This window comes from Thunnus thynnus, chromosome 12 (genome assembly GCF_963924715.1).
Source record: "Thunnus thynnus chromosome 12, fThuThy2.1, whole genome shotgun sequence".
In the NCBI taxonomy this organism is placed as follows: Eukaryota; Metazoa; Chordata; class Actinopteri; order Scombriformes; family Scombridae; genus Thunnus; species Thunnus thynnus.
Window position 1 is genome coordinate 2,311,299 of NC_089528.1, and position 144,179 is coordinate 2,455,477.

A 144,179-nucleotide genomic window follows, 5' to 3' on the forward strand; every position below is an offset into this window, starting at 1 on the left:
CAATTTTCCTGACCACCAGCAACATATATGCAGCCAGGCGCAACATAGAGCAGAGACTGAATATACTATTAGTGGGAGGAATACAGAATCAGCAAGTAGAGTCGGACTGAGCTTCAGTAATGACCAATCTCATGAGCTCCTCTCATCCCCTTAAAACACAACAACAGGTGCTCTATACAACTCTGTAGTTCTACTCCTCCTCTGCATATTTGAAAGTCCCCATTTATTCTTTTAAGTATATACAGTATCCTTAAATAAACAAATATAAAATTGGGTTTGGAAATTTGTTAGTTAGTTTTTGAGAAGCGCACAAGTTCCGTCTCTGTTTCATCAAAATATTTAAATGATGATGATGATCCAAGCTGTGTCAGTTGTACACAAAGTGAACAGGATTTTGTTCAAACCTTTTTTTTAAACATTCTGATGAGCATTTGTTATTTGTTCACAGCATATAGAATGTTGATGTATACCCACAGTACTCTGTTTAGGAAGGAATGTGCATGGCACAGGACCTCCGGTTGTGTATTTTACCCACTGATTATATGGATACATGTCGATGCGCAGAACTGACTACTGCAAATATTTTGAGACTTGACTGCAAGCTGCAGAACTGAAAACTCACTGTAATGATCCTCATGACATGAAAGAAAAAAATAATTTGATTTTCTAAACTCAGTTTGAACTTTTATTTAATAAAAAAGTCCAGGCAGATTTGATAGAGCTCAGGGCACATCCTGAGGACAACTGTGTTACTTCAAATTATTTTATTGTTAAACTTGGAATCTGTGAGTAACAGCTTACCAGTGAGATGTTTAGAAAATACAGAACATTATTACTGTAGATCCTGACTGATTCTATTGCTGTGTAGGTAGATTTAATTAATTAATCAAGTTTCCCCTGCTGTACCATTTGTGCGTAAAATGGTGCACAGCCCCTCTCTCAAATCAGAGACTGTAGATGAAACACATGTATCATCCCTGCTTCTGTGTGATGACTACAACTTTTAACGTGGAAAAGATCCAACATTTTACAAGTTGTAAGTTGTGTACAAACTCACTCATCCAGCATATTTCCGAACTTCGGATCATCAGATCATGTGGATGATATTATTGGTAATAATCTTCCTTAAAAATTGTGTTTTGATTCCCATTTCAGTCTGCACTAGATGAAAAAAACGTGCAGCAAACGTATGAGCAAAGGTATGAGGATTAGTGTTAGGGTTAGGGTTAATGGGTTAGGGTTTAGGGGTTAGGGGTTAGGGTTAGGGATCATCTGAGCTTACAAAGAAACAACTACTAGCTCAGTATTCCAACATCTGCTATCACAACTAGAGATTGATGAGGTACAACAAACATGCTACGGGAAGGGGGAGCTAGGACGACAGGTCAGAGGGGAGATATCATCATCATACTCCCCACACTCCATGCACTCCATGAACGCCTGGCAGCACAAATGAACCAGCTGCTGATAGATGGGATGCACCCAGAGTGGTTAACCCAAGGGTGGACAGTCCTGATCATGAAGGACCCCCAGAAGGGCACAATACCATCCAACTACCATCCAATAACCTGCCTCTGTACAACATGGAAGCTCCTGTCAGGCATCATAGCGGCTAGGATGAATAGGCTTATGGCCCAATATATGAGCAGGGCCCAGAAAGGAATTGGTAGTAATACCAGGGGTGCTAAGCACCAGCTACTGGTCGATAGAGCAGTCACACAAGACTGCAAGACCAGGCAGACCAACCTGTGCACCGCCTGGATTGACTACAAGAAGGCCTGTGACTCAATGCCACACACATGGATACTGGAATGCTTGGAAATGTACAACAATAGGACACTGAGAGCCTTCATCAAGAACTCAATGGGGCTGTGGAAAACGACTCTGGAGGCCGACTCAAAGCCAATTGCACAAGTTACCATCAAGTGCGGCATATACCAAGGTGATGCACTATCCCCACTGCTGTTCTGCATAGGTCTGAACCCCATCAGCCAGATCATCTCAAAGAGTGGCTACGGGTACCAGCTCTGAAGTGGAACAACCATCAGTCACCTCCTCTACATGGATGACATCAAGCTGTATGCCAGGAATGAGCGAGACATCGACTCACTGATCCACCTCACCAGGATCTACAGCAACAACATCGGAATGTCATTCGGACTAGATAAGTGTGGTCGGATGGTATCGAAGAGAGGGAAGGTGATCAGGACCGAGGGGGTTGAGCTACCAGAAGGCAGCATTGCAGATGTCCAGGACAGCTACAAATACCTTGGGATCCTGCAGGCAAATGGGAACCTTGAGGAGGCTGCAAGGAAGTCAGCCATAGCCAAATACCTACACAGACTAAAGCAGGTCCTGAAAAGTCGGCTGAATGGGAAGAACAAGATACGGGCCATCAACACGTACGCCTTGCCAGTCATCAGATACCCTGCTGGTATAATAAGATGGCCAAAGGAGGAGATAGAGGCCACTGATATCAAGACAAAGAAGCTCCTCACAATGCATGGAGGGTTTCATCCCAAGTCAAGCACCCTGAGACTGTACACTAAGCGGAACGAGGGAGGCCGAGGGCTGGTGAGCGTCAGAGCCACTGTCCAGGAAGAAACAACCAACATCCAGGAATACATCAGGAAGATGAACTGCTAAGTGAATACCTCAGGCAGCAGAAACTCGATGACACAGAGGAAGAGGAGGAACCATCATGGAGGGACAAGCCCCTACTCGGCATGTACCACCGACAGATAGAAGAAGTGGCTGATATCAAGAAATCCTACCAGTGGCTGGTAAAGGCTGGACTGAAGGACAGCACAGAAGCACTAATCATGGCAGCACAAGAACAGGCACTCAGTACAAGATCAATAGAGACGGGGATCTACCACACGAGACAGGACCCCAGGTGCAGGCTGTGCAAAGATGAAGGCAGGAACAGTGTACATGGAACGCCATAACCAAGTGGCTGGCATAGTGTACAGGAACATCTGCACTGAGTATGGGTTGGAGGTCCCAAGGTCACAATGGAAGACACCTCCTAAGGTGGTTGAGAATGACCAAGCCAAGATCCTGTGGGACTTCCAGATCCAGACTGACAAGCTGGTGATGGCAAACCAACCGGACATTGTGTTGATCGACAAACAACAGAACGAAAAATACCAAGGGCTGAAAGAGGAGCTAGAAAGGATGTGGGGAGTAAAGGCAACAGTGGTGCCAGTGGGAGAGTGGCTCCAGCAGATTCCGGGTACAACATCTGAGGTCTCTGTCCAGAAGAGCGCAGTCCTAGGAACAGCTAAGATACTGCACAGAACCCTCAAACTCCCAGGCCTCTGGTAGAGGACCCGAGCTCGAGGAAGACACACCACAACCCCCCATGGGAGGGGGGTGAGAGGGAGATTTTTTATAAATAAATATATATATATATATATATATATATATACTTTGTTTTCTTCATGATCTAAATTACAAATTTAAATAATTAAATTTACAGAAGAACAAGTTGCAACATAACATAAATTTTATACAAAATTACCCCCAAAAAACAGATTCAATCCATACTGACATACTAAATTAAAAAATAAAAATGAAATATAAATACCATGTAACAATGTGTAATGCGTAATACAGGACAAAAAACATTAGAAGTTAACATGATGGTCCTAATGTTAAACTTAAAGGCTGATTTTATTATAATCAGTGCTGCTGGTCAAATGTATTCAGTAGTCGCTTAAAAGCTTCACTTGTGTACCATATAAATAATGTGTTCTCTTCCTGATTTTGGAAGGAAGTAAATTGAGTTTTCAACTTACCTTATGATGTGGACAGCAAGTTATCAATAACACCAGACAGGTTCAAACAGTGTGCCATAGGAAACAATACTCAACAGAACAAATGTAAAATTTATTTTAAAATGTTTTTTGTTTTTTTGTAATGGTACATGTTACATACTAAAACAATCATGTGACAGAAGACCTGAAAAGATTATTGGACTGCAATAACAGTACAGTAATCATTGAATTATAAAGCTGGGTGATTTATCCTCCTCATCTCCTACAGTGTGGATGTACATTCTAAACAGTGGAAATGTAATTTTAAGCACCTTTCATTCATTTTAGCACCTTTCATCCAGTTACATTGCTTTTTATTGCAGCTTTTTATCTACATTATACTTATTGGTGTACTTTGACTATACATTGTGTACTCAGTCAGCAATTGCATCTATTAATCTCTCATCAAATTTTAATGTATATTTCATATGCGTGCTTCTTCTTGCTTCTTTCTCCCTTTCAAACTGTTACAGTAACAAGAACTAGTGAGTGATGTTTATACCAGGAAACTGACACTACAAACTTAGTATATCTAGTGGTAAGTAAAAATATCAAATAATGGTTACATATATATATATATATATATATATATATATATATATATATATATATATATATATATATATATATATATATACACACACACACACACACACACACACACACACACACATACATATATATATATATATATATATATATATATATATATATATACATATACACATACATACATATAGACGGATGTCAAAAGGAAAGGAAAAACATAAAGTGACTTAGTAAGGCCACCACGTGCCGTCAGAAATATTATATTTTAGAAATATTTAATTATTTATTGCATATACATTACTTTTATTTTTTCTGTATATTTTTACTTTTTTATTTACTTATTTTTATATAATGTCATTGATTTATTTGTATCCCTTATTTTTTCCTTATTCTGTTCCCTATTGCTTTTGCTATTCCTTGAAGGGCAAAGCTGTCAGCCTGGACAGGAAGGTCCGCCCAAAGCCAATTGATTGACTTTTGGTGGTTTAAATTTTCAGATTGATGCAGTGATGTAGAAGTGTACTCCAGGTTGCATCAATACACTGTGAAATCACTCCTGTGCGAGTGGTTACATGTGCAACAGAGCAAACCTCTAATCACACTCAACAGTGAGGCTGGCTGTGGTCAGAGGTAAAACAGACTTGAATCTCTGACAGTACAGTTAAACATTGCTTGTCATCTTGTACTCAACAGCTTTTTAGCACAACTAAGTGTACAAGTCCAAACATAAAGAATAACAAAAACACACTGGGCTGTGACTGCAACTCTCAAAATATATTTCACTACATTCTTATTTTCATTCTAAATGTTGTGAATTCATGAATTACATTTTCTAAAGCAGTCACCTGACCTTTTCCTGTAAGAAATGATCAGTTCTATGTTTTGTAATCCAGTTACAGGCAGTGTAATTCATTATTTTCCAATCAGAACTGTAATTTTTCTCACTCATTACTTGAACCAGTACATGTAGTTGGACTGGACAGCTGGAAAGCACATGTTGTTGCGGCAGGTGCCTCCATAGCTGGACGGACAGGCTGAACAAGGAATGCCAACTCTGTACGGAGCCTCTCCTATCCAGTTGCCCCTGAAGAGAAGATGAAACAACAGTATCAGCAAAATGGATTTATTTTCTCTTAAATTATGAAAGATTAAAGTATGACAGGCTTTCCATATAAATTTACACAGATAGGCACTGCCTGCTCTTGTTAGAAAAATTCATTGAATGGGTGCCCAGTTCTCCTTTACACATCTATACCGCTGACCAACAGAGAGCTGAAGTCATTCCACTCCAGATGTCCAGAGGAAGAAAAACCTCATTAGAAATCAGCATTGACATTTGTAACTCTGCTAATAAGTAAAAGAATACAGCCTTGGAACAGAACCTTTCTCAACAGTATGCCATGTGGTTTATGTCATATGAATGGGAGTTTTCTGAAAAAGTGATCTAATATCATTTTATTCAATAATCATGTTTCTTAGTGGTCTTTAATGAACATCGCTTTCCAAAAGTCCCACATGTCTTTAGGCTAAACGGCACAGTTTGAGAGGAGACGAGTCCAGGAGTGAGAGGTGGCTTCAAGTTAAGACATGTCTGTAATAACAGCAGGATCTGTCCTGCTGTTATTACAGACATGTAAAAAAAGATTATTTTACTACACTACTAGGAATAATCAGGCCATACTTAAACTCAAAAAGAAAAAGGAAATTGAAAAAGTAAATTTAAAAAGTAAAATGATAATTTGAAAATGTAAAGTGAATGAAAAAAGTGAAACTTAAAATGCAAAAGGTTAAATGGAAATGCTCAAACTGAAAGCTTAAATTATTAAAATGAGATTGAAAATGGAGATGCACAAAAAAAAGGCAAACATCAAATATAAAACTCAAAATGCGAAATGGAAACACTTAAATGGAAATACTTAAATTAAAAACTTAAATGCACAATATGTAATTTCTGCCACTAGGGGTCTCTCAATCAAAACAATAACAATGTTGTGATGTTGTGAAGTCGCGTGGGATAATGGGAGTTATTGTCTTCATTGTTAAAAAACCAGCTTCTTCAGGTTAGGATTACTCCAGTGTTCAGTGTTGAGGATGTTTTTACCAGGAGCCGAATTATCCACATAGAAATATCCTTACACATAGAATGTGTAGTAAAGATGATGTCAGTGTCACTGCAGACACAAATTACACCTCAATGGAGATTGACGTCATAGCGTACTCCAGGTTTGGCAGCTGCGGTTATCTTTTCATTGTATTATTAGTTGTACTGTGTAATGATAATAAGTTGAATCTGAATTAATGAAAATCTGACCACCACAGGTAGAAACACCATCTCTGCATCTCCTGATGAGGAGCAGACAAGTCTTTGTCATAGTCATGTGTTTTCTCTGCATGAACCTCACAGAAATACATGCCAGTGGTAAACTCATACTTGGGAGAGTAGTTGCAGACGAGGAAGGTGGCTTCTCTCCACAGAACTCCCCACACAAACATGTTGTAGCAGGTCTGCACTGCACAGCCCACTCTGTTAGTGGACGCCCACACCATCTGTAAAAAAGGAACAGACAAAAAAGGTTCTGTCTGGTACAAGCATTAACAGATGTCTCAAAAATATCTACTGATTAATATTCAATCAGACAACAAAAAGTGGTTGTCTATGACGCTGTTTTCCAAGAGAACACAGAGAGAAGATTTAGACAAAAAACAATTCTTTAGTGTAAGGCATGTTCCCTTTTAGAGATAATGTACAGTAAACATGTGAAGCATAAGCATAAGATCATGTTCATCCATCAGTGTTACCTAAGCAGGAACATTTTCTTTGGCAAGTAAATTTTAGCAGTTGATGAGTATGTGTACCATGCAACAGGAACAATATAGTAAACATGTTTATCACCTGCATTAAACCAAATTCACTGTGGCTGCTACATCATATCATTCAGCTCTTAAAACAAGCGTACATATGAAGAGTCAAAGAGGTTTTCCTCGCCGTAATCATTCCTCCTGTTCATACTGGCTATTAAAAGACCCCTTCAAATGTGCTCAATGTAAGTGATGGAGGCCTAAATCCACAGTGTGTCCACACAGTCATTTTCTGCCATAATGTCTTTAAAAATGTATCTGAAACTTATATCAGGCTTTAGCAGACTGAATTAGTCATATCAGTGGATAAAGAGGGACTTTGGCACTAAAAGGTCTGTAACATTGAAAGATATCTTCTTGATTTGAATCATTTGGACGGTGAAGCTTCAGATAAACTTTTTAATACATTTGGCAAAGAAGGACTGTGGATTTTGTCCCCCATCACTTACATTATCAGTGCATTATAAAGGGATCTTCTAATGGTCAGTATGAACAGGAGGAATGATTATGGCAAGAAAAAAAATATTTCAATGTGTATTTGAGAACCTGACTATTGTTTTAAGACAGACTTGAAACATTGTGAACTTGTCCTTTAAAACTGATCCACTTACAAATAAAAGACTTTCTGTAGCTACATCACAGTAAGTGAGTTGCAGTTTGCAGAAATAATATGGAGGAAAAATGTTAACACATGTTAATTATGTATTACGCTGGATTCACTAACTTCATGTAATTTGCAACTGTCAGTTTTGCGCTGAAAATTATCCGCTTCTAAAGATCAGGTGTGCTCTGGCGTGGTGGTGAAAAGAAACATTCATTAAATATAAGAGTATATGTAACTAAAACCCAATTATTAGAAACAAAAATGAGGAAATTAAGCTTTTATTAATGAATACAATATCTGATTACTGTAACGCCAACGAATAGTGGGCATGGAGATTTGGTTTGTGCTCATCAAACTTGAATTTGGACATCAGTGAACTGTGAAATGACATTGTCTTTTCTTTCATGAAGACATTAAGTGTGTGTTTGTGTTCTTCATTAACATCCATATCAATACCATGGTGGAGTTGAATCAGGGACAAAGTCTATATTTTGTAATCAAGATCACATTATCATTTCTCAGAACCACGTGCAATGCAGGAGATGGTTGCATAATGAGCTGTTTTCTTGGTAAATTAGGCAGTGACATTTAAAAAACATGTTGATATTATTTTCGCTGCAAAGAAGGATGATTAAATATGATTTTAGTTGGACTTTGAATACCAACCTTTTCTGGTTAATGTATTCCTTGATTTCCCTGGTTATGTACAGTTTATTGTCAGGATATATTACCATTTCTTTGTGAAGGCTGACATTAATCACACAAATATTAATATAGTCCATAATAGTGACATCTGACTTGTGGAAAACACCCCAGTCTGTAGCCAGATTGTGTCCTTTAATTGTCTCTATGCTATCATGAGTCATGTCTTCACAGTCCTGGTTTGTGGTTTACTGCTGGGAATAAGGTGGACTGTGTTATGGTCAGAACTAATCAGAATCAGAATCATCTTTATTGGCCAAGTATATTTCTACATACAAGGAATTTGACTCCGGTTTAGTGGCTCTCATGTGTATGTACAACACAACAATCTTAAGAAAGATACTATAGGGAATAGGTTATGTCCAGTGTGCGAGGGGTCTGCAGTGATTGTCCCTGCCCATTTCCTGAATAAGGAGGTGTACAGGTCCTGGATGGTGGGCAGGTCAGCACCGATCAGTCCAGACCTGACTGTCTGTTGTAGCCTGTTCCTGTCCTGTTTGGTGGCTGATCCAAATCAGACAATGATGGATGTGCAGTGAACACTCAATGACCACGGTGTAAAACTGGAACAGCAGCTCCTGAGGCAGGTTGTATTTCCTGAGCTGGCGCAGGAAGTACATCCTCTGCTGGGCCTTTTTGATGACCGTGTTGATATTGGACTCCCACTTCAGGTCCTGGGAGATTGTAGATCCCAAAAACCTGAAGGATTCCACAGCTGACACAGTGCTGCTGAGTATGGTGAGGAGGGGCAGTGATGGGGGCTTCTCTTGAAGTCCACTGCTTCTCCACAGTTTTGAGCGTGTTCAGCTCCAGACTAATTGTTGTGTCATCTGCAAATTTCAGGAGTTGAACAGACGGATCTCCTGATGTGCAGTCCTTGGTGTAGATGAAGAAGAGCAGCAGGGCGAGCACACATCCCTGAGGGGCGCCAGCGCTTACTGTCCCCCAGCCTCACCTGCTGCTTCCTGTCTGTCAAGAAGTTTGTGATCCACTGACTGAGGTGCAGCCAGGCACAGTGAGCTGGGTGAGTCCAATTAATAATAATAATAATAATAATAATAATAATAATAATAATAATAATAATAATAATAATAAGTCCCTGCAAACTTCAGGGGGGCCATGCCGTCTGGGCCTGGTGCCATCCTGATCTGACACACATCCTCTTCACAGACCGTTAGTGCTGGTGGGAGGTTAGAGGGGAGGAGGGAGGTGATAGCAGGGGGTGAAGTTGTTTGTTTTACCTGCAGTAAAACACATTCAGGTCTTAGGCCAGGTGACGGTTGTCCCAACCTGTTCTCATTCCCAGGTCATCATATGCCGATGCTTTGTCCTGCCCCTTGGCGTCTGATACCGATGCACAAGGTGCTCCTTTACCCTACTATGCACTGGGCTTTCAATTAACTCCGATATAAACCCATCCACAGCAATATCAGACGCCCAGAGCAAATGCTCCTGCCGTCCATTCACTCAAACATTAGCCCTCCTGCGGCACTTTGAGCATCAGTCCGGTGGGTGGACCGGAGGACCCGCTGCCCTGAAGTATTTTCCTCACTGTCAATTCCCATGTTAAGGTTTTCTTTTAATCATATCCTCAACATTTCTTAACACAAATACACAAAAATCGCCTTGATAACTCAACAATACAATACGTAAATGTTATGGCCATCAGTTTTTAATTTTTCTCCTTCAGTTCTGAGAAATAAAGTTATTTTTGTCAGTTTTGGATAGCGGAAGGCTACATTAACCATGATCCTTAGCCATCGTTGCTATGGAAACAAAGACAGCTTGTTACCTGTTATAAAACTGTAATTAATGAATTTATTACACACTGATTAAGATTTTGTGTGTGTTCATGGAGCCAACCCAACCATATAAAAATATAAAAATATCAAATATAAATATAAGTAAAAAGGATAAAAACAATAAATAGGAATGGAAAAGGAAGTCACATTGTGCGTGCATCGTGTGTGCAAGGGTCTTAGGTGTCTCTGGATGTGAGACTGAGCATAGGTCCTTGTATGTGTTCAGAGTTGTGACTTTAAAGTGGCAGTGCAGTCAGTTAACAGTTTTGTGTAAGACATTAGCATTAGCAGCAATGCAGATGTGCAAACATAGTGCAGTGCAGGTAAGGTAGCAGCCTTATAGTCAAAACTCTGTGGTGTTTTGGCAGTTTGGTTCAGGAGATTTATTGCTCTGGGGTAGAAACTGTTCCTTAATCTGGCAATGCGGGCAATGATGCACCTATAGTGCCATCTGGAGGGCAGGAGAGTGAAGAGGTGATGGCAGAGGAGTATCAGGTCATTGCAGATGGTGGTGGCTCTATGGAGAAAGTGGGAGCTGTAGATAGCTTCAGGAGGTGACAGCTGGGCTCCGATGACTCTCTGGGAGCTACAAAAAACAGCAAGGTGATGTGCAAACAAAACAAACAAACGTGCACAAAATATAAGCAGCTTCAGGCCTTACTGTAAACATAGCCCTCCTTTAAAGTCCAGTCAATGAGGCTAAATGACTGATAGGCTTGTATCCTATAAGTCAAGTATGAGAGGTAGATTCTTCTGTACAGAAATGAGCATCTTCTTGTCTATGACATGGCAGAGAGCGCTGAACAGCCGTTCACTATCACTTGTGCTGGGCGCACTGAGGTACTTGCATGCTACAGGGGCAAGAGCGGGGAAACGGGCCTGGTTGAATTTCCAGTACTCCAAAGGGCTGGCATTCCGGGGAATGGTTGCTTTGCTCAGGTATGCGAGTACCTAAAAAGTAACAAAAATAGTATCCTATTAATTTTTCTTCTAAGCATTGATAGTGCAGCAGACAGCTCCGTTTTCTCTTTCTGTCTGGGCTATGAATCTTTTTATTATTATTATCAAGTGGGTTTTATTTTCCATCTTATCATTAATGTTTTTAACATGTTTTTACATCTCATTTCATTTTTTTTATTGTAAAACACTTTGAGCTACATTTCTTGTATGAAAGGTGCTATACAAATAAAGTTTACTATTATTATTATTACCTGTGATGCTGTCTCGCTTGTGGATGTCTGTTCCAAGATGACATTTTCCTCGATAATTTCTTTGTACATCTCCAGCAGTGTTCCGGTTCAGGTCTTCTTGTGTGGGGGGTATCTCTGTGCTGACCATCACCGCAAACTGTTTCATTCACGATTCTCAGTCGCAGTAACTCAGTAGCTCCCTCCTCTTTATCCAAGTCAAAATACTGATCTTTATACTACCTACTTTATATCAAACATGCTTGCAATGGAATAAAGAGCTTCGCTCAGCACACCATTAAGCGATCACAGACAGCTTCCAATAAGGTACTTTTGGCAGTTTTCATACCGCAGTCACTTGAACTGAACTGATTTCTCCAGTCAGCTGCTCAAAGGGGGCAAGTAGGGTGAGCATATTTTCAAGAATTCTCCAATTATTTGTCGTCAATGTCACTGGGAGGTCAAAATCAGCAGCATATGCACCTAAAGCCCTCTTCTGTTCCACCAGGACCTGCACCATATGAAAAGTTGAATCCTGTAGTAGCCTTTTAATGGGCATCCCAAGCTCATTCTGTACGTCTTCAAGTTGACGGCATGGAAGTTGTGAATGCTTAAAATGTCCGACTACTCTCTTCTCCATGGCTACAGCATCTGCAATGCTGCGCTGAGCCAGGACACCTTCGTTCACAGCTCATCCTCTTGGATTTAATAAAGTTTGAGATCAAATAGGCCAAAAAGTAGAGCGGAATCTGTCTGTGTTGTCTAAGTTGGCAATCAACTTTTTAAGTAACATCCACATACTGGACAACTGATACACAGATAAGAGTCTGATAGATTATAAAAAAGTAGTTAAAAGCTAAAAACAGCCAAATAAGTGGTGGCAATCAAGCAGCATTAAACACAGCCTGCACAGAGATTATGTCCAAGTTGGGAGAAGATGAACCAGACAGTGGTCAGAGAGTTCCAGAGCTGCACGGGGAACAGAGCAATTTGCATCCCCTACGGTGTAGCAGTGGTCCAGTGTGTTTTGTCCCTGATGGGACACTTATGCCAGGCACTTTATGAAGGAAGGAGTAAGTCTCTTGGAGCTCTTTAGAAAAAACCTACTCTCTCTTTGGCATGACAGCTGACCATTAGCATACTGATAGATTCTGTCAAGAAGAGCTGCAAGCATAATAGGCTAGCAACAGCTTTGACGACGACACATTGATTGATTGACAGACATACAGACAGTGTTGAATTCAGACACGTGGTGCATTGTTTATGTTTTTAAATTGGGTTAGGGTTTGGAGTAGAGGAGGTTGTCACCAAACTCTCAAGGCACAGTAATTTAACCTCAGGGGTACAATGTGTCTCCCTTACCAAGTGCTATCAGCAACATGTTTTGCTGATGAAAATACAGATGCCCCTGATTTTCCCATATGTCTCAGTCCAATTAGAGAGGAGGAAGGAGAACCAGCTCACACAAAGTATCGAGGATATCCAGATGGAGCCATGTCTTTATAAAAACCACTGCACATGACATGTACTTAAACACAGCTCTGCTGCTAATAGATGGAGCTTGTTGGGGGCAAACACACAGGAATTACTGCCTGCAAAGACAACTTCTGGAGAATTAAAATCCCCTATTCCCTTACTCTTTCTTCAATGTGCATTCAGCTATTCTGAATTTGATTATTTTATATGAAAAGTGTAGAGATTTGTTTCTGACACCCCCCTGAAAATCCAGCAGGAACTGGATAAAACTGCAAGATGTAATGTTCTGTGGGTATTAGTCGAGCTAGTTGACAGCGACATGAAAATAAAAACGTCAAGTTATGACATACATGTGAGGTATGAGCACTGAAACCTGTCTGTCCTCAGACACATGCTCGCTGTCCAGAGACCAGAGATGATGACTTCCCTACCTGTGTGTAGTGTGTACACATGGGCCCATAGCAGAGCAGGGGGCAGCTGGGGTTGCAGAGGTGAGGGTAAGGGAACACATAGTCATTGACCTCATCATACCAAGGCTTGACCAGCTGCAGGATGGACTGATAGCTGTGGTAGAGAACATACACAGGTTTGTCAGAGGCATGCCTTTGCCCATTTCATTCTAATGTTCAGGTTTCACACAAATATGAGTGACTTAACACCAGGTTCAGGTGTGTGTTGCACCTACCCTCCTGTCCTGACAGACAGGTTCTGTCCATAGAACTGCAGTAGGTAAGCTGGTCCATGTTCCCACAGACAGGTGGCAGCCCAGGCTTCTGCTGTCCTGGCCAAATCATTGTCCCACACCTGTTGTATGGAGAGTTTTTCCAGTTGAAAGAGATAGTCACACACGGACCACAGATTGTCATTCAGCTATGCAGAAGTTTTCTCTCAATCTCAGTTGATTAACATATGAGAAAATCCAACTGCATTTGCACCATCACCACACCACACGTCACACTTTGGAAATGTGCAAAGTTATTCCACTTCATAAAGGAGGAAATCCACCAGATCTTAATAAATATAGACTGATTTCTATTATTTGCACTACAGCTACAATATTTGAGAAGTGAAATTTTAATCAATTGGCAGCAATTTTAAATGGAATGAAGCCCACTGATGGCAGACAATCCAAAACAGTAGTCGAACGCGCCAAGTTACCCACAACACAATGCTCTTCCATAGCCTTCCGCTATCAAAAACTGACAAAAAAACGTTATATTTCAGAATTAAAGGAGAAATTATTAAAACTGATGGCCTTAACATTAACCTTGTATTGCTGAGTTATCACGGACACAATCGTGATTTTCTGTTGAGAGATGTTAAGGATATCACTAAAAGAAAACTTGAGCACAGTACCTTTATGCTTTTCCTTATTTTCAGTCATATATATATATATAATATTACAGTGTCAGATTTTTATATTAAACGTGGCCAAAGTGTCAAATAAGGAGGTAAATGCATGTAGAAGTAATCCCTGTGAGCAAAAAGCCCTGGCTTCAGACTGCTCTTAATGCTAAGTTTCAAACAGTTTTTTCTACTTTCAGATTTCTTTATATGGATATCTGCTTTCGGCTTCTGGAAAGCTGGCCATTCAGAGAGTGGGTTCATTGGGAGGGGTACCTTAAAGAGACAGGAGTTAAGACTGCCTTTTAGAGACAGAGGCTCAACTGAGGGGCTGCATAAAGGGCCAGTATAAAATAAATAAGGAGTTTTTTGAATTGTGAACCATGCAGAGCTACTGTAGTAGATTTCCAGAATAAAAACATAGAGCTGGAAATGAGCATAATAGGTTCCCTTTAATGCCCAAACTATCTTAAAATAATGCAAAAAAAACAAAATAAAACATAGGCATCTCACAATTGTAGACCCATTGTTGTGAAACTAATACATTTTGTGCTGTGGACCAACATAGCTATTACACATTTTGATGTGAGACTGGGTTGACTACTGCCCTTGTAAAATTTACTAATGATGTATTATTATCCCCTGACAAAGGTCAATTTATATGTGCAATATTTATTGATTTAACCAAGGCTTTCGATTTGGTTGACAATTATCTTTTTCTTGATGAACTATTGGTAGTTCTCAACAGACATAATTTTGGTTTTATTCTTTCCTTAATAACCATTGTCAGTTTGTTTCTTTTCATCATAATCAATCGGATTATTTAATTGTTGAAAAGGGTGTACACAAGGATCTATTTTAGGCCCTTTACTTTTCTCTATTTTTATTAATGACCTTCCAAAAATTTGTACTGATTGTTTTGTTCACTTATATGCAGATGATACGGTTATATACATATCTAACTAAAATTCAAAGCTCTCAGAATTTTCTTTTGTTCAAAAATTGTCTTTAATTAACAATCTCATATTAAACAAACAGAAGTCTTGTAGCATGTTGTTTGGTACTAGTTTTAATCTTAAGCATTCATCTGCTGAGTTGGCTATTAATTTTACTGATGGGTCTCCACTTGTTAAAGTTGATATATTTATACACTTCACTGTGCAAAAAGGACCAGAATCCAGGAATATTACAATTGGATATCTCCGAGATCCTCTGGAGAATACGGACCATTTCTGATGTATATTCTAGAGTTTTGTTGATATGCACCATATCTGGTCAAATATGGACTCAATATACATTGTGAGGACATATATTGTACAAGGATACCAGATACATCTTATTTTTGTCATGTATGTGTTCCAAATATGACCTTATGTGATGTCTGGAAATATCAGAGCTCAATATTTTTCTAGAATACAGACTGTATCTATAGCATATCTAAATTTGTCATTGCACAAACAAATTCAGTCTATCTTCAGTTCATATATGACTGAAAGTCATATCTTTACTGTGGATTCTCTAGAGAATACAGACCATTTCCAATGCATATTCAGAGTTTTGTTGGCACGTACCATATCTGGTCAAATATGGATGAAAGATACATCTTCAGGACATATCTTGGATACAATTTAGATCACACTTAGCAAAGACCGCAAGAATGCAGATATATCATTTTCTCAATTCTCTGTAAAATTTTGAGCATATGTGATGTTAATAGATATGCATAATATTCCAGCAAGTATCAAGTTAGTATTTGGCACAAAGATGTATACCATATTCATTGAAGACTTTGCATGTCATATACAAGGTCTGAATATGACATTATCTAGTATATAGGGATATATTACTCCCTATTTTGAGTCGAATACAGGCACTATCAGATGCATATCATGACCTTTTGTTGTATAAAATATAAATTTATGACAGATTTTGCCATTGGTCTTGCTTTGGGTAAGATATTTAACTGATATTGATAGAGTACTGTATAAGCAGGAAAAGTAGTGTTAGAATCTGTTGATTTCTGTAATGGACATTTTCTTGAATGATTCTCCAATGTAACAATAACTAACTGCTGCATTGGCTAATGGAAGCAGTGATCTACTTCTCCATAAAAGAAGTAAAACATAACCGCTAAATCTGAAAAAATTTGGACTATCGCTTTAATGCATACAGTTATAGAGATTTGAAGATGAAATTTGGAAACTACATTAAATGGATATAAGAGATCCCTCCTCTTCTGCCCCCCACCACCACTTACACACACTGCCCTTTCTCCTCTTGCCTGCCCTGCAGGTGTCGCTGTTGAAGCATTTTGATAAGAATTTAAATTATGGATTTTTTTCCAAAGACGACAGAAACATTATTTTATAAATGATACTGAGATTTGGTAATGGTTTATTTCAACCTCTGCCTCTATGGACCAGCCTCCTCTGGTCTGGATATGAACATATTCACTATGTTATATAGATATAGATATTCGGGCTAATTATTCTAGAATACTGGCAGTATCCATATTTTTCTCTATGCGAATAAATATGATATTGCTCTAAGTCCAGATATGACCTCCAGTCATATACGAGACCAGATATGACTGAAAGGTCATATCTGGATTTGGATCACAACCATGTTAGAACATAATAGGGCTAGAATTTGGGTTTAACTACAATGAATTTAACTACATTTTCCTGATTCTTTAGAGAATAGTGATAACTTTGCAGTACATTTGGAGTTATGTTGATATGAAGTGTATATGATCAAATATTTACTCATTATATGTCTTTTGGACATATTTAATGTTTGGATATGACTTATCTTATATATGTGATAGGTCAGGATAGAAAAGGACCAGAATCCAGAAATACTAGGATTGGATAACTCTGAGGTTCTCTGGAGAATACAGACCAACCAGAGTTTTGTTGGCATATACCATACCTTAGTCAAATTCAGGACATCTTGAATATGACATAGATTACACTTGGTGAAGACCCAGAGATGCATGTTCTTAATTATCTCTAGAATCCTGTAATATTTTGAGAATGAGGAATTGAGGATATATCATATTCGATATGATAACTTCTATCTACAATATTGACAGTATATACAGCATATCTGGAGTTCAGTCTTCATACAAATATCATTGAGGGTCATATCTTGATTGAGAGTCATATCTAGGTTTAGCCATATACGGTTTGGACATCACATACAGTTTGTGTACAATCTGTGTACAAAAGAAAGCTTTTTGGTACAATTAGCATGGATTGACACCAAATGCGTACCTCTGTCAACAAAGTTTACACAGTGAAAATGTCAATAAAAGGCAACAGTAACAAATTTGTAAGACATCCAATTTTTTTTTTCTCTTCCTCTGTCAGACCAGGAACTGGCAAACTCGAGCTAGTGCAGTTCATCTGGTTAAGTAGAGGGGCTCCCATGGGAAGAGACTAAGTGCGGTAGAGTGGGAGGGATGTTTTGCCTCTTTTTGGCAGCAAGTGCAGCCTCTGGAAGAAGATGGTGCCACAGGGGGAGCTACTGATGAAAATGTCCAGCCCATAGTGGATTCACGCCCATCTACAGAGGAGAGTCTCTCCAGTCTAGCCCAAATGTTTGAAACATTTATGAAGTTGCAGATGGAGAGAGACAAGAGACAAGAGAAGGAGTCAGCCAAACAGGAGCAGAAACTAAGTGTCCTTAACCACCAGGTCACCTAACTTCAGCTGGACCTAGAGGCAAACAGGTCTGCGTCAAGAGGCATGGGGTGCCGGTGGGAGAACCCAAGTTGGTCAGATTGGAAGAGTCTGATGACATTGAATATTTCTTGACCACTTTTGAAAGACTGGCAGTGGTGTACAAATGGCCCTAACAAGACTGGGCTGTTTGTCTTGTTCCCCTCCTGACTGGCAAAGCCAGGAGTGCTTTTGTAGCCATGGACCCGGCATACACCACAGACTATGATCAGCTGAAAGTTGCCATTTTAAAGAAATATGAGATTGGCAGAGATACTTACCGACAGCGATTCCGGGCCCTCCTCACACCATCTGATGAGACTCCCCAAGAACTATAAACCCGTCTTGAAGACCTGTTCTGTAAGTGGGTAGGTTTCACCAGAGCCACCAAGGAGCAGCTCATGGAGAAGACTGTTCTAGAACAGTACTTGAGGGCACTGTATCCAGAGGTGAAGACCTGGGTGAAAGAGCGGGATCCAGAGGCAGCAGAGCTGGTGGAGGCCTATGTCACGTCACACGGGGCCAGGAACCTACCACTACGCTGGACAATTGTGCCAAGCCAGAGGTTGGTCTGAGGGTGTGCAAAAAGGGGGTGGTTTAGCCAGTAACTATACCAGTCAGCCTAGACCTAGTAAACCAGGGGGGCAGGAATATACCAGGAGTAAGTCACAGCCAGCAGATAAGCCAGTTATTGTATGTTACAACTGTGGTGAAACAGGCCATACTTATTCGGGGTGCCCGGTTAAAAAGCATAAGGCTCCAGTTTGTGTTATGTACCCAGACCTGAGTTCTCTGTTTCCCCTAGGACACAGTCAGATGCACCAGTTATTTCTGTGCAGCTTAACGGCAAGGTGTGTTTAGCCTTACTTGACAAAGGTGCCTCCCTGTCTCTTATTCAGGCCCACATGGTTTCAAGGAAGCTGTGGAATAAGGAGAACACTGTCCCTGTCATCTGTGTCCATGGGCATGAAGAACAGGCCCCCACCGCTGAAGTATTCATTGACGTGAAGAAGCAGGTCTATTTGATGAAGGTTGGTGTAGCCCCTGAGTTGCCCTATCCTGCCTTACTACGGACCTGCCTACTCTGTATGACCTCATTCAAGACAGTAGGCAGAAGTTTTGTGGGGTAATTACACGCTCCAGTGCAAGGGTACACACAGTCACAACAGTCCCTGACACACTACCACCTGTTGAGACAGAAACACCTGACATTTCAGCACCCACTACAGTTGAGACAGCCTCTGAATTGCTACTTACAATCCTACCAGACAGCAAGTGGGGGAATATATGTTGCAGTCAGTAGAGGAGCCAGAGCAGGAACCTGAAGCTCCAGAGTTAGATGTAGATGTTTTCCCTAGTGACCTTGCCAGGCAGCAGTGTGACAATCCCACTCTTTCAGACTGTTTCCAAAAGGCACAGAAAAGCTCCACTGTTAGCCCCCTAAATGCATTTTTTTTGATTGACAATTACCTCCTTTACAGACAGAGTGACTGCGGCACGCAGCTAGTCCTCCCCAAGACATGCAGAGAGGAAGTGCTGAGAGTAGGCCACACAGTCACCTAGGCTTTATGAAAACCTTTATGAGGATTTCAAAGAGGTTCTTCTGGCCAGGCATGTATAGTCAGGTGAAGGAATATTGTAAAACTTGTCCAGAATGTCAGCTCACAGCAGGCAGATCTACAGTTCCAGTGCCCCTCATACCACTCCCAGTCATTAGCACCCCTTTTGAGTGGATTGGTGTGGATATAATCGGCCAAGTTGAGAGAAGCCAGACAGGAAATAAGTTTATTCTTGCAGTGCAAGTGTGGTGCATAGGAAATTGCCCACTTATTTAAATGTGTTATTTTTATATGTATAAACTTTGTTTTGAACATTAATAGAACCCCCCATTCAATTTCACATATTTGTTTTTGGGCTGTAAAAGGCACGAGATCACCTGGGGGTATATAAGGCATGAGCCTGCGCTGCATTCTTCAGTTGGCAGTTAATGTACAAACAGTAAAGCCACGGAAGATAAGCCGACTCACACTGTGTTTTAATTTGTTCTTTCTTGTGAGTAAATGTCATGTAAGCATGTATACAGTTTTTTGGTTTTTCTATTTAACGCCCTGTTATGTATTGTAGCGTGTAGTTTGTAGGTTATCAGTGGTATTTGCGCTAGCTTGGTGGGACAAGTTGGCACCAGCTTGCTGGTTACGATGATGGTTATCCTCTAATTACACCCATCAAAACGCCAAAGGGAGTCAGATGTAAGGTTTGCCTGACTCCACTGATATGTATGTGTAAGATTTAATGTTAGTGTTTTGTAGTTTATATTTTCTTTGTTTTACTAATTTTCTTCTAACAGTTAATAACATTTATTTTCAGTTCCAGTTTATTTTCAGTTTGTTTATAATGGTTATAGAATGTAGACAGTTCACAGACAATGTAGACAATGTAGCCAGAGCCTGAACAGCTGATTAGCAGCACTGTTGTTTACCGTTGCCAAGGCAACCAGGCAGCTCAGCTAAGTGTTGTTTGACTGAAGTTATGAGGGAATGAGATAATTGTTTTATACTGGAAATGATAAGAATTGTACATAATTGTATATAACAGACTGATATAGCTGCTAGCTGTAGACTTCAGCTAATGCAGCTGTAGAGTTGTCAAATATGAAAGAAGAGGTTTTTGGATGACACCCTCTCCAAGCTTCAAGAAAAGATTTAAATGTGCTCAAATATCCTCCAACAGGCAATGGACCAAAATATCCTCATAAAGTTTGAGGGTTGAGAAAGTTTTTTGGAGAGAGAATTCACTGGTGTTGACAGAAAGCTTGGACAGTGAGGGAAATCAGTGCAGCTCCTCCAGCAGCAGTCTACTCATACTGATGAGAATACTTCCAGTTAGTTGAAAATCATTATTTGGATTTTTTTGTTTGTTTGTTTGTTTTGTTTGTTTTTCTTTGTTTTTTTTTTTTATGACAGTCAGAGTCTGTTCTTTAAATCAGCACCACAGACAGCGACAACCAGCTAACTGACAGCTCACAGGCTGCAACACAGTGCAGACCTTCCAAACACAACAATGGAGTGAACCTACAGAGACCAATGTTGCCAACTTAGCGACTTTCTAGCTAGATTTGGTGACTTTTAAGACCCCTTTAGTGACTATTTTTCAAAAAAGCGACTATTGACATATCTAGCAACTTTTTGGACAGACCTTAACTCCTCTCCTTGAAGGGAGTTGCCAGTATTTCTCTGTGAATGAGAGCTAATGTGGCTCTCTGGATTGACTGTTCAGTGGGTGGGACAGAGCAGCAGCACATTTTGGTGGACCAATCATAAGCCAGACAGAGTCATGAATGAGCTGTTAATGTGTGTACCTAATGACCAATCACTGATCCTCATTGTTTTTATTCTAAATGATTTCACTTTACTAAGTTTGATTTTGTTTTATCAAAACAGACAGAGTTTACAATGGTGAATTTATTCCAGTGCATGTTTTTTTAATATTAAAGGTAGATTTAGAAGCACATTGAGGAGCTGCTTGAAAAAATAGCTAATGACATAGCTAGTTAGTTTATTTTAACTTAATATTCTTTAGATCTTTTAAAAATCTTGTATGTATGTGTATGTAACTCCGTCATGACATCATAGATATGCAAATTAGTACATGACGTCATCTAGCAACATCTAGTGACTTTTCCTGCAGGCTTTAGCTACTTCCCACTGAAAATTGTTGGCAACACTGACAGAGACTAGCATTATTGCTAATATGTCTTTCCAGAGGCCAAACAAAAGCATCAGTCAATTCATATCATGTACATGTTGTTTGTTAGTGACTTCCAGACAGTGGTAAGTGTGTAAGTGTCCCAAGGTGAGTAGCTTCAGTGAGTTTATGGATAACATTAAAGCTGGTCAAACAGAATGTTTTATGCTAAATACAAGCTTTACTATCAATCATTTATAAAGCTCTAAATGGTCTTAGTCCTACCTATTTATCAGATTTGCTTTTATCCTATGTACCCTCTAGAACCCTCAGGTCCTCTGATAGTAGCCTTTTAATTATTGCTAAAGTCAGAGCAAAAACCCAAGGTGAGACAGCCTTCCTGAAGACCTGAGGGCAGCAGAGAATTTTGATATTTTTCAAAGCAAACTTAAGACCTATCTTTTTAGCCTGGCTTTTAATTAAACTTAATTTATTTTAATTATTTAACTGTCTTTTATTTAGATGTTTGAGCCTGTTTAACTACTTGGTATAGCCTTTTTATTTTTTTTAATGTTTTTACTACCCCTGGTGTTCCCTCATTGCAAGTTCATGAGAGTTATGACAGCGTTTCCTCAGTTCCTGTTTTCATTAAGTTCTTTATTTATAACATAGTCATTTATTGTTTGTTCATGGGGGGAGCATTGTTTTTATTATGTAAAGCACTTTGTGTTGCATTTTGTATTTGTATGAAAAGTGCTATACAAATAAAATCTGATTGATAGATGATTGATGATTGATTGAATTAGAACTCCTCCTTTAACCATCTTAGCCTGGTCATTGAGCCTCCATCTTGAAGCCACATACAACGCTTGTTGATTGCTGCTTACTATTACTTATTAATGTTGTTGCACGTCAGAAACGACACTAGCTAGAGTCTATTTGGTAGGTGTTGAAGCATAGTCTGAGAAATACTGAGGGTTTGTTGCAAATAAAAGCATAATAGGGCAAAAAGTGTTTTACAGGAATAACGTCATAACATTTCTACCGTACATTCACTTTTATGATGCAAACTGAAAGCAAAATTTGACATGATTATAATTGCTGTGAGTAAATGTAGCCTAATATTGTGGGGAAAGCCTGAATCTTTTTCATTATTTTAGCTATAAAGCAAAAATATTTTTTTATGCATTAATTTTTGTTACACATTTTCTGTCTCATATCTGCCAATATTTCATTAATATTTAAAGTCATTAACCCTCATTGAACCCGATTTTTGTCAACTTTATCACAACTGTTCTTGATTAGGCTATATAAAATAAAAATCTTGATCACTACCCTTCACGTGGGAATATCATTTTGTCCTTGCAAGGTTTTTTTTTTTGTTGTTGTTGTTTTTTTTTTTTGTTTTGTCTTTTTTCCTGAGACATGCTGGCATGCCAAATATTGATGGGATATGTGATTTCTCACCATATACTCCATGTTTGCAGCAGGTGGGAAGACGTTGGCTCTGACTTGGTTATGATAATCCAGGATGGCCACCATGTCGCTCTGACTGATGAACCGTTTCCTCCGCGCTCTGTGGACACCGGGCGACGAGCTGGTTTCAAGTTCAGGAGTTACAGTGGAGTCAGATAGTTGTAGCTGTCGTGGAGACTCCGTGGAGTTTATTACCCGTCCGTTAACTCCACACAGCAGGACTGCGCAGGACAGAAAATAAATGTCTCTCATTTTTACACCTTTGAAATATCCGTCAAACATACAGAAGAATGTTTTTTGTTTGTTTGTTTTTTTGGTCTTGCTGTCAGCGTCCTGTTTGTCTCCTGCTTGCTCCAGCAGCTGCAGTGAGGCTGTTCAGATGCTCTTCATCTTCATCCAACAGCTCTCATCCTGGTGAGCAGTCCTGAGGTGACTGAGTTCAGCCTGCCCCCGCTGTCTTTCAAAATAAAATAAGCTCCACTGAACATGTATTTCAGGAAGTCTGTTGTAGAAAAACTAATTCCCTTCAGTTCATAAACACTTCCTCAACATGGAAGTGTCATAACTACAATGAACTACAAAAACGAAGAATACACTTTTTATATGATAGAAAAATACAATAACACTGAACACATAATAAAATATAAAGTAATGAAATATAGTAATATTTAAATACTATATAAAAATAGAAATTTGAGGTCATCTTCATGGTCCTTTGCCATTAACAGAACTGTATTTCTTTATCATAAAGGTAAAGGGAGAGTTAAGAGGAGGACTATAGATTCCTGTGGAAGACAGGTTATAGATGTCTTCAAAAATCTTGTTTTTTTTTCAGTTGATAAATATGTAACCATTGTTATAATTATGTATAGTGGCAACAGAAAAGCATTTATATCAATAGATAACATGAGCAAACATTGGTTAAAAGCAAGATTTTTGTCAAAGCAACTTTTACCCAACTTTTCCACCGATCAAACTATGTTACTAACTTGTCTGACTTATAGGAGGTTACCCATTTACAATAGCATTAATTAACTCTTTACAGCTTCTTCCTGCAATTCACAGGTTTGGGACACAATCAAACAACACACAATGAGGGGTTACAACCAGAATGATAGCTCAATTTTCCCCTTAAAGGGAACATATCATGCACATTTAATAGGATTTCACCAGTTTTTCGTATTCTATACTCGAAATGTCAACTTCTCAAATACATCTGTAAATGTTTAAGTCAGAATCCGATCCAAAATATGAGAGTGGACAACACAAACAACACATTGAAAAACCTTAGCAACAACCTTAGCAACCAAGGCTGCAGAACGGACTGCCATTTATGGGTATGAATGATGAGCTGATGACAGCTTGTCAGCAAAGTAGAAAAAAAATGTCGCAAACAAAGCGTTCAGAGCAGGTTGAAGCCCTGACTTTTGACTTGTAGGGAGCATTTCTACATACATTAACCTTAAGTTTTGGAACTGTGACCATATTTATCATCTGACATCATAACAAGATATAAATAACAGAAAATCACAAAAAGCATAATATGTCCCCTTTAATAACAAAAGTTGTGCATTATGGGATTGTTGGCAGAAAGTGGTTATGCCATGGACAATATTTGGACAGTCTTTTTTGTTCCACTGTGGGAATTTTTGGGGGCACTATATAGAATTTAAAATTTATGCTAAGTAGCTTCTCATATAAAACAGCAGACAGTAAATATAGTGCACTACAGTAAATATGATTGATATGAGTGACTTCAGACAACAAGTTAAATTAATGATACATTAATGTTTCATGCATAGTCCTCACTGAAACAATGTGTGGAACACTGGTGTTGAGGAGGCAGTGACGTAATCCAGGTAGACCTTAGTGCCCTGTATATGCAGAGGATTAAACAATCTGCTGTTCTTATGTCATTGTTTCAAAAAGTACAAATATTCTGATCAAAATTAAACTTCTTCACCTTTGGAGGTACAGGGTGTCAAATATAATGAAGTTGTTTAACATATTAACTGTTGATTCAAGACATCCGTTTTCATATCAATAGCACAGCTGTAAAGTAAAACACTGATATGGTCCTTTAAATCCCTTTTGCCCTTTTTTAGTTTGGAGCAAGATACCAAAGGCCTTAAACATGATGTAGTGTGTATATTTATAAATTTAAAAAAGCACTCTACAGCCAAACCTTGAGTAGAGAGCAGGGAGGATCCAGAGCTGCTCCAACTCTGCAACCCTCCCAAACATTTTCACAGTGTCAACTCCCCCCTGAGTCACACTCTTTTGATAGTAAGCAACACTCCAATTCTCATCCTTACTGACCCATACATTTTCATAATGTGTAAATTACTAAGCATCAGGCTAGAGCAATCCACTATATGATGCTTCCTTCTACCCTGTCACAATCAGGCAAATATAGAGGCTTAAATATATGACATCTTAATGTTTGTAGACTCACTCCTAAACCACATGAAATTAAGCTGCTTCTGAGAGACTCAAAAGCACATATATTGGCTATTTCTGAATCATAGTTAACCTCCAGTATCCCAGATAGTTTTCTTTATATTGAGAATTATCACCTCTATCATAAATATTGCACAGATAAGCCTGGCGGTAGAGTTGCCATATATGTGTCCCAAAGTCTGTCCCAGACTTTGTGAAACTGAAACCTTGTCTGAGTCCCTATTACTAGTTGTAAACTTTACAAATCAACATGCAATCACAGTTATTGTCACTTACAAACCTCCACATGTGAATTCAGTGCTACTGTATATTTCTCACAGCTTAGTCATGTTAGTAAATCTGTACAAACTAAGGAATTTATTACACTGGGTGACTTGAATTGTGACCGGAACAAGTCCTTCAGACCTTTAAAAGTCTGTGCCACAAAACTGGGTATTTATCAATTAATGACAGACCCAACTAGAAAAATAAATACAAGATGCTCAGTTTTGGGTCTTATATTCACAAATCAATCTACAAAATACGGATTGTGTGGTGTCATCCATACAGCATTATCTGACCATTCTCTTGCATTTGCTATCAGGAAAATAATAAAGACCCCTAAAAGATACAACTTACAAGAAACTCGAAAAATTCAGAAATCTAAATTGCATGAATTTCATACGGTGAATTGACTTGAGTCATGAATTATCACTAGATAACCCAGAGCAGATACTGGGTAATGTCAATCATAAAATTGAGTCAATATACAACAGCTATATTAAGGAGCACAGATTTCAATCTCGCCAGACTATGCTGCCACTGATAAACACTGAGAATAAAATTGCTAAAACTGAAATCACTCTCATTTAAAAAATATCAGTCCTTAAGATCCACAATAATAGAGAAAACTTCAAGTGTTACACTAAATGTGTGGCAACTCTGCGAAAGGCGAAAGGCATTATTGTAACCAAATACTTCAATCTACTTCAAATTTTGGCAAGTTTATGGTAAGTGTTAAGAACTATTACTGGGGGAAAAACAGATGAGAGAAACTCTGACATCCAAATTTCTCACTATAATGTTTTTGTTAGTGAAGTTGAGAAAATAGCATTTATTTTTAATGATTATTTTATTTCTTCAGTTAAAGATTTGGCTAATGCCTTTCATACTAGTATAATTTCTCCTGTTCCCATATCCTACTTCATCTGTTCGCTTTCACTGAGCTTATGCAAAATGAGGTAATAACAATTTTGAATTCACGTAATAATTCTCATTCTACAGATATTTATGGACTTAATATGCAGTTTATCAAGACAAATGCAGATAGTTTCCTCTTTTTCTTCATTTTATCAATCTCTGGATTAGGTTATCAGCTTTTCCATTTTATTGGAAATTTTCTCGAACTGTTCCAGTTTTCAAATCTGATGATCAAACCATAGTTTCAAATTACAGACCAATCTCCATTTTACCAGTTATGTCAAGATATTCAAAAAAGCCCTCACAAATCAAGTGACAGAATATCTTCAAACAAATAATTTCTCAGTGAGTTCCAGTGTGGTTTCCATTCTAACCAATCAACCACATCAGCTTTATTATTTTTTACTGAGCAGATCCGCACTTCCCTTAACCAGGGTGATGTCACTGGAGCAATATTTATTGACCTGCACAAAGCATTCAACACTGTAAACCATCAAATTTACTCAGTAAATTAAACTTTTTTAAATTTTTCTCCTTTTGTTTTGAAAATTTTCTCTTCCTATTTATCAGACAGAGCTCAGGTAGTTGAAATTGGCCAAGTAATTTCTTCCCCTCTATCTGTGATATTGGGGTACCTCAGGGTAGTATTCTTGATCCATTACTCTTGGTCCTGTACATTAATGACTTGTCTACTGTCTGTGAATGACCCAAACACTGATATAATAAACACTAAACTCTCTTCTGATTTTAATTCCTTGTAATTCCTTGTAACTGGTTTCAGAAACAACACTTGATTATTAATGTAAAAAAAAAAACAACTGAAAGTATGTATTTCCATTCCCCGAGGAAACCTTTGTCTCATCCAAGCGGCAACCTCCAGGGCTAACAAATGAAGCCGGTGCTGAAGTGCCAAAAACTGCAGTTCCTCCAATGGCTACTTGAGGCCATTGGAGACAACCAGACTTCATTCGGCCACCTCAGCTCCACCTCTTTGCCCTTTTTGGATTAGTGGGAGTTAGGCAGCTGGGAGTTAGGCAGAGTCAAGTCAAGATGGCGACAGCCAGAGCCACCCACTTTGAGCTTCAAAATCACTCTTCAGAAACCAATGGGTGACGTCACAGTAGCTACGTCCATATTTTCTTTTTACAGTTTATGGTCTCATCTCATAGCTCTGGCCAACCAGCGAATTATTACAGTGCAGAATTTTAAATACCATAGTGTTTATCTTGACACCCACCTCACATTTGAATAGCATATCCAGAGACTCTTCAATAGAGTTTATAAAATTTATCTTAAATTTTCTCCTTTGGACACATCAATGTGAAGTATTTTTGCAATCTAAATTGTTAATTTTTTATAATTGTACAGTACTTAGTGGTATTACTTTGTAATATCAACTATACTATCACCTCCTCCCTTCTTTACTTTGTTCTATTTTGCCAAGACACCATAAGACTTGGAAGAATAACTAGAGCTATTACAAATGAACTGAACCCTATACCCATTTTTACTAACAATTATGGTTTAAGATATTTTTTCTGTACATACATCTGAAATTATAGATCCTTTTTACAATTTAAACATTTACACAAATATTTCCTTCTTCTGAATCAAAATTGTAAACACTAACATCTCAATAGTTGACCTTATTGTTCTCTCTGAATTCTATCAACTTGTTTATATACATGTCAAATTTGTTTACACTTGTTGTTCTGCATTTAATGTTGTATTCTTTTATTGAGAATCCGTTCTTAAAAATAAGTATGTTTTAGCCAATATATGAAGAATATTCTTTGTCTAACTTGTTCACTTTTATTATCTGCTTGTACTGTTTAATATTTTTATTGTAATTGTCCTCACTGTGGCACAGCAGGAAAGCTGCTGGAAAACGATTTCTAAACTGAGTCAGGCCCACAGCTGGTAAAGTTTTACATTGCTCTGCTGTTTTTTCCTGCTAAAAGAAAAGAAAAAAAAAAGAAAAGAGATTGCACCTGTTTATGGTGTGGCCTCATCCAGTCAGGTTTCCCCTTCAGGCTTGTGTTTCTGCCAAGAGGGAAAAAAACTAAGTAAAGAGGTTTTTTTTGGCAAGTTAGAGCAGAAATTAAAAGCTGAGGACCATTTGTTAGCCCTTGTTGAGCTAGCAGTGTATGTCCTGTCCTTGATGTGTGATCAAATTTTCCACCGAGTTTTGAATGAGATATAAGGTGTGCAATGTATTCTGGCAGAGGGTTGGGATCTGTAGTCTTTCTCCTGTGACATGAACACATCTGTGGAGGCAGGGGTGAGATGATTGTGTTGCATGTGGTTGACTCTGTATGCTGTTGTGTTGTGGTTGTTCCTGGATGACGCTCAGGAACATGTAGCAGGTCCCACAGCTGTGTAGCTGGAGAGAGTTGGAGTCTCATGGAGCCACAACAACACAATATTATTTACTACAGATAAAAGCAGTCATTTGATTGTTTCATGATTTTGGTTTAACACTGTATACAAATCACTGCACCTGAAGGAATCACTGTACATGAATACCAAAATCCATTTGTATCTTAATTTATATAAGACACAGAAAATGTACTGATTTTCATAAAAATACATGGGCCACATTGTAATAACTCCATAGTGACAGGCAGGTGGAGGTATGTCATGCTCAGGTGAAGCAGCAACCAAATGTTAACCAGGCGTAATGATGTCTTATTTGGGTAAAATCCCCCAGCTGTTTTTTTCAATGTGAACCATTAACAAGAGTTCAGTGTCAATGATGAGCCTGCAGAGAGGAGTTCCCAGCTAGTGTGAAGATAAGGTGAAACACACAGTATCTGGCCTAAATGTGTTCTGCCATGACATATCTTACAGTTTTGAATGATTGTGTGCTGTGTGTGCTGTGTGTTTTGGGAGGTTTTTCACAAATGTCATTTTTGAAAACATAATGTTTTATAAATATATATATGTATATGTATATGTATGTATATATATATATATATATATATATATATATATATATATATATATATATAATATAAATCTTAAAAGAGTACTCCACTGATGTAACATTGTGGGACTCATGACGGACATTGACTTTATGATTCCACAAATTCTTACTTGTCAAAACCTGCGGCCTACATTACCCTCAATGCAAATAACCCAATTCACTAAACTGTACAGATTGGAGTGTGTTATGCTAGGAGCAGCCCATGAAGCTTGGCACTGCTAGCCTCCAGCCTCCAGTGGTCCATATAAACATTTGGTGCTCATTCTGCATACAAATGCTGAGCTCTGCATCCGTGCTGCTATACCACTGCCTGCTCTCCACCTCTCCAACCTCCTCAGGTGTTTGCATTTAGTTATATACAAGTTTTGAATGTTTCTTTTAATATTTGTTCATGTTCATCATATGTTGTCTATCTCAAGCTCTGATTAGCAAATGTTAGCATATATACCTAGGACGAAAGTGGGAGAACCACAAAACGGAACCAGCTGAAGTCGTCATATCAAGCCTCCAGCAGAATAATTGTACAATCAGTGACATTTTCAACAATGAATACAGTAAGGAACTCACTAATGAACACTTACAACAGTATCTCCACCTGGGCATCACAATCAAAAAACTCTGGACAGAAAACCAATGCATTTCCACATTCACTGTAGGTACTGGAGAAATACAACTTACTGAGCTTTGAGAATTTTAGATTATTCTCAAATTTGTGCCCAGTTTATAAAATTTAAAATGGTTTGGCCTCTCCTCCACTATGTGACTTTGTGTATACTCGCTCAGAAAGTTCTATTAGATCCTCCAGAATATCCTCTATACAAGATTGTACCGTACCATTTTATCACACTGCATTGGGGCAGTCAGCTTTCTCTGTGAAAGCCACAACTCAGTGGAATGTCCTACCTGATGATATGAAGAGCTGCAGTTCCATCAGTATGTTCAAAACCAAATCAAAAAATCTGCTAAAAACTATTCAGCTCTGTAACCACTGAATCTAAATTTCATCTCATGGTCTTCTCATGGACGCAAATAATCTTGCTTTTAATTTGAAAAGCTTACATTAGTCATTTCTAGTTGACATTGTGAGTGTATATGATATGCTATTATGTGTAGCTTTGTATTTTGTATTACATATCTTGTGTGTTTTTTGCTTTGCACTGTTTGTTATTGTGCTGTTATATGTTTTAATTGTGACCTGCTTAGGGGACTGCAGGTGAAAATTAGCTATGAGCTAACTCTGGTGAAGTACATCAAATGGTAACATTTATGTTTAACATGGTCCCAATGAATCAATACAACAAGGTTGCCCAGGTTTAAGGTCTAGGTTACACAGTGAAGGAGTCACTTCACCCATTAATACAGACATGTCGTCCATGTACAGAGTCCTGGAGTTTTTGGAACTTAAATATCATCATGTAACGCATCCTTACTGGATATGTGGTGTGTTGGAAATTTGTTTGTGTACCCTTATTGTAGACTCCTGTAGATCATGTTTCTCAATATCAACAATCTCATGTGCAAACCAACAATGAATTGATCTACATTGTGTTTGTATCCAAACCCCGATATATCTTATTCCTCTGTGTTTTTTTCAAGATTTACATCTTCAGTTGGAACCACTGGGTTTGGGACTTAAAGCCACAGACAGAGTAGGGAAGTAAGAAAGTATTGAGAAACAGACTAACACATTATTGGCTTTGGTCTTTCGTGAGATTCACTTACTTTAAGAAAAAAATAGAACAAGAGGTAAACTTTCTGACCCCATAACATTTTCCAAAAGTTGGATTTGTTTTTTTGGAAATAAGTAGCTCTGTGTGACAACAATCATAGATCTGTTATAGTAAAATGACATAAACTGGAAGAAGAAGATGAAATAATGAATAAATTACAAATCTTGATGCCAAACTAGTCAAAACTGGAAAAGAAACCACATGCTTAATCATCACTCCACCCTTTGTTGTACTTCCAGAGTCTGACACCATTTTCTGTATCAACATTGAACACAGAGACAGTAGGCTATAAAAATACATGAGAAACTGACTCAACTTAGTGAAAAAGATTTTTCTTTTTAAATATTTAAAAATATTTAAAAGATTTTAAGTTGTAGTGACCATGCACTAACTGCAGGTGTTTCCCATCACAATGTGCACACATGGATACCATGGAAATATCATTTAGCCTTGCAAAATCTTGTTCATCAATCAAACAATGCAACGTTTTGCAGCCCTGACAATGATCTAAGTTCAGTAATTCTGCCCCACAGTATAATTTAACAGAAATGTGGACTTGAGTCGAGTGGTGATTTCACACTCTTTCTTGAACCCAGAATGCTGCACACAACTACACTTCGCTGTCACACCGTTCAGATCAATCAATCAATCATAACACGAAGCACGCACACTAAACGTAAACACAGAACTACCAATCAGTTTTGTTGATCAACAAATCCAATCAAATTTTAGGTTTCATTGGAAGTTTTATTGGAATTGTTTGATAGTTTTAATGTTGACACGATAGAGAAAGGCAGTGTTACCCTGTGCTATTCAACTCAAATGAAAAGCAGTCAGAAAAACAAAACAATATGGAGCCACCGATCACTTTTATTTCTGAGCACTGAGACTGTGGTTTGATAGAAATAGACTACAGCCATCCATGACATGTAAAATAATAGCCCTCCATAGCTTTAGCATTGCTTTCCATCATTGGATTCATGATGGACATTTTTACACAAAAAAATGAATTAAATTGATGCTGCAGAACCTGAGAAATTGTCCATTTTCCATGCTTCCTTGTCAAACCTGGCGCCTACGTTACCTACAACTCAACCTCTTACAGTTTAGTCGGAGATGTGTGTATTATGCTAGTAGCAGCTAATGCAGCCTGGAGATGCTGCCTCCAGCAGAGATGAGGAGTTACAGTCTGATAAACTCACTGCTTTCTAACTCCACACCCCCAGATTTTTTTATTTTTCAGACTTGTACTCTTCAGTCCCAACCCATGCTGATTCAAGTGACATCACTTAAGACAATTTATCACAATTCACATGGCTCCTCTGGAGACACAAAAGGCTTTATACTACTTTTTACACAAATAACACCTGGAAACACACGCTGATGTTGAAAATCAATGGAATTCTCCTCCCACAGGTGGGCCTCAGAGCGTCATTTTGTGGGCCACGGAGGCAGTGGTACTACCAAATGGTTAAAATTATTTTTTTCTAATAATTTACAAAGTTTACAAAGCTAGTCATTTTTATATCTAAATAAATAAAAACATCAAATTAAAATGCATAATTCAAACAACCAGTTACATTTTAATATCACAATGCCAATCACGACACATCATTAGGTAGAGGCAAACTTGTTTTGCCACTGTTAGCCAGCTAGCTTTCTCTGTGGATTCTGCTTCAGAAGACATGGCTGTATCCACTGTGTTGGAAAATGAACCGATAGAACTATCAGCAAACAGCAGCCTGACCTTACTTCATTCTTGATACTGGCTGCCAATTGTGACACAAAGTGTCACAATGGAAAATCAAAGGCAAGGAACAAACTGAAAGCAACTTGGATGCTACTCTGCATGTCAGCTTCTCACCCATCCCACCATGACTTGATCTAATTTTTCCCAGAAGCAAGCCCAGGTGTCTCACAGAGGACCAAAAAGAGGGACTTCTGCGGTGGAGGGAAGTTTCTCCAGGAGTTGCTGCCACAGAGAACCAAAAAGAGGCCCTTCTGGAGGAGAGGGAGGCCTTTCCTCTGTGGCAGCAACTGGAGAAACCTCCCTCCCCCCAGAAGTCCCTCTTTTTGGTCCTCTGTGGCAGAAGCCTCCCTCTCCTCCAGAAGTTCCTTTTTTTTGGTCGTCTGTGGCAGAAACCTCCGAAGAAGCCTCCCTCTCCTCCAGAGGTGCCTCTTTTTGGTCCTCTGTAGCAGAAACCTTTGAAGAAGCCTCCCTCCCCACCAGAGGGACTTCTGGGGTGGAGGAAAGTTTCTGCAGGAGTTGCTGCCAGAGAACCAAAAAGAGGCCCTTCTGGAGGAGATGGAGGCTTCTGCCACAGAAGACCAAAAAAAGGTACTTCTGGGGGGGAGGGAGGCTTCTTCAAAGGTTTCTGCTACAGAAGACTAAAAAAATGGACTTCTAGGGGGGAGGGAAGTTTCTCCAGGAGTTGCTGCCACAGAGGACCAAAAAGAGGCCCTTCTAAGAGAGGGAGGCTTCTGCCACAAAAGACCAAAAAGAGGGACCTTTGGGGGTGGAGGGAAGTTTCTGCAGGAGTTGCTGCCACAGAGAACCAAAAAGAGGCCCTTCTGGAAAAGAGGGAGGCCTCTGCCACAGAGAACCAAAAAGAGGCCCTTCTGGAGAAGAGGGAGGCCTCTGCCACAGAAGACCAAAAAGAGGTACTTCTAAAGGGGAAGGGAGGCTTCTTCAAAGGTTTCTGCTACAGAAGACAAAAAAAGGGACTTCTGGGGTGGAGGGAAGTTTCTGCAGGAGTTGCTGCCACAGAGAACCAAAAAGAGGCCCTTCTGGAGAAGAGGGAGGCCTCTGCCACAGAAGACCAAAAAGAGGTACTTCTAAAGGGGAAGGGAGGCTTCTTCAAAGGTTTCTGCTACAGAAGACTAAAAAAAGGGACTTCTGGGGGGGAGGGAGGCTTCTTCTGAGGTTTCTGCCACAGACAACCAAAAAGGGGGACTTCTGGTGGGGAGGCAGGCTTTTTCAATGATTTCTGCTACAGAAGACCAAAAAAAGGGACTTCTGGGGGGAGGGAGGTTTCTCCAGGACTTGCTGCCACAGAGGACCAAAGGCACTTCTGGAGGAGAGGGAGGCATCTGCCACAGAGGTTCTCTGTGGCAGCGAATGGAGAAACCTCCCTCCCCCCAGAAGTCCCTCTTTTTGGTCCTCTGTGGCAGAAGCCTCCCTCTCCTCCAGAAGTGCCTTTTTTTGGTCTTCTGTAGCAGAAACCTTTGAAGAAGCCTCCCTCCCCACCAGAAGTCCCTCTTTGTGGTCGTCTGTGGCAGAAACCTCCGAGGAAGCCTCCCTCTCCTCCAGAGGGACTTCTGGGGTGGAGGGAAGTTTCTGCAGGAGTTGCTGCCAGAGAACCAAAAAGAGGCCCTTCTGGAGGAGAGGGAGGCCTCTGCCACAGAAGACCAAAAAGAGGTACTTCTCGGGGGGAGGGAGGCTTCTTCAAAGGCTTCTGCTGCAGACTAAAAAAAGGGGACTTCTAGGGGGGAGGGAAGTTTCTCCAGGAGTTGCTGCCACAGAGGACCAAAAAGAGGCCCTTCTGGAGGAGAGGGAGGCCTCTGCCACAGAAGACCAAAAAGAGGTACTTCTGGAGGGAGGGAGGTTTCTTCAAAGGTTTCTGCTACAGAAGACCAAAATAAGGGACTTCTGGGGGGAGGGAGGTTTCTGCAGGAGTTGCTGCCACAGAGGACCAAAAACAGGCACTTCTGGAGGAGAGGGAGGCTTCTGCCACAGAGGACCAAAAAGAGGGACTTCTGGGGTGGAGGGAAGTTTCTCCAGGATTTGCTGCCACAGAGAACCAAAAAGAGGCCCTTCTGGAGGAGAGGAAGGCCTCTCCTGTGGCAGCAACTGGAGAAACCTCCTTCCCCCCAGAAGTCCCTCTTTTTGGTTGTCTGGCAGAAACCTCCGAAGACGCCTCCCTCTCCTCCAGAGGTGCCTCTTTTTGGTCCTCTGTGGCAGCAACTCCTGGAGAACCTTCCCTCCCCCCCAGAAGTCCCTTTTTTTAGTCTTCTGTAGCAGAAACCTTTGAGAAGCCTCCCTCCCCCCCCAGAAGTACCTTTTTTTGGTCTTCTGTAGCAGAAACCTTTGAAGAAGCCTCCCTCCCCTCCAGAAGTCCCTTTTTTTGGTCTTCTGTAGCAGAAACCTTTGAAGAAGCCTCCCTCCCCACCAGAAGTCCCTCTTTTTGGTTGTCTGGCAGAAACCTCTGAAGACGCCTCCCTCTCCTCCAGAAGTCCCTCTTTTTGGTCCTCTGTGGCAGCAACTCCTGGAGAACCTTCCCTCCCCCCCAGAAGTCCCTTTTTTTAGTCTTCTGTAGCAGAAACCTTTGAGAAGCCTCCCTCCCCCCCAGAAGTACCTTTTTTTGGTCTTCTGTAGCAGAAACCTTTGAAGAAGCCTCCCTCCCCACCAGAAGTCCCTTTTTTTGGTTGTCTGTGGTAGAAACCTCCGAAGAAGCCTCCCTCCCCCCCAGAAGTCCCTCTTTTTGGTCCTCTGTGGCAGCATCTCCTGGAGAAACCTCCCTCCCACCCCAGAAGTCCCTTTTTTTGGTCTTCCGTGGCAGAAATCTACGAAAAAGCCTCCCTCTCCTCCAGAAGTGCCTCTTTTTGGTCCTCTGTGGCAGCAACTCCTGGAGAAGCCTCTCTCCCCCCCAGAAGTCCTGCTTTTTGGTCTGCCGTGGCACAGAGACATTGCTATTATTTACTCTTCAGAGGGACAATGGAAGCAGCATGACATTGTCCTCCAAATGCCATGGAAGAAGGCACACACTTTCTTCTTCTTCTTCATCTTTCTCTGAACTCCGAAGTCCTCCAACTCCTCCTGCAGGACTTCTAGCTTTGGCTCCATGTATACAATCACGTTGGTCTCCAGTCTTCAGGATGAGGATGTCCTCACAGTGGCTGTCACTTCGTCTGGAGATGTCTGGAGAAGCCTCCCTCTCCTCCAGAAATCCCACTTTTTGGTCCAGCTCTGGCTCCATGTGAACGATCATGTTGGCCTCCAATCTTAACATGGATGTCCTCACAGTGGTTGTCTCATCCAGTGAGACCTCTGGAGAATCTTCCTTCTCCTCCAGAAGTCCCTCTTGTGACCCTTCCGACGTGCTGAGCTGAGGCTGAGGTCTGCATGCGGCAGTCTGCACTCTATTGTCCATATCCTGGATTGCAAAGATGACATTCTCTCTTGCAGAGAACAAGCTGTCATCATAGTCCATTATGAGAAAGGTCTTGGAGTGATGGTCAAAATCCTTTAAGATGGATTTGACCATGAATCTTGGTGCTAAAGTGCAGACCCTGAGTAAAGGAGCTGCAGAGAGAGGTCCGTACTGAGGCAGAAAGGGAGCTGCTGAGTCACTCAGCAGTCTCCCAACCTCAATGATGGCTGCTTCAATTTGGTCTGCAGACTCTGGTTCCTCCAGAAGGAACTTCAGAGTGGTGTTTATCACCTCCTGGATGACTGCTCTGAGAGAGTTCTCCTGGCTTCGCATCCCCTGAAGACACGGGAGGAATGTGAGATCCACCAAAATATTTCAGCAGCTTGCTGAACAGTGATGGTGGATATGTTCACACAGCCTCCTCTGCTTTTGGTCGGAAGACTGTAACAAACATCTGAAGGCCCTCCAGTGTGACCTTCCTGTTCAGCAGCTGTGAAAGCTGCCTCTCCTCGTCCAGCTCTTCTTGGACCTCCTGCTTCATTTGACTGAGACAGAATCTCCTTGCTGTTGTCCAGGCCTGTCAACAACATTCAGTTAGTTTCAACAATAAGATAATAAAGGTTTATAGTAGACTTGTGTTACACACAGGTTTACATATCAAACTACAGTCTGAAGATTCACTATATTTACTCACCAGTTCAGCCATGAGATGTTTTGTCTCGAGTCTGCCATCATCATTCATCATCATCATTTCCTGAAACCTGTAAAAATAAAAAAATATTGTTATTTTCTACAACTGTTACATGTTCGTAAAAAAGGCTGTAATATAACATGTCAGTTTTCTATCAGTATATGATGCAAATAAACAGTCAGTTTGACTTCATCACAAGTCATCATCTGTCTGACAGTTAAATGATCGGGGACTTGATCCTGCTGCTTCAGGAGCACAAACTGCCTGAGCATCATCTTCTGCAAGACAGATTCAGCAAACAATTAGCTCACAGCAACACCATATTATACTCAAATGTAACATTAAATTGAACAGTGTACCTTTACATTTGACAGTGACTTACTTCTGCTTGGTAGCAGCATTGCTCTTCTTCAGAGAAAGAGGATGGTCTCATTTGTTGGACTTGTTTAAAGACAGTGTTGGCGTCCATTTTGAGAGATGTCAGTCTTCAACAGAGAGAAAAAAACAATCAATCAGTAAAGTAAACAATCAGTAAACAGGTTTGTCGAACACAATGAACAAATATGTCGGTTCAGAGGGTTTGGACAGCTGAGCAATCAGATACCAAATGATTGAGAATGTGCAAGAGTTCTTCAAGTTAAGAACATTCAGAATGTAGATGTGTGTGATGTCATCAACATTCTTGACACATTAAAGGATGGAACTGCTGATATGCAAATGAGGGAACCGAACCCAGGTCTGAGCTTAACTCCGCCCACTGCATAATTTTGAAAAATGCTAAAAAGTGGTCAAGAAGCAACATGCCAAATCAAAATGAATGCTATGTTTTTCTACATTTTCTTTACCTCAATATGCAAATAATGAGTTCAAAACGTATATTGTAGCACCATGCCCTTCACCACAAGATACTATATTCACCAGCATTCACATACCACAGTATTAAGTAATAATTTTAGACTTTTTAGTGTCTGTTAAAAAACACTTTTCACAAAAATATAAAGACTTATGAGTTTATTTCTGGGTATCGCTTACTGTTTGTAATTGGTTGATAAACTTTTGAAGGTGTGGATGATGCCCTTAACCAGCCAGAACCCTTCAATGCTAAATTGGATTGCAACCAAATTTGGGAATGTTGTACATAAAGCTACACTGCACCAGTGTGTAACATTTGATTTAATTCTACCCACAGTAATTATAACATGTTATTTCTTCAATTCTGTTGTCTTTAATAAAATGATACTTGGTACAAAAGTTCTCCATGAGAATCTGCACAACATATTGAATCATGGCACCAATAGCCCCACCCTGTGGTCATGAGTAAAACACCAACATATTACTTATTCACTGCCATATCTCTTAAATGTAATATTCCATGGTAACCAAATTCTGCAAAGTTCTACAGATGGGGATGCTGAACAAGTGCATTGTATTTGCAGCAATATTTTGCAAGTTATTTCAGCTCTTCCCAGATTAAAAATGATTTACAGAATTTAAAAAAATCAGAAAACCATGTAAGCCACCCTCTGTGTGACATAGAATAAATAGGAACATTAGAGCACGTATATTATTGATTTGATTTATTGACTGGGACAGTGTGCAGTTTTAAACATTGAAGATGCACTACACTGGAGTTTGCTTGAAGGTAATTTGCATCCATAGTCCCCCACAATCAAAACATACAACAGCACAACAACAAACAGTACAAACAGTGCAAAAAAAACAAAAAAACAAACAAAAAAACCCAAAACAAAACAAACACACAGAACACACCATACAAAACACAAAAAACAAAGCTACACACAACAGCACATCACATACACCCACAATGTCAATTAGAAATAATAATGTGGTGATGTTAGTCCCCATAGGATCCATTTCATTGTAGTAAGACCATTTTTTTAAACTTGACCTCACTGTATAAAACAACCTATTGTGACCTCTAGGATAATCACAGCCTCATGAAACTTTACAAAAGCAAACTAGAGACTGAGGGCATTCAGAGGATGTATGGCTTTCCTAGGTTGACAATAAGGGGGTTTCTGAGCAATTTCCAGAACAGTGCTCACCATCCAATTGCTGAAAAATGCAATTCTTACAGAAATGTCCAAATGTCAAAAGTTTTTGATACCAAATCACAGCATGAATTTTTCTGTGGTGTTCCTCAAGGTCTTGGTGTTTTAATGTGGTATTTTGGAGGGATTTTGACCACTTCTGTCAATTCTCGAGTGTTCAAAAATGGTTACATTTTGCACCAAATCTGTGTAACAAATAGTATCAACCCAAAAATTGCTGCAACAACTTATGAGACATAATTAAGCATCGGAATGGCCATCATATACTTCCATCATAATGTTCTAAACCCTTATACACTCTAAACTTTCAAAATTTGAATAGGCACCTAACCAAAACACAATGTTCATTACAAATTTATTACTAGGAAAACTTGACACACAGTGCTGAACTGCATCTCAAATTTTAAAATTCTATGTGGTATATACTGTTGATCAGCTGTCTCCCCATAAACATCCCCTGTTCCCCCCAAAAATGGGTCTATGGTAGGGGAACAGGAGTGGAAGAGGTTAAAATGGCCACCCCTCTGGAGTTGAAATGGACAGAGAAGATTTGATTAAATTGTGGTGTTCTTAATTTATTTCTTAATTTATGATCAGTCAGATTCAGATGTATGAGTTTCTTGTAAAAGGCATATATCTCCTTGTAATTTGTTTATGTGGTTGAGTACCTTAAGGCTTTTTTGCCTGTATTTTTATGTGTAGATGGGTAAGCAAGTGTTCTTCCATAAGTGAAGAACATGTAGAGCATTTTCATAAATCATACAAGTCAGCATCATCATCAGGGTGAGGGGGCAGCTAGAAAAGCCAGGGGGTTATTTTATTGTCACGGAAGAGTTTGTCATCAATGTATAACTTATCGACTGAAATAACTGCTTTTTTCCTTCTTGCATGTTCTGTTTTCTGATTGGGAGTAGTATTTTGTCTGTCCAGGATTTCTTGGGGGAACTGGTCCTTAAGTCCATAGTCTGTGCCTTTCAGTTGTCTGCTGTGACATTGTACCTGTTGTTTTGTTTGAAATGTTCAAATTTTGCCACTGTTTGCAGGGTTTTTCGCTCTTATGTGTTGTACTCGATGTAATGTAATGTCATTTACTGTGTTTGTTGAGATTTGTTTGCTTGTCATGTGTTCGCTCTGGGATGCTTGAAAAAACAAAGTTGTCTCCCATGCTGCGTGATTATAGATCGAGTATGGTTTCTTTCATGTCTTTGCTTTAGCCATGGAGGCAAGCTGAGTTGTGAGGGTGGTAACGGACTGTTGGAGGGATTTGTTTTCTTTAGCTAGTGTGGTCAGTTGTTCCTAAGTGAATTCCAGGCTTTTACGTAGCTGCTGGAATGTGTGTGTTTTTCCTGCTGTGAGCAAACTTTTGTTGACAGACAGATAGAAACTTTGATGGCATAAACTAAGTTCATATGCAAAAGATTATTCTTGATTCTTAAGTCAAGTACTCTGAGAAAATGGTTCTGGGCACTGCACCCCCACACGTTTCCACTTAATCTGGTTGATTGCATCAGGGAACACTTGTCATTATATAAGATTTGTTCTTTGGTATTATTTATACCCATCTGCTGCTACCTGCTCATTTACACTATTGTATGTTGTGCATGTTGCATGTTTTTTAATGGTGTGTTGTGCTATGTGTAGTGTACTTTTACTGTACTTTGGGAGGAGCTAAAGACAAATTTCCACTGAGGTGGAAAATATGGTCAATTTAATCAAATCTAATCTAATATAATCTAATCTAATTAGACCAAATTAGGTTGACTTTGGGTGGAGCTAAACTGGGAATAGAACTTTCCTACAGCAGACAGTTTGACTATTGTCACTCACCATCAGTATTTCAAAACCCCCTTCACCCAGTGGTGTATCCTTACATGTCAAAATGTAAGGATACCACTGTCCTATTTCAAAGCGCCCCATAGAACTAGTTCCACTCCTGTCTGGATGGCATGTTTGGTCTGAATTATGGGTTTTACATGATGCAATACACCACAACACAGCTGCTGTGTGCTGCATTTCAAACTCTTGTTCTGGGATATCAGTAGTACAGACAGTGTGCTGGGTGGTGTGTTTGCAAAAGGAGGGAAATCCAGCAGAGGCTGTGTCCTAATTCATGGGCTGCATCATTCGAAGGACATGGTCTACAAAGGCGTGGTCTTCGTAGACTGCGGAAGCTGAACCAAGCATTGTTAAATGAGACAGTCTGGTCTACAGAGGATTTCCAGCTGTGTCACTAGCTGTTCCCACCCTTACCCTTGTGTCACGAAGCAGCGCTCCTGTCACCTAGCAACCTTGTCAACTGCAGTTGACACAGATAGTAGAAACTGAGTCAAGAATTTTAATTTTATTATTTTGGCAGCCCAACAGCCAGGTCCAACAGCACCAACAGGGACTCCCTGCTCAGCTGAACCAAAATATACGTAAACACATTTTCTAATATTTATAAAATTTATTATAACCCTGTTATTTGACTCCTTATGTACTTTATTTTGCTGTGGTTAAGACCACTGCAAATGAAATAAACAATGTATTAATAAACAATTACTTGATTTACATTCATTCAATATTTTTTATTTTTCAACTAATCTCTCAAGTAGAGAGAACCATTCTCTCTCTGCTCTCCTCTCCTCTGCCTCTCTCTCTCTCTTGCTGACAGCAGCAGCTCAGCTTCAACACAACTACCTGACTAAATACTCTCAACTCAAAGCTCCACTAACACTTTTTTTCTCACAAAAAAATGACCTCATTGACAGAAGGATACTGTAATGTAGCTATAATAAAAATCCAAACTCTTATGTAGCTTAATAAAATAAAACTAAATTTAACATAGAATGATCTTTTCTTTTAATACCTTTATATTTATTGAAATGTAGTGATACCTGTACATATAGAGCCCCAGAGGCAGCGCTGTTGTTCTGTCCAGTAAAAACATGAAGCTTCACATGTCCGAAAACGTCTAAGCAGATTTATAGGTCATAGTTGGATAAACTGACCCCATATTGGGAATCTAAAAACTTAATAAAGTGATATATTGACAGTCCTACAGCGAAAATTACAACAGTTTAGCCTTGCTCAAAATCTCTGCCATTGCTGCTGCCAGTTGGTGTAGACTGCATTCTGGGATAGATTCAATCCTGAAGGATCAATTCGTTGGATCCTCCAAATTTCGGCAAAGAAGGCTGCATTTCTCAGCCACATTTGAAGGAGCCTTTGAAATGGAACAGCCTTGGTCACACCACTGTGGTGCATGCAGTCCTCAAACACAGCCTTCAAAGGATGCAGCCTCTGAACCTAACATCTAGTTAGGTTTTACAGGTAATGAGAAGCATCATTTATGTAATTAGATCCACCTCTGCTTCTCCTGCAGGGACATGTCAAAACATCAGCTGTGAAAAAGGCCTTGGGTTAAGGCTGAAACATGCTTTTCTGGGTTGTGTCAGAGTGGATTAAGTACAATCTTGAGATACTTGGGATGCGATCTGATACCCATACTACCATACTATTTAGCATGCCAGGAAAAGATTAAGTTCAATTCAATTCAATTTATTTATATAGTGCCAAATCACAGCAAAAGTCATCTCAGGGCACTTAGTTTGTCCCAATACATAGTATGTCCAATGCAGTATGCCAAAAGTACCAGGACGTCCTATTACATCCAGTCGCATTTTGCATTATGCAAGCCAGCATGCTTTTCTGAATATTTCCACAATCCTCTGGACAGCAGAAGATACATCACATCGACTGAGCCACTGAGAGAGCACAAACCAATGGCAGAGCATTGACAGTGCAATGACGGAATCTGGAATAACAGATGAAGTAGTATGTCCCAATTGTATGCATACTGCATGCATACTGCATGCAACAGTACGTACTTTGTAAGGGCAGCTGTAGTATGAACTAAAAGTAAAAAGTAGATGTATGTGATTCGGAATGCAGCATTACTTGAGTATTTCCATTTTATGCTATTTTATACTTCCACTCCACTACATGTCAGTGGGAAATATTGTACTTTCTACTCCATTACATTTATTTGACAGCTTTAGTTACTTTTCAGATAAAAATTTGACACAATGGACAACATAACAAGCTTTTAAAATACAACACTTTGTTAAAGATGAAACTAATGGTTTCCAAACTTTTTGGCTTTTGACATCTTACAAAAAGAAATGTGTAGTCAGGGTCACATTTCAGATGTCTGAGTTGTCAACAGCTCCACCAAATAGTGATTTTTCTATCTAAACTTCTCACATGTTTTTTTTTTTTTCAATAAATGTTCAAATAATCCAATATTTCACAAAAAATCAAAGATCAGAGAAAAAGTCAAAAAACTGAATACAGATTTGTGTATCTGAACTTTGTTTTTTCTTCTTTCTTCTCCCGTTAATCATCTCACAACCCCTCAGAATTATCTGATGACCCTTTGGAGGGGCCCGACCCCTTGGTTGGGAACCACTGGACTAAACTAGCTAAATGTGTAGTTCAGTGTAGTACACTTACAGTGATCATGTCTGTCTGGGTCAAATTGATCACTATAAGAGGATGATTATTATAACTGAAATTTTTTTCTTTTTCTTTATTTCTCATGCAGATTACCATCTAATTGACATTTGTATATTTATTACACAATGTAAAGTAATGAAACGGGTCAGCTTCGCTATTACCTGAATTTTACTGACTGTTTCAAAATACAGTACAGCTGTTTCAAACGCTTGTTGTTTTGCTGCATCTTGATGGCTCGTGTTTGTCATAAGCATCAAGGAGACTATGTTTTTCATTCACAGACAATGACTTTCTCTTTCCCATCATTATTTCTGCACCAGCCACAGGTAACCAGCTGGCAGCAGATGGGTTGTGTGTTTAGGCTGTGGGGGTGGGGGCCGCAGTGGCCCACAGCAAGAAAGTTGAACCAGAATCAACTTTTGGAGAAACGCAACCCGTAACACTGCAGTGCCCAACCATAGCCGGCGATCTGACTGATTAGAGCTGTACAACCCTGCCATGAGGGAGGACAAAAACATTACTAGGAAAAGGGGAAAACATTTCTCTTCATTTGATAATGTTAAAAGTTAAGTTAGGATTTAATGTCATATTCCTGACTCATTTTAAAAAAGATCAGAGAAAGAGAGAGAGAGAGAGAGAGAGAGAAAGAGAGAGAGAGAAGCTAGCTAGACAGTAGATGAGGAGAGCGAGCAGTGGTAGTGAGAAAGCAGGTGAATGAAAGGAATAAAATGTTATTTTCTGATTGTTTCATGGCGGTTACAAATAAACACACTCACAGCCTGCACCTCCACACAATCCTGTGGAGGTGTGCCGCAACGCCTGCTAATGGTGCCGCAGCCAGTAATTGCATATCATACATGTATCATGGGAGTAAAACTGAATCACCATAGTTTTAAAAAAAAAAAATTCCATATGTTTTCATGTATGAAAAGACCCAAAATGAACACTGTAAGCAGACTACTTGATTGTTGTAAGCAAATTTGTATAGGAATGATTCTGTCCCGAGCTTTTTGATCCATATTAGTGGGTGATCACTTTAAGCATTATCGCATGAGCAGTTTCCACTGTATTTCAAACTAGCTCCACCTCCAGCAGCTACAATAGTAATATGCTGCTTACACATTGATGCTTCAGTATTAATAATCTAATTAATAATTTAATGTGTCATAAGATTAACACATTCTAGGAAGTATTCATTCATCACTGTCTGCAGTTGTTATGTGATTATATAATCATATGATGGCAGATGCTACAAAATAACACAGAGTGAAAATGTGAAAAGTGACTCATTCAAAAGCACTGATTTCTCTTTGGTGGAATGTTGTTTTGTTGTCATCACATGCTGAGGTCATGCATTGGATATTACTCACAATCTTTTGGGAATTACTGAACATTCAGTACTTTCACTGCAAGATTACAGCAGCCTATCAGGTGCTGTGTGGATATAAAAAAGATGTATTCGACACCATAAGATGAACTGTAAATATAACACCATATCACTGAATTGAAACCGTTTCATAGGTCTGTTTTGGAGCTGTGTAATAGTATGTATTCGTGTGTGTGTGTGTGTGTGTGTGTGTGTGTGTGTGTGTGTGTGTGTAGGAGGAGAGCTCAGAGCCTTCACTACCATATAAAGAAAAACTCAGACTTGGTCAGGAGGCATACGTCTTTATTTCAAATGTGTTTTTTTCATCTTTTCTTGACCAAAAAGTTCAACAATCTGTTCCTAGAAAACTAAATCATAGCAACAGTACTATAAACAAACCACTCTGCCAAATTTGACTTTGGCAAGATGCACAAGGTTAACAGTATGACTGCTATCATAAAAATGTAGACTGTGGTAGTAGGATTATAATAATCTGTTGATATAAAACAACAGGTGTTCAGCCGTGAAAGCAGTAATCCAAGCATTAAAGTGCAGGTTACAGGTTAATTACTTACTAATATGTTTCAGATATAATTTTTACTAATCTTATGTTGGAGTTTGATTGAATTGCTTAAGTTGTGCTCAACTGTGCATACTACCCTGATGAGAATGCTTTAAGCTTACATGACTCACAATGAAAGCTCACAAACTCAGAACTTGAGTTCTGTTTCAGTGCTTACAGGCTTCAAAACAAAAGTTATGATATTGTAACCCTAGTTCTATGAGTACAGGTGGAGCCCTCCACTCGACTCTATTCTCCTCCAATCACACTCACGTTTTCGCCCACTGAAATTTGCATAAACGTAGCCAGCCAATCAGGACGTGTGTACCTGAATACGTGTAGAGCCCACAGTATATAAGGCAGCGAGACCACTGTCTGCCATCCCACAACCTCCTCAGCCAGTGCTGTAAGAGCGGCAGTGCCTCTAGGTGGAGGGTTCTGCCTGTACTTATAGAACGAGGGTTACAATATCATAACCTTCAGTCTATTTCACACAGGCTCCACCCGCCACTGGACTCTATAGGTACAGTGAGTGGAGCCCAATGAATGAACACCCTGCCATGACAGAACATCAGACCCACCCTCAATGATCCTGACATGCTAAAGGTTAGTCGCCACAGCCCACCTACTTTTTATAACCAAGGCTGCATGAGCAGAGAGGTAGGGGCCCCCAGGCAACCCATGTAGTATGCAACTGAACTGGGTGGAGCCATGGCCTAACCTCACAGAGGTCGACCAACAAGCAACAGACCCCCTGCACACCTCATATCTGGGTCATAAAGGTGCATGGAAAAATGCAGGTGTATGCTCAGTGGGGGGGGTCAGATGAAACACAATTGACACATACCCACCCTTTTCACCAGTCCTGAGTGGTTCCAGCAAGCATAGACCCTGAAAAGGAGCCCTATATGTCCATGAGGTAGAACAGTATGGACGAGTAAGGCTAAGACCACAACATTGCCATGCATATATGATGAGTGTCCTCAACACTCATCCCACTAAACAAGGCCACCGACACTGCCACACTGCATCTACAGTGTGCGCAGACCACAGTAGGAGGGTCTCTTCCTGCCTGCCTATAGGCTTGGGAGATGCACTCAAAAAGCTACCTAGCAAGGCATTTCTTGGCTAGGGCTTTACCTGCCACACCATTCCCATAGCGCATGAACAGCTGACATGTGCATCTGATTGAGGCCGCGCATTCAGTATAGCATGCCAATGCATGAATTAGGTAAAGCAGATGCAATTTCATTTCCCTGTCCCCCGCATAGGGTGGAGGACAAAATGCATCCAGCTGAATAATCCTTGACCTGAAAGAACTCCGTATGTTCTCGGGAACAAAGGAGGGATTTTGTCTTAGAGTAACTCCACTGCAGTCACTGCAAAGCAGCATGCAGCTGAGGTGAACCGACAGCGTTAGCATCATAGACAGTGAACTTTCCAGCAAACACTGCAAAAAGGAGAGAATAGAACCGACTGCACATGTCAGGGGATCTAACCTTTCCTCGCACCAGCACCCTGTGGTAAATATATCATATTCTCACAATAAATGGTAAATGGACTGTACTTGCATGCGCCTAGGCTTCCAACCACTCAAAACACCTTTTACACTACGAGTTACATTCACCCATTCATACACATTTATACGCTGATGGCAGGGGCAACCATTCAAAGTCCCAACCTGCCCATCAGAGGGAATCTAATCATTCACACACATTCATACAAAGATGACACAGCCATCAGGAGCAATTTGAGCTTCAGTATCTTGCCCAAGGATACTTCCACATGCGGATTGGAGGAGCCGGGAATTGAACCGATCTTCCAATTAGTTGACGCTCTACCTCCTGAGCCACAGCCATCACAGTCTGTTCTTAAAAAAATAAAAACAAAAAAAGCTTACTAAGTGCACAAGTTTTAATTCTGGTGACATGCAGGTGATGTTCTTGATGCTGTCCTCTGCTCACACAGGGTACCACACCCACCCACTATGCTTTGTTGACCAGCAATCCTGCAACAGAGTTTTCTTGCAGTTCATCACTCTTATCTTCCAAGACAGATGCAACAGCAGCACCTGCCAGCGAGTTATCTGTCTCTGGGTCACTCTTACTTGATCTTGCTGATGTAACCATCAGTCAACCTTACAGCTACCCAGCTGCCAGCCAACACACCCCTGTTGTAGAGAGCCAGCATCTACCAGCACCCACCGTACCTGCTGCTGCATCTACCAGCCAACAAGTGACTACTCCTGAGGGGTGTTCCATCAACGCAGCTAAAGAAAGCTGCGCTTACTTGAAAAAGCCTGGCTGGAATTAACGTCAACTTTCACTTGAGGCTCAAGACGTTCCAATAATGCAGCTTAGCTGCGTCTAGTCAACGCTAAGTCCATCCAGGCTGGAATAAGCTTGAAGTGTGTGCATGCACAGAGTACATAAGCAGCCCAGAACAGTCGATTGTTGAAAAGAGGAAAAAACTAAAGTGGTTTTCTTCTTAGCAGCAGAACAAACCCGCTGATGACACTATATGAAGAATATAAAGGAGTTTTCACCAAAAAGGGCAGAACTGCTACAATTAACAAGGTGAAGGAGATGACTTGGCACAAAATTGATGACAGATTAAATGCATACCTGTAGGCAGGTAATGATGGCCTAAAGGTTAGAGGAGTGAATTTATTATTAGAAGGTTGATGGTTCAATCCCACATCCAGCTTAATGAGTATGGGTGGGGAAAGTGAAGAGCGGCACTTGGCTCTTGGTTCATTCAGTAGTATTGCCCTTCAGATCAGTGACTGTGGTTATATTATCACTAGGCTAGATAATATCAGATGTATAATTAAAATTATAGTGTCAGCAACTTAAGAGAACCAACTTACAAACATTATCAAACTCTTTGACACATATTCCCTTTCACAAAATGTCCATTAACAAGTGTCAATGAAAGTTAAAAATTAAGTTGCAGTTGGAGATGAAGAAACCGCTTAGAACGATCACATCTGTGCGGGTCAAGTATCACTATAATATCGTAACCTTTTCTTTTTCTTTATTTCTCATGTAGAATACCATCTAACTGACATTTGTATATTTATTAGCCTACATGAATTTACAGTACAGCTGTTTCAAACGCATTGTGAGCATTTTTGAAGCGGAAGGTTCTGACCTTTGACAATGACAAGTTCCTTCTTTTCCCCATCGGCAGAAAACAGGCAGTATACATTTAAACACAGCAGAAGGTCATGGTTTGGACTTTATTTAATTTTATTTTTGTCTTCACAGCTTGAACAAAATGAGTGAATGATTAAGTAAATAACTACATAATAACGCTGGCACACTTTTATTTCTTAAATTATAAACGCTAAGCTTTTAAATAAAACGGTGCAGTCCAATACAGGAATGACCACAAATAAAATGGGGATTTACTTAAGTATTTTTGTAAAAGTCCCTCACAGTTCTTCTATTTTATGTTTCCTGAACACAGACAAGTAATGCGAATGCGAAAAGACACTTGATGGAACCGTCTTTTGAGAGTCTGTTTCCGTCTGTTTTTCTCTGACATTTTTCTTTGAAAGGGGCAGGCTAGTTCTGCTGACTACGTTACATGGTTACTGAGCTGGGACTCATATTAGCCGCAGTGATGGAACGGAACTCTCACTTGAATTAGCGAAGCTGTCACGGGTATAGGAAGGACCCAATAGCAGCACAAATGACACTGGTTTAAACTCAGCAGTCTTTATTTCACACAATGTCAAGGAAATATTAGCACGGTCGGAGAAACACAGTTTTTGAACCCCGATCCTCAACTCCCACAGCGGACAAAGACCAGGGAACAGGCAGGCAGAACTCAGAGTCAGGGACAGAAGGCTGGTGGGTTTACCGGGGCAGAGACGAGGAGCGATGGTCGAAGACAAGCTGATCAGAAACCAGGAAGGCAGTCCAGTGAAGAGAGCAAGATGACTGAGCATAGTAGTGTAGACAATCTGACAAGGAGGGAGTGGGCCGAGGCAGCTTATATACTGGCTGATTGCAGATGATGAGCAGGTGGGAGCGCCAGGTGAAGGTGGTTGAACTAATGAGGGGTGTGGCAGAGCAGAGAGTGAGACTGAATGATTGGATGATTCCCACAGCAACAGGTGAGGGGGAGAGCAGACTCTGACAGAAGCTTATCGAAATAAGCCAGGCTATCCCATTAGCCAGCTTGATGGAACGTCCCCCTGCTCACAATCCACTTAAACAAGTAATGTGCCCACCTGCAGCATTCCACCAGTCACCTGTGCAATCTGGGACAGCTGGACATGTCACTCCCAAACACGACACCAACTGGCGGTTAGACCATGTTTTAGTACTTTCAACCACATTTACATGCACAAAATATTCTGGTTTTTGCCCTCATTCCAAAAAAGGCTTTGGCTGATGAAAATTAATATTCCACTCATATTCCCATTTACATGCAGAGGATTTTCAGGGTTTCTGTATGCCCCACTGGGAACGGGAATCACAAAATCTCCACAGGCAGTGAAGTAAACCAGCATGGTGAAAATCATTAGTGAGCTGCTGCCTGATATTTATAAGTGACATTGATATGACTAATATTATAAATTTATAGTTACAGGCACATCCACTACCTAGGTTGTCCCATTATGTTTACTACACTGCTGAGCGTTTTTGGTGCATCACACCAAGTCATCACCGTCAGTCAGGATAATAACCAAACCCCTCCATCCCTATCGTGGAGAAGGTGCTCTCTGTTTTTACAGCTCACCCTGGGCAGCTCTCCGCTCTCCTCTCATTCTTCTCCTCTGTCTGCCTTTCTGCTTCAGTATATGTCATTTTGTCTGCACAGGAGTAAACAGGCAAGAGGGCTGTGTGTTGCAAACTGCAGTAAAAACCCCAACTGAGACGCATATTCCGAATGCACTGTATACATGTCCAAAGAATGCTCCTAAAATAAGAATAATACTAGCATATCCCGTATGTTTTAATCGGAAAATGCTGCATTTGGAATAAGGCCTAATTCAGAATGTCCAAAAGGAATATGCTTTTTACATGATCCATATCAAATTCAGAATATTGTCATATTTGGAATAATAGTGGAATATTAGTGTGGATGTAAACATGCCCATTGTTGAACATTATGGGAGTTTAATTTGTAAAAATATTTATCTACTGTTACTATTTCAGTATAGTGTTACCTTTGTGTAATCTGTCTAAATGTGTATGTTAATATTTTCAGATCTCTCAAACATCAAGATGCCCCCTACGACACCAAAGTGTGGCCAAAATTATTGTCAAGTGTACAATGTATGTTTAATTCATTAAAAATCCCCTCAAGAAATGATTAAGGATATATAAAAATACTGTTTTGAATAATTTGTCTAATATGTTTTTTCCACCAAAAACCATTTACTCACATATTTCTTAAAATTACAAATTAAAATTTACTGTGACAGTAATGCAACTAGTAGCCAGTAATTTTCTGTAAACTCACAGTCAAATATTTTAAAGTGCTATATACAGTACAGTTCACTTTTATTTGTCAAAATAACAGACACCCTTAATGTACTCTAAATATATAGTATCAAAACCCTATCTTATTTTTCAAAGGGTTTTTTATGGTCAGGTGAATTTTAGATAGAAGCTTCTAACTGTGAGGTTCTATCTGAGAAATAGATAGAACCTTATAATTCTAATATATATATATATATATATATATATATATATATATATATATATATATATATATATATATATATATTATAAATATAAAAATATCTCAATTAAAACTCAATATTTAATCATCATTAGAGACAAAGGCTGGAATCAAAACTGAGGAACAGTGAGAGAAGGGACTCATTTATTTTGTAATTACGATACATTTAAAGATGTTTGCAGAAGATAACCAAGTTCTTCTCTGTTTGTAAAATTTATGATGAAACCTCCATTTGCAGAATGAAGACTGTGAAATGTGACTGAAAGCCCCAAAATCTAGTAAGTGGACCTTAATACTCATTATTTTTATTTTTATTTTTATTTTAGAGATTAGATTAATTTCACATAGTGTTCTGTGGATTATCCAGAATTCTGGATAATAACAGGGACTGTTACTGGAAAGAGATGTTGCTGTTGATTTTTCTTGTTGCCATTTTTCAATGCTGGGAGCAGCACAAACTAAATTCTATTCAATGTCATTATAATGTGGCAGAGGCAGAAATTTCAGAGACCGATATCTTAAACTGGACTATATAAACAAAAACTATCTCCATGGAGAGATGCCACTAGAGTTGTGCAAAAACATGTCTTATAATTTAGGTGAGCTCTCGCTTTGACATTCAGTTTCCATTCATGAAGCTACACTAAACTTGATGTTGAGGGTTAGTGTATTGCAGCATTTCTTATTCTCTCTTCCTCAGGAAGCTTTGATTATGTGTGTTCAGCTTTAAAAATAACAGGCTCCAACACAACAGCATGAAACATTGTAGTAAAGAGCCAGCGTACCCCTGCACCCCTGCAACACACCCACTGCTGAAATCATAGTTTCTATAAAAACACAATGACGCAGCTCTCTGCTGTTTTCACTGGCTGATACACTGAAGCTGATAAAAGGCAGAGGGAGAGAGACTTAGGGAATAAATGTGAGTGTGCAGCCCTCTTTCTCACAGCTCTACTCATATAAACTCCAGTGACTGATGATTAACTACTCTCTGCCAAGTTGGCGCCTACTGCTATGTTTTTTCTGTTGTCCCAACATTGTATAATATTTTCCTTTTGTTATTAATGGTAATGGAAACAACTGCTTCTCACCTTCTACAGCCAGGACACAATCAAGGTTTTAACATTACTCACATTAAGTGTCACTGTGTACCAGAAACATACTGAACTAGTGCTAACCAACTACAACCCGCCACAGTTTACTCATCCTAGCTCTGTGAAGAGAAGTGTTACAGAAGTTACTGAAAATTAGTAATTAGTTACAGTTACTAGTTACTTCTCTTAAAAGTAATTGAATCACTTTACCAATTACTGCATATAAATGTAATTACTCACTAGGGAAAGTAACTTTTGTATTATAAATATCTGCTTCAACCTTCTTATCAATGCAGACATAGCTATATTATTTTAGTGTTGCTGTGGCTCAGTGTGGGATAAGACAACTGTCAAATCTTATCTATCATTGTATCCATTATCACTATGATGAAAAGTAAGTAGTGGAACAATAAAATACAATAGATATGTTTTGACAGGCCTATTTATTGTATCCTCCACAGGCCCTCAAATCAAGTCAGTTTTAATACTCTTTTGGCAGTGTCAAATAAAATAATGGTTCCTCAGACATTTGACAGTAATTTCTTATCACAATAGACATAATAGATAGGCCACCTGCACATAGACTACACCTCACTAGTGTATTTTTGTCCTTGATCTTGAGGAGGGAAAAATAATGTCCATATTTCCAGGACAGCAAGCTCATATTGCCTGAGTTGTCGGCCATTGTGTGGGCTAAGTTAGTCTAATGCTGATTGATTGATTCACTTGTGTCACCGTAAGGTCAGGTGACGTTAGATCATAAATGGGAAAATCCGAGGAGTAAGGTTAGGCTGTGTTTGTCTGTTACTCTCTGCAGCTGTCCACTATCTTAATGTAAGACAAAAGTAACAAGTAACAAGCCCATTTAAATTTTAATAATTGTAATTGTGTTAGATTTCTTGTAGTGGAATTACAATAGCGTTACTTCCAACACTGGTTATGAGTGCCAAAATGCATCTTTTATACTCTCCTGCTGGCTCGCATGGCCTTTTCTGTGTGGAGATTCTCCCCATGTCTGCGTGGGTTTTCTCCTGTTTCCTCCCACACTCCAAAGACACACAGGAAAGGTTAATTGGCCACAATAAATTGCCTAAAATAAATTGTACTCATAGATTTGATTCATAGCTGTAAACTTCTGAACTTTTTCCACCCACAAACAGATAGATGTGTAACTGCAAACCTTTTTTGTAACCATTGTGACTAAACCTTTGTGCATACCTTCTTTATGCACTCACACATTGGAAATTTTTTTTGTGGAAATCTTTTTCATTTGTTCACAAAATGTCATGCACAGCTACAGATCTCCTTACAGATTCAAAAATTAAGTCTATTTGTTCAGATATTTTTTACACATTCACACATTTTAATGTAATCATGCAAAATGTTGCATGATCCAATGTATGGCCCTAATTTAAGTCCATAAAGAAAAGAGTTGTTGGCCACTAGAAGCGCAATGGTGCAATATTTTTTTTTACAAGAGTTCTTGTGTACGCTTGTGCATGAGCACATAGTGACATGATACACAGCCCACACAGCAGTGCATCAGCAAAGGCACGGAAGAAGACTGCAAGCTAGTAAACCAAGATGTAAACAAGATTTGAACTGTTGCAAAATCTGCTTTGCAAATGTTTTATGAGGAAGAAAATGCATTCAACATTTGTTATACCTCAAGGATACAGGAGTTTTGGTAGAAACACTGAATGTAAACATAATTTTATGTGCATATAAACTCCACAGGGCACCTTCATTTTTATTTCAGGTAATGGCGCAAATTGTGATAATAAAAAGTATAATTTTGGATTATTTGTGGTGCTCAGAAAATGTATTTATTATCCATACGGTTAAAAGTTGAAATGTGTCTAATGCAGCAGCAAAAGGCAGAAAAGAAGAAGACTGAAGACATGGATATAACATAGCAGGTTTAAAAAGAATTTGTCTTTTTACATGTTTTATGAGAGGAAATGCACTCAAGACATTTGTTGCCATTTTGGTGGAAAATAAATGCAATAATAACTTTGTTTACAAGAAAACTCCACAGGGTATTTGTAGGCATCACCTGTTTTTAGTGAAAAAAGCTCTGATAAACTTACTGTATACTACCTGTTCAGCAGCAAACAGCAGACAGACACAGAGACTAGCCGGTGAACATAGTGGTTCATTTAGCAGCTAAAGAGACACATATTTTTCTCAGAAGCTGATGGAAACCAAAGCAGAGCTAATAGGAGAGTGACTATTGGACTATCATCCATCCAAATGAATGAGAATGTTGTTCTGTGTCTTCTGCATGTGTAAACAGGCGACATGTGTAACATGTTGACCATGACAACTTTATAATGCTTCTTCTTATGGGCTTCTTGTTCTGTCCAGAAGTGGCCAAGAAAATCTGCCATCGGTGTAAATTTAATTTATTTTAGACTTAGAAAGACTCAGCTTTCAGATTTTTCAACATCTTACATAAAAAAATCAGTATTTCTTTATGTCAGAATTCTATATTACTAAGACCTAATTTTTGTCTTGATGCTCACAGGTAATCAATTTATCAATATGTCCTTGTCACTGAAGAAAAGTTGAATGGTTTCCAACATCTCCTCAACATTTCAGAGTATTTTAACCTGTCAAGGGGGGAAAAAAGCAAAAAAAAAAACACAGTTCAACACACCTGAAAGTCTCAACCCACAGATAGAAATGACGCAGCAGCTTTCAGCTTAGACTTAAATTGTTTACTATAGTAATTTATTTTAGAAAGCAATTTAATCTGGCTCATGACTTACTCATTGGTTCAGTGAGATTTTTTTAGATGGCACCAAGTGGTCACCAATTGAAATACACAGTATATATATTGCCTGATCATTGTCAGATAAAGAAAAGCAGCCTATTCGCAAATGTAAGTTATGGTTTTAAAGAAAGATTTAAGATCTAATGTGAGCATTTAATGTGAGTCTTTATCTTCCTCAGGAGTAAAAGTTTTGTGTGAAGTTATGTTGTGTGAAATGTTTTTTTGTTTGTTTGTTTTGTTAGTTAGTTTGTTTTTTAATGTTTTAAATTAAAGTTGCATTTGCACTTTGGATAATGTATCTGTGCCCCCGTTTAGTTTAACTTAGTCCTGTAACCGTGGAGCATTTAGGAGAAAAAGAAAACTCAAAATCAGCAGCAGGCTGTGTTTTACCAACCTGAATGTCCAGAAGATGGCAGTGTTGGACAATGCATGGAAATACACCTTTGTTGTTCTCTGAACAGCTGGCATGAGTGGGACAGTGTTACTGCCATGGTCTTGGTTTCCTGAGTTTAAATAACCTGTAACAACAACAACCTTTGTGGGTGTCAGTACTGACAGAAGCTGACAGAAGCTCCAAATGATTTCATGTCAGCATCAGCAGATCATCAATGTTTCAATGACATTACAAATGCAATACTAGTGAAACAAATACCAAACCATAAAATGTGACATTTATTCCTACCATTATTAATATTCTGTTACATAAAGTTTACCATTGGATTCATTGTTTTGCATCTGATAAAAATCACAACACTCAACATTCACAGTTCACTATCACAATAGTTCAACACCATCAGCACAATCTATTAACCAGTACTGCTGTTTGTGAAAATCACTGAGGTGTGTGTTTATATCAAGCTGTGGTTTCTCAGGTCTTAATGTTAATATAAGCTGATTTCAAAATATACACTGCGAGTTAAAGTGTGCCATGTTACAGGTATTTCGAGCCAGCAGCATAAAATGTCAAATCTACAGGCTGAGCTGAGAACCATGTCAGGATCATTTAAATGCATCAATGAGAGCTGTTGACTGGCCTGACATGAAAACTGTCCATCAACATGTGAGGCAGGCCTGTAGACAGGCAGAGAGCAGCATGAAGCTAGTCACAGTTAACGGAAAAAGTACAAGTGGAGTGGTTTTCAAATTAAAAGTACATTTTTTGAGGCTCTTGAGAAATTGTGCATTTTGTAACGTACTGTCAATAGGACAGTTAGGGTAAAACAGTGATCTAATTTGTAATGGTTAGTCCCTTGTATGTGTTCTTTATTCCCAGTGTAATTCTGCTGCAGCTGTATGTGTAGTTTGAGCAACAGTGAGAACAGGTGGTGTCGTTTCTAAATTTAGAAATCAGCCAACTTAACAGCTTCAAATAGACTGGGGTCTGTTTTATGTCTGCACAGGGAAAACATAGACAAATTTTATTTCTGCCCTTCCTAATATGTTGCAGACAAGAGTTGCTGTACAGTCTCAAAAACATATTTTACTAACTTCTTTTATTAACAAGTAAATAAATAAAATAAAATCAAGCCCTGAGCTTTGCAGGGCTCAAACTATCCTAACAAGCCCTGTAAGAGGCAGCTGTCTGGCAAGACTAAGATAATTTTATATATTATATAAAATATATTGTCACTGGAATATGAAGGGGATGTTAATTTTCGTCAGGGCAGATATATTTATGATGCAATTTTACTGTAAAGAAACATGAGATATTAATTTAAAAGGAAAACTTCACTAAAATAAGTTAAATACAGTTAACATGTAAAATCACAGTTCATTTGTGGATGAAAAATCACAGAATTATTTTTACATAGAGACAAGACTGGATTGCATGGCCCCGGACCCCCAGGAGTCCTGCACTCCCAAGATTCACCGCTAAAGCACAATATCAACCATGGCTAACAATTATTTTTATTACCAATTGACCTCCTAATTTATTTTCTCAATTAAATGAATCACTTGATTTGTCTATAAAATGACAGAAAAAGGTAACAATTAGCCATCACAAGTTCCCAGAACCCAACTAGTTTATTGAAATTTCTTGTTTTATCTGACCAACAGTCCCAAAGCTACAGATATTCATACTATTCATACTATTTACTGTCATATATGAAAAATGTCTGTCTTGGCCCTGTCAAAACTGTTTTTCAAACCTTAATCGTGTATTGTGTAACATGCTGCATAATTCTCCACACATTTATGTATAATCATATAGCCAGAAAGTAGACATGGAACTGCTTGGACTCTTGCAATGTGATAGTGGCTGGGTTTGTACAAAGGCTTGTGGGTCACTATAGGCTCCAAATCTTCCTTGTATGTTAATCGTGAAATGATGGGAATGTGTCAACTGTCAACAACTGAGTTTTTTTTTAAATATTATTTATAATGAGACAAATAATGTTGCTGTCCCGTTCATATCTGCGGTTGTATGAGACCACAGCAGGCGATTACTCTATGTATGATATTGACCATATATAATGTATTATGTCCCTCCCGCTTATTCTACATTGGTTGAATATGTTCTGGCCTTTATTCTGAAAAGTCACACAGGAAGTACCGTTTCATTGCATCACGGAAAAATTGGCAGTCTCCACTCCAGGGGGGAGTGGGAGAGTCTTCCAGCACTCGGCAGTGGAGCGACTCTGGCAGCCGTGGCGGCCGCCTCTCATCATCCCACGTCTCGCTCTCAGAAACCGACACAGCACTGCCGATGCGCCCAGCCGCCATCCCGCACCGCTCCCTCCTCACTCCTCCGCCGAGAGCTCGCATCCTCACCGGGGCTACCCTGCCAACAGGACCCGCATCTGAAATAACTTTACACACTCTGGACTTCACTACACGCCTCCGAGTGGTACTTTCACCCTCCGTGTCTGAATGACGGGCGGTCGGTTCGACTTTGACGATGGTGGCACCTACTGCGGAGGCTGGGAGGACGGCAAAGCCCACGGCCACGGTGTGTGCACCGGACCCAAAGGCCAGGGCGAGTACTCGGGCTCCTGGTCCAACGGTTTCGAGGTGGTCGGCGTCTATACCTGGCCCAGCGGCAATGTGTACCAAGGCTACTGGACCCAGGGGAAACGACACGGGCTCGGCGTGGAAACCAAGGGGAGGTGGATTTACCGGGGAGAGTGGGCTCACGGGTTCAAGGGTCGGTACGGAGTTCGGCAGAGCCTGAACACACCAGCCAGGTACGAGGGCACCTGGAGTAACGGACTGCAGGACGGATATGGCGTCGAGACCTACGGCGATGGAGGTGAGAGGGGGACAGGGTGCCTGCTCATGTTAGTCACTGTTGGAACATAATATTTCTATTTTTAGAAACTATAGTTTAGCAAAAAGATTGTGCACGTGCCCGGTGACCACACAAACACCCTCACACTAGTCACGTCTGTGATGAAGTAACGTGTTTATTATCACTTTTATTTAGAAGCTGGGGTGATACTTATAAGCTAATATTATTGCTGTAAACCCTGTAGATTTATTTAAAATTTAAAATAAATTAATATGAATAGATAAATAACATTCATTATCATATATATGAAGAAAGTGTTTTTTATGTGTCTGAGTAGTTGATGGGTGCCATGAATATAGATACACAATTTTGGTGTCTCAGTTAACACACCTAATATTTAAGTCAGATTTATCTTAGAATGAGGGAGTGAACAACCATTCGTGTGTGTGTAACACAGTTTATTGTCTTTCTTCAAGTAGTTGGCTGGATTCCTTACAACATGCTGTATCTGCACATTGCATGTTATTATTCTATTAGAGTATTTGACTTAACTTGTTCCCTCCTTATTGTGGAAAAGGCACTCAGATCCTTGCATGAACGCATGTGTGGAAACCAAATGTGTTGCTCCATGTAAACAGAGCTCCCTGGAAACACCTGCTGCCAAACCTAACTTGGACTACAATTAAATTTAGATCAGATCCTGACCTGAGGACAGACGCAGCGACATGTCTGACCTGTGGAAAAGCTGTAGATATATTTATGCAGTTTTAGATTAGATGTTGAAGGCTGTGGGGTCATTTCTTCGATCCAGCATGCATTCAGCAGATTTCCTGTCCGTGCACTAACACTAACATGATGGTAGTTATAGCTTTCAGTTGGTCACCCTCAATTGTACTCTACTTTTTGTGTTGCATTGTGGGATATTTTGAGTCCTTTATATTGAGTTACTGTGATGTTCTGTGAATGAATGTCATGGAAATACTATCGAGCACCGCTATGCTGATCTGAGCCACCATATTTGTTGTATTGTTGTTACAGTTTCTGTCATAACATGCACTGTATGTCATAATGTGGTTCAGGATGGAAAGATGTCAGCTTATGTCTGCAGTGCAGTTTGATAATTAATGTCATATAGACCTTAATCTGTTCATTCCGATTTTCTATTAATAAGTTATTTGAATGATCTCATATATTTTAGCAGGGAATATCAACAACAACCAGTGATTTTTAATCCAGAACAACAATAAATAAGGCCACAATAGAAGTCTTCAGGGGTCCAACATTTTGGACCTGATCTGAAACAGACCCTTGGTAATCCTACCTGAACCTGATGTACATAAATGATGAACTGTCAAATTAAATGTTTTTTTTTCTGTTGTGGTGACTATGTGGCATCACACATATAGACCTGAAACCTGTGGCACTCTACCTGACCTGAGTCAGCTCAGGTCAGAAATATTTAGCTACTTGTCACACTGTAATTATCCAGGACTCGCATATCACTATTGAGGGTAACACTTTATTTGAAAGGTCCCTTAATTTGATACTAATTTCCTGGAACAATTTGCAGGTATTTAACGGTAGATATTTAGGACATTTTATAGAAAGGGTTGTGCAATTTGATACAAATTATAAGAAAGAAACCAGAAAAAGGGTTTAGTTGTTTTAGTTGGTAAGTGGCCATTTATTATATTTGGGTTAATTTGCATATATTTTTAATAAGTTAGCAATTAGCAATTCTGTAACTGAGAGAAAAGTTTTCAGTGTGTAGTTTTGTGTGTCCAGCTACATTAAATTCTTTCTTAAAAACTGATTGGGTGCTTACCAACTAAAACAACTAAACCCTTTTTTTTGTTTGTACCAAATTGCACCACTATTTATGTAAAATACCCTAAAAATTAACCATTAAATACCTGTAAATTACTCCAAAAATGTACAGGAAATTAAGGGACCTGAAAAATCAAGCGTTACTGAAGTGAGCTATGAGACAGGAAATAACATGCACCGACTTCTTGAATCGTAATGACAAGAAGACAGTTTGATACGATGGTTAAGCTGGATAAATTTAGGACACTAACAGGTGGTCCATGCAGCCATGTAGACTCATATAGAGACTACATGGCTGCATCTTGCTGTAGTGTTTAGAATCAGTTTGATCACATATTAAAAGTTAAATTAGATGAAAAATTTATGTTTTTTGAGTTTCTTAAATTTTGTAATTATGGCGTAGCACAGTTCTATTGGGAAGCATGACATGAATTTAACATTTAATGTCAATATTCAAAAAGTGTGAAACTGAACCTTTTTTCTCTTTTTCTGTCCTAATGCCTGATGCTTTTATTTTGTCTTTTGCCTTCATTCCTCCTTGTCTAGTAATAGTAGTATTAGTGGTGTAACTGATGTTGTTATAATAGTAGCAGTGGCGGTGATATTGCATTAGTGGTAATCGTGTAATACAATAGAATATTCTTATTTGAAAAGTAAGCAAAATAGGACAGTACAACAGTTTATGTAAAATAAAAAAAAATAATTTACATTTAAAACTCAACAGGACTGAAAATAGTGCAGTTTTCCACATATCACTCACTAAATTGTCAATAGTACATGTGTTTTCAGTGTCACCAGTGAGTTCTTCAGTGCACTAACTTGACTGAGGCTCCTTCAGTTGTCAGTGGTGTATTTATCGGCAGGAGTTCTGACTGAATTGTGTCAAGTACTGAGAGTTTGCACCAGATGTTATGTTAAAAAAAAATCATATAAAACTAGATTTAAACAAACATTGTAAGTTTTATCCTGCATTGCTTCTTGTTTCAGCTGTTGATGTTAATACAACTTTGCGCGCTGATGTGTTTAAGTTTAGAATCTCGTCGGTCACGCTAGTTGTTACTGAAACAAAATCACATCACAAGTTGACATGTAAGATGGTGATCAGCGGCCATCAGTTTCAGTTAATGAGTGTCTCCCAGTGATGTGAACAGAGCTGCTATGAGTTTAAAAAGCTTCCTTTTGTAAAAGGGTGTTTCCACTGCAGGAACTTTCCCAGAGGACCAAGAACCTTTTGAGGAACTCAGAGACTAAACGTGTGCTTCGACCTGAGAAACCAGGGTCTAAATTTAGTACCGGTAGGATAGTCCCAGGGGCTAAAAAGGTCCCTGACTGGGAGGAGGGGTATTCCTTTCCAAAAGTACAGGAACTTTAGGGGAAAGGTTTGCAGGATGACCATCTCTGACTGGTCAAAAACAGACACACAACTCCTTCAACCTTTGCATCGTTAAGTTCATAAAACAAGGAAATACTCTAGTATCGATATAGTACAAGGGGAGCACGTATCACTTTGTTTGTTGATGTTAAAAGTAAAGATTTGCTGTCGGCTTCCTGACTCTTTTAAAAAAAAAAAATAGCCACAGAAAAATAAGAGAGAGAGAGATAGAGAGAGAGAGAGAGAGAGAGAGAGGCAGTAGAGCAGTAGTGGATGAGTGAAGTATAACTTTATTTTCTGTTTGTTTCATGGTGATTTAGTTCTAAAGCAGAAATACAGTAAATAATCAATACTCAGCAGATGATTTACTGTTAAGAGATATTCTGAGTTTCATTCTCCTTTATTTCCTCCTCTGCATTTCTCCTTTTCATTCATTCATTAACTCAAACAAGTCATCAGCAGTAAAAACAGGAAAACTGTGTTGTTTCCTCATATGTGAATACTGTGTTTCAAATGCTGCCTCGTTTTTTAATTTCTCATGGGTCTAATTTGCATGATCTGCTTGATTCTTCGGATGTGGTGGAAACACAAACAGGCCTGCACAACAGGGACTTTTAGTTCCAGGTTAGGTTCCTGAGATGAGTTCCTTTGGTTTCATAGTTCCTGGCACTTTTGGTCCAAAATGGGCTTTAATTCAGCAACAGGTGTGCTCAGGTGGAGCAGTGTGTTGGTTGAAAACAGCATTTTGCCCATGACGGGGATCAGGGTTTGGCAATATGACAATATATTCTGTGAGACAATATAAATATGTCTGCTATCAGTGACAGGTATGACTTTAATATTTGGGAAATACTGTTTTAATATTGTTTGTGCATTAATGTGATGAATTATCTTCATTTTCAGGTATTGCATTTGATAAACAAGATCAAAACAGACATCAGGTTATTATATTCATAAACTTCTTCTTCTCTTCTGATTTTCCTGAAGTAATTACATCTACTTTGATAAAGATATAATCAATATATTGCCACACTTATACAAGTTGAAGAGGGTTTGTCTAAATCCTGTTTAAACCTTCCTGCCACATCAGATCCACATTAACACTCTTGTCAATATGAATATTGTACAAATTGAGGAAAATATACTTCTCAGATCGGAGGGGTTCAGAGTGGGATTTGGGCCAAGCCAGACTTTGTTGTCCATCATGTGAGCTTTACTGATTGAACATAACAAACACCGACAAATATGTGCAAATGACGCTGCCAACTTTATATATAATGATCTGTCAATATGGTTAGTACCACTGAACCTGTTCAAACATTTGTAAAATGTCAAATCTAAGAAATATTGTAATCTAAGAAATGTAACCAATGTTGGAAACAAAGATGGCCTTTACACCTTGCATTAAAATGCGTCTCATATCCAGATTGTATCTAGACAAGATTTAACCTGATTACATTTACACCTGTCCAGCTCAAACAACCCAACATCACGTCCTCCTCTTGTTCGTGCAGGTCCAAAAAAAAAAGCTGTGCTATTGTATGGACTTTTTCATGCTTTTCAAAGCAGGCAAGGAAGCCATCTTCACACCATCCATGAGTGTCTTGAATATCCATAGCTTTCTTGCTAGTAGCTTAGCTTGTGAACTGGCTAATGGCTGCTACCTCACTGGTTTGGAACAGTCACATACAATAACGTATTTCCGCCCATGTAGTTGTATGTTGATTGACAACACAATTGCATTTTCACTTTTGTTCAATGTGGTCACAATGGGACCCTGAACACCTGCGGAGGTGGTGCGACCAATCGGATCATAATCTGTTCTAAATGTGTCTTGGGTGCATTTACACCTGTACTGTCATGTGGTCAAGCACTATCTGATTGCAATCTGATCACCCAAAACACATTTCAATGCAAGTTTCAATAGTCCCTAAAATGTTGCAGTGATTGAATGTTTCAGAATAAAGTAGTGTTTGGGTTTGTTAGTTAACTATTCACGGAAACTAAATTTGAAGCAAAGTTTCAACTTGTGGAGCCCCATGCTGGTAATTTTAAAAGTATGACAAATAATATATCATAAATAAATGCTAAATAATTAAAGCAAAAATCACCTGTGCTGCACCGGCATCATAATCTGTATTTCCACTGCATTTTTCCATCAGTTAATAATCAGCAGCTGAGCATTGTGTATGACATGAAATTGCACCACTCAGCTGCTCCAAATTTTTAACATATTGTTCTGGAGGAACTTTGATTGGTTCTTTTTCTCTCTGTAAAGCTGCCGTCTAAGAAACTCAACACTTCATGGAAATCAAGGGAGTATTCCCCCAGAACTGCTGGAAGCATTTTACTATATTGTGAAACAGATGTTGCAATAACAGCAAATCATCAGGAAGATAACAAATGGAAGCAGAGGAGGGAGGGAGGTTCCTTCAAAATATGATATAAAGTAAAATGGAGAAAATAAAAAGACATGACTCAAATAAAGAAAGGCGCTGATAGACAGTACTTTAGAATTTTACAGTATTTACATACTTGTATGGAGTGCAAGCAAAAATAACATTGTACTTTTTAAAAGAACTATTTTTGCCACAATCATTTACTGTAATTTGCAATTTTTCATAGGGTAACATACAATATAATACTATTATGATATGTTTACCATGATATGCTGGTACCATGAGCATGAATCAGTCAGAAACTGTTAATTCACTGCTTTCAGTTTGATATAATTTTACTAACAGCAGGAAGAAAATGGAACAACATAGTGAATGGACTCTGAGCCTATTAAACACTTCAACAGCAGCATATCATATTTGTCCTGTATTTCATATTAAATAGCAATAAAGTGGCTGAAAAGCTTAACTTCCGTTGATCAAAATTGTTTTTTCTTGGTATTTCCCTGCAATGTCTGTTTCATTCACACAGGTTGACCAGTCTGTGTTTCATTCAGATTTACAGATCCTAACATTATTTCTTGGGATTCGGTCAGTAAAGTCATGATTTTCTGGATATGACTGAAAAATAATGGGTCTTGATGTCGATTACATAGATGGAATAAATGAGAATTCAAACCCAAAATGCTATTACATCTTTCTGAGGCTGTGATTTCCACCACGGCCTCCATTATTCTCAACTTTGAAGTGGTGGAAAAAGCACAGAAAATAATCCAAGAACAAAAAAGAGAATTACTTAAAGATTTGGTAATTTGGTCAAATATCTTATCCTTGCTTGGTGAAATACATTATGTCAGTGGAACTTGGAAACAGTGTATTTGCATAAACACAATAAAGACAACTTATATTTATCACAAATAATGTAAAGCAATAGTTTGACATTGTGGGAAAATGTGTATTCACTTTCTTTCCGAGAGTGAGATGAGAGGATGGATATCAGTTCATGTCTTTGTGACAAGTGCGGAGCTGAAAGCAGGATGTGGTTAGTCTGCTTAGCATAAAGACTGGAAACAGCTTCTCTGGTTTGTCCACATATTCTATTCTCTTTCTGTTTTTGCACATTTTCCAAATGTTTAACTTGTTTCAACTTCTTAAAAGCCCCCAGGTAATATTAATCTTATACAAAGTGGACTTTGGTGAATCAGGATCTATATATGCATTGGCTGCTTAAGATTCACAGCAAGTAAACATGCCAGCAGACACTGTTACTATATTTACCAATGACTCTATTCAATGAATAAATTCCAATAAGATTTTCACTGGCTAAAATTAATTTCTCAGTATCAGTTTGTCAGATTTGTAAATCATTTGAGAGAGAGAAACTTCTAGAATATAAGCTATTGAGTCTTTTTTGCTCTTTAATTTATACCAGAGGCTTTTCCAGGCTCTTCAGTCAGGCAGTAGAGAAAGCTTATTCCACATAGCAAGATAGCTGCTTGGAGTTATGTTTGGCCAGTGTCTCAAGTTACTTCCATCTTTTAAAATAGCACATTCTCACATTCTCCATCTGAAGCCATCAGGTCCAGAGCCTGAGCTCTCCTAACCAGGCCACCAAAGCTAACTGTTTTATCATCTAATGACGTTCAACTGGTTGTGGTTTTAGAATCACAATATTTTCATGGCCTATCTGTGGAAATACCTCTCACACTCAAGCATACTAAAAGAAACATACAGGTGCTAGGCTCCTGTGTGTTGGGCCTGTCAGTCAGTGCTTCCAGCTGAGCTCCTTAGGTGATAGGATTGCATAGAAATACATAGTGGAAATGCAATGTAGATGGTCACTTTTCGGTTACGTTTTCATACAGCATAACAGCAGAAAGCACTTGTATGCATCAGAAAGCCAAAACACATGTCAGAGATGTGGCGACATTGATACACAACCACAGATTTGACCCAATGTCTGTGTGTAAAATGTCAAATCTTTTGAAGCAAGTCTCTCTCTCTCTGTATGTGTGCTGTCTGTCAGTGTGTGTGACCAGCCCCCCTCTCACTAGCCTACTATATTCTACAATCTAGGGCTGCAACTAACAGATATTTTCATAATCAATTCATCTGTTGATTATTTCTTTGATGAATCAATTAGTTGTTTGGTTCAGAAAATGTCAGAAAATGGTGAAAATTGTTTCCCAGAGTCCAGATGACATGCTTAAATGTCTTCTTTTGTCCTGACTAACAATCATCAACCCAAAGATGTTCAGTTTACTGTCATAGAGGACCAGAGAAACCAGAAAATATTCACATTTGATAAGCTGGATTCAGAAAATTTGGATTTTTTTTCTTAAAAAATGGCTCCAAACTATTAATTGATTATCAAAATAGTTGGCAATTAATTCAATAGTTGGCAACAAATTGATTAATTGACTAATTGTTGCAGATCTGGTCTGATCTCATACCTACTTCAAGCAATCTGCTCCCCACAAAAAACGAAAGAAATATCAGATTCTTCCAACACTGCCATAAAATCAGCAGGTGGCACCCATAGATTGAATTAAAAAAAAAAAAATGGACATAGCCACCACAACGTCACCCATTGGTTTCTGGAGAGTGGTGTTGAAACTCAAAGTGGGCTCTCCGGCCATCACCGTCTTGGCAGTGCCTGACTCCGCCAAACTCCCGGCTAATCTAAAATGGGCAAAGAGGTGGAGCTGAGGCAGGTCGAATGAAGTCTGGTTGCTAGCCTCTTCATTTTTCTCTCAAAGTGCACCAGATTGATGCATTTAACTTTAAAATGTACCGAATATTTTCTTCTGGGGAGCATGCCCCCTGACCTCCCTGGAGAGTGCAAGGTTCACTCACCACAGTCACACAAAATTCTGTGGGAAACTCTGACATGTCACTAACTTCAGATGGATGACAGTGATTTGTGAACTTAGATGAATGATGCTCTGTCAGCAGCATTTTTTGTGCATCTTCATCGTTCGTTAGGACTAGCTAGTTACTAGAACCATTCTCAGTTTTGTCAGAAATTTGATTTACACAGTTTACAGTTGAGTTGGGTGAGCCTGGTGGACATTTTGAAGTGTCTTAGCAGATAAAGCACAGGTGGAACTAATGTTGACTGTTAACAGTGGCACTGTTCCATTTAAGTATCCCAGTAAAAAAATGACTCTGGAACCAGCACATATAAATGGAGTTTAGCCATCATTACTGTTAATTACACCTGTGCTATTCACACTATGACATGTCAAGTGTCTGCTGTGAAAGGGCATATCGTGCATGTTGGTTCACTGACATGCCTTACTGGGACATTAATGGAGTTGTCGTTATTACTTAGGCCGGGGGTCATACAGCCTCTTCCTCAGCAGTGTGTGTGTGGCTGAACTGTCCACACAGAGCTGCTACTGCCATCCCTATCTTTCTACATAGACTTTCACTTTGATAATGGCCACCAATAATAGAATGTTTCATATCATTTCATTATAAATGTCATTTATATTTAGTTTAGATAGAAAAAGGTTAAGAAGCATGTGCTCAATAAATCCATTATCTCATTCATCATGAGGTGAAAGCTGCTTTCTTTGCATCTGGTTGGGGCTACTTCTGTGTCAGCCACATACACTCCTCACACAGGACGGATTTTTTAATGATTATATCAATTATTCCGCCAGTTAAACCCCCGCTGTCACCGCTCCAAGTGAAGAAAATCCCACCAGATACACCAAGTTCCCCTAAACAAACCTCCAAACTAACTGTCAGGAGGGAAACTGACAACAAATAAGTAAAATGACAACACCAAATCTCCATCTAGAAGCAGATGAAACAACAGACAGGAGTCCTGGTTTGAACTGATGTCACAGAAAGCGAGCAGGAGTCGAGAAAAGAAGCTCGTCATTCTGGAGTTCCCCGCCATAGAGGCTCCCTGCCCCGGTGTGCACCACGCAGACTGACCTGCAGTGGTGACAGTGTATTTTTTTCATGTCTTATAGTTTTTTACTTGCTTACTTAGTCTTATTTAGGGGGTAGGTGGGTCCAGGATTTTTGTTTTTTATTTCAATAATAGAGAAAAATACATCTTGTCTGTATTTTCAATGAAATTGTATGTAAATATTTAATTTTAGAGTCTATGTCGCTTGTATGAGTGCATTCGGTCTCTTTTGTGTTATGTTCCTCCACCTTCACCAAACTAAAAGGAAAAAGAGATAATAAAGTTGGTCACAAACAGAAGGAGTGGGACAAGATACACAAATGTATCTAATATAAGGGCATGCATCTTTAATGTAATATATTGATCTTCTTAGCACATCTCTGCCCTGGTTTTCTAAATGAAGCCTTGATGTTGTTGGGGTGGTGGGGTGCAGGTCAGCATCATGAAGCTGTCAAACAGTCAGGAAAAGCTGATTGGCACACTGATGAGTGATTAGGCTAGCTCCTCCATGGAGAAGAGAGCAGCATTAACCTTAAGTGACTGAGTGATGAGAGGGATTTGCCTTCTTGACTTTAAAGTGATTGGATGACAGCAGGAAGAAAGTGGAATTAAACCAAGAGGTCCAGCCTTAATGATTCAACAGGACTATTTAATAAAAAAGATGAAAGGCTTATTTAAGCTTTTCTTATTGTTTTCCTGAGAGATTCAGCACGCTGCAAGATTTTCAACTTTTTCATCTTCAATCTTTGGATGAAGTTTTAAAACATGGTTTCTTTCTGTTACTCAGCTAAAGGAAAATAATATATCTGTGCTAAAGCTAAGCTAGCAACCTTCGGCTATGTTTGAAAAAATGACTTTTACTTTAAGAGGAAACTTAGACACAGTTGTTCAGCAGGTTCTTCTCTTCATTCAGGATCAGGCTCCGCTTCATAGACACCTATATACTGTCCTACAGCTGCAGACATTACTCCAGGTAAAGAGCATAAGGGAACTTGCATTATTCATTAGCTCATATTCCAATTGGCTGGAGGTGTGGCCCCCACCTTCACCCCAGTAGTAGAGTAGGTGGTTATTAATAATACAGATTTTATTTAAATACCTTCCGAAACAGCAACAATCTGTGCTGTAAGGAACGATGGATTGAGAGAAATCTAAACAACTTTTGTTGAATAAAATGTCAGATATGTTTAAAATGGACTTAATACCACATCTTCAATAACTCAGACATGTGAAATGTGACCCCGACTACACACTGCTTTTTGTAAGACGTCAAAAGACAAAAAGGTTGGAAACCACTGGTTTTATCTTTAACAATGCGTTGTATTTTAAAAGCTTGTTATATTATCCATTGTGTCAAATCTTCATCTGAAAAGTAACTAAAGCTGTCAAATAAATGTAGTGGAGTAGAAAGTAAAATATTTCCATCTGAAATGTAGTGAAGTGGAAGTATAAAGTAGCATCACATGGAAATACTCAAATAAAGTTCAAGTACCTCAAAATTGTACTTCAGTACAGTATTTGAGTAAATATACTTAGTTACTTTTCACCTCTTAAAATTATATTAAACATATTTGACATTTTAAACGTTTCATATCAATGACTGGAATCAGGACATTGACATCACTTGTGGGAGCTGGAGAAATACAAAACTGGCTGGGGGTAAATGGCAAACTTGCGATGTCCTGTGAGTGAAAGAGTAGCAATTATTTTATTATCCACCTTATCAGGTTTTGTTTTCCTTTTCCACTTTGGTTGCTTGCTGTATAAATTAGTGAGTCAAACTGTTTTTGATGAGTGTCCATTATGTGTTGTGTGTGATTGTAGGTTTCATTAATCTGATTCCAGTTTAAGGGTATGGAGTAACAATCCGTCAAAAAATAATTTATAATGTGTATTAACTCATGCATGAAGTGCTTATAATTTAACAGTTTAAAATTCCACTCCATTCCAATTGTTATTCATTTTTTACTATAACTGCTACATTACTCGACATTTGTTTTGTTGTTTTGTTGTTTTTACTTCTTTATTTTAATCTTATCAGTAGCCTTCAGTCAATGGTCCGCATTAGTCTGGGGGGGTCGACTGGGTGACCCACCACCTAGAAGTAGCCTATTTTCCTCACTGTCACCATGCTAAGGTTTTCTTTCGATGATGTCTTTAACATCTCTCAACACAAAAACACGAAAGTGTCCTTGATAACTCAACAATACGATAGGTTATGTTAAGACTATCAGTTTTAATAATTTCTCTTTCGATTCTGAGAAATAAAGTTTCAGTTTTTGATAGCAGAAGGCTACAGAAGAGCATGGTGTTGTGGGTCAGTGTTGGAAATGAATGAGGTGAAGGGCAAATATGCACCAAGAAATCTCAGAATGCCCCTAAAAACTGTGATTGAGGGGCAAAAATTGCCTCCAAGATTTCTATATAAATAATTTTATATTTCCAGTTTAGGCCAATATTCTAGTCCTACATTAAGCCATCGTTTTATTTTCATTCAATTCATTTAATTTCCATTTCTGTTTCTAACACACTCTCACACAAACAGCGCTGTTGTTCGCACTACACTGCTGTAATGATACCTGGCAGAGGCCAGGCAATCCTGCACCTGCAGTGAAGTTAGCTGCTACGATGGACCTTCATCCCATTAAAAAAGGCTCCAACTGTCACCAAAGAAAGTATCCCAAGTCCTGGGCTGTCACCAATGCCACCCCCAGCAAATAAGAGGGCAAAGAAAGTTGCCGCTTCTACAAAAAATGAAAAATAGACTGGCTTGGTATTGAAGAGGTGAATAACACGACTCCTCTTCTGTAAAGCATGCAGGGCTCACCCACCCAAACATAGCCTTGGACAGCGAAAAACTAAAACCCTAACCCTAACCCTAAAACTAATCACAACTTTGATAAAGGAAGCAAACAGGTTAAAAAATATTCAGCTCATCATCACCAAACAAGCCTTTAATGCTAACGCTAGAGGCTTTAAAATGTTGTTGGTCTGGCGCGTAAGCTAACATTAGTGTTAGCAAGTTGGCTAGATAATGTTATTCTTACAGCTTACATATGGGTCTTGACAACTGGTGGGGTGATGAGTGCAGTTGACTAACGTTACTGAGCTCAATTCATTAAGTGAAGTAAGCTTTTTAGTCCCAAGTCTAGAACATCTTTTTTTCAGTCTATAATCATGGACAGTCGAGTCTATAATGTTATTTCATCCATACTCGAAATGTCGGCAGGGCTATATTTCGTGATGTAAAGCAGCTAAAAAATTCAACTGAAGTTATTTCCAAAACTGCATCAATAAAGAAGGAATATTACCCTCATTTTGGCTCTTTTGTTAGTACTTGTAGCTACTAGTCTGGAATTTTGTGAAACACCTGAGGCTGTGGCATGCAATGCGTCAAACCTACAATGATGAAATCATCGAAGTTAGACTGGTTTTGACTTGTACCAGAACTTTTGGTAAATTTAATTAGATCAAGCCCATTGAATATTGTCATGATCCTTATCTTATACTGTCATCTAGTGGTTTATACTGAAGGCTCTTCTTAGATAAAATCTTAGTTGTTGAAAGGGAAACGGCCTGCATTGGTTTGCTTTTCAGGTGCTTATTATTGTAGTCAGAAAATGTAGACGATTATTATGAATAAGATGGTGTTTACTGAGGTGGTGATCATCACAAGGTGGTGATTACTGTATATCATATATTTCATACACTTCATTTCTTTGTGCGTAGCACAGTCCATATTTCCTTTGTACAGTTAATATTTCATTTCATGTTTTATATTTCATTTCAAAACTATTACTATTCCATTCTGTAAATAGATTTTACAATTTCAATTTTATTTTAATATTACTTAGTTCATTTCATTATCATTTTTAGTGTTACCTTACTTTTGTCTATTTTTATTTTTCTGTGTTGTGTTTTTTGGGAGAAAATGCCAAGACACATTCTTTCTATTCTTGAATTGGCTAATAAAACAGATTCTGGTTGAATGGGCAACTGTAGGTCATGCTGACATAAAATCCCAAAACCAAGAATCATAAAGATACAAAAAATCTGGCTAACCCTAACCCAAGCACTTCAGGCCTTCCTCCAAGCCTGTACTAATGCCCGAGATTGTCAGCAGTATTATAATCTTTGAAGGTGACTCATTTTGCTCACTATTTCCATTAAAAAAGAAGAAAAAAAAAAGCTTCATTTTATATATTGGGCCTTCAAAGTGCTCTCTGAAACTAGGCCTGGGATAGCTTGTGTCCATGAAATGAGAAAATTAAAAATTTGTAATAGAGTGAAACCAAATACATCATTGGAAAGGTCTTGGCCTGGAGAGTAACATGCCAGTATGAAGATTCTACATGGCTCCTGCTTTGACCAGTGACCTTTGAACCTTGACCTCGGTGCATATTTGTAACAAAACGGGCTACAGACATAGGACCAACTATTATAGAGAGCTGTGGACCTCAGCTATCATGTGAGTGTAGTCAACAGCTGGGGGCGCTGTCAGATATGGGTATAATATGGTTAAAATTAATTTTCACCCATTTAACAATTAGCCTAGATATTTAATTAATCTGATTACACATATGTGTTTACCATCCCCTTAAACTCCTCAGTGTACTCTCAATTCAGTATTTATAACTTACAATTCTAGGAAAAACACTAATATTTTTTTTTTTTTAAAAACTACAATTCCCTAGAGCTGCGCCATGCAGCTTGATACAAATCTACACCACAGTTGTAGTTCTTCCAGTTTAGGGTTGTAAATAGATATATCTACTGAATACATCAAATATCTAGTACAGCCAAACTAGTAATTACACTGCATCTAGATGATCTATGTTAAGAAAAAGTGAAGATGTTGGTTTATTTTTATTATTTATTTGGAGTCGAGCGCGCCAACCGCCCACAATACAATAGAGCCGCACGGGGACCATTTTCCTCTGACGTCATGCTCAGGGTGGGAACCATACATATACATATACCTCCACTCTGTCCAGACTGCCGCTAATGCAATACCACTAACACACAGTTAGCTTGGCCTGTTAGCACCTGCTACCGCCAATGTTACGGCCGGGACACACTGCCTGTGTAAGCATTGTGTTTGTATCACAGAACCCCCTAGCTTTTCATATCAGTGACATCAAATGACATCATACCGGCAGCTTTACAACTTTCACTATAGTTTCAGTGTCTATACCCGTAGAATATGTCACAGACATGAAAAAAATATAGTGTCACCACTGCAGGTCAGCCTGCGTGGTGCACGCTGGGGCAGGGAGCCTCTCTGATGGTGAACTTGTTGTTTGTTTGTTTGTTTGTTGTCAGTTTCCCTCCTGACAGTTCGGAGGTGTGTTTTTCAGAGTGTGTTTGGCTCGTTTGGGGAACTTGGTGTCGTCGTGGAGGTACTTTCTTCACTTGGAGCAGTGACAGCAGGGGTTTAACTGCCAGAATAATCAATATAATCAATAAAAAAAAACCCGTCCTGTGTGAGGAGTGTATATGGCTGACACAGAAGTAGCCCCAACCAGACCCCACCATGCCCGTCAGAAAGAAAGCTGCTTTCACCTCACACATCATTATTTATTTTCACAATTGAACACACACTTCTTAACCTTTCTGTGTCTAAACTAAATATAAATGAAATTTATGATGAAATGATATGAAACATTCTATTATTGATGGCCATTATCAAAGTCTAACTCTATGTAGAAACATAGGGTTGGCGGTAGCAGCGCCCCGCAGCAACACTGTCTGTGTGGACACCGCCGGCATGTGAGCTGTAAGAGTTCAGCGACACACATGCACTGTTTAGGAAGAGGTGCTACAGAGAAAAATACATGAAAAAACTCGCAAAGCTGTTTCTACTGATCTGTATGAGAGTTAATCAGGGATCCTTTTCTGAGAAATGGAACAAAACCAGCTGATGCATCATCGCAGACAGGCTGGAAATAAAGCTGCCAACATTGGCTAGCCCCATTCACTCAACACTCAGCAGTTCATAAAAACTCTCAGCTGCTTTGATTGTTAAACTGTCACATTCGGTCAGTCTGTCAGTCAAACTGTCAGGTTTTGTCATGTTTTATGTGAGCAGCCAGCCGTCAGAAAAAAAAAATGTGGTGCAGGAGACACGAGACATACAATACAAAACAACAATACATTCGTTAGAAAGTCGTGCTGAGTGTCATGAAAAAAATGGGAAATTCGAGTCCATTTACACAAATCTGTAGATTAAATCTCGTGACTATTTCACAAATTTCTGTGAGACTGGGTTGGGAGGTCACAGTTTTGACTTCTTTATTGCCTTGCTGACATTGTGAATAAGATGTTGCTTTTCTGCAGCCCTATAATAGCAGACAAATGGACATAAAACCAGAGGATGTATGAGCAATCACTGTATCAAAAAGACAGATATACAAACACATAAAGACAGAAATTGATCCCTGAGTAGATTGCTGAGAAATACAGAATCATGTCTGAGGACCCTTTAGTGTTACTGTCAGTACCTGTGTATATATTCTCCTGACAGACATTTGTGGTGCAAATTGCTGATTTCACTGACTCACAACTTTTCAGTCCCTGGCAGCTGCAGTCACAGCTTATCCAGAAAGAGATTGAATCTGCTTCCACAATGGCTGCAAGAATATATCCTCTCAGCTCTCTGCCGTGAGGATATAATTGAGGTGAATTGTCTCTTTTTCTCACCTCATATTCATACAATAAAGCAGGGATAGACACTATTACTCTTAAGCACTGGCCCCCATGGGCCACCAAGCCCCTAAATTCGGTGGCCAAAATGTAAGCTCATGTAAAAACAACACAGAAAAGGCAATTTAACTCAACTTAACACAGTGTTCCTTAACTTTGACACTTCAATAAATGAAAATAATTGAATATGCCATATGAATAAAAGTTGACAAAGAAATGTTCATATTTATTTTTATTTATATTTTAAAGCCATAGTTGTAACAGGTGAACACTGGCTGCAAGTTGAGTTACTTGAGCGAGCCTCTGATGAGTCGATCGAATCCACCTGAGTGTCATCTGAACACTTCAATGGAAAGGATACAACTCAAAGAAATCTAACCTTTTGTACAAACGAGTTAAGTTGGTCAATGCCACAAATTTGTTGACCTAGAAATAGTGCAGAATCTTAAATATTTCTTCTTCATTTTACATGTCATTACTATGACTTTTTTAATAATTAGATGACATTACATGTCATCTAATTATTTCCAGGTTTACGTGAAAATATTAGAGATTTTCAATGTGGTCTCAGACTTTTGGACCCCACTGAATATTATTAGTTTTCTAAGGATATAATGTTGAAGGATACTTGATCATAAATGCACATGAGCTGCTGCTGAAAACATTTTACCTTTTTTTTCTTCAAGCTAACTCTGGCGCAGTGCATCTTTAATGTTTCAAACTGCACACTGTCCCATTCAATTAATAAATAAAGTAATTAAAAAAAGACTGAGACTTGCAGCTTTTGTATGATGAAATCACTGACGCAGTGATCTAATACAGCGTCACAGTGCCACCAGTACGGGGAGTGAGGTGTCACCTTTTTCTGCTCCATCTGCCTACAAGCCCTTACAGAGGGAATATATTACCCGGTAGCCACTTTTCCCTGTGTAAAGCAAGATGGCAGCTATTGTTGAGAAGATTGTCAAATGCGAAGCGTAATCTACACAGACAGTTGTTTAAATCACACAAATATCCCATTGTATATGTGTTTTGAACATATTAACGGTATCTACATTAATTGATCAAGGCTCCCAATCTGTCTGTGAGCTCACCTGTTTCACTACAAGCACATTCACTCGCTACGGTAGGCAGGGAAATAAAAATCAATGCATCAATAAATACCAACACCGTTGATTTCTTCCCGTGGAGCCGACATGAAAACTATTTTGGTTCATTAAATTTCTGCTGTCAGTCAGCCTGGTGAAGGCAGGTTAGCCAGCTGTGGGTCAGCAGCTGCTGCTGTCAGACAGCTGCTTCTGTGGACAGAGACTCTGAGCACAGGTCAGAGTCAGTGTGGACTGAACGGTTACCGCGCTCGCTCACGTCTCGCTTACTTTGTGGATTTTCCAGTTGGGTTGGCGAAGGCTCACAGTGTGGGGATAAAACTTGATGGCCACAGGGGGTCACCTACATGGAATATTTGGTGGCCAAATATTCATTCATTCAACTTTTTGTAGCCACAGGCCATCAGGCCACGCTTAATGTCGAAGCCTGATAAAGAGTCCTGCTAATGTGGATTTTTTTTTTTTTTTTTTTTTTTATGGCTTAGTGCAAAACCCTGATCCTTTGCTCAACACAACAGAAACATTCTTGAAGGGACTTTCACACTCAATGCATACATTCGGTACGAATTTCATTAAGAGATTTCTGGTTGGCACATAGAAGTTAAGAAAAGGCGCAGTAAACATTCCGGCCCATTAAAACGCCATGCTATGTGATATGTTGAGGCCATTGGCTATTAAAGTTATAAAAATTCCATTGAAGACATAACATTTGTCAATCCAATTGGTGCTACTGGACATACCAATATGACCAGTTATACCAAGTACAACAGTACGCTTGGGTGGTATCTATTTTCCCATACCTTCATACCTTCCTGACATTTCACCAGGGTATACAGTATATGACCATAGATGTATAAAAACCAAAACAAAACAAAAAAACGTAAAAGCAGAGCTGCTGGTGATAGAAGTCATTATAGTATATATGACATTGTGTAGTCTACAATGCTGTGTGTCTAATATGCAGATAGCCTACTTAGAGAGGTCCTGCTGGGTTTAAATACTTATGGCCCATAGAATAATGATTAGATAGGAAATAAGCGGAACCTTAGCTGTTGCGGTGAAGGAATTTCCCCTGCAGTGATTTAGGGTGGCTCAACAGCACAGTATGCAGGCATATGTGGTATTAGCACCTTTGTGTGTGTGTGTGTGTGTGTGTGTGTGTGTGTGAAAATCAAGATATGTTAGTCTGATTATGTATTGGCTGAATGGAGTGGCAGTACCTGACGAATACAGGAAATAAGCTTGGGTGGTATCACAGTATTACGGTATAACAGGGTATTTACAATTCTGGAAGGTATGATTTTCAATACCGTCAAAAATACAGACTCCAAGTAAATCTGGAATACACCTGGAGTTTATGAAGAGTAGTTGAATGCAACATGTAATCCCCCCTCTGACTCTGCAGGAAGTGAAGACTGCAGAAGCAGTGATTCAAAGTTTGCATCTCTGCTGAAAACTTTAGCTAAAATATGAGATATTCGTGTCTTGTTATGTTTGTGGTGAATGAAACTTGCAAGACTTTTCTTAGTTTGAGCTGTTATTCATCTGCTGGCCTTCAGTAAGTTTGTTCCTGACATGTATTCAGCCGTTTCTCCGCTGTGGTACCAGATGAACGGCAAGAGACAGTTTAATTGTTTTATCTCTGAATTTTTGCCTTGAACTTCCACTTAAGCGCACATATTCTTAATGTATTTTCTGCACAGTTGGCGGTTTGCGAGTTGCATTGGGTTCAGGTGGTTGATTGATGCATATTTTTGTGGGTCAGGCGGTGCGGATTGGCTCTTATAACGGGTCGGGTAGTTGTAGGTATTAAAACACCCCGATCTGCACATCACCACTAGACAAGGTCATACATGCTACAATGAGTTCTATCACCAACAGCTGAGTTTTTATGTTTTGGTGTTTGTTTTTGTAGTATGAAAGTATGAAAAAACAAACCACCCAACCCTAATGGGAAACACTTTAAACACATCATATGCAGTTTCTGCTGCTAGGGGTCTCTCAATCAAAAGTCTCCTCCTCTCCAAAACAAACAGACCCGGTGATTAAAACAGGTAAAAACACTAAATAAAGCAGTTTCACATAAAAAAACTAAAAAAAATTTTCATGGTCACACAATGAGCCTTGCAAATTGAAAATGTTCAACTGCTATCAACTCAGATGGAAGCCAGTGTCTCCAACAGTCATACCACCTACATCATGTTTACACAGGAAACAATGGAGGTGGCGACTGCAACGGCTCACTGTCTAAAAGTACCTTTTAATTATTTCTTCTGAATTTTTTCAATTATGTATTTAACTGTTGACTGGTCTCTCCCTCCCTCTGTTGTTGCTGCAGGTACATACCAGGGTCAGTGGACTGGTGGGATGCGTCATGGCTATGGTGTACGTCAGAGTGTCCCATATGGTATGGCCTCGGTCATCCGCTCACCTCTTCGAACCTCGCTGGCTTCCCTCCGCAGTGAGCAGAGTAACGGCACAATACTGCGTGACAGTCTATCTGACAGCCCTGCTGGCACACGTGGTGGCTTCGTACTCAACTTCCACTCAGATGGAGAAGGTTCAGAGAAGAAGAAGGGCCTCTTCCGCCGTGGCTCTCTCTTTGGCAGTCTCCAGAGACTGCGCAAATCAGACTCTCGCTCATCGATCTCCAGTAAGCGCAGCTCAGCACATAGTGACACCACCATGAGTCGCATCAGCTCAAGTGATGCCAATTCCACTATCAGCTTTGGAGATGGAGACCCAGGTGATGACTACCTGCCTCTGGAAGACAATGTGGATGCCACCACCACTGAGTCCTACATGGGCGAGTGGAAGAATGACAAGCGCAGTGGCTTTGGTGTCTCAGAGCGCTCCAATGGCATGAAGTATGAAGGCGAGTGGTTGAACAATAAGCGCCATGGCTACGGCTGCACCATCTTTCCCGACGGTACTAAGGAGGAAGGGAAGTACAAGAACAACTTACTAGCCCGGGGTATCAAGAAGCAGCTGATTCCACTGAGGAACACTAAGACCAAGCAGAAGGTGGATCGAGCCATTGAGGGAGCAGTAAGAGCAGCGGCCATCGCCAAAACCAAAGTGGAGATAGCCATCTCCAGGTAATATTGCTGTCAAAGAGTATATTCACTAAAACCCTCTCCCATAAGCAGTGATTGTCCAGTCATAGCTTAGCATGTTACTTCCAAGCCTAGGCAGCATATCATTCGTTCATCAATGAGGTTACAGGTCACATTAAAAAAAAACGTTAAACGGTTCACATCTAGCACATCCTCTGTGTAGTATTTTGTCATCGTGTCAGTAGTGGAAGCTATCAGAATTTGGGCTAAAAATAGTAACTCTGTTCTGCTCTTTTCTGAATTCTGGGAAGTATAGAAACCCCAGCCAACATTACCCAAGATATTGTTATGTTAGCTGAGCACAGATGTTAAAGTGGGATTTGGTAAGTGGAGCAACCCTAAGATCCAGTATAGCGGTACAGTGGGGAAAAATGCGGAAAAATTTGTACTATGAGCTCTGATCGACTTATTTTCTTTGTGGACAGGCTATGTGATCAGCTGACCTTCTTTTAAGCACCCAGTTCTTGACGTATTTGGATACTGGATCCCACTGGTCCAAAGGAGGCCCAACCAAAGAAATTAACATCAGTGCTGAGACCTTGTTGATTTGTAGTTGTGTCTGTAGTGGCTGAAAGGAAGAATGTGTGATGATGTATCGTTCAAAGGAAGAGCTGGCGAAGACCTTATTTTGAAGACGTTTATTAGACGATGGCCATCGGGTCCATTCCATGTACAAAGATGGTCTGGGCACCGTACCACTGTCGGTGCATAGCTTATATAGGGTTACACATCTGTATCTTATCACATGAATACCAAAGGTTCCCCATGGGCATTAATTCAATTAGGAGCCATCCGTCAAGTGATTGACAGCTACCTCACAACATATTATGTATCATAACATATCACATCTGGAACGGCTCCAGATGTCACATGTCCAACACCCAAAATCGGTAAAGTACATAAGGTCAGATAAAAGTCATACTAACAGTGGCATTATTATATTGTTCATTTCAGAGAATCCTCTTTCACAGTCAGCACTGCTAACAGACAAGACAAAACACAGACAAGCAAAATAAACACTACTAAACTAAACACAAGTGCATTTACTTAACAAGCAGCATCAGGTCCGTTGAGCCAGATCTCCTGATGATGTCACAGAGTTATAGACATATCCATTCGCTGTGATCACAAAGAACCTTTCAGTTCAGATCAGGCTGGGTCTTTGGTGACTGAAACTCTGTATTCACCCAGTGTGCAGTCCTCATCCTGGAGCCATCAGACCTGGAGGATTAGAGACCTGAGTGAAGGGCACTGCTGATGGTCAGAGGTGATGATGAAAAGGCTTATTAGGTATCTGCTGTTTCTGGAGCTCCAGCTGCAGCTACTTCATCCTGCTGTTTATGACTCTGCTTTTACCGAGAAATCATATAGGCCCAATCACAGAAATAAAGTACATTTATACATTCACAAACATACCTATCAGTCCTGCCGCTCCACATGCTGCCTCATAGTTGTTCAGCAGCTGACAGACCCAAACTGCACTGATTTCAGATAGAGAAAGGCAGAACTAAAGAAATCTGGATTTACTGAACCTGTAGCCTGTTATCAAAACACAGAAGACAGACAAGATTAGGGGTAGGGTGTAAGCACGAGAGAAATTCAATAAAAATAACACATTTCAGTGTAAAAGGTCAATGACTTAGTTAAATCTCAGTGTGTTTATGTATTCCAGAAAAGGAAAAACAAACTAACTCTTCTGGTTTGTGTCAGTATCAGTCTGGAAAGATTCCAGATCAGTTTCTGACAGCTCAGACAATCCATCATCCATTTTCTTCTGCTTACCCAGGACCGGGTTGCGGTGACATTGATTGAGTAAGGAAACCCAGACATCCTTCACCCCAGTAACACCCTCCAGCTCCTTCTAGGGGATCCCAAGGCGTTCCCAGGCCTGGAACACCTCCAGAGGGAGGTGTCCAGGAGGCATCCTAACCAAGTGACCAAACCACCTTAGCTGGCTCCTTTCGATGTTAAGGAGCAGTGGCTTTACTCGAAGCTCCCGCCAAATGTCCATGCTCCTCACCCTATCTCTAAGGCTGAGCCCAGACATTCTGAGGAAACTCATTCCTTTTGGTAATGAGGACACTCATTTCATCCACTTGTATCCGTGGTCTCATTTTTTCAGTCACTACCCAAAGCTCATGACCATAGCTGAGGTTGCGATGTAGACTGACTGGTAAATTGAGAGCTTTGCCTTCTGGCTCAGCTCTTTCATCACCACAACAGTCTGGTACAATGCCCACACTACTGCTGATGCTGCACCAATCCACCTGTCAAGCTCATGCTCCATTTTATCCTCACTTGTAAACAAGACCCTGAGATATTTGAATTCCTCCACTTGGGGCAGCAACTCACTCCCAACCCAGAGGGAGCAGTCCACCTTTTTTCAGCAGAGCACTATGTCCTCAGATCTGGAGGTGCTGACTCTCATCCCGGCTGCTTCACATTTGGCTGAAAACCATCTCAGTGCCTGCTGGAGATCACGGTGTGTTGAAGCCAACAGAACCCCATCACCCATCATCTGCAAAAAGCACTCTCCTCCCCTGGCTGCGTCTTGAGATTCTGTCTAAGAAAATCACAAACAGAATCGGTGACAAGAGACAACGTAGCCCAACACCCACTGAAAACAAGTCTGACTTACTGTCGAGAATGTGGACACAGCTCTCACTGCAGTTATATAAGGACTGAATGGCTTGCAGCAATGATCCTGGTACCCCACACTCCTTCAGCAATGCCCACTCGGTGCCCCAAGGGACATGGTCGTAAGCCTTCTCCAAGTTCACAAAACATGTTGACTGGATGTGCAAACTCCCAAGACCCCTTAAGTATCCTTGCAATGGTGAAGAGCTGGTGCACTGTTCCACAGCCAGGACAGAATCCACATTGTTCCTCCTGAATCCGAGGTTCGACAATCAGCTGGAGCCTCCTTTCCAGCACCTTGGCATAGACTTTCCCCATGAGGCTGGGTAGTGTGATCCCCCGATAGTTGGAGGACAGCCTCCAAGCCCAATTTTGAAAATGGGAACTGCCAGTCCACAGGCACTGTCCCCGATCTTGATGCAACACTGAAGAGGCGTGCCAATCATGACAGCCCAACAATGTCCAGAGCCTTAAGCATCTCAGGGCAAATCTCATCCACACCCGCCACCTTGGCACTAAGGAGCTTTTTGACTACCTCAGAGACCTCTGCCAGGGATATGAGTGAGGTTTCCTGCGAGTAATCCAACTCTGCCTCCTCCATAAAGAGCATGTTGGTCAGGTTCAGGAGATCCTCAGTTTTCCTTCCACCGCCCAACAATGTCCCTTGTCAAGGTCAGCAGTTCTCCACCCCTGCTGAAAACAGACTATATCCCGTTTCCCCTTCCTGAGTTGCCTGACAGTTTGCCAGAACTTCTTTGAGGACAACCGAAAGTCCTTCTCCATGGCCTCCTCGAACTCCTCCCACACCCGGGGTTTTGCTTCAGCAACCACCTTAGCTGTCTCCCTTTTGGCCCTTCGGTACCAATTTGCTGCTTCAAGAGACCCCTGGGCCAGCCAGCCTCCTTCACCACTGGTGTCCACCAACGGTGTCTCAAGTTGCCACCCCGACAGGGACCTTCCAGACACAACTCTGAACAGCCGTCTCCACAACTGAGTTCCTGAGCATGGCCCACTCAGATTCAATGTCCGCAACAGGATGCAGGAGAAATTCCTCCAGAGTTGGGAGTTGAAGACCTCACCGACAGGTGCTTGCTCCAGACGTTCCCAGTCCACCCTCACTACTTGTTTGGGTCTTCCAGGTCTGTCCAGCAGCCCCCCCCCCGCCACCAGATTCAACTCATCACCAGGTGGCGATCAGTTGACAGCTCTGCTCCTCTCTTTACCTGAATGTCCAAGACATGCAGCTGTAGATCTGACCTTATGCTTGAACATGGTCTTTGTTATGGCCAATCCATGGCTAGAACAGAAGTCCAGTAACAATGCACCACTCAGGTTCAGATCAGGCACACCATTCCTTCCAATCACGCCCTCCAGGTTTCATCAGTTTTTTGTCATTGCCCATGTGAGCACTGAAGTCCCCAAGCAGAACTATGGTCTTGCCAGGCCATGCCCCCCACAGGACCCCACCCAGAGACTCCAAGAAGGCCGGATACTCCAAACTGCTGTGCGATGCACATGCACCAACAACAGTCAGAGTCTTCCTCCCAGCAGCATGTAGTCGCAAGGAGGCAACCCTCTTGTTCCACAGGGAGAACTCCAGCACTGCTGCACTCAGCATCCCCACACCTGCCACACCTGCCTGGCGCCTCTCACCCTGGGCAACTCCCAGGTGAGAGGGTTCCACATCCCTAGAACCAGTTTTTGAGGCCTGCAGTCATCTCTGCAGGTGGTGAGTCCACAGGGTGGCGACTCCATAATATGCCTGGCCCCATGGGTCAAGGTCCGGCAACCAGATGCTCGCCGGCAAGCTCCACTCCCAGGCCTGGATCCAGGAGGGTGCCACAGTCTCCCTCTTCTGGGCGAGGTTCCCTCACACCTGAAATGCTGTTTCATTGAGGTCTATGAATTATTCTTGGTCTGGACGTCACCTCAGCTCAGACAAGATGCAGAATTTCCACACAAGTAATTTATAGAACTTGCACTTAAAATATCACTGAGCCGTGTTTACTGTTTATGGTGGCATCCTTTGTTTATCTGAATCAGTTTATCTGTCTGACTTCATCAGAGACCATAATGCAACAGTGGTTTACTGTCAGCCACAAATACAGGAGACAGAGCAGTATGGTCATTTGTTGTTGTTCATTGTTATTACCAATTAATATTATCAATGTTATGGTGTGGAGAGATGATCAATAACATTAAGTTATGAGTATGACAAAAATTCATAGATAAAATAACATTGTCTCCTACCGTTCATCCAGTTCCACAGTGGAGAAACAGCTGAATAAATGTCAGGAACAAACTTACTAAATGCCAGCAGATGAATATCAGCTCAAACAAAGAAGAGCCTTGCGGGTTTCATTTACCACAAACGTAACATAACACGGATATCTCATATTTTGGCTAAAGTTTTCAGCAATGTTAGTCTTTGAATCACTGCTTCTGCAGTCTTCAATTACCACGGAGTCAATGAGCGTAAATATGGACAGGCCATTGCAACCCGTATTGTGGTCGGAGGGGGGATTACACCTGAGAGTTTAACTGGATTCTCATGTTGTACCCCCTCACACCGCACCCTCTGATCTATAGGCAGCAGCCAGACCCTTCTCCATGAAAATCAGATTTATTCGGACAAAACAAGACATTTGAGGACCTCATCTTAGGCTTTAGGAAACAGCGATTGACATTTTTCACCATTTTCTGACATTTTATAGACCAAACAATTAATCAGTTAATCGAGAAAATAATCAACGGTTTAGATAATGAAAATAATAGTTAGTTGCAGCCCTATTTTTTTGGTAGTAAGTCAGCCAATTAGAGTTAATATGGGAATGGTGCTTTTTTCATGTGACACTTTATTTAGCCTGAATTTAGTTACAATTATGATTCGAGAGCTACTGTGGTAGCTAATTAATAATTTTCAGAGATAATTATGAATTATAAAATCAAGAAATTATTAATATGAATTAATACAGGGCACCAACTGTTAGAGAGCCTCACAGGGGGAAACCAACTGTTGGATCTGTGAGGAGCTTGGCTGTTTATTAGCAATAATTAATAATTAACAGAGATAATTATTAATTATATGGCCCCGTCAGTGCTTGGACACTGACAGGGCCGTCCTCGCACTCTGTCAGCGGGTTTGATGGTAAGCTGTTCCTCAGCGGCGTGGCAGAGAACAGCAGAGTTGACTTAGTTGAATAAGAGCGGGGCAGAGAAGTTATCTGCGTCTTTGTGAAGAAAGCAGCGGTCTCTCTCAGATCCGGTGATTGTGTTCGGTTTAACATGGGCGAAGTCTTGTCTCATCCAGCAAGGGGAGAATCTTGCAGTCGGTGAGGGGAAGTACACATGCACGGGGTTACATCCTTTAGTAAATTGGCTTATGAAGGGAACAGAGCTTCCCCACAGAACAGTTACAATGGAATGGTGATGATTTCTGTGTGCAGCCGGTACTTAAAGCTGCAGTGATGAGACAGCTGTGTCACCATAACTTCCTCTGGTGTTGGAACATCTCTGCCAATTAGAGACGAAAGTTTCCGGATTCAACACTAAGGTGCGAACTGAGCAGAGCATGCTGGGGGATGGAGTCCATTTGGGAGTCCATTTGTTTGACTGGGCGCCCTTCCTTGTTCTCAGGCTTTGTGACTGTATGCAGGCCTGCCTTTGTCTTATGCACATGGAGTATGAGGCCCAACAAAACCATACAATTTACATATCTATATATTACTCTTCCCCTCACGTTGATGGCAGTGTCACAGCTTCTCATACCCAAGAAATCTTTTAAGAATCATGTTAAATTTATATTTATAACTCTTTGCTCTGCATATGGACATACACTATAGAGTTTAATACAATCATAGTATGTTTTGTATATGGTAGTCTATTACTAAACTGTTGCCAAAAAATATGTAATGGTGCATCTTAAAGCATTGTTCAATTGTTGTGTGTTGCAGCATGTGTCAGAGGAACTCTGCTGTCTGTAGGTGGACGTGACACAGAGCTCATGTTACAGCTACACAAACCCACCCATTCTCAAGCTAAGCAGTGTATATCGGAACTGTGTAACGAGGCCGTCACTTTTAATTCCATTTGATCTGTATTGATCTATCCTTCCACATGTGCAACAGGCAGTGCGTTGTACTCTAACGGTAGGGGTTCAGAATATATGATCCTGATGTATTGCATGCTCTGTTGCTGTCAGAAAATTCAATTATTGTTGCTCTCTTGGCTCATGCAAAATGAAGGAAATTAGCAAGCAGGGCGGAGCTGATAATCATCACACCAAACCATCCAAACCAAGTAATGTGCAGATGGTTTGTGGATTTGACACCATAGTGGAAAAAAAATTGTACATTAGATAAAGATGAGGCTGTTTGCTGACTTTGTAAAATGCAACTACCTTTCACTAACATCACCAAATTCAAAAGTCACCTGTTTGCTTGTTGAAGTACAAGACAGTGGAGGCTTTCAATGAAATGAATTTGTTCAAACGCAACAGGCTGTGTGAGCAGGAGAGGACTGACTTCTCTGTTAGTATAAACGGAGCTGAAGTGGTTAAGCCACATTAGCCACCAGCACAGACAAAGGTCTCCTGCATACTTTTTGCAGCAGTACACTTTCTCACGCAAGCAGCCACAATCACTCAATTGCGTGTGTTCCCAGCATGTGCCACTTGAAATCACAAACACTCCAGTTATGCTACCTGCACATCCTGTTGATGATTGGGTGTTGGCTCTTGTTTGATTGATGGATTGTTTGGGCTATGCGACCACATTTGGAAGTGTGTAAAATAAACATCACGATGATGCTGGTTAAATAGTTGTTTCGTTAAAGGACAGGTTCACAGTTTTTCAAGTCTGTCTTAAAACAACAGTCAAGTGTTCAAATGAACACTGAAACATGTTTTTCTTGTTGTAATCATTCCTCCTGTTCATACTGACCATTAGAAGATCCCTTCATAATGCACTTACAATGGAAGTGATGGGGGACAAAATCCACAGTCCTCCTTCTGTGCAAAAATGTATTTAAAAGTTTATCTGAAGCTAATATGAAGCTCCAGCGTCCACATGAGTCAAATCAAGTCGATATCTTTCAACATTACAGTCTTTTTATTGCCAAAGTCCCTCTTTTTGTTGCTATACTTCCACCGCAGCTCAACTTGGAAACACTGTTTGGGGAAACAGAAAGAGGGAATTTGATGCTAAAAAGACTGTAAATGTGGCAGTTATCCACTCGATATGACTAACTCAGACCGCTGAAGCCTCATAGAAGCTTCAGATCTACTTTTAAATGCATTTTTGCACTAAACGTGTGTGTGGACTAAATCTGTGAATCTGCGTGGACACACTGTGGATTTTGTCCTCCATCACTTACACTGAAAGCACATTTGAAGGGGATCTTTTAATAGCCAGTATGATGAGGGGGAATGATTACAGCAAGGAAAACCTCTTTCAATGTTCATATGGACACCAGACTGTTGTTTGTGAACATATCCTTTAATCTCTGGGAATGCCATGCATAAAGGAATCTGCAGGTTAACCTGGTTTTATGTCGACCTTCCATGTGGCTTTTGCAGCTCAGACTACAGTGTTGGAGTGTCATGGCGACTCCTGTAGGGATGTGAGTGCAGTGTATAGCAGAGGAGATTGTTGGGTCCTTTAATATCTGTAACATCTGTATGTGTAATATCTGTAATATCTTGTGACTTGTTTATTTGATGATTATGTGTTACTGAACAGCCACACTATGCATGGGCACAGGAGACAAAGAAATGATAACACACTTGCAGATCAGTGTACACAGGCTCAAATATACACAGACATGCTCAGACACTCTAATCCTCAGCAGTAAGAGCTGCTGGTAGAATGTAGGAAAGGGGAGATGGAGTCTTTGAAGGTTGCAGTGCAGCCATAGCTGACCAGTGCTGCTCAGAACTCAGGAACGTGTGGAAGGGTTTCAGCTTGCGTCACTTTTCCCGTCATCTGGGCGAATGACAACAAGTGAAGGAAAAAAAAGACAGAGATAGAGAGAGAACAAAGAGAAAACAGAGAGAGAGAGAAACAGAGAGAGAGAGAGTGGATGAGAGAGAGAAGCAAGTAGGCACATTCTTGGCCAGATTGCAGGTTTGTGTGTATGTAGAAGTGCAAGCATGTCTTACCTGCGTGTGTGTGTGTGTGTGTGTGTGTGTGTGTGTGTGTGTGTGTGTGTCTGTGTGTGTTTGTGTGTTTGTGCGTGTGTGTGCATGCGTGTCAAAAGTAGTGCTTGTCTAAATAAGGCCAGGGAGGAGGACGCTTATCAACAGCTGACAGGAATAATGTCTCACACTGCCCTCCGAGCCCCAGCCACATACACACAAACACACAAACACATACACACATACTCTCAGTCGGTCAGTCAGTAGTGTGCTTTATCTGGTATCCTCCTTGGTCAGTGTGGTAGAACTTTCTGAACTGTGTTGTTGACATGGCTGACCTTTAGACCGGTGCTTCCCTGATTTTGTTTCTGTTCTAATTGATTTCACTAAATAGAAGTACCACAGCCGATATATTACACTATAACTAACTTTATAACTATAACACTTTGAGTGTCATCAATTGTACACATCTTGCTTGTAACCAGTCTAACAGTATAGTGTTTTTTTTAGTTTGGGACTACAAACAGGGGAAGGTGTCTTTAGTAAAATATTTTTTGAGTTTCATATCTTGTCTGATGATATCGGTTTATCTTTAGAGATAGTGTAGCTCAACTTTTTTTTTTTTGAAACATATTGATGAATGAAATTAATGAAAAATCAGCTTGTCAGTTGCTCTCTGGTGCTCAAACTAAGTAATGATGACACTTTTTCTAAATGACTATAAATCTGCAATAGTTTGACATTTTTTATTGGCCATTACAGTCTCCTCATCACTGATGCTTTCATCTCTTCAGTGGAAGCCTGAGTGATGTTTAAGTCATATGTTTTTCATGTACAGATGTCACTTGTTTCGTTTGTCTGCTTTACCGCTGCGTTACTATGGTGTTGTCATGGCGGTAAAAGAGAGGGCTACACTAGATAATTATAGACGCTAGTTGGCAGCAGAGTGATTGAATCCTGTTGACAGGATTTTCAGATGATCCCCCTTCCAACCTCAATTTACTGCAGCGTGGCACTGTTCGTATTTCCGCTCAATAACTCCACCAGAAGTGAAGCAGCTGCAGAAGCAACTGACTGACTGCAGTCAGCTATCTTCATTGTACCTTAGCACTGCACATGCTGTAGTTTTTTGTGGCACTTTATGTTCGTCATGTCTTAATTCAAGGCTCCCTTGTCATGTTGTTTGTTTGATAATGCTCCTGTTACATCTTAAAAGTTATTATGTGTTCATAAAGACTGTTTTGTGTACACATCTAGTAATTGTTTTAAGTTAAATAGTGTAACACTAATTCTGCTAGCTTTGCTATTTTTCTATGGGATTTGTACCAATTGTACCAATATGTTGTTAGCATCATACTAAGCTTTTATAGCTTTTCATACTAAATCTTTTCATACTTTAAGCTTTTCATACTAAATCTGCTCAACATTACAAAGGGATGCCCAGCATTAATGTTACATTTGGCTAACTTAGTTGCAGTTGCTGTGAAACGTTGAGGCATCTTGCTATCAAGTTAGCATTAGCTGCATGTTACTTGTAATGCTGGCTATTATTTACTGTCCAAACACACCACCCATTCAACTTTAAAAAGTACAATATGGTTGTGGAAAACAGTAGCTAACAACGGGATGGCCAAATTAAAATTACTTTCCTTTTTCATAACCTTAGGTAGTCAATGAAGCACGTTTTTTCAATAGCAAAAGAGAACATGACAAAACATTTATTAGCCTAAAGTGAGCTAACACTAATGCCAACTCATAGTACTTATAAGCACCAAACTCAGCTAATAATAAACAAAATTTCAGTGTATTTTGTAGAAACTTTTAAAGTTATCTGGCTAAGTGTCTGAACTTGCTTTGTGGAGTGCCATTATCATGGATGTTTTCTGTCTTTTAATAAATGCTGACAAATACTTTATAGTTACACAGAATATATATGGAAGATGCTAATTAATTAATTGATGAATATTCAATACAGTATATTAGGGCAGCGTATTGCTGTCACACCAGAAAAGGAAAAATGGATCTTAACCCGAAGAAGCTGGTTGTTTAACAATGAAGACAACAACTCCCATGATCCCACACTACTTCACACCGCCATCACACTCTGTCTTTTGTTATTGTTTTGATAGAGAGACCCCTAGTGGCAGAAATTACATTTTGTACGTTTAATCAAATATGTAATCAATAACGCAGCATTTATCTGGCTGTTTTGTTTTTGAGGGTACTGTTGGACATTTCAAAGTTTTACCTGTTACACTAATGTTTACCAAGTAGGCTGCTTCAACATGAAGCAGTATAACTGTCTGTGCTTGAGAGCTGGAGGTGCATGTAACGTTAATGTTTATAACCATAGAAAAACACAGCTTTTTATTATCTGCCAAGTTTGTTCAAAACAGGCCTGCTCCTTTTAAAGCTGTTACCTGTTGATGAGTTCCCACAGAGAACTATGAGTACAAGACCTGTGTGTGTGTGCGTGTCTGTGCATGTTTGACGTTATAACAAAGTTATCACAGTATAACATGAAACATTTTATAATAAGTTATTACGTTATAACATCAATACGCTTCCGTAGTATATAACTTAAGGTATGATTTTACCCAAAGAGTAGCATGTTTCACCTACAGGACTCATGTTTTAATGCTGTTGTTCATCATTTGTGATGAACAACAGCTTCAGAGACTGCTGACAGCGCTGTCAGTCAGAGAAATGATCGCACTTGGCACACTTGGACGGTAGAGGAGGAGACAGCAGAGACGCTGGTATGTGTCTGTTTAAACAGGAGTTTAGCTGCCTTCCCTGCATTTAAGGCCAGAGCTGAAAGCGTTGAAGCTCGGAGCAGGAAACACAGTCACTCTGCTGTCCTCCACTTCCATTATCTCGCGCCAATTCATTTTGAAAGAGTAACGGCCAATGGGGAAACTCTTAACACTCAGCCAGCCCACCAATGGTGAAACTTCATCACTCACTCACGGACAACCGTGGTTATAGGGTCTGTGGTCGGTCTAGCCAAAAAGTCTGCGAATCACTTGCTGCTTGTAAAGCTGCATAACTCTTTGTACACAGTGATGATGAATGTATCAGCCTTTTCGCAGCTGGACAGTCAAAGGACACTGTTTAGATACATTCTAGTGAGTAAATCAAACTCAAAATAGGGGGTTAAAAAGTTTCCAGTGGAAATTTGCACCTTTGGTGTCATGTGCTACAAGTACATACGCAATGCCCAGAGGGAAGAAAGTGTAGAGTGTAGCCATAAGCCTAGCAAGCCAACAGTCAGTAATGGATGAAATAAAACTAAAATCAAATATAGCCTCGGGCTGGGTTAATGTCTCAAATTTGGCAGTACTAGCTGGGTTCAGTCAGGTCATCTCTTAAAGATGTGGGTACGGGCGGAACTCTATGCTTCACTGTTTCATTACCTTTGTGATGGGATAAAATTGCATCATGGGATGAAATTGCATTTGAACCAATCCATTTTGATCTACTCCCCCTGAGTGATTTGATAACTGAAACAGTTTCCAGCACTACACAGAGTGTGGAGTGCTGGAAAACAAATACATTGGAGTTTTCTGACACTACTCATAAGTTTGAATTATTTTAAAATATTTTTTACTGGTTATTGCACTTCAAAAATAATAGTAAATATTACAATGTGGCCCACTCAATTCCCCCCATTTTGACTCTTTCTCTATAAAATAATACCTCTAAGTATTCTAATCTGTATACTCTAGTATGAAACCAATCAACAGTGGCAATTTTACTGTTAACACTAAGAATCATTAGATATCGAGCATCAACACATAGGGAGGTGGTATGGTAGGTGGATGGGTTGCAGTAACAGGTGGTAAGGACAGTCAGGTTATAAAAGCCACTGTTGTCTAAGATATCATGTAAGTCTGTCTTGGCTGTTTCTGTTTTTTACCACCAGGTGTGAACATGTGAGTTTTTTACTTGCTGGATGCTAAACTCACTGAGTATCTATGTGTGTTTGCAGGACATCCCACGCCCGGGCCAAAGCAGAGGCTGCAGATCAGGCTGCACATTCAGCCAGTCAGGATTCAGATATTGCCAGAGCTGTGGCCAGAGAGCTCTCCCCAAGCTTCCATCAGCCAGGTACAGTAACGGCAGCAACAGCACAATAACACAGAGTAGATCAGGATACTGTAAGAGGACAGTGACTCACATAACTTTCAATTTCAGTTAGTTTATTCACTTTTATTGATTTATACTGATTAGTCAATTCATCGTCAGAATAATCGAGTATGATGAAAACATCAATAGTTGCTGACATGTTTACGTCAGTTACAATGCTCACAGTGCTCACATCAGGTGTGAGTGTGTATGTTTGTGTGTGTGCGTGGTTCTTCACAATTAACAATCAAATCAGGAGAAACATTAACAATCAAATCAGGAACCTCAAGATGACTGACACTTGAATCTCTGCTCTAGACCCTCTGAGCCGTAATAGCTGTTTGCTTGGTTTTTTCAAGATTGCGTCAGCTCGTCACTTGATCTTGCCAGTGTTTTGTTTGGATATTCAACAATACATTTAAACATTATGGATGGTACCCGCAAACAGTGCTTTTTTTTGTGGATCCCTCCTGAGGTCTGTACTACGAAGCAGGATTTGAGGTTAGCAAAGTAACTTCAGGTTTAACTCTGGGTTTTCAGGGTTACGACATTGGTTCACTTCTTACCGGGGTTCATCACCATGGTAACTTATACTGAACAGCTAAGCTGCTCTGGAGCAGGTTAACTTCAGAGGATCAGATCACAATCTGTCAACACCCCAACCACTGGCCAATAACATAACTGGAAAAAAAAGGAGTCATCATTCCTACAGGATCCCTACATGGATGAAAGTCCTGAGTTTACAGTGAAATGACCAGCAAAAAAGAGCAATATATACATTTATAGGTCAGTAGAAACACTTTATTGCTCCAGGCTTTCATTTCCACTCTTGTTCTAAAACAGAGCTTCTAATAAACTGTTTACAACACTAAACACATAATGAGGATTTTAGCTGCATTTTAATTATGCAAACTTGATTTTCTCCCAGAGTGACAGCTGACACTGTGGATGATTTTACGCTCTGACTCCATCACCGCAGCTCAGAATAACATGAGACAACTGTGTGATGGTAACTGGAAATAAAAATGAAAGGTTGTCTTTTATTAGAAAAATAATCCACACACTGCTAATTGGTTCCCATGATTATAAATGTAACATTTGGGTCAGATAGACCTCATCAGTCACTTTTCCACTCTTTGCTTCGGTAGCAGAAACAGTCTTTTAACTTTTTATGTGACACGTTCAGAATTGTTCCATCATCCAACTAAACAGCAAAAAATACTCAATCTATACTTAAGTTATATATAATAATTCTTACATGTATTTTAAGCCTTAGCCTACTTTTAATATGTGGAAATTATTTCTAGTGCTTCTACATCTTCTTATTCTGTTGATTGAAGGCTGTTGTTTACATTTCACTTCATTGAATAGAACTTTTTTCTGTACCTAAAACAGAAGTTTTCTGCAGGTACTTGGTATCATTGTTTCATCTCATATCATATGAAGTACTTCATGCATGGTTCTGATGTTTGTAATTAACAACCTTGCCTCTTTCACATGAACGTGCTCGTAGCTGGAAAACCCAGAGTTGACTGAGCTAGTTGATAACCAGCTTTGTAGTACTGGTTATCTGGACGGCCAATGTTACCAAGATAACAAAAAGATATCCTGGGTATGTTGAACTTGGGCCCTGGCTTCGGCCTACATCAGCTTTAAGCCCTGCTGAAATCAGTAGCTGTATGCTTGGTTTTCTCAAGATTGCATCAACTTTCCATCTGATCGTGACAGTATTTTATATTTTATATTCAACAATAAAAAAAAATGTGATCACAATCATTTTTCCCATATTGATCAATATCAATATTTAGCACCATCAGATATATAACATTTGATAATGCTGCCATTTGAAGAGTATCCCGATAATGACTGAAGCCTGAAGAAACCAGAATCTTCATTACTTAAACTTTAGAATATAGTTTATTAACATAAAAAAATAGAATGACATAATGTATCCTACAGTTTCTTACAGTTTCATGTGAAAGTTTTCTGTCAATCGTATCTGTCAACATGGGCCCAAAAAAAGCCATCAAGAGGAGGATTATTTACCATTGTCTATGGTGCATGAGCTGCTTGACCAACAGATATCATCATCACCATCATTCTTCAAAAACCTGATGGCTCAACAAGAAAAAAACTGTCATTCTTCCAAATGTTTGTTGACTCCACCAACTTAAGGGTTGACAACATTTTGAAAGACATATAGGATATTAAATAAAGACTGCAGAACTCTCAGAGCTACATGGATGAGTTAAAGAAAAAGCTTTTTGATAACTGCTAACCCTCTGTCAACCTAACCATCTCTGACAGGTCTCTGTTTGTGCAATCCTCCATTGACAAACTCACTGCTAAATCTGAATATCTAAGTGTCAGTCAAGGAAGAACAATATTCTCATCAGTGGAGTGCCTGATGAGAGAAATGAATCATGGAAAGTCACAGAATCCAAAGCTAACTGCTGGCTGATAAGTTGGAACTTGATCTGAAACTAATTGAGATTGAACATGCATATTGCAATGGAAAATATGATGAGCAATCCAACAGGCCATGGTCAATTGTTATGAAATAACTCAGATTTAATGATAAAAAGGAAATTCTTAAGAAAGGAAAAATCTCAAGGGAATAGTAGCATATTTACGATATGACCAGCTAGTTATTCACTCACCTCCAGATCTCGCACCGCGCCCCTCATGAGTGAACTTGTCCCCCCCTTCTTCCACTTGCAGTATCTGACTCTATTTCAGCTTCCCTTGCTATAGACACTAACCCTGTTTTGGACTCCTTCAAACCAGTCAGTGAATGACTTTGTAGCATTTTCCAACTACTTAAATCTGTCATCCTTCTCTTGTGCTGATCCTGATAATCATTTCAGTGTTTTTAATCAGAAGTTAAATACTTATAGATATTACAATGAAGACTCTTTAAAATCAGTGTGTCTTGCAAAAAATATAAAAGGCTCCAATTCCTTTACACTATTTCATCTGAATGTTAGGAGTATGCCAAAGCACTTGGTAGGCATTAATTGACTACTTTGCCTCACTACCTTTTACAATTTTCTGTTGTAGGTCTTATTGAAACTTGTTAAATGACTCTTAAGTGTCTCTCAACTCAGTAAATGCTTACAATCATGTTTTCAGTCACAGAAAAAAATTCCAGGCCATGCTGTCATTGAGCTGTAATATTAACTCTTTTGTTGATAATCTTTATGAACTACTGATCACCACTGTCAAGGAGTGGAAACTCTGTTTTATATTAAGTGATTTCAACATTAATTTACTGCAACCCAGTTTAGGAAAAATTGTGAATCAGTTATTTTGCAAATGCCTTATATCCCCTTACATCACAAGCCACTAGAATCACTCTATCCATTAAGTAATTGATAGACAATATTATTACTAACTGTACAAGAAAATCCGGAGTGTCTGCATATTCTCTACTGATCACGCAAGGTGCGGGGGCTTGTTCATAGCTGCTTGCAGCTTTAATTATTATTATTATTTTCCTCTTAAATGTTTGCGTAAATTCCTGGGAGATGGTGAATGCGAGAGACATGAGATTTTGCCCATTGATTGGAAGTTGTGTGCAAGTGCTGCCAAAGAAATATGACCCCAATCGGCCAGATGGTGGCACTATAATGATTAACTTTACATTTTGGCTTATAACTTTTGAACTGTACGTCTCACAAACAATTTAGATTTTCTGCCATTTTGAATTTTTAGAAAAACACATATCTTTACCTCCTAAACCACAGGTCTGATTGCTACCAAGTTTTCTGTGGATCATTATTGGACAAAGCTTATCAAAAGTTGCAGAAAGCTTGTTGATGTCCTATTAAGTTTTCAAGATATTGACCAATGGGCTTTAAAAGATCTTGGCTCAGCACATAAATGGACCAGAGTCAACAACCATTGGCCAGTCATCACAAAACTTGCAGGATATGTCCACATAAGCACCTAAAACATACAACACGTTTCATTCCAATCGACCACTAGGAGACGCTGCAAATGACAAAATGGGCGTGGCATAACACAAATCAGACTATAAATCAGAAAACGTTTGCCAATCATTATAAAACTTGCAGAATATGTTTCATAACTTGTTGAACCATGTGTGTAAAACTATTTTGAAATCACCCAATATGGGGCTCCACCAGTTCCAAACACATGCTTGAGCCTGGCTCAAATTTGGCCAGAAATCAATGACAATTTGCCGAAACCAAAACCAAAATTGGTGGATATTTTAATTAAGCTGTTGAAGCTTTCGACTTCTAATTTCTATGGAAATTGCATTTTCTTCTCCCTTTTAGATAGGTCTGTTTTAAAAATATTTATGTCTGTTTGTATATTTGAGCATATACAGCTGTCTTTAATTCCGATGTTAGGTGGGTTCTTTTTACAAGCCCTCAGGGTTTTTTTCCTCCCACCTGTGAAGTTTTTGCTATTGTATATTTCTTCTCATTTTATTACATGCACAAATAAAGAAATAATAATAAAAAACTAAAACTGTCAGTTGACAGGAGGATGTCACAAAAGTCACACTTCAGCCTGCACTGTGTGTAGTTCAGAGCTGCTACCTGCATGAACACTGGTGCTGGTGTCAGCTGTGCGCTTCCTCTGATGTGAGGCTTCATCAGTGACCTTGGGCATTCTGGGAATGCATGGAAGCCATTGACAGCTTTTTGAACAAGAGGCTGAGGGCTGGATTTGAAACCTCAGACAAATGCCTTCACAGTGAAATCATGGATTCAAATTCATGCCGTTTTTACACAGGAAAGCATAGCATGAACATCAGGGAGTGCTCTGTGTGTTGACACAGGAGGTGCTCAGGCACAGTGTTGAGTGTCGTAGTAGTTGAGTGACTGTACTGAGCACATAAAACGGAGAAAAATAGACTTCAAGTGTAGGAATATTATTTGGGTGGCAGTTATGCACCTATAGTTTAAATGAAACATGAGCTGTCTTGCAGCCTGTGTAGACAGCTGTATTGATTGAAATAGTAGCTTATGTTTTGTCAGACGGGTGTGAGACGGATGACTGAAAAATGCTGCTGAAATGCTCCCTGGGTAGACAAAGTGTCAGGTATTGTCACAATTAGCAACACACTATATGACAGTGAATGATAGCCTGAATAATGGCCCAGACCAAAAGTGGTTGGTAGCCAAAGAAATCAGGTTGTGATATGTATTATGTATTGAAGCTCAGTTGTTGTTTACACAGTTAGAACAGCTGTATGCTTTTGTTTTCTACAAAACTAAACCAGAACAAAAGAACATGGAGAACCCACAAGAACACGGTAGAACACTCAAGTTTGTCCTTTAAAGCAAAGCTGATTCTTTCAAGGTGAAGGATTTCCAACAAGTTACAAGGCAAGAGTATTTGGGTCTGGTTTAATAAAGCTTAAGCTATGGTTCAGAAGCTGGGCTGATCAAAGAATTTAGGGGATGAGTCATACCATTTTCGATATGCAGGAATGTTTGTTGCTTCACAGCTATGACAGTCTTTGTTCTGTGACTTGGGCCCGACCAGGCAATTTTCAGTCTGCAGTAAATGGTGATTGTGACTAATGCTAAGTTACAAGGTCGGGGATGATGGAAATAATCATCTCTAAGTCTGTACAGAATGTTCACTGAGTCAGGATACACATACCCTGAGAGATAGAAGCAGGTGATTGAGCCATCTGGTGACTCAAGAAAACAGGTCAGGATGTCACTGAGACTGAGAGAGATCACTACAAGGTTTTAAATGTTGGAATTTAGTTTGCTTCCACATACTACCCAAATATATACAGTATAAGGGCTGCAAATATTGATTATTTTCACAATCATGTATTTTACTGTTTACTGTTTGGCAGAGTTTTTAAAGGAAAATTCCATTTCAACTTGACATGCTGTATTTCCCATAAATATGTCCATTGTGGCTCTATGGATGATGCTAACTTTCCACTCACCAGCTTGTTGAAATTCAAGGACTTGCACAAAGCGACATAGATTGAGGAAAGCTGCATGAGCCTCCCACAAGTTTCCAGATAACCATGATTTTTACATGAATCACTCCAGATATATATATATATATACACGTGTGTGTGTGTGTGTATACAGATGTATATATGTATACAGACGTGGCCGAAAATATGAGTACGCTTCCAGCTTTTTTTTAAACCACAGCCTTTAAAGGCAATAACTGCAGTCAAGCATTTTCTGTAACTCTGAACAAGGTTTTTACACTTCTCCACTGGTAGTTCGGCCCACTCTTCTTGACCAAACTGCTCCAGTTCTCTCAGGTTTGATGGGTACTGTCTCCCAACTGCAGGTTTCAGCTCTTTACACAGATGTTCACTAGGATTCACACCGTCTGAATCTGAGCAAGTAATCTGAGTACAGTTTTATCATAGCTGATATAAAATACTAAGAAAATAAGACCCAAGTTGAAATAGACCACAGTTATCCTTAAATTCAGGGCTATTCACCTGTCAAACATGTTTAAATTGTCTTTGTCATTTTTATGTAAGCATATAGCTTACTTCCTTAACCTTCTTGTCATTTCAGGCCCTGACTACATACGACAGAAGTATAATGAGCCAGTAGAGGTGAAGGAGGTTTCTGAGGAGGATAAAAAGGAGAAATCTCCATCAAGGAGCCCTCATTTCTACCGGAAAGGCACAACACCAAACCAGTCTCCATCTCAGAGCCCAGGTCCTAGCCCTGCTTCTTCACCCACTGCCATACAGAAGATCTTCTTTGGCAGTAAAACTTCTGCCACTGTCGATCCCCCAAAGCCTGCTGGGAAAGAAAACCGAACCCCAACAGCTGAGTCTTTAACTGCAGGTAGGATACTTGGATTATTTTTAATTTGATCAACATCTTCTGTATATCATGGAAAACCCTTCATCAGCAACTACGAGTCTTCAGTTTTTTGGGTTTTGACCTGAATATAAGACAGTTTTATTCAAGAAAGTAGTTGAAAAAGTGGGGACTCAACATTTAGATTACCATTGTCACAGATGATGAGGAACTGAAAAAGACAAAGACAGTCTGAAAAAGGCAAACTGCGGGAGAAAATAATTTTGACTGCTTTGACGATACTGTGATGTATCTTTTTTTTTCCAAAAACAAGTGTTGGAAAAGGGAGTGTGCATTAATATTTGGTAGGCTTCGAGTTTGTCCCTTGCTAAATCTTAACACAGAGAACAAATGGACAGTAACAAAATCTAGAGTCTAGAGAGCAAGACTGTTTTGATGGTGGTGCTCATGAAGCATTCAGCAGCAGCAATTATTCTGGAAGAAACATTGTAAGCAGTGGCTGTGATTGTAGCAGCAACACGGTAAGCAGGAGAAGTGTTTTTTGTTGCAACACAACGAGCAACAGCAGTGACTTAAGCATCAACACAATGAGCATGAGCAGTGATTTTAGCATCAACAGAATGAGCGGCAGCAGTGATTTTAGAGGCAGCGGTTATAACAGCAACACAGCAGCAAGTAGCGACATTTTTAGTAGTAACATAGTGAGCAGCAGCTGTAGTTTTTCTACAGCAACACAGTGAGAAGCAGCAGTGTATTACAGTCACCAGCCACTTTATTTGGAGCAACAGCAGTAGTTTTAGTAGCAACACGGTGAGGAGCAGCAGTGGTTTTAGCAGCAACACTTTGAGCAGTAGCAGTAGTTTTAGAAGCAACACAGTGAGCAGCAGCAGTAGTTTTAGTAGCAACACAGTAAGGAGCAGCATAGTTCTAGTAGCAACATAGTGAGAAGCAGCAGTAGTTTTAGTAGTAACATGGTCAGCAGCAGCAGTAGTTTTAGTAGCAACACAATGAGCAGCAGCAGTAGTTTTAGTAGCAACACGGTGAGCAGCAGTAATTCTAGGAGCTACACAGCAAGGAGCAGCAGTAGTTCTGGTAGCAACACAATGAGAAGCAGCAGTAGTTTTCGAAGCAACATGGTGAGAAGCAGCAGTAATTTTAGAAGCAGCACAGTGAAAATCAGCAGTAGTTTTAACAGCAACACATTGAGTAGCAGTTGTTTTAGAAGCAACACAATGAGAAGCAGCAGTAGTTTTAAGAGCAACATAGCAAGCAATTTGGACCGCATTAATTACTGTATTATTAATTATATGATAATTAATATTTTCTGTTCTGTTCCATTTATTTGCTATTGTGAGTTAACTTTGAGGCATTAAACTACTGGTCATCACATTCTACATTTGCTTCACAATAAAATCATTTTAATGTGAGGGTAGTGGTAGGTCTTTGAAACTGTGAAATGTTGACAATGAAATTTGAGGTTAGCTAATGGTTAGATGTCAAAATCTGTATCAGGAAAGAAAAATTCAGACTGGCGCATCTCCAGTATCATGGTGAACAGCAACAGTGATTGTAGCTGCAACATGGGTTTAAACAGTGATTTCAGCAGTAACAGTCAGCAGCAGCAGTGATTACAGAGGTTGCAGTGCAACATGTGTTGGCTGTCAAAGAGTGACTTTTTAAACTGTCTGGCCTGATGTTAGGGTACTGAATATGTATTGAGTTGAGTATATTATGTGGATTCAGTTACTAGCTGAAGTGCTAGCTTGTCATTGCAAAGCGTGTCAGTTGATTGTCTCTGTCACTCTCTGTTAGTGTGGGTGTTATTAATTGAAGATCTCCATTACGAAACGTATCAGCGTTTTAATAGAGTGCAGTGGGGCACATTTGACAGGTGGCATTCCTTAAGTGCAGTTGGTCACAATTAACATATGGTTAGAAATGGATTGCGATTTATACATCCAGTATGATCAATTACTTTCAAGGGGATTCAGGTAGAATATATGTATCCGTTCACTGGTTGATATTTCTCTTCTTTTCTCTTTTACTCGGCAGGCATAACAAAAGCAGCGTCAAAACTTTCACTCAGACAGGAAGTGAAGCAACAGGAGGCTCCAGCCAACACCACGACAGTCAGCAGTTACCCCAGCAATGGGCAGATCCACTCCCAGTACCATGGTTACTATGTCAAGGCAGATGTCAAGATTCTGCCACCTGAAGATCCGATTGGTGTGGAGGACGACTTTCATCCATCAAGCCTTGCACGCTTGCCGCCACCTGCCAAACAGATTCGGTCACCAGCAGTAAAATCTCTGCCAGCCCCCAGCCCTTCACCAGTTCCCCCAAAAGAGAGCACTAAAGCACCAGAGCTCCCCAAGCCCAAAAGACAGGAATCACACAAACCAAAGAGCCTTGCAGAAACCAAGAAAGCTAGTGTGGAAATTTACCCTGAAACTGTAGAAGAGGAGTCGGTGAGTTATACATACAATACAATATGTATGATTTTGATTTGAATCCCACAACCCTGATAATATTAATGCCAGCGGTCTCTACCCATGTGCCTTCTAGGGTAAAAAGGATTAGGATTTCACTAAATGGTTGCTCCTCTCTCGCAGTGCAGTGAGCCTCAACCCTTGCTGTAGATGTTTAACTGTATGTGGAATGGAAATAAAATTACGGCGGTAATCTCATGGTTTGGGGATATTGTTGGAATTAGGCTTGGGCAGTATCAAGGTATACCAAGGTATTTAGAAATCCTGAAGGTATGATTTTCAATACAGTCAAAAATACAGACCCTCCTCTTTCTATTAAATTGATATGGAGATGCTATATTGAGGTGATGTATTGTAGTGCACGGTAGGCACCACCAGAGGTCAGTCACTACTGGTGGAACAAGCAGCTTAGCAGAGAAAGATGGCGACTGCAAGTTTTGTGGAATCATGAAAATATTGCCACATATAACTTTATCTTGAGATGACTTCTTCCAACTACAAAAGCAGTTTATTAGCCACATGATTTTATTCAACTGCCAGTCTGCCACCACTACCCGCACATCATCTCCGTTCAGACCACTAATGTGTCGTATCCACTGGGATGGAGTGTAATCGGTAGGGCTGTCACAATAACGGCAATATTGCAGTACCGTGCTAAAGACAATCCAACTGTGGTGCATGGTAAGCAACCGCCACATCTGTGCTATGTTCATTTTTTTGTTTTTTTTTCATGAGGCTAGGCTCGTCTTGTTTTTGCTAACCTGGCAATCAGCCCTCATAACAGAGGCGGGCTTGGGATGACTCAGTTATATGTTTAAACTCTCCCAGGTCACTGCATGGCCGAGCAGGCTGCCATGTAACCTGCGAGGTAAAGTAGTTTTCCACCAATCATAAAATCTAAAAGTGCATCCAGCCAGACTCTGTTCATAAATCCTAGGTTTAAGGGGACTCGGCTGTAGACCAACGTTGTTTTAAAATGTTTTCAATGTTCATCAGGAACTGCTGCTCCATTTGGCCAACACGTAATCAGACTAACATACGTTGATTTTCACTTTTAAAAAAAAGGCGCTAACACCACATATGCCCGCATGCCATGCTGTTAAGCCACCCTAAATCACAGCAGGGGAAATTCCTTCACCACAACTACCCTAGTCCTCCAGCAAGAATCTGTGGAAGAAGGGTGCATGTTTCCTATCTATTCATTATTCTATGGGCCCTAAGTATTTAAATCCAAGACTTGTTTAAGTACGCTAACTGCATATTAAACACACAGCATTGTAGGCTAGACAGTGTCATACATATTACAATGACTTCTATGACCAGCAGCTCAGTTTTTACGAGTTTTAGTTTTCTTTTTTTTAACACAAATACCTTCATATACCATATACCCCAGTGAAACGTCAGGAAGGTATGAAGGTATGAAAAAATAGATACTGCCCAAGTCTAGTTGGAATTAGGGCTGAAGAATTTGAGGAAAATATCTAATTGTGACTTATTTATTTATTTATGTATTTTACTTACCAATATTGCGTTTGTAAATTGCCCTCTATAAATATAATGCAAGGCCTTTATTGGTGGTTTGCATAAATAAACAAAATAACTTTGTAGCAAACATATTCTTGTTTCTAGATGTAAATAATGACAGTAGTTTGAAAAGGTCCTCTATTAACTTCTAAAAAACCTGACTAGTTTTCTATCAAAAAAGGGGCATTTGATATGACAAATGATATAACATTAGTGGTACACTTGACATAACTCGATTTTGAAATTTATTTATGACATTCAAAAGTGGTGTTTTATTCAACAGTGACATTTAAGAAATAATGAAATGAAAAATGAAATCATAAATTGTAATGATAAACTACTGGTAGGTCATGTCTGACAGTGTAAGCTAATAGTTTTGAGGCTGTTGATAGCAGCTGCCTCAGCTAGCCTCATAACCTGACAGGATGAGCTGCCTCACATCCCTCAGTCATGATTCAGCGCCTTTAAAATGATTAGCTCAAAACAATGATATGTGCTTAAATGTTGGATTAGAAGATCAATATCTGCCAACCATCAGTCGTTAACATTCAACTATTACCAAGCTAGCTGCTAGCTACCTGTATGAAAATAATACAACACATTATTATTTATTTTCCTTCTTTTCAAGTGTTAAAGAGTTGAGTTTCTTTCATGATGAAACTGTACAGACATGAGAGCATATTAACCAGACAAGGGTTTCATTTTTTAGTTTGGCCATCTCACAGATTTAATGTTAATCAGCTAGTAGCTGCATTGTCATTATAGCAAGAGAATTATTCTTTCACCTCTTAAAGCTCATTTAAGTTATAAAAATATGAGTTGATTTAAAAACAATTTTAAAATTTAAAACCTTTTGCTAAGCTACGCTATCTCTCTCTTTAGCTGCAAGATGCTAAGGTATGTTCACCAGCCATTTCACAGTTGTTGTGTGCTGGTTGCCAGGCAGCATCAATTTATAAGAGCTTTATTTGTCTGAAAAGGCTGCCTGTGGGGATCAAATATACAGTAAACTTGCATTCTGTAACCCTATATCCTAATGTAACCTAATCCTAAACAAATAATACAACATAAACTTCTCTGTGTTTCCACAGGGTCCTAACTCTATCTTGGTGGCTCTTGTGATGCTGTTGAACGTTGGTCTAGCAATAATTTTTGTCCATTTCCTCACCTGACCAAATCTGAACTCAGGTAAGAATTTATAAAACATCAAATGTTTTTCTTTGTATGAAGCAGAAACTGACACTCAACTGTACAAAGTTTTTAAATTCCAAGGGTTATGTAGATAATTTGAAGCACATGAAAATTAATTGCATGTGTGTTTATTTTATTTACAATGTTTGCCACTCACACTAATATTGTGTCAAAAACATTGTGTCTGTAAATTGCTGGCAATTTATCAGTGTTGTACTAAAAATGCCTGAAGCTTTGTAAATAATCCCACAGTGGACATGAATTTATTTTTCACAGAGGTGCAGGTTAAACCTGCATTGGCCATCCATAAGGGGTAAATGCGCATCAGCTAAACTGGCTTTGTGACCCACCTATGTTTCTGGGTTGAACATGGTTTGAGTCATATATTGGAATTTTAGGCCAAAATGGTAGACTAGTGGGCATTTTCCAAATGGTATATCCAGGGTCCCCATGGATCCTTAAAAAGTCTTACAACATCTTAAAATACTTTTTAGTAATTCAAGGTTTCAAAATGTCTTAATTTTTAAGAGGGGAGGCACTACATTTTGATCTGTTTAAAAACAATGAGGATATATATTGTAACTTTTCCAATAGTGAATAAGACCAGGGAGAAACCTATATAATTATATGTGACAAACATAAATGTTTTGTCAGATATCCAACAGCTAGAGGAAGCGAGAGAGTCCAAACAGCAGTGCACTGCAACAATAAAACCAACGACTCTAGCCCTCTCGCCCTCAAACTATGTCAAATGCTCTTGGAATTATCCCTGCACTGTGTAGTCTATAAGTTACTCTATGAAGATTTCACGGGGGGAAAACACATTTTATTCAGTAATTACTCCCAGTAATTTTTCATTTTTCAGTCACAGTTAAGCTGTTAGGTTACCATCAATAAAACTCAACACTTCCTACAGATGTTTCAAATTAAGAGCCAGCAAGGGAGAGATTATACCCTCTTGTTGCGTGAAGACCAAAACCTCACACCATAAGTACAGTTTCTTTACATCTGCAGCCTCAATACCCTCCCTTCCCTTCCCCATGTTTATTACACGTTATATTAACATAACACACCATAATCTCTCATTTGCACATCAGTGATCTTTGAACCCACATGGCACGTTACATTAACTTACATTACTATCTTATGAATTATGCATACTGTATATACTGTTTCCTCCAGGCTAATATTCTGTACATTCATCCCATTCTCTTCTATTTGAATGAACTGTGATATTTAAAAAGGAATCTATAATCTTACATCATACAGCATATTAGATGCAGTTTCATTTCACTTTGATCAACAAACAAGTAAATCCACTTTAGAGACATCTAAATTGGATTAATTTATTTAGTTTAATTGATTAGAATCCAGGTTTTGTGTTTTGTAAAGAATTGTGTGTTTCTGATATATTAAGGTAGGTTACTTTAAAATATTCATATTTCAAAATGTGCATATTTGTTATTTGGTCATTGCAAACACAGTCCTTGAATGCCATTCAACAGAATAAATGAGCTCTTCCTTTAATCTGCAACTTTTTTGACCCTGCAGTGGACTCTTCCAAACTAGTCGCCCAAGCCGCTAACTCTCCATCAGCCAAAGGGGCCTTTTAAAAAAAAATGGCGCCAGTCAGAATGGCAGACATGGGCAAAACGGAGGACTGAAAATAGATGAGTGAAGAAGGAGGAAAAGGAGAAGAAGTGGAAGAGAAAACATAAGGGGAAGAGAGAGAGGGGGAAAAAAGCAGAGAGAGAGAAAGATGAAACCTCCACCACCACCACCACCACCCTCTCTGGATGGACTGAATGTCTTTGGTGCTCGAGTCCAACCTGATTGGACTGGCGATGATTTGTGACTCCACTCAGAGTGCAGTGAAAGCTGAAGCAAGCAGTCGCTGGTGCCCTGAGCCTCGACTATGGATTCTCTATCAGGGTTAGAAATAACAGGAGGCCTGGAGAGCAGAGTGAATGTGAGTGAGTGTGAGGCCTGGCATCTATGCTGCCTGTAAATGCCTCAAATGTGTGTGCTTGCCTGTCTGTAGCTCCATTTCCATCCAACTGTTCAGCAAGTTTGGAAGTTTTTAATGCTGCAATAAAAAACTTGTGCCTTGTCAAGCTGAGTTGAAGAGAATTTGTTTCCTAAATGATCCACCAGAAGAACAGAGAGCATCTTTACACTGTTGATTAGTATTGGAAAAGTAATTTCAGTTTCAGTTAATGTGGGTCATATGCCATTCTGTCATCCAGTTAAACTACCATTAAATAGGTGTCTTACACCTTGGAAAGACTATTTAGAACACTCAGATATGTTACAGAAAACATTTCTAAAAGCCATTTTTAACTGTAGTGCACTTTAATCGAACCAGGTCAGTCATATCAGGCTGTTAGTATTTAGTCAATCAATAAATTTTCATCTGTTGCATACAATAAGTTGATAAAGTTCTTGCAATGGTGAAGGATTTTTTTTTGTCAAAATGTGGAAAGTTTGTGGAAATGTTTCTGCTTCTACTCAACTTTTCTCTTACATAAAAATCCACACAAAAGTACTTGGATGGAAACCAAGGTTGTGCATATCGGTATATTTTACACTTATGTGTCTGCTTCTGCTGTGTGTGTGTGTGTGTGTGCGTGCATGTGTGTGTGTGTGTGTGTGTGTGTGTGTGGGCGGGTGGTGGACTGGATATGTTCGGAGATGCACTTTGAGCTGATGGAAGCTGACAGCTGCCTTACCATTTTACAGAGTGACGTGGTGGTGGGTGAGAAGGGGCCGGGCAGGAATGTGAAGCGCTCGGCTGATTCTCTCTCTCCCGGGTCCTGGGAGAGTGGCTCTATTTCTATCAGTCTGTCTATCGATCTGTTCATATCTGTTTTTATCTGTTTCCGTGGGTCTCAGCGCCTGCAGTTTTCTATACCACATCAGGTGCATGTTAGACAATCAGACAATCAGGTTTTATTCCAAAATGAAAGGATAAAGTAACATTTGGAAAACATAACCACAACCTCATTGCAGCCTTGCAAAAATCAACAGTATTCCGTAGTGCATTTCCGACTTGAAACTTGTTTTGTAAGACTAGATGTCAAAGTTATCATTTTGGAACAAAATTCCTGATTTTATGAATGAAAGATTCTTCTTGACTTGATCACTGCTTGTATCTGCCTTCACTGAAACTTAGAACTTGTATGTTACTATACTTTTATTTATGTTTCCCTCAGTCCACATTACTATTGGGCTTAATTTAACATTGGTTCATGTATCCTGTTTATATTAGAGTATGGAGTATGATAGTTGTATATATTAGTGGAAAACAGCAGGAGGAATACACCAGTATTAGCCTGCCAGAATATTATTATCATTGGTGCTCTTACTGTTGGTTCTTCCAGTTTCCTGACTCAGTTGATGATATTTTCTTTCTTCATGTATATGGGAATGATTTCTTTTTATTGACACATGGGGCTTATCCCACTTTAATTTCTTATAGATACACTCCTGATTTTGTAAAGTGCCCTGTAGCTGCCCTGTAGAGCCCCCAAAAGTCCCTTCTAGCTCACAGTTTGAACATGATGGGAAGTTCAAATTTGAGCTCTGTTAGATTTCAAGCTAGGGCAGCAACTTTAGATTATTTTAATAATTGAGTCTTGTATGTATTTTTCCAACAATTAAGTAATTGGATAATAAAAAACACAAGTAACAATGAGAGAAAAACACCATCATAAGAACAGAAGCTTCAAGAATGTGGATCAGGTCTTTTCAAATAGCTACAGCATATTTGAGGGTTGGTATGTGGCATTAGCTGAGTACGTATTAGCATGTAGCACTGCTGTTCAACAGGCTATAGCAGCAAGTCCAGTTTAAGAGTAGTATTCCACTGGCTGATATATAGCCTGCAAGAAACTAGCTGTCACTTAGGCTAATGCCTTTGTAGCGCCTAAGCTAGCCAAGAGCCATAGTTAAATACCAGAATGTTACAGCTAGCATGGCAGCACAGCTAGCTCTCTGAATTTGAGAACTTTGATAGTTTTCAGTTTTCACTCCCTATATCTTCTATTTTCTTTTGACCTTTTTCCTTCCATTCTCAACTTTAAGAGTCAGTACACAGTATCTTGGTGTACCAGTGACAGTGTGACAGTTATTAGGACGTTAATGACTTCATCTCTATGTCAGAACATCAGCAGTGAGCTGGGAGGAAATGTATGTCTGAAAGTTTTACAAGTTTATTACTGCATAGTTAGTTAAAGGCACAGTTGAAAATGAACAAAACTAAAATTATACCTGGATGACAGTCATAGTTGAATGTTGAATGTGTGAATTACCACCAAATCTCATCTGTTTCGTGTCACTGTGAGTATCTGATCTGTAGCTGTGGTCAACCAGATGTGAGCTCCCGAAATTCAAAAATGTCACCTTCAAATTTTTAGTCTGTTTTGGCCTGAATCAGGACAGGTTGATACGTGGTACAGACTACTCTCTTATCAAGAAACATAAAAACACAAAATCAACAAATCAGTTAAATCTCTGATGAATGACAACAAAACAGGGCTGTCCAGTTTGTTTAATATGTGAAGGGGCTGTGCTCAAGATAAACAGTATAATACGAGGTCTCTGACTCCTTTTCCACCCTAAAGCTGATAGCATTACCCAAAATACCATGGTGACAAACTACTGCATAAGTAAAGTGAATACTGAAATGTACTGACTTAAAGAGGAGTGTTGAATGTGTCATACACTGTACAGTTACAGTCACTTCCACAGTTGTCTGTGAAATGTACCAGTATACAAAAACATGTCATCCATGTACAGCACAGTACTTGCTGATATTCTGTATTTTATATATAATATACTATATTTTGGAATACACAACACAATTAGGAACAGCTATCTAATATGTTAACAATTTCTGTCCAAGAAAACCAGTCTCTTTTCTCTCCTCTGCTGAGAGCTGATGTTTGCGTTTACTTTTCTGGAGGGCTACAGTCCACTTGATCATTTTAGTCGCAGGTCTACCAGATCGTATGACTTTCTGGCCATTCTGGAAAGTTCAAAACTGAGAGAAAGAAATGTTCTAAACTTAAGTTTTGTGGTACCATTGATTGTATATTTTTGTATTTTGCTGATTATTTAAGCATCACAAAACTACCTGTTTGCATCTTTGATGCAAATACTGCATCAAAGATTTTATTTATTGATGTTGATCTTATGGTTTCTCCTCTGTTCTCATGCAATATATTAGAGGACTTGTCACACAAAGCAGTTATCATCCAGTATTTAAAAAAACTGCCTCTCCTTATCTATCACCAAGTCATAATTACTACAAATGTAGACCCTCCAAATATTAAAGTGACAAAGTCTAATGAAAAAAGTCCTTGGAAGAATGAACTTAAATTGTTTGCTGAGGTATTTTACTTTTACAGCAAATCCACCACTAAACGCAGCGCAATAATGCAGAATATATATTTTTTATTCATATTTTAACATAAAAACCTTAAATTTGCATTTGCAGCTTTTGCTAATAAAATCATTTATTGTGCTTCTAAAATTAGCTGATTGTAACTATTCATCACTAACTGTCTGTTTGTTATTTTACGTATTATTTGATGTATTATTAGCAATGGATTTTGTCAGAAGAGACATTTTACCAGCTGCTCATATGATGATACCTGTTCTGGGTAACAATGACCTCATGATTCATTTCGTTATTCATTATTGTTCAATATTCTGCACGTTACAACAAGAAGCCCAAATTATTACATGTGATGCTTCATTTTATGGGTCTTTAATTTCTGAATAATATCCTAGAAATAAAAATCTAACAAGTTACATGGAAAACTTTTAACTGAATTATAAGGAAATTACGTACACGTAAAAGCAAGTGTTTCATGGGAAAATCTTTTCTTTCTGTTGGAATCATATCTGTATCACAGTCAAGGATTTTTCATTCTGAAGATGAATGCTGTAGATAAATTAGGTGGGGGTTTTTATCGTTCACATTTAGATCTAGATTCAATTTTTGCATGGGTTGGAGAATGTTTGTTCTGTTCAGATTTGGCCAGGCTGAAGGAAAGACCTGGATTATGACTGGCAGGAGAGTGTGCATTATTTTTAGATAACTGCACAACTCTGATGTTCTGTCATCATCATTTTAAATTAATACTCATAGATGGAACTCCATTGCCTGTTTGTTGGAATTGTTGAGTAACCTTTGTTCCAGATCGAGACAGGTTTGTTTTCGGTAGTGTATGCCCTAAAATATGATTAAACAATTTTTTTTTGTTTGTTTGTTTTGTTTTGTTTTTTTTTTTATATTTTATTCAAAGCTGCTCCAGTGTGAATGGTGGTTTCAAAGTGAAGTAAGGCCTTAGAAACCAACCACCACTAACATGCATAGTGACATGTTGAATATATTTGGGTGAAAGGTTGAGACGGGAATATTTGAACTCATAATTAAGTTTACTTTAGGGGAAGTAAATGCATTGTCTTAAATATTGTTTCCACCCCGATTGCTGGATTTAGTGTATCTTATTTTTCTTTTGTTATGAGTGTGGTGCCTTGTTTAGCATGCAGATATCGGCTGGTTTGTGAGTTGTTTTGTTAGATTGGATGTCAAAGTAAAATATTGTATAAAGTGTGTGTATTCAGTCACATCAGTTGTGAATAACTGTTTGGAATGGTTTGTAGAAGTTAAAGGAAAAGTCAGTGTGAAACTTTTTTAGTTTTATCTCATTTGTTTGTGACTTTAGTCCCAACAAGGATGCAGTACAGTGCTTACAGTGCATTTTTAGATGAATAACTTAATGATAAGCTCCATTCCCGTTTGTTTATAGGATCCCACTGGAACTCATCAGAAACACCACTAACAGACATTTTCTTCATTCCATTACTGGCAATGTAGTTCTGTCCACTATTTCCATGGAAATTGCTTCTTATTTCTTCTTAGATAATAATACAGATGACTGATATGTAGTGTATGACCAGGACATTCAGCAGAAAAAAAAGGAAATTGCCAGCCGTAAACTGGATATAGTGACCATAGTGGCAAGCTGGAATGAAGAAATTTCTACCCTCATTGTGTTCATGCAGTAGTTGACTGTAAACCTGCAGTTTGCACACTTGTTATATTTCAATATCCAATAGATAATGGAGCTGGAGTTTTGATGTTCAAAACAAAGTACCAGCAGTGGATACTGTAAGCTGGTATTCACTGTCTTAAAATATGAAAGAACTCAAAATAAAAACTCAAACTGAGTTAGTTAATTTTATTAACAGTCACTTTTTGGTTCTATCAGTTGACCCTGGCCCGCTCAACATTGTTGGTTGTAGTAATTCTTTGCTGCTCTCCAGAGAAATTCTGTGCAAAAAAAAAAAAAAAAAACACAGATTGGCTTGACAGGGACTTGACAAAATTATCTTTTGGAGTTGTAATCTGAATAGAGAGTGAGAGATACATTTTGACATGACTGACAGAAGTTTCTGGATTTGAAGACATTTTTTTGAATATGTGAAGGGGGCGTGTCCAAGCTATAACAGGATATTAACTCCTTAAGACAGAGTGACCCATCCATCTACAGTATACAATCGCAGTAAAAGTTTACCTTATCTCTTTACCATCTGATAAACAATAAAAAAGACATTTTGATATGATGGAAAAGCTGAGTTATCACCAAATGACTTTTGAAAGAATAAACGAAATGAAAAAGCCTTTCAGTGGGAAGTGGTTTGTAGTGTTTAAGAAAATGAGTGAAGGAGTGAGAAACAGGAGGCTTTGTCTAGTTTTTCTTTTCCTTTTCATGTCTCTTAAAATTGATTACAGTGCATGAAATGACAGAGTTTTGAGATAAGATGCAGACTTGATGAATAGAGGGAGAGTTTGTGAGCGGATCTTGGGTGGATTTTGTGTTGGAATCCTTTTTACTTGAATTTGTTGGTATTGATGGTGATGGTGTAGTGTTGTATGGCTGACTGTAATCCATGCTCCGGTGTCTGCAGTTGTCTTGCTGTTAGGGAACATGTACTGTATGTATGTACAGTAGGAGAGAGGTGAAATGACAGCTCTAAATGCACTGTGGCCATGCATATGGCAAACATGAATGGTGCTGCCCTATTGTGATTGGCAGAAGATCGCTCGAGTTTTCAGATATTGAGTAGGTGGCGCTGAAATAAGTCAGCATTATGGGTTTAAAGCACATAGATCACATGCAAAAAGTCTGATCTTAAAACTGCATCAGACCCACTCTGTAGCACATGAATGAAAGTTCCTCACAAAATCACACAGTTCTTGCTGTATCATTTAATGCATAGTAACACCAGCATTTGAATAGATGGAATCAATTCATTTTAAAGCAAAAACAAATGCAAATCTTTGAGCTGAGTTCAATCCCATCGCACTATGATACACCTTTGGCCAGTAGTAATTTGTCTTAACAATGCTGACCTTTTAGGGAACTCCAAAATGGAGGAAGGTAGCATAACTTATTAGAAGTGTCTACACTGTCCACTTTTACTTAAGTGCTCTATTGGAGTACAAAGTGCTCCATAAAAGAGGCAGGAATGGCAGACAGTTATGAGTTATGAGAGCTGATGGTACAAATACATCTTTTAAATAAACTGTGTGAACTTATTTTGCCAGAAAGCTATTGTGACTGGCTAGAGCTAGCATGTTCCTTGCTGGCCACTTATTTCACAAAGTCACACCAATTCATTTCGCTGCACCACTTACTGGTGTGACTGTTTCCCGACCCACTATAGCACCATGGCCAAAAGCAATGCTTTATGTAAACGATTCAAAAAAATGTTCAGTCATAACAAGACAGCAAACTACAGTGTTTTACAAAGCAAATTTTCCAAGCATTGGCCCGGATTGGCATCTCATTCATTTCAATCATTGTGAATTGGGTTTCTTACAAATAAATTGCAGAGGGCTCCAGCAAAAACACAATTATACTATTGCAACAACACATGACATCACTGAACAATAAGATGCGTTGGCCACCTGAATATGTGCAAGAGCAGATTGTTGGTAGAAATTCTACTGTCTACCTCACGAGTGTTTTGCTACATAAAATGAAAAGATTGTCATCCCAATAACGTCCCTTAGATGTAAAATCCTGTCCTATCCTGAAAGTATGTTTAAGCCTCTGATAGTTCTTCAAATGAATATACAATATTTCATCATTTTAGCAACACACACACACTAACACAGGCCCTTGTGCTTTTTAAATACCATCTTATTTTCAGCTTGCTTTTTAAGGAGAAATGTTTGGTCCCACCTTAGACCTTCATCAGTATAGTTGATCATATGCAACTTGCCCTGAGGAAGGCCTATAGTGGGCGCAAACATGTGTTTCTCATAAATAAGACATAGGTCATTTTGTGATGAACTTTCAGTTCCTTTGCTGAAGTGTGGGTGTTATAGAGAAAACACTAGCATCCTACTTCACTCAGGTCTGATCTTAGAGAGAAAACAAAATTGTTACAGGAAGAGGTCATTTGAGTAGGGAAGAGTAAGAGAAAGAAAGGATATTTTTTGGCAACATGTTGATTTTGAAGAGAACAGAGAAGAGAAGGAAAGAGAGCCATGGATGTATCAGGAATGTTTTGCGGGCTGAATAATAATTCACAGCAAATTTCAAATTGAACCTTTGTCATTCATTTCATGAGACCATTTAGTCTCAGAGGTGGAACTAAGCTTGTCTGTGAAACAGGTGTTGACAATCATTTTTGTGAGAAGTCAAGGTGGAGCCTTTAATTTATGTGTATGAAATGATCAAAATTTTTCTTGTTAAACTATATTTATACAGTATAGTTTCTACTAATTGTACCTTATGTGCCATCAGTGTTCTTGCCCTAACACAACAATCAGTTATCACTGATAATTGAAATATTAATGACAATCTTTTAGTTTTTTTTCTCCATATAGGATTTCTGTATCACTGTATATTTTTGAGAGCCTTTTTTCTAAAAATGTACATGACTGTATAATGAAGATTTGGCTTGTTATTAGGTGCAATCATTTCAAAGATTTGATACTGATACTTGCAGTGTGTCTTGACTGTTGCTGGTGATACAGTGCACATATTGTTATCAATTATTTTACACTTACTACATTGTTTTGTTTTTTTTTTTTTCTTTGTTTTTGGCAGTTGTTTTTATGGAGATAAATTAAAAGAGTTTACATTTTATCTTGTGTGTTTGTGTATTCCTTGTCTGCTTTTCAGTTGCATGACTCAATTCATAAGCAACATGGATCATCACTATCATTGTGCTAAGATGTAAAAAGTAACATCCATCTAAATATATCTTCATTGCACAAGATTCCATATGTAACCCATATAATCACAGTATTACAGTCTCATTTGGTGCAGTTAGACAGTGACTGAGAAGAGAAAAGAGGGGCATTCCCTGTTGCTTAGGCTGATCTGGCTCGCAGCATGGAGCGTTCTCTTCCATTAGAGATGCTCTGACTCTAAAGTGTGAAAGTTGGCTGAGCTCTCCTTGGACCAAAATAGTCCTGATGGCCGACAGCTGCTGGCCTGCCTGGAGACTGCAGCACAACACTGAATACTGAAGGTTTTAGAGAGGTGTGGCTTCAGCACAGAAAGTTAACAGGACATTATTTTGATGAGGAATCAGTGTTATTGTCTCAGTGTCTTGAGCTGGGAGGATTATGGAAAGTTTGTCCAGTGTTGTTAGTTTTTCCACAGTTTTAACTGCCAAACCTAAAGGATTACCAATTAAAGTGAAACAAAGTTAAAACAAATGTTAGATTTGTAAGCAATAAAAAAATATTGCACCACACCCGTTCATGCTTTGATGATGGCCTCTAAATCCTACATTTTTCCAGATGTGCTGGCTGGGAGTACCATCATCTTTGTCCCCAAGTAACGAGCTGTTAACAAAGGTTTCCCCTGAGAAGCAGACACCCTCCATAGCTGTGGGTGGCAGTAGTGATCACTTCATTTTTACCAGCCACCATAAAACATAACAAGAACAAGAAAGAAGGCCAAAAAAAAAGAAACTAATGCTGTGTTCTTAGTCATATACTTCTACTTTTTACTTTTAGTACATACTGCAGCTGCCCTTACAAAGTACATACTGTTGCATGCAGTATGCATACAATTGGGACATACTACTTCATCATAACATCGGGCCTTGAACTTTGGCTTTCTTGCTCATACATCCATCGCAGTCCGTAGCACAAAATTTGAAAACTGTTGATAAAATGGTTGGTGCTTGAATGCGCTGACACCTGTGATTGCAGCTTCTGTCGTTGCAATGGCTTCCGTCATTGCACTGTCATCTGATGATGTGACATATCTTCCGCTGTGCAAAGGATTGTGGGTCAGAATAGGCAGAAAAACATACAGGCTTGCAAAATGCGACTGGATGTAGTAGGGCATCCTGGTACTTTTGGCATACTATGTACTGGGACATATTAAATCTTTTTCTGGCATATTAAATAGTATTGTAGTATGGGTATTGGAACGCACCCGAACAAACCGAGAGAGACAAGATTAACTCTTCATGGTCCAACAATAATGAAGTACAAAGAAGCGAAGCAACAGTTGGCTGTGAGATGCCACCTGCTTTACTCCACCAGTAATGTAACCTCCAACATTGGTTTCTGCTCTGCATTGGTTACTGTGTTGAAATGACACTTTGGCGGGGATATTACCTACATTTTTCTGTTATCACTGATTGTTGCTACAATTCAATATCCTGTATGACTGCTATAAAGTACTATCATGTTAGAGTTAGTGTTACTTATGCCTCTACTAAATAAGTGACTGTGACTATGTGAATAGTGTTCGTATTTATTGCCAGACGCATCCTAACTGTTGTATTGTGTATTTATTTATTATTTATTACATGTTTTTATCAGCCTCTCTGTGAATTACAACCACTTGTTAGCTCGCCAATATGTAACTTACATTATTATCAACCGAGCTAAGATACATTCTAGCAGCCATCAGACTGTATTTTCGGCGGTGTGTGAATATGTAACTCCTAGTCAACTAGTCAACTCTGCCAAGGTGAGACCCTTATCTGCTGTTAGTCACTCAGTCAATGTGAGGCTAGCTGTTACCAACTAATGCTACGTAGCACACAGCTGCTGGTTCAGATGTTGAAAATATGTTTCCTTTCCTTTCAGAATAGTGCAGAACCCTCGCCACTCAGATGTCAACAGAATTAAATGAGCCAGCCTGTAATAACCACTTGTAGCAGCAGAAGCTGCTGTCGCTGCTGCTCGGCAAAGGTTACATAGTATTGCCATAAGGCATCCTTGTAAAGAGTTGCTTTATAGATCACAATGCAATGTCTGGGGTTCAAAGCTGTGAAAAAATCCCTTAGGTTGGTGTTAAAAAACTGTTGGTAAACCTTTAATTACTAAATACTCATGGGTTCTCACTTTTTTTGATAAATGTTTGGGCACCATTGATAATTGTTCAAATGGAGATAACATGCACTTGTTTTTTCAAAGAAATTCATGGGGTTGAACTCATTTGTTCATACAAAAAGTGAAAGAAATAGCTGTTTGAACAATGAAAATTGACAGCTTGAGAGAGAGTTCAAAAGCTGCTTACATTCCTGAGCACCATTTCCCAATAACAATCAATATCAGAACTTAAAAGTGTTTAATAAGAGCATTTCTATGAATGTTCTTAAATTTCATACTGGGATTAGTTACTGTAGTTACATTGCTGTTAATAATCCAAGAGGTAATCACATTACTGCAACAAGTAATCTAGTACTGGTCCCTTCACTACCCCAACCCAGTAACTGCCACCTTAACCTCTCTGTCTGAGTCTCTGTCAAGCTTTCATATTCTACTGAAATACTTAACCCACTGACCATATTTACATCAAATAGCCATGATGGACAGTACACACTAGTGTTTTTTTCAAAACAGGTGCTAAAGGTTGAGACTTGTCACAATAGAAGGCCCTATCATCCCATCATAGTGAGAATGGCATGGGAGGCAGAAGTACAAAGATAGTAATACAGTAGTATGAACAGGAAACACATACAGTGTGGTGCAAATTTGCAGATTTATCGTTTGTATTTATTGTGCAGTGTGTTTTTATGTTAGTGTGTTTTTATATTTATATGTTATATTTAACATGCAAAGGCAGGTGAGATGAAAGTTTTCCACTCCTTGTACCTGCCATGCCAGTGAGGTATGTGACCAGTCAGGATGCTTTTCTTTTGCTCCTCTGAAATGACCTCGCAAGGTGATTTTGCCTTCTTAATTCATGTAAGGAATCTTTTTTTTGTCAGAGTGGATAAGGGAGGAGTTACTGACCATTGTGCCTACATGTGCTGCTTCTATCTTGGCTTCCATCGACACTGAGCCATCTAGTTTTTAAAATGCTGCGTTCACAGTATAACATTTCCATGTTTTCTTGTTTTTGTAGAGACCTCTGCCCACAGAAAAACACCTGAACAATAAACAATACAAAAAACTGCTAAATATTTTCTTCTGTGTCCTATTTTCAGTTGACAAACAACAAAACTGCATCACAACAAACATGTGGTAAGGGTGAGACAGCCCCACTGACCAAATCACTATTTTATGGTTGAAGCATCGTCTGACAAAATCACGATAAATGCAGGTTAATGACAACAGCTCTGCTGTATCATCAGCTATACATTTAAAGTGAATGATAACAGAGAAAGTTAGACCACAGGAAGTTGTCTTCTAAACTTTGATACCGCACAGTCGTCTGTGACAGGACAGCTTCTTTAACTCTACAGAGTGTCACACTGAGATTACTTACACTGTTTAATTCAGCTAATTGCTTGGTGTAGTTCTCAGTTGTTTCTGTTGCCATGTAACGGAGTGATTCACTATGAAATAGTGATTTAATCACATCTCATAAACACTATATGTTAACCAGCAGCCATTCCCATGCTGTTTATAAAAATCATTATTATATAATTGAGATGTCATCTGACAAAATCAACATAAATCTATGTTAATGACAACAGCTGTGCTGTGTATTAAGTTATATCAACATTTAAAATGACTGCCACAGAAAGACAGTCCTAATGTCACTGCCAGGGGAAAGAGCTGAAACACTGTCAGGTGTGTGCAGGAAGTGTGCAGGCAGACACACAGCAAAGCATTTAAGAAGATAAATTAGTAACACTGAGTGACAGAGACAGAGAGACTGAACCTGTGTGGATGATAGCAAACATGCAAATACATTTATTGATCAGAATATAGATTTGTTTGCATGTTAAATTACTTTTTTGCTTGTTTTTTTTTTTTTTTTTTTGGTGTGACAATCATTTCTACACAAAATATAATGTGCTTGCAAAAAAATCTGTGTTCAAAATGTCCCATGGCACCCACAGTATTGTGACCCATGCAGTTTTCCTTAAAGAAACACATTTCCTTACAAGAAAAAAAAAGAATGAATGTCTCAGTGTTGAATGTTTATGTCAAAGATGGTACAGTACTTAAGTAATGAGAGTTACCACTTCAGTCGGTTAAGCTTCAGGCCTGTGTCTTTTAAGCAGGTGATATACTATAAAATGCTTGTTCTCTGACCACTAGAAAACACCCCCGTTACAGATGGGCTTTTTTGTTTGTGTGGGGTCATTTTAACATTGATGCTACGATTGCCAGATCTGCTGAAAACAAACCTGATCAATGGCTTCTTTGCATATTGGACTGTGGACTAGACTTTTGAGGGAGAGATCAGACATTCATCGCTCAAAATGAAACCCTCTAGTCTGAGCTCCCCGTCGTGGATTCTATGGGTGTGTCTGTGCTGTCAAGAAAGGATTAGGGTGAACTTAGTCCACGTTCTACAGTTTGGGAGGTATTTTAGTGTAAGAATCACCAAGGTCAAACGGCATCAGTTTCAGGCTGCCGCTGGCATGCGAAAGAGAGACAGTGTCAAACCTCAACTATCTCCTGATGCACACACCCTCTCCTATTTCACAGGTCATCACTTCTCTGCTGGGGGATACCACACACGTTAACATTTGCATTGGTTTTCACCAACCAGAGTGCAGATCTCCCAGTCTGACAGGACTCAGGCCAGCAAAGGAAACATACGACCCCAAAAACCACCTCACTCTGCAGCATTCTTTCATGTTACGAACTATAACAAGTCTGGTTTTTCTCCCAGTGATGTCACCCAGAGGACACTCCTTTCATGTTTTTCAGTGCAATCCACAGTCTTTATATATATATATATATATTTTATATATATGTCATATTAAAATATTTCAAAAATGTATGTCTGAATTGAGTGCAGCTCTATTTCCCCATTCTCTTGATAAAGGAAGAAAAAAGAAAAGGAAAAAAATAATAAACAAAACATTAGACCTCAGTAGTTGAGACTTCACCTGGTTCAGTGGTTTCACATTTGCACATTTTCACATTAAAAACGAGATGTTTATTAAATATTTTAACAGATATCGTTAACGTATAGATCCAGGACAAACTTAACTATATTCAACATCTGGTGAGGTGCTTCAACTGTATGATCATTTTGGAGGCTGTAGTTTGTGCTGCTGTTGAATTGCGTTTTACTGAGAGGTGTTAATATGTCTAATATTTTGTCCACCCTTTTTACTAGACACATGGAGCCTTCGCTGATGCTGCTCTGCTGAATGTGCTCTGCTTTCTGTGTAGACACAGTGTAACTATGTTGAGTCTCTGCTGTATATTTTCGGTCATTTATGGTCTCGCCAGCTTCTCTGTCCTCTCATCTGCTCTATTTGTCAGTGTTTGTAATATACATTAAAATTTGGCAAATTCTTGTAAACGTAGCTATTGGCTAGACTTAACTACTGGTTCAAAGCAGCCCCTCCCCTCAACCAGCAGCAAAGGGAGGACAGAGGACAGGAGGAAGGACTGATAGTGACTGATGTCTGTGTTCTTCATTCTTTCTAAACTTCACTCAGTATTTTAATGTCAGGAATATTATTTATTTTACTAACATTTTTGATTTCTTTCCAGTGAGATATTATTGGATTTATATAGTGACTTTGCTGATGGAAACATTACTGTTGCTGCCGTAGAAACAATGTTTTTTTCAAATTTAAAATATAAATCTATTTCAATCCTCTTCTGACATTATTCCTTTTTTTAAGTTAATTTAAAAAACAACAACAATTCTTTAGTAATGAAAAAGAACCAATAAAAGTAGCTATTGATAAAGAACTGGACCGATAAGTGTAGGCCTATGGATAAGATAAAGGTAAAATTTTACAGCTGGCTAGTGGCTGCAGCCTGACTATGAGAGAAAATCACTGCTCAAATCCATTTACTATCAGCTTGTTTTACAAATGTTTTGTGATTATTAATTTCATGGCACAGAGTGTGTTTTTTAAATAAATATTGTAATCATAATAGTCCAAACATGTGTGAAAATGCATAGTTTTTAGTCAAATAACATCACATTTTCCCCAAACCCAAACCCCCAGACCAAAACTCTTGTTGGCCTTTGACCTGGTTTAATTATATTGATGCTGTCTGCCAGACCACTGCTGGTTAGATTATTTAATCAGCTGGATAGCATCATAAAACAAGAACAATCATATCATGTCAGCAAAATGGTGCAGAACAATACAAAATGCCACCAGTATTCTATTGAATACCTTTGCTATAGATACATATCCTTCTGCTTTGTTTTCAGTAGCCTCAGACTTTTTCCTTGGTAGGCTGCTCTGATTTTCTGTTGGATCAATTAATAAGAATGCTTCCTGTTTGGCACCGGCATCAAATTACCACTTTTTGATTGGCTGCTGTTCATGATCAATAACAAGACCTGATTAAAGTTTGAATGTCAAGTTTCTTACCGTTGCATTTGTTTAACATTCATAAGTATAATTTCTATTCACATGGCTTTTCTGCTCCCTGCATGGGAAACTAATGATAATGATATTCCAACTGTCCAGTTAAACAAATCTGTTATTTGGCATCCAGTGACATGCTTTTTTAATGATATAAAAGAATAATAATCAACATTAATATTGAGGGAAGACAATTAGCCTACATTTTAATTGATGGGGGCAGTAAGGGACCTGGATAATGGATAGGGGGGCACTGGCCCAAAAGGTTGAGAACCACTGTACTGGTGTATCAAGTTAGAAGGTTGTATTTGGAAAGAAACTTAGCTAACAACACTTAAATTTGTAGCAACATGAAATTACCAACACTATATAATAACTGTCACAGTTGACTGAGGATAATGCAAAAAATACTTAACATTAAAACATGTCAATTACAGCAGACACATTTCTCATGGGGATGAAGTGTATATCTGAAGGTATATTAAGTCGGAGTCAGAATAGTTCAGGCAGTGGTTGGATTACTATCAATCTTGAATCTTTTGATACACGTTGTAAACAAAACCTATTTGGCACTTCAGTGGACCAAAAACTAGCCCTTTAGTCTGCTGGAATATCATGTATCATCTTATCTTTCTGTGCTGCAGTGTTTTACACCTCCGCTCAGCAACCCTCAGAATTAAGTAAAGTACAGGCTGATCTGTTGGCAGGTAAGACTTCAGCAACAGGTAACAGGCTCGCACAGCATACAGAGAACAGGCAAGGCAACAATCTACAACACCAGTGTATGCTTTTAAAATGTTTATCAGAAATATATGTGATTTGACGTGTTAAGCAAAGCATGACTATTCCAGTTTACAGCACATCAAGACAATAATAGCCTCAACTTCAGTTCACTAGTTGAACTGTGGTATTGGTGTAAGTAAATTTATTTACATCTTTCTCAACAGCAAGCACATTAGGTAAATAGCCTTGATTGTTTTGCCACAACCGATGATGCCTTCAAATGGAAATGTGAGTTTGTATTTTTGACATGGGGAGTTCAGTGACCAAAATGTTTGCAGTTGAAAACACATTTTTTTGGCAACTGACAACAAGAATGCATCTTCTACCTTAAATCAAGAGGACATTGTTTAGTTTTCTGTTTAAAATAACAGTTGTCACATGACAAAGGTGACTAAACTTCAACTAACTCTGACCATTTTTAAAATGTATAAAATCATATGTAAAATATTATGGACTCATCTGATGAAACTATCAAGACCCATTTCAATTCACATTCAACATAATTGATTATTCAGATAGAACTGATATCCAAATTTTGATTTTGGTGCAAGACAGGGTTGCACATTCATACATATTTGACGCCTCACCTTTATTAAGTGGATCCAGACAATGTATAGGGAATCGAGAGCGCAGGTTTGAGTTAATGGAACTTTATCACACAGCCTTAGGATACAAAGGGGCACAAATAATGGGGACTCCGTTTCCCCCTGCACATTTGCTCTTTGTATTGAACCATTTGCAGTGACAAATTGGGAACAAAAAGCAATTGAAATGGTGATTATTCTGGGATAATGTGATTAGATTGCTCTTTATGCTGATGATGTGATTCTATATATGGTAGCAGTTATTATGGGTCTGGATATAAATTAAATATGCAAAACTGTGAAGCACAGTATCTTCCAAAACTGATTTTCTCAAGTATTTTAGATCCTGCATTGTTTACATCCATGTTTACTAGCTTAGAGTCTGGTTCTTCTCTGCCTTTGCTGTCGGTGTATTACACCTTTAGATCAATGGAATGGTGTGAAATGATTGGTAGGACTGTGTATCTTGTCACCTGTGTGTATATGTGTCCTTGTGTGCATGCATGAGACAAACAAAGCGGGGAACCGCTCTAAAAAAACTCTTTTCCATAGTGCTACTAGAAGCCAAAAGCTGCACAGGGAACCTTTAAGTTTGAGAAGAAAACCTGTTAAACAGTGATATCCCCATCACAGACCGATAGAAACACAATGAAATACAGTATCACTGCCTCATATCATCAGGTGACTCATATGTATACAGTATATATATTTGTGTGACAATATGATATTAAAATGTCTTTCTATCAGTCATTCAATCATTGGCTTGTCAAAATCGAGGGTGCAAAACGGCTAATTGGCCAGTAAAATTAATTCTGGTGAGAAAAAAGGAAAGACATCATCACTACATATTGCTACTGTTTATCAACCATCTCCTTTGGGATACTTAAGGAGAAGCTGGTAGGTAGTTTTGATATACTTATACAGACAGAGCTAACAGATGAGGTCTCACACATCTGCTGGAGATCTGGTGCATGTCAGTTCATTGAAGTTCAGTTATCCCAGCCTCATTTTACAATGTTTCAATTGTAAAATGTGTTAATTTGGTAGATTTTGTACAAAGATTCAGTAAAAAGCTTGAACACATGTATGTGCTAGTATACTTCTGCTTTGCTACCCTCAAACTTGATTACACACAAAAACACACACACACACACACACACACACACACACACACACATAGACAGAGAGAGAGAGAGAGAGAGAGAGAGAGAGCTCCCTGTCTTGGTGAGCCTGAGAAGGGCAGTAATCATATCTGGAGCTCAGAGGGCCCTTAATGAATGACAGCAGTGAGCAGCTGATTATGTACCTCTGTCACCCTGTAATAACTTTATTTATAAAGCACTTTTCAAAGTGCTCTGCAGAAATAGATCAACAACCAGACACCTAGAATATTTTCATCTATTCTATACATCATTTTCCTCCTCTGTCTGTCCTGTCAACAACCCATCAATCTGTCAATCATCGTGGGTCTGGCATGCAAAACAACTATGGAAGGTTGTATTGTTTTTTCTGGTCTGGGAGGTCCTTATTTGGCAGCTCCAATGTGAAAGTGTGACCACGTTGTGCTTCCCAACAACCACTAATACAAAATGAATAATAAACTTGATCTATATATTGTTTACAACATTACAGAGTGCGAAGTATAATGCTAAAAACAAGAAAAGAAGAGGATCCCCAGAAACATAAATTACCAATATGATTTCAGGCCAATGAATCAAATCAGTCATTTAAAAACCTTAAAATTTATACAAATCATAAGAAGATGCAACTAAAGTCAAAAGCAGATCATACATACACATTCTTTGCATCATGTTTATTAATCCATGTTTACACATGGATCTGTTCAGTCATTGCAAAACTGTGAGTACATGCCTCATGTCTGCTCCCACAGTTAGCCATGAATGAATGTAGATCCATCAGCTCTGTCTGTCTTTAGTCTGTCAAAACAACAGTAATTACTGGATGTGTCACGCTGGCACGAGCAAGCATACACACGGTTGTGGGTAAATACAGCACACGTGTCATGGACTAATCACACATATACCTGTAATCTGTCACCTGCAATGATGTCTCAGTCATCATGATGAAGGCAGGTCAGAGAGGTAGTCACTAATGTTTTCATGGCATTGATACTGACAGAATTGACAAAGTGTCGATAATACAAAAAAGTATACAATAAAACACACAAACAAAAGGAAATAAAATGATGTGAAGTTGAAAATTTTTTAAAGATTCACAACCTTTTTCATGGTTGTGTTTGTGCACACCCCTGTGAAGTAGTGTAAAGTGTAAAGGTTTCTTTTATGTGTGTGTAGGACATGTATGCATGTTTTTTATCAACACACATTATTCACATGTCGGACTCCAGATGTGCAAATATCTTGGAAGAATCCCGGTCATGCAAAGCCTTATAAACCAGTCATAAAATCTTAATTGCCATCAATCCATTACTATATATGTTTATTCTGTGCAGGTTGGGACACAAGCAGGGATCTAGTCTGGAGGAGATGAAAGAATGACTGATTCTCTGGTTCTGCAATAGAGGTGTTCAATACCTGTACAAACAAATCTTTAACTCAGATTCTTCTTACTGAACAGACTATACTGAATCACTGTTGTCCCTGACTGAATCAGTAGCTTTCAGCAATGGAGCTCCTCATTGGTGACTGAGCGCTCTGCTGTCAGCTGGTCAGGTGTAACGTATGCAGTACATTACTTCATTAAGTGCTTATTAAAACACTGCAAAAGCCACAGAAACAATCATGACATAATAACTTTTTTGGGAATAGTTGGTTGCAGTGCTGTTAACCTTATGAAGAGTGCTTGTATAGGCTCAATTTAGTGCTGAACTGAACACAAGAGTGTCCACACAGTCATTTAGTGCAAAAATGCATTTAAAAGTTGATCTGAAGCTTCTATGAGGCTTCAGCAGTCTGAGTTAGTCATATCAAGTGGATATCTGCCACATTTACAGTCTTTACAGGATGGCTGAAGCTTGTGTGGATTTTGTCCTCCATCACTTCCATTGTAAGTGCATTATGAAGGGATCTTCTAATGGTCAGTATGAACAGGAGGAATGATTACAGCAAGAAAAACATGTTTCAATGTTCATTTGGGCTCCTGACTGTTGTTTTAAGACAGATTTGAAAAAATGTGAACCTGTTGCTCAAGCATAAAGGAGCACCCCTCTCAAAGAAGAGATGATCTAAACTATACAGTTTACAACACTTTTTATTGGTCACACAAAACATCTTTGATTTTGAGAATTTGTTCCTTCTTAGCTACATTTGGCATCTCCAAACACTGCTATCATTTGACAAAGTTGCTGTCAATACTATAGATAAGGTATCAATGTAGAAATTCAGCTTCACTATTACTCTAAATCACAAATCTATTCATCTAACAATAGTAGCTGTACAAGAAGCATCCTTTCATATAGGTTCCTCTGTGCTAAAATGAATTATATTTTTTAATCACTGTATACACATTACTGTACACTTTGACACTAAACATAGGTCCCCTGCCCCTCTGGAAGTGTTGTGCATAATTGTCTTGTGTTTGTGCATAATCGTCTACGGAGCCCCCCTGGGGTCAGCTGAAGAAAAAAAAAGATCCAAGTGTAAATCTGTCCTCGGTTTAGAAATCTGTGCACACAGTCTATAAACCATGTTTTCCGATTCATAATCCATGCCCTCGAATTATGAATCCATGCACACGGATTTGTAAACTGTGCCCTCAGATTTGCAATCCATGCGCTCAAACAACTTTTATGTAATGTATTTATTGTGCTTTCCTTTTCTTTTATTTTGGTTTTTCAAATAGTGAACAAACCATACAGCCACACAATGACAATACAAAAAAATGCTCACTGTATCACACTGTATGAAACAATCACTTTATTGTGCTTTTCACTCCAAAACCAACCTCTCAGTTTGATGCTGGCAGGGTAGCAGCTAACGTTAGCTTCCCAGACTTACTTGTTAGCCAAACTTTGTGTCACTACAGTGTAAGAGACTCCCATTTACAGTGTGACTGCTTATTTAGTTATGAAGCATCAAACAGGATGAAGACAATTCAGAAATGTAAAAATGATATAAAAATAAAAATATATCATATAATTAATAATTTTATTATTATCATAATATAATAATTCAACATTTTTAGGGCACTGTTTACATAGATCTTTTTTTTTCTCAGCTGACCCCAGAGGGTCTCCATAAACAACTGAGGATTTTTGCTGTACGTTATGGACAGTCAGTATTTTGTTCAAACTCAAGACACCTTGTTTTAGATGGTTACACCATTCCATCAAATGGAAATATTCTAGCAAACGGTGGAATTACTTTACAATTCTACCCGACAATTTTGGAATCTCCACCAGTTTTGTGGGTTTGAGCAGCAATTGCTTGCATAACATGAGTTTGAACACACAGACATACCTGTGAAAACAGTGGGAAAAAATGTATGTTTGTGCAGATGGTGTGTGAATTCAAGATGGAAAGAGAAGAGAAAGATGCCATGTTGCCCTCTAGTGGCAGAACTCAAGTTTCAGGAAGAAATCATTAACACAAAGATAAAGTGAAGAGGTGGGAGAAGTCTGTGTGGGTGACTGAGGAAGAGATGTGTGTCATGTGTGAAGCACCCTCTGCTATCATTTAAGTAGCAGGATCCCTGACCATCATTTTCACATTTATACAAGTAGAAGTGTGTGATGTGAGGACATTCTGTTACTGGTATGTGATGCTGTACTTCACATGGACAAATCCACACATTCAACAGTTTGAATTACAACTTTATCTTCGGTAGAAAGTCCCAATTAAGATAGTTGACTGTGAGGTCTGTGGATTATTCTAAGTAATGCAGATTTTTTTTTTTTTTTCCGGAAAGACACATTATCACAGTTTTTCTTCTTTTCTGCAACATTTTTTTTAATTGATATTTTCAGACAAACAGACTGGGCTGATATTGGCTAATAATACTTACAGGTACAGGAACAGGGTCTTGTAGTGACAAACTGTATACAGATATCTTATAGGCACATATGTGTAGACCATTTTTTCCAGTATATTGCACATGGATTCTATTTTCTCCATATTTCACTGACAACCTCAGTCCAGTCATCCTTTGCTGGGGGGTTTCTGTGTGATGGCTTTTTGAGCCATGAGTTTATCCAGGACTTTTAATGGGGTATAACGTGTATATCGCTGTCTTGCAGGTGAAGAGCAGCATGACGTGAACACACAGCACCATAAATCTGCAGCCAGGGGCAGATAATGTGGATTCTATAACAGTTGTAATACAATAATGATAGAAATAGAGGATTTTAAAAAAAGAGGTTTTGGAGAAGCTGTTTGTTTGATCGCATCAATCTGTTCATCAGTCACAATTCAGTTTATAAAATGTCACATTATGAATCTTACAAGAAACCATTTGAGGTAGAAGAAAGGAGCCTGTGATGCACAGGATTGATGAGTAATCCAACATCCAGTCGTGCGTAACGGCACTAAACTCTGGTGCAGCACTTCTCTAATCAGAGGCTGCAGATTTATCAACATAAAGTATCTGTCCTGCTGCCTTCAGATGCTGCATGGATTTAATGTTCATTAAAGGAGAAGCAAGAGCTTCTCATACAGTATAAAGCAGCTGCAGATCACAGATACTGTAAGAATCACTCAAATTCATCAATACAGACTACTTTACTGACTTTCCTAGCATTAATGTCTTATATCTGCCTATTTGCCTCAAGTATTTTATTTGCTCTTGCTGACAAAATCTGATTGCACTGACATTGCACCAGAAACAGATATGGATCTGAGACATTATTTTCAGCTAAACTTCTAAGATCCAATTGCCACCAAATTATCAACATCTGGCTTTGCACTGCCTCATTTAAATGAACCTCCCACCTGTTTACCCCTCTTTTTCCACCTGTGCACTCTGTGTCATCTTCTGTGGCTTCTTGTGTTTAGAATTTGAGAAGTTTTGCTTCCTTTGTTCAATGAAAAGAGGGTTTGTAGAAAAACATTTTTATCTTCCTCAAAGTAAGATACCAAAACTAAGCTAGTGTATTGTAGGGATGTGCAGAGATCACAGTATTTGTATTTGTATCTGTATTTGTTGAGGCAGCAAAATTATTTGTATCTGTATTTGTATTCGAGTAAACATGAAAAGAGGCTTAAAAATCCTGTTTTTGTTTTTATGACACTTTTAATTTTAGAAAATGAAAGTGTTTCAATAAGTGTTCATGAATAAACTACCTTACAAAGAGGTCCCCACATGGGGTCTTGAACTGGAGTCTCCCACATCATAGACGACTGCGCTGATTACTGAGCTAAAACTTAACTCCTTGCCTCATTGCAGACAGACCTCAACCTATTTAGACAGTCTGTAATGTGTAAGGAGGAACTTCAAAGGTGATTCTTGCTTTGCACTTTTCATCTATTGCCTATTTTTTACAACCTAACTTTGTGGAAAGGAGAAGGGGAACAACAGGTTATGGAGAGTCCCTTGGGATCACTTGACATCTCAGCTTTATCTCTGGGGAACACCCCCAACAAATAATTTTTAAAATATTTGTATGAAACAAATATTCGTATAAAACTATTTGTGCTTTGCAGAATAATGTAATTGTATTCAGGCACACCCCTAGTGTATTGGCTCTGGTATAAAAACTAGATAATAGCCAGCCCCTCTGTGATGCCAGTCTGGAACAATTTCCTGTTGAAAAAGGGATGATATGATGACACTTCAGTGTAATTTGGGAGTAGAAGGGGTTCATGTTTCTGCGGCAGTTTTGCAGCTTATGAATGTGACACAGTCACAGAGACCAACATAAAAAAACAGTTTATAACAAAACTTTGCAAGTGTGTTACAGGTCATGATAGTGAAGTTATAATTTATTAACATTAAACATCAAAATAAATGGACAAAAAAACATCTGGAAATCTACATAATATGATTTTGGCTGCAAAGTCCTCCATGGATGTTTCACACTGGCAGATACAGAGTGTGTACTGTGTTTAGACAGAATTCATACACTGACAGCACATTCAACAGTTAGCAGCTAACTGGAACACATGATCCCACAGACACCTGTGTTCAGTCTCAGCAGTCTTTCAACTCTCAGGTCTGTCCATGTCATCTGTGTTGAAGCTGAAAGGCTTATCGTAGCCCATCAGGTGGTTGTAGTCCTGAGGGATGGGGAACATGTCTGGGTTCACCAGCATGCTCGTCTTGTCGGCGTAGAAGGTGGTGAACATCTTGCTGACAGCTGGGATCCTGACCTGCCTCTGGTGGAACACAGTCCTTTTCTCTGTGAGGAAGACGCTGTAGGTGACGGCGGTGTAGGTGTCTGTGTCCGGGTTGTGGTACAGGCGGATCACGTAGCCCTTGGTGATGAAGTGGAGGAGGACGGGGGTGAGGAAGGTGAAGAAGCCGATGAAGCCACAGAAAGCAATCTGCAGGGCGAGGCTCTGGACTCCAAGTCCGGTCTTGAGGAGAATGTGGGGCATGAGGAAGAGACTGGCCCCACTGGTGCTATAAGAGAACATCTTCACCCCTGAGACAGCAGACAAAGAGAACTGAGTATTTACACATCAAGTAAATTTGATTATCAAAGAATTGTGATGTACTGAGTGACATGTTTTACAGTGTAAAAACAGTCAAGAGTTAGACACACTATTGAAGACACTGTTAATGAATTACTACTGAACACATATGTTTAGAATTTCGATACCACTATTTCTTGTTACTTATTGACTGACATGTCTTTCTTTTAGGGGTGTAACTTTACATGTATTCATCCTGAACCATCACAGTGCGGACGATACAGTTCGACGCATGCAGTCATATGAAGAACACACTCCATGAACCAAACAATTACTGTCAAAATAGTTTAATAATCCACTTAATCTGACATGTGGAACAATAATTCCAGTGCGAGTTCCACCCGTTTTGCCAGTGCACCACTTAGCTATAGCATGCTCATAGGTGTATGCTAGCCGGCTTAGCCAAGTTGCCTGGTTACCCTGTAGTGTCATTGCCATCAAAATGACAAACGTGAGACCCATAACACTTTTATTAAAATATGCTCTTTTATCTCTGTAGTGAAACAGTACTGCAGCACAAATAAGGAAGCTGCTTATTAATACTGAAGCATCACTGTTAGAGCAGCATGTTACTGATGTAGCTGCTGGTAGTGGAGCTAGTGTCTACTACTTTATATACAGTTAGACCATAAATCATAATCATCATGTCAGCAGGTGTCCTGACTCCTTGCAGAAAGGTTGTTTTCCTTTTGCACTGCAGCAACTAAACTGTTTCAGTAATAGTTTTGGCTAATGAGCCATTGTTGGATGTTTACATTTTTTCAAAATAAAAGACCAAATGTTGTTTTCTACCTTTCTTGTTTTTTCTACTGTACCGAAATCGTATGGAACCGTGAATTTTGTGTACTGTTACACCCCTACTTTCTATTAATATGCAAGAAAAATAATACATTCAGAACAATATATCAAAATACTTTTTCTTGAGCAACAACATTTACAACAGCTAAGTCACTAAAGAAACACAATAACTCCCAAATGTCAAATAAAACATATTTCTGATATTTAAACACTGAAGTACAAAAACAATGTAGGACATAGAAAACAGTTCCTATCACTTATTCATCAGGTGTCTGACTGACTGTTGACCTGAGTCTCAGCCAGTAAAACTACAGGAATTTCTCAGTTTTAGGGTTTGAGGTTCATTAACTGTTTTAGCTTGTTCATAAAGGTTTCTTTTCGCCTAACAAGCGTGCTATGGCTATGTTAAACTAAACAGCAGCGGACAGGAGACTCTGCAGGTTTAGGCTTGTTGTGGTGTTTTGATAAATTACTCTTACTGGCTTTATAGTCACCATGGTTGTATTACTCTTACAGTAACAGGCGTGGTTGTCCTCAACTCAAGTTACGATACGTATGTTTCAACCTCGCACCGTTTCATTCCGCCACGGCTTCTTTGCTCTGCTGCAACTTGATAGCATGTTTCATGAGACTTCCTGCTAAATCTTTGCTCTGACTCTATTCAAGTAAGAGGATTAAAGGCTATGAAGTGATAAGGACTCACCTCGGACAGCGGTGCCCAGATTGCCGTTGTAAATCAGGTTCCCCTCCTCGGAGTGGCTCGTCGTAGAGAGACAACGGGATGACGGACATCCAGACTGCACCTGCTTGGAGACACACGACATAAATACGATGGAGTCAGCTGTTAGATGTCTTTACCAAAAACTAGACTGTCACAATGTCTTATAAGGTATTCAGCGGTACACATCAAATGACTTTCAAACATTTTTTTTTTTGTGGAGAGAAAACTAAGCATGCAGAAAATGATTACATCCAATATTTCCTCTCTATTGTTTTATTATACATGTTCCGGCTCAATGCATCAACAAACAGTGTAATCAACCTTTGCTCCAGGACAACAAACTATTGTTTTTATTATTGATTTATCTATTCAAAGCTCTTTGATTTTGAGTATGACGGGAGAAGTGAGTGCCCCACCACAATATACAGTATACATACATAATAAATTCATACATAAACATATAAATAACTAGTTTACCTGTGTGTGCTGCAGGATTCAAGTGTCACTGTAGTATAATACCATCTATAATAATGTCCATTTCTGATGACAGTGGCACAGCTGGATCAGCTGACTGCATCCGTTTGAAAACACCTGCACATGATTAAAAACCTGCACACTGCATTGATACTGCGTACAAATCAGTCCTGCTCAGACACACATGAACCATGTCTACTGGCAGAACGCCTATATTTGATTTATGAATTATTTGTGTCTGCCTTTATTGATATTCTGCTTGTAAATTGATTATTTAATAACCCAGTCTATGATTAGAATGTCTTATAAACTGCATACATTATTTATTCATTCAAATGTGTTGCAGTCATAGGGAGTAGGGAAAGAGGGAATTGTATTAATATAACATGGATGTGGAACTATAGTTTATATCAAACTCATTTTTGACTGAATGAAAATGAAAATGTGCTTCTCGCTGAAAGAAAACAGACTCTCCTCCTCTCCATGACTATAACATCGGCCATGATTGAGGTTAACTGGAGAGATAACAGATCATGAAAAGAAAAAAACGAGTGGAACGAGCAGAGCTACACAGTCTGCTGACTCCCCTCGGTGCATTCAAGAAACGCCTGAAAACTCAGCTCTTCATCACCTCAACACTACTGTCTTGTTTATGGTATTTATTATGCACTTGTCTATTTCCAGTCATTTCTTACTTCAATAACATACATTATATATATATTGTGATTTAGTATCAGATCAGTCTTATCAGCCGCAGGGTCTAATCGATAACTGATTTCAGTATAGGGTGTGTCGTCCGGTAAAAGACTTCCGTGAAGACTGGTAAAGCCACTAAAGTGAGGAACGAGCAGCGATGAAATAAGGGACTTGGGGGACGTCCTGATTCCCTTAATTGATCGTTTGATCGATCAAAACACTTATTCCTGCTCTGAGGAGTGAGGAGCGACGATACACGAGAGCAATCTTTTACCAGCTGACACGCCCCCTTATTGGATATCAGTTATTGATTGGACACTGCTGCTGATCTGACTGATCTGATATGTCACAACATCACTGAGTGGAGACAGATTACAGATTAAATTTAAGTGTATCACTGCCAAATTTTATTAATTTTTTTTTTTTCTGATTCATCATCTAGTTAAAAATTGTGCATCTGTGTTAATTGCCAGTCTGATCAAAAAAACAAAAACAAAACATAAACAACTTTCTTCATTTATTAGAAAGTTTCTTCTTTTTTAACTTTTATTACGGATAAAATTAAAGTCAGGGAGAGACTGTCTGTCAGCAAGAAACACTTTTTAAACACGTTTATATTTCACATCATTTATTGTTATTTCCATTCAGTCACATGCGAGGCTGAAAATCCCTGAGCGTCGGGTTTGAAATGACTTATATAATTTCCATTTTCCCTGAAAAATGTAGCCTTAATAAATATTTTCCAGTGTTTAAAAAAACACCCTGATCATATTCTGGGTTGTTAAACAGGCTAAAGAGAGAACACTGCACCTTTATTAGGAAAGGACGTCTCGTTTCTCTAAAAACATGTTTCCTCTCTGCTAGCATCTCTAGTGGAAGGGACTAAGACGCAAGGAAAAGTGGCAAGTGAGGAAAATGTGGATGTAATTTATGGGACTTGGCAACATGATGTATGTGTGTCTGAGAGACCGTCAGACATTAAGAGTCGATCCCAGAGAGACAGAGTGATCTTGCCGGCTAATGCTAATTTAGCTTGTGGCGACTATAATTTCAGAGGACATTAGCTGACTAGTCGTGTTTAACATGTACAATATGAGCTGCTGACCAGCGACACTGTGTATGTCTATGGGAGTTGAGACAAAGTGAGATGAGTTAAATACCGTGTATATGACGCGCAGAGAACTTCTGTCAGCACGCGGCAGTTCACCGCTCAGGCCTCTGAAACAGCACGCGGCACGCGGCACTACATGTCGCGAAGCCGCCACATGAAAGTGACTGAATGACTGAGAAACAGCACGCGCCCGCAACCTGCAAAGCAAATTCACTGAGAACATTTTCAGCCTGTTAGTGATCCTGATCCTGATCCTCCAAGGTTGGAAATAACCAACTTCCGCTTCTGCTTCGACTGATTCTCAGCAGGCTGCATCTTTCACATGTTGCTGCCCTCTACAGACGAGGGTTAATAATGCTTCTAACCAAGTGTGCTCCCTTCAATTTATTTTTCTGTGTTGATTAAGAAATTCATGTCTTTGCATTCCTAAAAACTGCAATACAGCATTGTCTTCATGTATCTAGACCGTAAATCTGAAATGAACACAGCATTTCTAATTACGTTTGTTAGACTAGACCATTTTTACGGATGCAAGATGACAAATTGTAATGTCTCATTTGGTAGGTTGATATAAATGCAGGAAACAACAAGGCAGATAGATATACGATAGATTTAAATTGGTAGATTTAGATGTATTTTTAAATGTATTTTAGTATTGAGTCTGCCGGTCATCCAGCAGGTGGCAGCACACTGCTACATAAGAATGTTCTTTGACAGCATAAAACCACTAAATCCAGAGTTTTAAAGGCCTAATAATCCCTCCAGTTAGTCACTGCTCTCACAGTTAACACTGAACCATGTACTATAGTTTATATAGAGAGTTTATAGTTATATAGAGTGCAACAGAAGCCTAAAAGGACGGGTTCACAATTTTTCAATTTTTGTCAGGAGCCCAAATGAACATTGAAACATGCTTTTCTTGTTGTAATCATTCCTCCTGTTCATACTGACCATTAGAAGATCCCTTCATGATGCACTTACAATGTAAGTGATGGAGGACAAGATCCACAGTCCTCCTTCTGTGCAAAAATGGATTTAAAAGTTTATCCGAAGCTAATATGAAGCTTCAGTGTCCAAATGAGTCAAATCAAGAAGACATCTTTCAACATAAGCCTTTTTAGTAGAGTCCCTCTTTTTGTTACTATACTTCCACCGCAGCTCAACAGGGAAACACTGTCCGAGGAAACACAAAGAGGGAATTTGATGCTAAAAAGACTGTAAATGTGGCAGATATCCACTTGATATGACTAACTCAGACTGCTGAAGCCTCATCAACTTTTAAATGCATTGTTGCACTAAATGACTGTGTGGACACACTGTGGATTTTGGCCCCCATCACTTACATTAAAAGCACATTTTAAGGGGATCTTTTAATAGCCATTATGAACGGGAGGAAAACCTCTTTGACTGTTCATATGGTCACCTGACTGCTGTTTTGAGACACACTTGAAAAACTGTAAACCTTTAAGTTGGGCCTAATGGTGTTGTTAGTGGAAAGATTCAATAGATTCAAGATTCAAGAGAGCTTTATTGTCATTCACTGCATCTCCAAATAGGTGCTGTGTCATGCAGATACAATAAAAACAACAATATAAAAGCACCAATGTAAATCAGCGGTAAGAAGAAAGCCATGAAATTAAAGACAGTACCATTAAGATTAAAGTATCTGTATGAAAATATCAAAACTTAAGTATCAATATACTTGGTCTCCATGCAAATTGGTCTTTGAGTACTCAAATCAAGTCAATTTTATTTGTATAGCCCAATGTCACAAATCACAAATTTGCCTCAAAGGGCTTTACAGTCTGTGCAGCAATACATCATCCTGTCTCCTTAGACCCTCGATTTGTATAAGAAAAACTCCCTAAAAAGAGAGAGAGAAGGATAAAGGCATCATTCAAAGAGAAAGACATGAGGTGAGGTTGAACTCCTGCTGGATGGGGAACCAGATCCAAAACCTCAGGAAATGGCACCAACAGCCTGTGAAGCAGAACAAGTCCAGGATGGGTGCTGGTCCAGCAAGACATGCCTGAGAGACAAGAGGAGACAGGAGGAGAATAAAAAAAGAGAGAGAAACACAGCTTGGATGCTCATGTGCTTGTGGAACAAACAAACAGAGGGTTAGAGAAGCAATGATTATCAGAACAGTTGCAATAATCAATAATCTTGTCAGCAGGACAAGATTATTAGTAAATCCATTGAGCCAGAAACTGACCCACTGTGCAGTACAAGGTTATGAAGTGATCAATTAAAGGGTACTAATTGTAGGTTAAGGCAAAAAGTTAAAAGAGTTTTAAGTTAAGATTTAAAGGATTCAACAGAGTAGTTTTATATTGCACTCTGTACTTGTCCATGGGTGCATGCAGACAAGTGGCAGGTGACAGATATTCAAATACAACACTTTAGAATAGGCGAAAATAACACATTATACTGCATACAAAAAACTGCATGGCTTCTGCCCCAAACTGCATGGGATTAGCATAAAGTGGGCATGTCTGTAAAGGGGAAACTCATGGGGAACCATAGAAGCCATTTTCATTCACATATCTTGAGGTGAGAGGTCAAGGGGCCCCTCTGGCAATGCCAGATTTCCGTCGCCAAAATTTAGCCTAAATATAAAGCATTATTTAGCCCCTTTCCCAACAAGCTAGCATGACATGGCTCATTCCAATGGATGTCTTAGGTCATCTAGTTTCATATGATACCACTATCTTCACTAGCTTTAAAACTGAGCCTGCTACAGCCTCGTATACAGTCCTGCAGGTCTCAGAGTGTTTATAATTGAGAACATGCAGGTCCTCTACCATCCATCAGGGAGTGCTGCAGCACCGTCCGTACCCCTACTTCCCATGGCATTGCTTCCAGCTTCTGAAAAAATAACTGGAAACACTTAATGTCTCTCTTTTTTTTTTTAGCATTTATAAGCCGTATATGAACAGTTAATAAATGGTTTCTAACATACTGTAGTGTAGTTGTGGGCACCCATAAGTGGAGGCTGCTGTATAAACAGACAATGACTGACAACACAGCAAAACACAGTTGTAATAATGTAAAAATGTCGTCAAGTTATAATTCTTGACACATTCTGTTTATTAATAAACACTTTACATGTCATTATATCTACTAATAACTACATTATATTGTGTTATAAATATTTATTCATGTTTATTTACAGCTTATAAATGCCAAATAGGGAGACTTCATGGACTCACACTACGTGTTACTGATAGAAAATCTTGACAAATATACTAGCACCCACAATTTATAAAAAAGCCTACTATCCATCCAGTTGCACATTTTATTTTGAAGATATAAACATTTATATAAGTGCTACAATTGATGTATGCCCTTTAGTTGATCATTTTGACCACTTACTGCACATGGCAGTAACTTAACTTTTATAAAAACCTCTCGACTTTTCAGGTAAAGGTAGGACTGTAACACTCCGAGGGTCATCTGTGGAGGCTTTTTCAGGTCATTCCGATATTTCTCAATAACATGTTTGCTGTCACTCACTGTTTAGACAGGTGATGGTGGAGGGGAGGACATTTACTGCTGCAGCAATGATGTCCATCTGATACACAAGTACACGCACCCACCGTGACAGGAGACAAAGGTTAGATTAAACGTGTCACCCTCTTGATAGGAGAGCGCTTTATTGACCATGATTTCTGCCAACACTTTGACCTTTGTGATACTATGTGACAATGACAAATATGTTTTAAATTTAAAGGCTCATATTTATCAAGAAAAAAACATCTTAAAACATCTTGTACATGCACTGTAGAAGACTCTACCTGCTGGAGTTATATATTTATTGTTTTGGGATCTGTTAACACTCTACCCAAATGTGTAAGAGTCACTTGTCAACACATAATGACTCACATTGATTCAAACACACATTGAGGCCTGTTGCTTTCTGAACATGGTTTAAAATAAGCAGGTTTAGTCACATTAGAGTTAATTTTAGTTACTTCTGTTTTTTTAGCTTTATCTCGTGGTGACATTCAGTTACAGTTCTTTGTATAGCACACGTATTGCATCATTTCCTACTTGCACAAAACCACGTAGTATGTTGATGTCTTGTATACTAACTGCAAAAACAGTATACCATTAAGATAAGTAGCCTATATTGTATACATTGTGCTGTATACAGTTAGTATGTAGAATGAAATTGGAACACGGCGATGGTGTCAGCCATCAGCCGCTTCTTTAGAGAGGGGGCAGCGTGGGTGTAAGGGCTTTTTGTTGAAAAAAAGAACAAACAAAACTATTTAATACCTTTATTATTGAAGGGGGTGGCATACAATTATGCTGCTTTTCACACAAACTTGGAAGACATATTGTTATAAAAAATAGAATTATATTGCAATTAGATGTCTTAAAACCTTACTGTGTGTGTGCTCTTGTTTTTGCATGTCATGATGAATGTTCCTGTTTTTGCTCTGTAAAGTTGCAGAAACAGCAAACGTAGCAGCTAAGATTAACGACGGGAGAGGTCCAGGTATCATCGGATAATTCGTAATTCATTTGTAATTCAAAACCCCCAAAACTATAAATCTGTTATTTGTTTCAAAACAAAAAACAAAAAAACGTTTTTGGTGTCAGAATCAAATAACGAAAAACCAATCAAACCCGGCCCGTGTTTGGTTTTTGGCGATTTGTTTTATCGTTATTCCTTTTTGGATTGAATATCGAGCAGGTCTGCGAACATCAAGCCAATTCGTTTTTGCGTTTGAAACCAAAAACGGAAGTCACGTGATTTATTCCTTTTTTGTTTCTCAACAAAAATCCAGTAAACCAAATTCAAAAGACCGTGCAATTTTGGTTTAGAAATCAAGTATTTTTGTCAGTTTTGTACGATAGCAGAAGCGGCTACATTAGCCTACCCATGATCCGACCGTTGCTATGGTGAAGACGCCAGCGTGTGTGTAAACGGGATGAAGACGAGGTTATAAAACTGAACTTTACATTTCACATCCCTCATTTAAGCCCTACACTTTCACTTTCGTAATTTTCATCAAACTGGACTTTAGATTGTGCATTTTATTCAACCTCCACTGTTACATAATGTAATTATTTATTAATTATTTATGTTTAATTTATTCTCTTATCACCTTCATATAATTCATACACTTTGTTTCTTTGTCCATAGCACACATTATTTTCTTAACAGTTCAATGTACAGTAAAGTACGTTGATCCCGATCATAACCAATAATTGTTATACTGACTATATGTTAAGGCTGTCGCTGGCGTCTTCACCATAGCAACGGTCGCTGAGGATCGTGGGTAGGCTAATGTAGCCGCTTCTGCTATCGTAGAAAACTGACAAAAATACTTGATTTCTAAACCAAAATTGCACAGTCTTTTGAATTTGGTTTTCTGGATTTTTCTGGGAAACAAAAAGGGAATATATCACGTGATTTTGTTTTTCGTTTTTGATTTAAAATGAAAAAAGGAAAAATCATGTGACTTCCGTTTTTGGTTCCAAACGCAAAAACGAATTGGCTTGATGTCCGCAGACCTGTTTGATATTCAATCCAAAAAGGAATAACGATAAAAGAAATCGGTAAAAACCAAAAACGGGCTGGGTTTGATTGTTTTTCGTCATTTGATTCACCAAAAACATTTTTTTGTTTTTTGTTTTGAAACAAATAACATATTTATGGTTTTTGGGGTTTTGAATTACAAATGAATTACGAATTATCTGATGATACCTGGACTGAGAGGCCAGTACATGCATTAGAGGAAGTTAGGAGGGAATAAAGGTCAGAGACAGGTCAGAAGGATGTCCACGTTATCTGTGGAATATGTCTGTAAACATTAGGAGAAAGATGAGACGCCCATTTGTAAGGTACATAAACCAATTGTGAATGTTCTGAGACGAGCCTTTTCTCTGTAACCCCGTTTGTGTGTTGCACTGTGAAACGCTCCTTCTTGTACAAGAAAATAAATTCAACTTAAACTTTGATACTTCGGATCCAGTCTCCATTATTTAAAGGTCATTGAGAAGAAATTCTTTTCACAAATATTCTATAGAGTGACAAATACAGAAATGGTGTTAAAAGTTAACAACTCCACAAAGTCCTCCTTTTTGAGTCCAATTCATCATCTTCTAAGTAGGAAAAAAAGGTTCTATACTTTGTAAAACTGAGGTGGCTTATCCTTAATATTCTTTAATATCAGACTTTGGCCCAACAAACAATATTTAATGGGAACAGTTAAGCATAGGTTTGGGATTTTCACAGGATTTATGGACAGGACGTAAAATACCACCAGACTTATCCTATAAGCCATACATCCATTTGATTCTATATGAATGACCACTTGTGTGTGTTTGAGGTTGTACTGTGTTCTTATAATAAGTGAATGTATGGTTACATTGTAACCTTGGTTCTCTGAGCGAAGAGACTATCTCTCCAGCTTCAGGCCGCTTGGAGACACATTAATTCAAACTATCAGTGATTACACGCCAGCACAGTTGCTTTATAGATAAACCATAGGGCATAACCCTACATGACCCAAGTCAGTGTGTCTTAAAGAAATATCCACGTACCTTGACAGCAGGGGGATCATTCCCTGTAAATATAGAATATATAAAGTAGTGGAGAGATAGTCTCAAAACGATAGAGAACACACATACAGGCACGTACACAATATAAATGTTACAATACTTGTATTGTGGTACATGAATTTCCTGAAGGCATACGTTTATCATTACATGGAAAGTCCCAACCTTACCCTGACCCAACATAACCATAATATTAAACCAAAAACAAAGTCAAACAATGATTAGACTTGTAGAAACTGGTTTTTGAGTCTGCACATTCTGAAAAACATTATTACTCACACGTGTCTGAGCAGACATCAGCTGAGGTGGCCTTGACTTGACTACTTGTGTTGTTGTAATCAGCAACACACGTCATCTCTCACTTCTGTCTTCTGACAACTTTGAATCTCAATTTATTATTCATGACAACCTCAGGTCATTCTGTTAAAGAGGTACTGCACACTTAAACATGTTTGAGCTGTAAACTAAAGTATATGACTGTACTATCTGATTTTTTTTGCTGGTCAAATTTTCTGCACATAGCTGCACTATGCACTCAGCGCACAGACCAGCCACAGCAACACTGACACAACATGCTGCTGGTGTGGAGGTTGTTTAGCGTGGTTGAAGAAGACACAAAGCTCACAATTTGTAATACTTGTAAATCCAAAAATCAAAAAAAAAAAAATCTTATCTAATTCTTATAAACAAAGAAAATCACTATCAGCAAAAATCAGAGTCGTTAGGTCAGACTTGGAAATTGGAAATCAGAATCGGCCAAGAAAATTGCAATGAGTGCATCATTAATATTGTATATATATATTATATGAAATGGTGACAGCTTTGTCATTTTTTTTGTTTAATGTAGACAGTTTTTATTTGTATGACAGCTCTTTGACCGTGCTAGAGTGGAGCACTGGAGCCCAGCGACTCAAACTCAGCCTTGATGACTCGGACTAGGACTCGGACTCTTCTTGGGTGATTCAGGCTTGGACTCGGACTTGAACGCTGGAGACTCAAGACTTGACTCAGACGTGAGACTTGGTAACTGCTCGTCCTCATTTTCGAACGTATGCTGATCGAGACAGTTTTAGCTTGAGGAGCAACAACAAACAACAGAAACCCCAGAAATCCCAGTGTCTGTTCCTGCAGTTATCAGCTGGTAAAATCTTGTTTTAAAATGTTAAATTGCGGTGTAACTGGAGCGCCACCTTTACTAAACCTGTCCACAGCTGCTCCACAGTGGACAGGTTTAGTAATTGTAGAGCTGAATTATCTGAATCTTAATCTCAATTCATCTTAATCTTAACTAATCTGAATTAATTTGGAGTTTAAATATGATACTGAAATTAACAAAATAATTAATATGTAAGTATAACAAACTCAATGTAAAATTTGCACTCTGTGCACCATATTATCATCATCATGGCTGCCAATTTATTTAAGAGGTTCGTAGAGTTTATGATTTTTATTGGCATATTTTGGTGCAGCAACTTCTACATTTCAGTAGTTGTTGGAAACTTGTCTCACTCTGACAGCTGCCTCTGTGTCTCTCTGCAGGTCTCTGTCCACTGTAACATCACCTACTGTAGGCTAGAATATTCTCCTCTAATATCTCTGTGACTGTCACATGACCACCTCTCATCCCAGAGTGCTTTGCTTTAGAAAGACATTTTTAGCATCTAACTTCACGTCAAATCATTCCCTCTTTATTTCTGTCATAGCGCAGAGCTGCTCTGATGACATGTTTTAGCTGGATTCAAATTTTCTAATTGTTTCAGGTCTCCTACTGTCACTCCTAAATTTGTTCTGTGGTCTTCTGATTTCTGAAAGCAGGACTTATAGAAATAAAATATATTAAACTGAGGGTACAATGCATGCTATTGTACCCGAGTAGAACCAGGCCTGTCTGCGTCATTGTTTTCAAAAGTCTCAGTTTCCACCTGTCCAGACTAAAACACAATCCTGCACAGTGTTTTTACTCTTTGGTAATTTATGTGAATGAAACTCACCCACAAATAGAGCGGAACATGGAGCCTTATATGGCAATTTTAGGGGCGTGGGTTATGCTAAGGATCACATCTCACGAACATGCACATCCTCATGAATAAGCGGCATTCATCAGGCTGACACCAGCGGTTTATGACAAGTTCAGGCAGTTGAGAGAGTTTGTTGAATCCCACGTAGGATTTTTTTAAATTTATTTTCCTCTTATTACTTTGACAAGAACAAATATAAGGGAAAAATAAGAAAACATCCAAGCATGGGGCCCACTGTAAGCTTATTCTTATGTACTTCCCAGCATGCATTGTATTAAGATTAACATTTTCTTTTGCTATGAACAAAGTTGCCTATTTTTATACATGTATCTCAGAGGAGTCAGATGGTCTTATCTCTGATCAACAGTAAAACAATGCAAACCACCGATGAAGATAGATATCCACTTTTAGACAGTTCCATCACCCTCACTATGTAAGGCACTAAATTAAGGAACATCTAATCTGATATGGATGATAGTGTTAGTATTATGGCAAAAGTTACCATTAGGGTCAAGGCTTTACACACTAAATGAAATTGACTGAAGAATTTGTATTGAATTAGAATTATTGCTGAAATAGTGTCAGACTGATATAATCATTTAAACGGCTTCACCAAATCACTCTATTTTTTATTTCTATCATTATTATAGTGACTAATTGATGACTACTCCATCTGTCTTTGGGTGCAGATTTGTGGTGATGTGTGTTCATGTTGTGACGCTCTGAACTATCCCGACATTTCCTGAAGAAAAGCTTTCCGTTGGTTGAGCTGTCAAAGATTAACTGTGATTGGCTCAGCTGTTTCAGAGCTATGAGAGAAGTGATGTGACTGGCTGTATTTATTTATTAATCACCACTCCTGCTGATCTATATTCACCTTCACATTTTAATCACTTTTTAAGATTCTAAGTTGGATAAACTCAAATCATAGACTTAAAAATAATAATAATAATAATAATAATAACCCTAACTCAACATTTTATTTACGTTATAAATTTTGAGTTTTCTCAATTTTCTTTTTTACAGTGGAGATGGAAAGATTGCTATATCTGTGTTTAGCCTAGCTTAGCACAGAAGCTGGCAGCAAGGTGAAATTGCTCGCTTAGCTGATAAAAAAAAGACACCATCTAACTTTAAAGCAGTTGTATTTACAGCACATGCTGTGTCTTGTGTATTTAATGTGTATGATTTAAAAAAAATAAGAGACATTGTGGTTGTGGCTTAGTGGTTGCCAGGTTTCCACGCTGGTCAAAAGTCAGATGATACTTTGATTTTGCAAATTAGCTTTCTAGCTACATATGAATAAAAGGCTTTGGAATGCGTGTATTTTCATGAGCATAGAAGTTTATTCTTGCTTTAGGGATCAGAATGTGACACAAAGTAATCTCTACTAACTAACTTTTTCATAGCATGAGATTCAACTGCATGAGTGGAGTATTTGTGTTTGGTTATGACTGTTTGGTTATGAAGATGCTGTTTAAAATGGAGAAAAAGCTTGCGAGTGGACCTTGAGTTGACGTTACACACAAACACAGAAACATTTTCAAAAATGCCCTTCCTCATATTTAATCCAAACCCACGCCACCATTTTCTATCTGATTACAATAAATAATGCATTTTTTTAAAAATTTCCCAACACATAGCTTCAGTATTTGACCCTAAATATCAGCATTGTTTGGAGCCCATTAGAGAACAAGTCATATGAGAATCTGTCTGCAAGGATAGCTAAAGTGACGCAACAGATTGATAAACAGCTCAGCAAAATGTGAGCGGATATTGTTTAGTTAAGAACTTTTCTATTCTAATTTTGTAAAGATGTTTTTTAGGTAATGTAAAATGAAAGCATATAATCAATTAATTAATGGCGTCAGAAAAATGATGAAAATACTATAAAATTTTATATGCTGTACATAATGGACACCATTGCATTTTAGCAATTGTACAAATGCTGGAGGC

General features: G+C 39.0%; 4 protein-coding genes across 5 annotated transcripts; 1 reads left to right on the plus strand and 3 right to left on the minus strand.

The window, feature by feature from the left end:
• Positions 1 to 3,731: 3,731 nt before the first annotated feature.
• LOC137193588 (peptidase inhibitor 15-like) lies at positions 3,732 to 23,671 on the minus strand. Its single transcript, XM_067604815.1, has 5 exons — positions 23,215 to 23,671; positions 13,683 to 13,801; positions 13,429 to 13,561; positions 6,799 to 6,914; positions 3,732 to 5,451 (listed from the first exon to the last, which is right to left on the minus strand). Exons 1-5 carry the CDS (start codon positions 23,503 to 23,505, stop codon positions 5,316 to 5,318), a joined length of 795 nt encoding a protein of 264 aa, XP_067460916.1. The 5' UTR covers positions 23,506 to 23,671; the 3' UTR covers positions 3,732 to 5,315.
• Positions 23,672 to 35,958: 12,287 nt separating this feature from the next.
• LOC137193590 (uncharacterized) lies at positions 35,959 to 58,158 on the minus strand. Of its 2 annotated transcripts, XM_067604818.1 has the most exons (5): positions 58,041 to 58,158; positions 55,881 to 56,004; positions 37,802 to 37,904; positions 37,423 to 37,697; positions 35,959 to 37,305 (listed from the first exon to the last, which is right to left on the minus strand). In XM_067604818.1, exon 5 carries the CDS (start codon positions 37,059 to 37,061, stop codon positions 36,282 to 36,284), a length of 780 nt encoding a protein of 259 aa, XP_067460919.1. In that variant the 5' UTR covers positions 37,062 to 37,305; positions 37,423 to 37,697; positions 37,802 to 37,904; positions 55,881 to 56,004; positions 58,041 to 58,158; the 3' UTR covers positions 35,959 to 36,281. The 2 variants fall into 2 exon arrangements, with proteins under 2 accessions (XP_067460919.1, XP_067460918.1); XM_067604817.1 differs by lacking the exons at positions 55,881 to 56,004; positions 58,041 to 58,158 and having other exon boundaries at positions 37,802 to 38,025.
• LOC137193589 (junctophilin-1-like) lies at positions 58,116 to 114,227 on the plus strand. The gene is made up of 7 exons (XM_067604816.1): positions 58,116 to 58,736; positions 78,382 to 79,141; positions 91,921 to 92,039; positions 98,597 to 98,875; positions 100,904 to 101,319; positions 103,956 to 104,052; positions 105,607 to 114,227. The coding sequence occupies exons 1-6, from the start codon at positions 58,358 to 58,360 to the stop codon at positions 104,034 to 104,036; spliced, it is 2,034 nt and encodes a 677-aa protein (XP_067460917.1). The 5' UTR covers positions 58,116 to 58,357; the 3' UTR covers positions 104,037 to 104,052; positions 105,607 to 114,227.
• A 14,873-nt stretch (positions 114,228 to 129,100) lies between these two features.
• On the minus strand, positions 129,101 to 133,951 carry tmem70 (transmembrane protein 70). The gene is made up of 3 exons (XM_067604819.1): positions 133,682 to 133,951; positions 131,334 to 131,433; positions 129,101 to 129,783 (listed from the first exon to the last, which is right to left on the minus strand). Exons 1-3 carry the CDS (start codon positions 133,853 to 133,855, stop codon positions 129,341 to 129,343), a joined length of 717 nt encoding a protein of 238 aa, XP_067460920.1. The 5' UTR covers positions 133,856 to 133,951; the 3' UTR covers positions 129,101 to 129,340.
• Between the last annotated feature and the right edge of the window lie 10,228 nt (positions 133,952 to 144,179).

Excerpts from the sequence above, each read along its gene's own strand:
- LOC137193588 (XM_067604815.1), bottom strand. The coding sequence starts at position 23,505 with ATGTTTGACGGATATTTCAAAGGTGTAAAAATGAGAGACATTTATTTT. Across the intron at positions 13,562-13,682 it reads CTGTCTGTCAGGACAGGAGG|CTATCAGTCCATCCTGCAGC; the intron begins GTAGGTGCAACA and ends TCTCTACCACAG. Across the intron at positions 6,915-13,428 it reads TGTGTACACACTACACACAG|ATGGTGTGGGCGTCCACTAA; the intron begins GTAGGGAAGTCA and ends CCTTTTTTACAG.
- LOC137193590 (XM_067604818.1), bottom strand. The coding sequence starts at position 37,061 with ATGCGAAGCCAGGAGAACTCTCTCAGAGCAGTCATCCAGGAGGTGATA.
- LOC137193589 (XM_067604816.1), top strand. The coding sequence starts at position 58,358 with ATGACGGGCGGTCGGTTCGACTTTGACGATGGTGGCACCTACTGCGGA. Across the intron at positions 79,142-91,920 it reads GTGGAGATAGCCATCTCCAG|GACATCCCACGCCCGGGCCA; the intron begins GTAATATTGCTG and ends GTGTGTTTGCAG. Across the intron at positions 101,320-103,955 it reads AAACTGTAGAAGAGGAGTCG|GGTCCTAACTCTATCTTGGT; the intron begins GTGAGTTATACA and ends GTGTTTCCACAG.
- tmem70 (XM_067604819.1), bottom strand. The coding sequence starts at position 133,855 with ATGTTCTCAGTGAATTTGCTTTGCAGGTTGCGGGCGCGTGCTGTTTCT. Across the intron at positions 131,434-133,681 it reads CTCTGCGCGTCATATACACG|GTGCAGTCTGGATGTCCGTC; the intron begins GTATTTAACTCA and ends GTCTCCAAGCAG. Across the intron at positions 129,784-131,333 it reads TCTGGGCACCGCTGTCCGAG|GGGTGAAGATGTTCTCTTAT; the intron begins GTGAGTCCTTAT and ends CTGCTGTCTCAG.